At 34.1% G+C, this 144,179-nt stretch overlaps 1 protein-coding gene across 1 annotated transcript; it reads left to right on the top strand.

Annotated features, from left to right (window-relative positions):
• Window positions 1–28,765: 28,765 nt before the first annotated feature.
• LOC150104873 (sodium-dependent proline transporter-like) lies at window positions 28,766–132,794 on the top strand. Its single transcript, XM_090396033.1, has 14 exons — window positions 28,766–28,926; window positions 89,228–89,447; window positions 89,658–89,792; window positions 94,933–95,076; window positions 97,729–97,882; window positions 101,366–101,498; window positions 101,825–101,959; window positions 109,887–109,990; window positions 111,998–112,235; window positions 114,522–114,650; window positions 119,634–119,733; window positions 124,937–125,046; window positions 130,546–130,716; window positions 132,100–132,794. The coding sequence occupies exons 1-14, from the start codon at window positions 28,849–28,851 to the stop codon at window positions 132,262–132,264; spliced, it is 2,016 nt and encodes a 671-aa protein (XP_090252159.1). The 5' UTR covers window positions 28,766–28,848; the 3' UTR covers window positions 132,265–132,794.
• The last annotated feature ends 11,385 nt before the right edge of the window (window positions 132,795–144,179 follow it).

The raw sequence follows: 144,179 nt of genomic DNA, 5'->3' as shown, positions 1-144,179 counted from the left end.
ACTTTTTTCCAAACCAGCTTCAGGCATTCAATAAGCAGGGCGATGGTTTCACAAACTGGTGATGAAATTCATTTCCCTGATGACAATCACAAACATCTATGCCCACAGAGGAATTCCAACTCAAACGAGAAAATCTTTTTAACAGAACATAAGAGACGAAATATAAAATGTAAATGTTAAAAATAAGACTATAAAGAAAATAGTTTGCATGAATAACTAGGAATTAATAAGATATACTGTAATACTAATAAATAAAACTCAGAATATAAGAGCACCAATAAATAATTGAGATATATTATCATTTAATGAAAATATTCAGAATGCTACATTATTATGTTGGTGGTAATCGACACCGTGAGATGCGGTGATTATGATAATTACTCTTGGAGAGTAATGGATGGCAATGCTGTAGCCAATGAAGTTCTAACTGAGGCTCGGTTATTGCTGTTACCCTCCTGCCATGATCAGAGCTTTAATAGCTCAATACACCTTCTCCCTACACTGTCCTCTACAGATAACGGGGAAGATGAAAAGCATTCTTGCTTCACCCCTTATATAAGGTTTTGCCAGTCCTTATATAAGGACTACATTATGTTGAAATCCTCGTTAATGGCTGCTGATTGCTTAGCGGTCAATTAACTTATATTGACAATTACTTATACAGTATATATATATACATATTTCTCTTTGTAGAGGAGATAAATGAGGATTAGAAATATGTGTTACAATTTAGGTTTGTTGAAAAATGAATTATATTTTATTTTAGTCGTGAAACTTCGTCCTTATAAGGACTGGCTTAAAGGGGCGAAGCAAGAATGCTTTTCATCTTCCCCGTTATCTGTAGAGGACAGTGTGTGGATAAGGTGTTATTAAGCTATTAAAGCTCTGATCATGGCAGGAGGGTAACAGCAATAGCCGAGCCTCAGTTAGAACTTCATTGGCTACAGCATTGCCATCCATTACCCTCCAAGGGTATTGGATTGAATGAATTAATTCTATAATTCATTCTACCGTGAAACTTCGTTTAAACAAACAGTAATTATACAGTTGAGTTATTCCATTTCTAGAATGGTGTTAAAAGCTGGGCCTTAAAGGTTTTAAATGCATGACTTAGTCTAGAGGAGGTCAGCAACCCGCGAACAAAAATCTGCAAGACCAGCATGCAGATCTTTGAGATTTTTATGGCTATTCATGATTTTTGTTTTAACTGAAGAACCATTTTCACCAAAATGGTTCTTCAGCTAACTTCGCGGTCTACATCAACCATATTTATTACTATATCCGTTGCGTTAGCTCATAGCTAGAACCAAACTGTCGATTCACGATCAAAGTTTTGGATTAAAAAAAAGTTCAACAGAAACTCTGATGTCTCTTTGCTGTTGTTATTTTTTTTTTGCTCTTAAACAAAGTAAATCTCTGACACTCTCTTTATCGATACGCTAGGAAATATTACACGTTTCCAAAGAGCGACGTGTTGACTTCAGTGGGTGTCATTACTGTCACAACATCTTAATTATGTCACGTATGATACGTTAAAGACTTGTCTGCGTGTCTTTATTTCTACCCTGTCAAACGTATTCAGCGTTTTAGTTCTTTTTTTCCTTTCAAACGTTGCAATATTTTGACGTTTTTTTCCTTAAAACTACGAAACATTTCATTTTAAAGTACCTGTAGTGCAGTTATCTAGTATTGCTATGTAGAGAAATATTGGATATTTAGAATCAATACAACATAGCGGCACTTCTTTTAGTGATAGAACAGTAGTCATGAAGATGCCCTAGGATGGAACAACTTCTTTTTATGCAAGTAAAGCTTTTCCAAAAGGAGTCAATGTACGGACATACAAGTTAGTTAAAAGTTTGAAAGAACTGACGACTTGAAAGATAACAAGGAAAGTGAAATTCTGTACTGTTTTTTTTTTTTCATTGTGAATCAGAATCCGTTTATTTATAGCACTCGGTTTCATCTAAAGAAGGTTATTTACTGATCTTGTCTGTTGTTTTTATTTTTAGAGGATTCATAAAATTTCAGCAAACGCGTTTTCATTTCCCAAAGAGAGCAAGTGGCATTATTATAACCAGAATTTTCTGAAAATCTGTAAGATTCCAAGTCTACCTATTTTTTTTTTTTGTCATAAGCACAGCCATACTATAGGTTTATTAAGACGAAACCAAATCCTGTAAATATTGCTGCCATCTTTTTCCTAATCCAAGCCAATGTTACATTCTCTATAATCGAGAATATTTATTATTGTTATTACATGGATATCTCCATGTAGTCAAAAGACGACTCATCTCGAATTTTAATCTCTTTTTTTTTCTGAAATGAATGGCTCAAAACTCGCATTTCTTCTGCCAAAAAAAATCTATCCACCAGTTCTATGGAATTGGTTGAAAAAAAAGTAGAAAATTAAAATCGGACCTTTTATTCTTCCTACTTTTGTTAATAGATGATAATCTGGTGCCTATTATCAAAATAAAATCTGCAATTTAATAAAGATTGTATCAGTAATTGCGGGAATCGTTGGCCGAGTCGTTAGCGTATTCTCCAAACAACAAAATGCGAATTCGAATCCCCCTCTCCCCATGAGCATGAATGTTTGTAACCACAGGGTGCAAGACCACTATCCGCTTATTAGAGGCACCTGAATTTAACTTGAAAAGTTGTGTGTGTGTTTAGTCTGTAGATCAAGGTTTCCGAATTCAGTAATAAATAAATAAAAGTGCAAGAAAATAATAATCTCTTAGCCCACCTCATGTACTGCAGGCGGGAGTAAACTAAAAAAAAAGTAATAATAACTGGATAGTTTATTATTGTTTAATATATCGTTTATTATACACTATTGATTAGTGTATAATAAACGTTAAAATAGTCAAAAAACATGTTAGTATGCTTGTTTAATTTTTTCAACTAGAGTAAGTAAGGCTCTATTGAGCTATGTAAACCACAACAGCAATGCAAAACACACAAGATCATCTTTTTGGACATACTCTAGCTAGTTTTAAATACACCGTGCAGGCACAGGTTTTTTTACGTTACAAGAATTTTTTCATGCCTTCACGCTACGCATACCCTCCTCCTGTACTATACTTTATTTCATAGTTCGAGCAAAGAGCGAGGTAAGGACTGTTTGAGGACTTTTGTAAGATTTAGGACTATAATATATGAATTGTTTCCACAATTGAGCCAGCAGTATGAGAATCATGTTTTCATTCAAGAACGTACTAATTAGCAGTACACGTCGCCAGTGTTTACTTCAGATCTTGTCACCCATGATTTCATTGCAAAGTGCACCGTTTATCATTGTAGCCTTTTCTTGATAAGGTTCAAGGATGCCCTAATGTTACCTGCCAAGGGTTATAATTTGAAATATATTTTCGAGAAAAGACATCGCATATTTCCCTTTTTTAAATTCTATCTCGTATGTACATACCTGATGGACAGACGTTTCGTCGCTTCTGACAAAAGGAGATTACAATGACTAAATTTACACAAACTTTATCGGAGTGAAATCAATTTTTATGGCCGACTTCATATGTAGGAAAGCGGCGAATAATCTGCAGTTGGTCTGCACCTCGTTAATAGGTATTCTACTCTTGTAAATAGCAGATCCTGATGCCTCTTCGTCAGTGAAGCTTGCTTGGTCAGATTTTGAACACATGACTCCATTCGTATAGTTCCGCTTTGCTATGGCAAATCAGTATCATAAGGATTCTGATTTGCCAAACATTTATGGAAGACTTATAACCCATACTGTAGGTCTTCGATGAATGTTTGTACCTACGGCATATTCATCTCATTGTAAAACGAATCACAGCATGTTGTTCTTCTTCTTCACTACGTCCGACTCGTCGAGATCAAATATCTCATTTAAATATCAATGAGGGGTTCATGTTATGGTTCACCAGTTAGCCAACAAAACAGAAATAAAGAAAATAAGGCACATTACTCAGAAAATGTATAAGAATCATGAGTTACTTTAAATGAAGACGCGTTCAAAACAACTACCATAAATTCTGTTCAAGAAATATGGAACAAATACTCTCCATAATGATTAAACACAAACTAATTAGAACTGTTAAAAAAAAACTGCTAGAAACTAAACACATCTAATAGCCCCCACCCAGTCTTAAATCAAGTATGTAGTGTTGAAGCAAGTTATGTGTTACGTAATTTTTCTCTGAAAAATAGTGGAATGGAAAAAATGTATTTTGCTACAGTTAATGAAATTCTTCACGCAATTTTGTTATTGTGTGGATCATTTACAGCAAAATAACAGCCTTCATCTGTAACAAATTAACTAAAACACACCTGTTATATATATATATATATATATATATATATATATATATATATATATATATATATAACAGGTATAACAGGTGTCAAGAATCACACGTAGTTGTGCTCAGATAAATGGTTCTTGTGAGTAAAATACACTTATTGATCTTGTATATAATCTGAATCTTTCGAAGCAATACTCATAAGTGTTGGATTGGGATAAGAAGACTGCAATAATAAACCTGCTAGCTAAAGATACGAGGGTATTTTATCGCCATCCACATCCTGCTCTCGTTATTTTCAGCATATACTATGTGATGGATATTATATCCATCATATAATAAGTATATAAGGTATATCCATCGTATACTATATTCCAGTAAGTCGGTCGAGTAAATAGCATGTCCACATTCTAACTAATAAGGCGTCGGTTTGAATCCAACTGTACCATGGACTTTGATGAATGTCTGTAGTCAACTGGCCTAGTCGACTGATTGGTGAAACCACGTATTCGACCTGGTTGGTTGGCCGAGTTAGCGTCGTATCTTTTCTCCAATCAACAGGCTGAGACTATGAATCTGTCTTTGGGTATGGATGTTTGTGATTGTCTTTAGATGGCAGATGAATTTCATCATCCGGTGTGAGACTACCACCCTGCTTATTGGAGGCCTGCAGTGGCTAAAAAGGTTCCATGTTTGGTCTCTAGAGCCCCGACGCATATTACCAAAATGTACACTGGGTTTCTAAAGTTTCGTGCTCAAGGTGACATTAAAAACAGGATTTGGATGCAAATATTCACCCACAACAAATGTAGCATTTACAGAATACAAAAAGCTTTTGTCAAGATAGACAAATCTAAGCTTTTTGTAATACTAAAAAAAACTACTTTCCTATAAATCTGTACAGCCTATGGGCGAAAACAATAATCAGCATAAAAAAGAGGCGAGAAAACAGGCCAAAACATTTGAAGTAACACACGAGGTATTAGCAAGGATGCAACTTTCTCTAATATTATTTGGAATATATATGAATAAAATAATCACAGAATGGAGGTTAACAAACAAAAAAGGAATCAAAATAGAAAATACAGGGTGGCCATAAAATAACGTTCCCTCTTTGGAGGCATTCTATAGCTAAAACCAATAAACAAAATGAGACCAAATTTTATATTGAGACTTTTGAAGGTATTGGGAGATGATTTCCGCGAAAAAAATATTTAGTTCTAAAAGTCGCCGATAGGGGAAATTTTGACGCTGTTATTGCTTACCATCGCAAGAATGGTCTTGCGATGGTAAGCAGTACCACTTTCACGCTAAATCAAGTGTCGTCTAGAATAGGAGAAAAGACTAAAACGACTCGCACCTGTGAAGATTACATTAGCCTATTGGAGTGTTGTCCAATTTTTATGGGTACAACACCACTGCAAACGTGCTCTGTGATGAGCTCTAGATAAAGGCATAAAAGCACCGCTGTATCTGTCCCTTTCAAGAACAGTATACCACTTTAGCGCTAGATCAAGTGTCTTCGGTCTAGAATAGACGACACTTATTGGCCTTCTTCTAGCTTTCCAATAATTCTTCCACGCGTGAAATCATCTAGGAAGCAACTTTATTTCTTCACGAAAAGAAATTCCTTCAGACACAATTCGCTTAGCGCAGTCTTTTGTCTTTTATTCTGTCGAGTTCCACCACTTGACCCCTTTGGGCGCTTTTCAAAAACATTGAATGTGTACTCCCGCTTTCTACTCGAAATCGTCAGTCACACAAATTGCCACAAACTGACTCGTCCGAATTCCAGGTTGTAAGCTTCTGAAATTGTGTTCATTCTTAGGTTTTGGACACAAGTGTATTATACCAAAGGGTCTGGAAACGAACCGATTTCACAGTTAAAATTGCAAGAAACGTGTAAAAACATAACCAAATCTGTAACCAGCATCAATATCTTATCAGGCCTTTTATTCTAAGATCTAGGAATCGAGTACATCGTCTTCATCTCTGGAATCGAAGTAATGTTGTATCTATCGGGCTCACCTTTTCCAGATAATTAACGAATTCTCTCGGTACTGCTGCTATCGCTTCCAGGGACAATTGGAACTGTTGGTTGCTATTTTGTTCCAAATTCGTTGAATTTCAGTGTCCAGATCCCTATACTTGGTCGGTTTTTCATAAACATTTACTGATACTCGGCTGTTTCCTTGTATTGCTGCTTCAGTAAATCACAAATGTAGCTGTCGAACTAAAATTATTTGGACCTCGATTTGGGTCCAGTCAGTTATCCTAGCTGTGGATCTGATGACAGGTATGACCCATGTATTGATTGCTGTTGCGGTGTTACTTCCATTGAGTTTGGACATTAAATTTTTACGAATCTTTTTAGATATACGGAAACTTTTTTTCATTTCGACTTCGGAATATAAACTCGTCTACCTGAAGAATTCCTAAGGATTTGTAGTATTCAGAGTGAATGTTTTAATTCTCTTTCCATCTAAAAATTTTTCATTTACTGTATGTATTTTGCCTCGTACTATATATAGTATTGCATACATATCTGTCAAGTACAAATTCCGTACCAATCTCACAATGAAGATTCGAACCGTTATTGAACAGTAACTCGATTTTTCTGGTATTTCAATTTTTATGGATGATTTTCGTATCATTTAAGATCATCGATATATAACAAATGTGATATTTTCCTTGCTTGATTTGATGTTTCATATCCTAAACCAGTTTTCTTCTGAACTAATGTTAGAGGAATCAATGCTAGAATGAACAATAGAGTGATAATGAATCACCTTGGAAAATTTTACTGTTGATATTTAATGCACCAGGTTGTCTCTACTGACTATTAGTTGGGTTTTTCAGGTGGTCATAACTACTGCTAGAAATTACCAAATATTAGCTAATTAAGTACAAATGTCCTTAATGACTGGCTTAAAGGGGCGAAGCAAGAATGCTTTTCATCTTCCCCGTTATCTGTAGAGGACAGTGTAGGTATAAGGTGTTATTGAGCTATTAAAGCTTTGATCATGGCTGGAGGGCAACAGCAATAGCCGTGCCTCAGCTAGAACTTCATTGGCTACAGCATTGCCATCCATTACCCTCCAAGGGTATTAATCACCGCATCTCACGGTCGATTTTCATCCTCGTTAGGTACAAATTTTAAATTCTTAAATTTAAGATTTGTAAATGACCCAAGACGTTGCTGACTATAAGGGTGAAGCAAAATGCTTTTATAATCCCTGCTATCTGATAAGGATTGCTGTGTGAGGAAAAGTTTATGAGCTAAGTTCTCTGCCTGAGTGGGTGCGATTTAAAGATCTTCATTTGGAAGTAGGATAAGATTTGTAAATGAAAATCAATGTACCTGATTAATATTTTATTATATTTTAATTAAAATGTGAATTTATGATGTTCTAATATTTAGACTATTCGCTAAGTAATCCTCAGGAATCTTTATTAAATACAAATACATATTTATAATAAAATGAGATATTTAATATAATATTAAGATGACCTCAAGGGGTTACTTTAGTGAGTACGGGCATGGCAAACCCGACGTTCCAGATGCTGGACCATGCCTTACTTCATGTAATATACATCTGTTATATTATTCTGTAGACTGGTCCCTCCCCTTCTTTCGCTTCGTTCTCCTCTCCTTGCTCCTTCCCCCTGATGCTATTACAGTATTCGAGGGCAAGGGGTGAATCTTCCCTATCCTGCTAAGTCATTTCGTCTTATGCAGCCACCGAAGGAGGCAAGCTAGTCTCAATAGGTGCCGGTCCCAAGCCCGGATAAATGGCGAGGGTTGATGTCCGGAAGGGCATCCGGTTGTAAAACTTCACTGCCAGCTCTGGCTATGATATGAGTCAAAGAGAAAATGATATAAGGGCTTGGGCGTATCCCTTAAGCGACGCAGCCCATCGCCCTACGGCTGCGAGAAGTGGACGAGGGCTACCGCATCAAGGGCGGGTGCGGTAAAAAAAGCGAGTCCAGCAGGTGGAGAATGGAATCTCTTCCCCTTCCAGTCATGCTTCCAACATTCACCAGCAGGTGGTGAATGTTGGAAGCATGACTGGAAGGGGAAGAGAGGTGGCAGACATAATGAGGAAGAGGAAGTTGGACATTTTATGTGTGCAAGAGACAAGGTAGAAGGGGGAAAAGGCAAAGGAACTGGAAGATGGATATAAATTGTTCTACTCTGCAGCGAATAACGAGGGAAGAAATGGTGTAGGAATTGTGGTGTGTGGCAGAATGAAGGGCGAAGTACTGGAAGTGGGTAGAAGGAACAACAGGATCATGCGAATGAAATTGGGTCTTGGAGAAGAGCGGGTGGTCGTATTATGTGTATATGTCCTGCAAGTTGGTTGTACAGCAGAGGAGAAAGATGAGTTCTGGAACGTGTTAGATGAAGAAATGAGGGAACTGGAAGAAAACGAAATGGTGATTGTCAGAAGAGACTTGAGCAGACACACAGGGAGACAGAATAGAGACTGTGAAAGGGTGCATGGTGGCCATGGAGTGGGAATGATGAACCAGCAAGGAGCGAGGGTTGTGGACTTTGCAGTAGCGTTTGATCTGGAAAATGTGAACTCGTTTTTCTACAAGAGGGAAGAACATTTGATAACATTTAGGAGTGGTAACAACAGTTCCCAAATTGACTACATTTTGACTAGAAGAAAACATCTTAAGGTTGTGACAAATTGTGAAGTAATTCCAACAGATCAAGTGTCACAGCAACACCGACTGCTGTGCGCAGACTTTAAAATAAGATCGAAGATAAGAACCTCTGGAAGCCATGGGATGAAGAAAATTAAGTGGTTTCGCTTAAAAGAAGAGAGCATGAGGAATCATTTTAGGGAGAGGGTTTTAGAGAGGATTTCGGATGGACTGGAAAGTGTACAAGATTAGTGGAAACATAATTCAAAAGTAATCCTGAGCTGTGCAATCGAGGTGATTGGTGAGACATCTGGAAAGATTAGAGAGCAGAAGGAGGGTTGGTGGTGGAATAATAATGTACAAGTGGCAGTGACAGCTAAGAGGAAGGCAAAGCAGAAGTGGGATGAGTCAAGAGTGGAAGAGGACAGAGAGGTGTACAGAGAGAGAGAAAGCAAGAAACCAAGAGAGTTGTGGCACAGGCGAAGGCCATGGCATATCAAGATCTGTATGATCAATTAGAAACAAAGGAAGGACAGAGAAAAATTTACCAACTAGCGAAATGTAGAAATAAAGCAGCAAAGGACATCTTATATGTGAGGCAGATCAAAGACGCTGAAGGAAGACTATTATGGAGGAATGTGGATATAAGAAACAGATGGAGAATATACTTTGAGGGATTTTTGAATGACGAAAATGCAAGGATTCACAGAGAAGATGGGCAGTGTTCTGACAGAGACCATGAAGAGGATGAGGAATGGAAAATCAGTGCGCCCCGACAGGATTCCAGTGGAGGCATGGAAGGCACTGGGGAAAGAGGGAATTGACCTGCTTTGGGACCCGTTCATGAAAGTTTGCCAACAGGAAAATATACCCGAGGAATGGAGGGAGAGTACTCTTGTCCCCATCTACAAGGGTAAAGGGGATGCACAAGACTGTAAAAATTACAGAGGAATAAAGTTGATGTCCCACACAATGAAAATCCTAGAAAGGGTTCTTGATGGAAGATTGAGGAAGGAGGTGGAGATTGCAAGGGAACAATTTGGTTTCATGCCTAATAAATCAACAACAGATGCTATCTTTGGGTTACGGCAGATGATGGAAAAGTTTCGAGAGAAACAACGGGAGCTACATCTGGCATTTATTGATCTGGAGAAAGCATACGATAGAGTGCCAAGGCAAGATGTCTGGAGGTGTCTGAGGGAGAAGAAGGTTCCAGAGAAATATGGCAGGTTGGTGCGGGAGATGTACAGAAATGTGAAGACCAGTCTGGTACAGACAGAAAGTTTTCAAGTAAGAGTTAGCTTGCATCGAGGGTCAGCATTAAGTCCGTTTTCTGTTTAATATTGTGATGGAGGTGGTGACGGAGGAGGTGAGAGAAGATGCGCCTCGGACAATGTTGTATACAGATTACATCTTGCTGTGTGCAGATTCAAGAGAAGAAGCGGGAACTAAACTGGAAAGATTGAGAAAAGTACTGGAAGAGAGAGGTATGAGACTGAGCAGAAATAAGACAGAGTATATGTGTTGCACAGTGGGCGGCGGCCAGGAGACTGATCTAGAGCTGGAAGGAAATGTCATCAGGAAGGTGAGGGACTTTAGATACTTAGGTTCAACAGTGTAAGAAGATAGAGGAGCTGAGAAGGAAGTGGGATGCAGGATACAAGCGGGTTCGAGAAACTGGAGGGAGATGGCTGGAGTCTTATGCGATAAGAGGGTGCCGATCAATCTGAAAGGCAAAATCTATAGGACAGTAGTGAAGCCAGCTATGACGTATGCTATGGAAACTGTGCCCCTGAGGAAAAATAACATAAGCAGGATGGAAGTAGCAGAGATGAGAATGCTTAGGTGGATGTTGTGTGACCAGAAAGGATCGTCTGAGAAATGACTATGTGAGGGGTACAGTGAAACTTACGAACTTAGGAGCGAAGATACAGGAGGCAAGGTTGAGATGGTTTAGTCATGTGATGAGGAGGGAGGACAAATATGTTGGAAGAAGGGTCATGCATATGGATGTGCAAGGAAGGAGGAAGCGTGGGCGGCCAAAGAAGAGATGGATGGAGCTGCTTGAAGAGGACTTAAGGATGAAGAACTTGGATGTGGTGACAGCCCAAGACAGGACGATGTAGAGGAGACTCATCATCAACAGTGACCCCACTGAAGTGGGAGAAGCTGCAGAAGAAGAAGAAGAATATAATATTAAGATAAAATAAAAAACTGATTTTTAACTATCCATTTTTATTTCAGAATCCGATGGAGTAAAATAAGGATAGTGAATAAACCGTTTTACTAAAGCAGGGACTCGTCGTTTCACAGAAATTCCTCCACCTCTCAATGGTTACAACATTTCATTTGCGTGCAAAATCGATATAATTTTATACAATCTACCCTATATATATAAAATGATAAGCCTTTTTATGTAACGTTTTTGTGTCACGTTTTTTGTCAAGTTATTTGAAACTCAGGGGCTACCTTGAGTGTCGAGTCTTCAAAATTCAAGTCATCAGAATTCAAGGAGAACCGGCCTACCAGTCCGGAACTAGGGGTGTTGTGCGTCGTAGGCGCCAGTGAACGGAGTCCCCTCCTTTTGCAGACTCGACACTCAGGGGCTACTCTGAGTGTCGAATCTTTGAAATTCGAGTCATCAGAATTCAAGGAGAACTGGCCTACCAGTCTGGAACATGGGGCGGTTGGGCGCCAGGGTTGGAGCCCCCTAGTGTTTACAATAAAAACTGAAATTGTACATCACACGCAGAATTAAAATTGTGTTCTTGCTCCATGGAAAGATATCCCCACAATTCAGATCAGTAAATGACAGTACAATATAACTTCCAATTAGTAACATTTTCATGAAAATAAAAAAAAAGACAATTTTATAAGAATATAAGAATTCGTGTATTTCATAAGAAAGTGCTATTTTAGAATGAATAAAATTAATAATCCTATAATCTCTATATTATAATGAATAAGTAAAATATCTCTATAATCTATATGTAACTTTAATTATATTTCATATTTTAACAAAATTCATAAAAGTTTTGGTTACTTTTCTTGATAATAATTATATTTTGAAATAAACCTTTTGATAAATTGATACCTATCCATTGATATATTTATTTATCAGATACATGGTACGGTGGTAGATGAGAAGAACTACGGAGGTGAAAATGGCGGCCCGTGTGTTAGTGTTTTGTGTCGTGTATTATTGATGATGGAATTAAGAGTCAGATGAGTCATTGTGTTGTTAATTAGTGGCGATAGTTTTGAATGATAAATGATATATACAGAGGTAAGTGTTCTTCATTTTCTGAGGTTTTTTAAGGTGAAATATTTGCTACCGATGCTGGTAGATCGATTTGATCTACGGGATATATATATACAGGGTGTTCGGGATAAATTTGACAGTTTCGTAAGGAAAAAGAAAATCTTCTTTGTATCTATTAAATTTAATGAATTGACAAAAAAACATTACAGGCAGAGTTAATTACAATACTATCAACAAGATTTACTCAAAATAACCACCATTAGCATCGATCACAGCTTCAATTCTGCTTCGGAACCTCGAACAAGCTGATGCTACAGTCTCCCTGGGAAGGGCCGCAAAAACTGTTTTAATTTTATCCATTAACTGGGCTTTTGTATTACTGGAAGTGCGATTGGTGTCTTTTTCAACTGCGCCCCATACAAAATAATCCATGGGGTTAAGGTCTGGGGAGTTTGGAGGCCAAACATTTGGACTGGTGAAGTCGTAGAAATTTTCAGACAACCATTTTTGACTTTTCCCAGAGGTGTGGCAAGGGGCCGAATCCTGCTGCCATACATACGGCCTACCATTGGCTACCCTTGTTATCCAGGGCTTGACTACAGTTAGCAACTCCACGAACAAAGCCCGAATTCCAATGCCAGGGTTCTTCAACACCTGTTCCTGCAGATTTGCGAGGAATTCTGCTGTACGAACGCAATCAGATCGTCTGCTAGGGATCTTTCTTCTTGCTACATCCTCGTAGTCACCATTGCAAGTCTCTAGTTCATGCCTGATTGTTTTTACTGTATTCAGGGAGCATTGGGAAGCAGTCGTAATATCCTTATTTTGATGGCGGGCACGAATCATCATGATACAAGTTATTCTCTTCCATGATTCAGGTGGGTTCCAGCTATCCATCCTTTCTGACATCTTGTATATGAATGAAGAAGGGTCCAAACTTTTAAATGAAGAGAAGTGTGTGTTAATACATGTAACTTACGGAAAAATATAATTAATTATAAATATGTCAAATTTATCCCGAACACCCTGTATATATATATATAGAGTAACATTTTATTGCTGGTAGACACCTAAGAGTCTACGGGATCTGCTAGTGGACCCTCAAAAGTCCACAGGACTGTCTTTGCCTGCTCGGGGCACCTGAGGGATCTCTACTCTTTCTCCATCTGTGTCTCAACACATTTTAAAAAATGGCAAAACTTCTAAATGAGACCAAATTCGAAGACGTTTACAGGGAATTCCTCAGACTGGGAAAGCTACTGAGTGATAATTGGCCGGGAAAAGTTAAACTGTATGACACGTTTCCCCCCGAATGTGTCTCAGACGCTGTCGCTGAAGATCATTTAGAGTCGATGCCTTCTACTCCTTCAGACTTTGTAGAAGTGCGTGCTCGCAAAAAGCGAAGAACAACAGAAGAACCGCACAATGACAATACTGTACTGGAACAGGATTCTCAGGGTTCGGACGGCGCTATTTCTCCCAAAGAAAAGGTGCCTCCGGTCATCCTTAGAGAAAAACAAAAGTGGGCAGCTTTACGATCCACAATGTCCAATCTGCATATTGACTTCATTAAGGCCAAAAACATGGATGAAGGCATAAAAATTCAGCCAGCAACAGTGACAGACTATAGAAGGTTGACCAAGGAACTGGACGACAGAGGCATCCAGTATCATACCTTTGCTCTCAGTTCCGAAAAAAATTTAAAAGTAGTCCTTCGTGGTGTCTGTGAAGACATTGACACAGCAGAAATCGCTGCTGACCTAAATTCTCAGGATCTGCCACCTGTCAAGGTGAGCAGAATGTACAAAACAGACAAAACTCCCATCTCATTAGTCCTTGTTGAGATTCACAAAATATATAAGGATATCTACAACTTAAAAACAGTCTGTGGTCTCATCGTCACACCGGAACCACTGCGTAAAAGATCATCTTCTGGGCAGTGCCACAGGTGCCAAAAGTTTGGCCATGCCCAGAATCTATGCAGAGCAGAATATAGATGTTTAAAATGTGGAGACAGCCACCCAACCAATACCTGCACTAAGCCAAGGACCACCTCGGCCAAATGTGCCAACTGCAGTGGCCCTCATCCGGCGAACTACAAAGGATGTACTCAACACCCAAAGAACAGACGGATGGAAGCAATCAGTCAGCCCTCCTCCTACAGTACAAGAACACCAGCGGCCCAGACATCAAAACCGGAGACTCTGCGGCCACAGTCGGAGACCTCCAACCAAAAGCAAACAAGAAGTTATGCCGATGTGACCCGTACAATTAGGCCAATTCCAGAACAAAATCAACCAAGAGCACCTAAAAACCTAACAGCTATTATCACGACCTCACTAGCAAACATGCTACAAAATTTTAGCCTATCAAACCCTACTGAAACCTCCACTAAAAGATTTCTTCGTGAAACACAGGTCATCCTCACAGTTCTCATAAATGAAAAGAAACAAACTCATTCCAGCATCTCTTCAAATAGTTGCTTGGAACGCAAATGGCCTCAAAAACAAAATCATGGAACTCCGTGCCTTCACATCTAGGTATCAGACAGATGTTATTCTAATTAGCGAAACTCATCTAAGAACCTCAGACAATCCTACAATAAGAGGCTATCGCCTATACAGAAATGACAGACTACTCTACAGAGGCGGTGGCACTGCCATCTTCATTAAAAACTACATTAAGCACCACTCTGTGAGCATTCCTTCAACCACTAACCTTGAGATCACAGGAGTGGAAGTAGTCACCAGCTCCACTGGCAAACTGAAAATCTACTCAGCTTACAACCCTCCCCAAAAATCCCTACTTCACTCTGATCTAAATGCCATCGTAGGCATCAGAGGGCCCACCATTATTGCCGGGGATCTGAATTCCAAGCATCCTACGTGGAATTGTTCAACCACAAACAAGAATGGTTGCATCCTTTTCAATTACTTAGGATCAAGCAACGCTGTTGTGGCAGGCCCCACCGAACCAACTCATCTCAGTACGTTCGGCACTGCTGACATCCTGGATATAGCTATCCTGCAGGATATTAAACTTCAGTACAGTATCATATCTATGGATGAACTATCATCCGATCACAATCCAATTCTACTGCAGCTGGGAAATCATGAATTCCTGTGTCCTCCTTCTCACTCCTACATTGTATGGGAAAGACTGTCAGCCGCACTCAAGGATTATATTGGACCTGTTCCTCACATACGCACAAAAGAAGAAGTAGAAACTGCAGTTACAAATCTCACACAACAAATTAATTCTGCTATAAAGGTAGCTTCCTCCTACAAATCTGCCCGCAAGCCAGATCGTTTGCCTGAAGACATCATGAACTTAATTAGAGATAAAAACAGAGCTCGAAAAAGATTCCGTAACACGTGTGCACCACAAGACAAAACAAATCTAAACAGACTAAATGGGGCAGTAAGAGATGCACTGAAAGCTCATAGAGACTATGTATGGGATGAAAAGTTATCCTCCATTTCACCTAGTGATCACTCCATCTGGGGACTACTGAAAAATACCAAAAACAAAGGCAGATCCCTTCCCCCAATATTAACTGATCAGGGCCTTGCTCACACAGATGTGGACAAAGCAGAGGTTATAGCGCACAGCTTGGAAGAGCAATGCAGGCCTTCGTATGGAAACCTTGACTTTGACCACATACAGTACATAAGATTCACAGCAAGGTCAGACACTCACTCAAACTTCCTATCACCAGCACTGACCATATTGCATCAACATCACCTGCTGAGATATATAACATTATTAAAAATTTAAAGAACAAAAAAGCTCCTGGACCAGACGGCATTACTAATCGTGTGATTAAACTTCTGCCCCGGAGGGCAGTAGTGTACCTGACCAGTATAATAAATGCAATTTTAAGATTTCACTATTTTCCTTCCACCTGGAAACCGGCTGACGTAATTCCCATACATAAGCCAGGCAAAGACTCACACCTACCCCAAAATTATCGTCCAATCAGGCTCATCTCAAATCTGGGTAAGGTTGCAGAGAAGGTCATCCTCTCACGACTTCAGACCTCAATAAATGACCTAAACATCCTTCCAAAAGAACAGTTTGGTTTTAGGCAACACCATAGTACTACCCAGCAAATCTACAGAATTGTCGAATACATCACCACCAGTTACAACTGGCGCCAGTGCACAGGCGCTGTTTTCCTAGACTTATCCAAAGCATTTGACAAAATCTGGCATTTCGAACTCCTGCACAAGCTTATCTCAGCCGGCATCTCACCTAAAATGGTTCATTTAATCCACTCATATCTTTAAAATAGATCAATGCAAGTAAAAACTAAAGGTTCTACATCCTCCCAGCGCCACATCTTTGCTGGAGTGCCGCAGGGATCTCTACTGGCTCCATTACTGTTCTCTATATACATGTAAGATATCATGCACAATCCGATGACTTCCATTTTGGCCCTATATGCGGACGATACGGCAATTCTAACCAGATCTCTCAGACCCCTTTTCATTACCAGAAAGCTTCAAGAAAACATTCTAAAGCTGGAGGGTTGGTTCTCTAACTGGAGATTGGAAGTCAACCCCCAGAAAAGCTCAGCCGTTCTTTTCTCAAAAAGGCCAATGTCTCCTGTAGGAGATTTGTTACTATTCAATACTAAAATTCCCTGGCAGTCAGAAACAAATTACCTGGGTGTAATTCTCGACAAAAAGCTATCTTTCAATCAGCACACCAAGTCTGCATGCGCAAAGGCATCTAAAGCCATAGCACAGATATATCCGCTAATTAATAGAAATAGCAAGCTCAGCAACAGAATCAAATTACAACTATACCAGATGACAATTCGTCCGATAATCACCTATGCCTCTCCGGCCTGGAGCCACACCTCTAATGCTAACATCATCAAAATACAGCGAGTGCAGAACAAGTGCCTGAGAATGATTTTGAACGCCCCGTGGTATGTTAGAAACATTCAACTCCACAGAGACACAAATATTCCCTATATTTTCTCTTTTCTACGATCCTTAGCCACCAAGTTTTTCCTAAAGACGTCCACACATCCCAACGATTTGGTTCAACAAGCTACAGCATACGATCCAACGGACATATTCAAATATAGAAGACCAAAAGCTATATTGGCCTCCTTTAGTGATGCATAATCTCCATGCCAAATCAGGGCGAGCATTCTGCTCATAAATTTTACCTTCACTGCAACCACAACAGATAGCGGGGAATATGAAAAGCATCTTGCTTCACCATTAAAGACATAAATGTCAATTGTCATGGTACGGTACTCCTGCCATGATCAGAGCTTTAATAGCTCAATAACACCTTATCCATACACTGTCCTCTACAGATATCCATACACTGTCCTCTACAGATAACGGGGAAGATGAAAGCATTCTTGCTTCGCCCCTTTAAGCCAGTCCTTATAAGGACTATAAGGACATGGTACGGTTTGATTTTGGTTTCATAAGCCTCAAGAGTCCTTTTTAGGACCTCCAGGTAAAGAACGGCAATGCTGTAGCCATTGAAGTTTTAACTGAGGCTTGGCTATTGCCGTTACCCAGCCATGACTAGAGCTTTTAGCTCAATAACACCCCATCCACACAGAGATTTTTTTTCATTTAGATGACGGGATAAAGATTCAAGTCCTTGATACGGTCATGATACGGTTCTCGTGTGGTTGCCGGGGTAAGAATAGCACCAATGTAGCCCATGCATGTCGTACGAGGCGACTAAAATTGGGAGGGTAATGGATGGCAATGCTGTAGCCAATGAAGTTCTAACTGAGGCTCGGTTATTGCTGTTATCCTCTTGCCATGATCAGAGCTTTATAGCTCAATAACACCTTATCCTTACACTGTCCTCTACAGACAACGGGGAATATAAAAAGTAATCTTGCTTCGCCCCTTAAAGCCAGTCCTTATAAGGACATGATACGTATTTATTATTGATCAGATGCGTATTATCTGTAATGCCTTGCATGAATTTTAGGTTTAATATAAAGGATAATAGGTCTTAGGAGGAAGGCTTGACTTTTGTTTTATTCAGAAGTATACCGTATAATCGCTGGGGCTTCTTTAAACTTGCGAATATGACTAATGAACTTAATACATGATATTTTTGTGCTCTTTCATTTTCGAACGTTCTTTATAAGCATTTCTCCTGATCAGTACGTCTGTCCAATATAACATTTTACCACATGAGCAGAAATTTATCTAGGAATCGACTATATCGTCGTAAAATATGAGATATTCCAAACAGTGCTGCGGTGTTCTCTGGAATCGAAGTCCTTATAGTCCTTATAAGGACTGGCTTAAAGGGGCGAAGCAAGAATGCTTTTCATCTTCCCCGTTATCTGTAGAGGACAGTGTAGGGATAAGGTGTTATTGAGCTATTAATGCTCTGATCATTGCAGGCGGGTAACAGCAATAGCCGAACCTCAGTGAGAACTTCATTGGCTACAGCATTGCCATCCATTACCCTCCAAGGGTATTGGATTGAATGAATCAATCACCGCCGGAATCGAAGTCCTTATAAGGACTGGCTTAAAGGGGCGAAGCAAGAATGCTTTTCATCTTCCCCGTTATCTGTAGAGGACAGTGTAGGGATAAGGTGTTATTGAGCAATTAAAGCTCTGATCATGGCAGGAGGGTAACAGCAATAGCCATAGCCGAGCCTCAGTTAGAACTTCATTGGCTACAGCATTGCTATCCATTACCCTCCAACGGTTTTAATCACCGCCTCCGCAGGAATCGAAGTAATGTTGTATCTATCTATATATGTATAGATATCTGATTTCTTGATACGTAGATGAGAATACTTAAGTGATCTTAGTAGTAAGATTTTTTTTCCATGGGTGTGAATGTTGTTTCTGCACTGCAGATTTTTATCTGTAATGTTTTTTGATGCAATGAACTTCACTTGTATAGTTTGTATTTTCTTGACCATTAGCAAAATCATCGATTTTGATGTAAGATGCTATTTCATTGTTTTAAGATGACCTACAAATTCTATGAAACGGGGGTTGTCTTTTGTCTTTTATGTGGTTATACTGTTTATAATAATATTATGAATACCAACCACTGAAGCTTATAGTAATCGAATTATAATATTGTTTAAAAAATATGCTGTAGTATATTAATAGACGTTATGTTAAATACATTTCGAAATAAACCTTTTGGTTTATGATTAGTTAAATATTTGAATGCAGTTTATAATTTACTCTAATCTCTCCCCCCCCCACTACTTCAAAGTCAGGCCACCTTTCATATTCTTCCTTCAAACCTCAGCTGAAATCTCTTCATGGCGAATCTCGGAATGAAGCCTACATGGAGAGACCGTTAGGTAGACAGTGATATGGAAAATAACGATATGGAAAAATCTGATATGAACAAAGTGGCCCATAAATTAGAGAATATATGCCAGTATGTTGCTTTTCTTCCTTATTTAAGCATATATGATGAAGAAGGACGCTATAACATTATTAGAAAAGAAAAAAAGGAAATTTGTCGCCGATGTGATTAGTCGAGTAGATAGCACGTCCGCTCTCCAACCAACAGGTTACTAGTTGGAATCTCATTGTTGGTATGGATGATTGTGAAATTTTAGGTGGTATATGAATTTCATATGTCTTTATGAGAATAATTCAGAAGCCCTGTGCATGGAATTTTATCCAGCCACTTCAGACCTCCAGTAAGCGCTGGTCTGAAGTGGATTGATGAAGTCCGTGTATGATTTTAGAGCAGAGTTTCTGGAATATCTAACCCGCTAAAATGCAGCCTTTCTTGGGTCAGATTTACACAAAAAAATGATATTGTCTTTTGGGAAATGAGCTTTGATGCATATAGACGCATTACATTGAAGTATATTTTGGTACTTGATGTTTAATAATGAAGCAATTAAATCTGTAGAAAATTATTATTATGATTTTTAAGAACAGTTGTCAATTATGGAAATATAATATTGATTAAGTTACCTCTAATGAACAAATATTGAGAAGCAATTCTGTAAAAGCTTTCACGCATTTGATTTAAATCTGCATTTCAAATACTGATTCTCTACGTACTGTGATTCTCTGCATATCGCTACGTATTTGTTCACTTTTAATTTTAACCTCTGATTATCATTGGATAAAACAATTGTAATATACAGAAGTCATGGGGAAGGGGGGTTCATACTATGGTTTTCAACTTTTCTGGAATTGTCGTTCATGCAATTGGTGATGGCGGCGGAGGTCAGCTTCTATTTTTGGTCACTAGGTGAACTGTGTAACCTGTTAATATCTCTCAACATACCGTTTTCTATTAGTAATTTCGTTAGAAGATCTGCTATAAATGAAGCATGTTATTCCGGGTTCTTTATTTTATTATCCAAAAATATTTTTAGTGTGGCCCTTGAACCATCTTTACCACGAGTTATTTCGACTTTCACTGCTTTATGTTAGTGCGTTTTCAAGTAACTCCGTAACAAAGTGGCTATCCCATTAGAATCATTTGGTTTTTCGAAACCCATCTGGACAGTGGCCATTCCCATAGTGTCTTTGCATTATGGGAAGGTCCACCGGGATATTATAGGATACGACGCAATCTATCATCATGAAGTTAACAGCCTATTTATATAAACGGCGTATTTTGCGTGCAAACTTTGTTTGCTTAAACAAGCATATAATTTGTTATCAAATATAATTTAAGTCATTTGGTTTCTAGTGGTTAAAATATTTAAAATCTAACCAAAATAAAACAGAATAATAAATGTAGCTGATACGTGATTTATTTCCAGACTAATGTATTTCTTATTTAGATGAATATTACAATATGAACACGTCTGACATTAAATATATATATATATATATATATATATATATATATATATATATATATATATATATATATATATATATATATATATATATATATATATATATATATATATATATATATATATATATATATATATATATATATATATATATATATATATATATATATATATATATATTTGTCATTGAGAAACATGTTCAATGGAAAAATTTCGACAAACCGTACTATTATTATTACTCCGCATCGAATCGCGGAGGCCTATTCCACACCGTACAAACCATCGCCCAAAACCTCACCATCAGCCCGACTCCACACAATCCACTGACTTCACCGATTCTTCATATTCAGATTTTTCTTTGTAAATTCTTTATAATGTAAATTCTTTATAAATGATAGTATACTATACAACATACAATCAACAAATGATATATGAATATATAACATATCTCTGTTAACAGAAAAGACATAAAAAGTTAAAATTTTTAATATTCAAGAATAAATGAACAGAACTCATCTAAAATTGAGAGATGAAGTATGCTCCAAAGAACTTTAAAAAGAAGAAAGTTCCACGTACCCAAAAGGGACAGAATTAGAAATAATAGAATTAATGAAGTAGCTCTAGAGTAGTAGATGTTCTGATCTATTATAAAGCATGTAAACGGAGATGAGCTCGGCATATTAACAGATGAAAAATGAGTAAAATTAAGCGCTGAGTGGATACTAATAGAAGGAAACGTTGCCTTGCCAAAGAACAAGATGAAGGGATGGTCTACAAAAGTGGCTGAATAATAATAATCATAACTTAATTATGAACAAAGAAGATACTATACTATATGCCAATCTTCCTCATATATCTTAGTCACCAGCGTCTTAACTTGCATTCATAGAAGTTAAGTCACCATCTCCTTTAAAATATTTTACATACAAGCTTGGAAAGTCGTGATTGTGGATAATAAAACAAAAGCACTCTATAAGTTTGAGCGCGGTTAGTAGTTGGAAAGGGACCAATCGTTCAATGCTGTTGGAACACTCTCCCTCGATGAGTCTTTGGACTCCCTGGAGGTGTCAAATAATAATAATAATAATAGTAATAATATACATCATGCAATTACTGTGGATATAGCAATCATTTTGAATGATTCAACTTGACTGAGAAGAAAAGACCCAACTGATTACTAGATCTGTGGAGGATTGTGGTATATGAATGGTATTCTACTGTATTTTCATTCTAATATTTCTTGTTATATGTCAGTAATAGAAACCGATACTTTTTTTAATTGGAATCAGAAATGATAGCATACAAGCTCATATATAATTATAATTACCCAACAGAAATCTTTATAATGACGTACAGAAAGAGAAAATGATTCGCAAACCGTTTTTCAGATTTTATCAAATCGGCTGAAATTCTTATATATATATATATATATATATATATATATATATATATATATATATATATATATATATATATATATATATATAAATACTTATATATATATAAGAATTTATATATATATATATATATAAATTCTTATATATATATATATATATATATATATATATATATATATAAATACTTATATATATATAAGAATTTATATATATATATATATATATAAATTCTTATATATATATATATATATATATATATATATATATATATATATATATATATATATATATATATATATATATATATATATATATATATATATATATATATATAGTTCTTATATAAGAACTGGGCGATGGACTGAGTCCTTGACTCTTTATCCCGTCATCTGAATGAAGAAAATCTGTGTGGATGGAGTGTTATTGAGCTAAAAAGCTCTAGTCATGGCTGGGTAACGGCAATAGCCGAGCCTCAGTTAAAACTTCATTGGCTACAGCATTACCAATTGTTACCCTGGAAGTCCTAAAAAGGACTTTTCCGTTCATTGATCTTACTCAGCATATCTCAGCTGAAATTATTATTCACAGAAAATATATAAATTTCTAACTTACAATTAAATAAAAGGTGCATTTTAAAAATTAAACTTTTAAGATTTATTTTCAAAAATATAAATATATTTAAGATTATTATATTAAAAGATATATGTTTCAGATATATTATATAAATTGTATATAAATTTGATTTGTTATTATTCTTTTATGATATTTCTCACAAACAGTTCATATCTCAACAGCTTATGTCTAAATCTATTTTGAAGCAAGAGATATTATAAAAGTTGAATGAAACAATGATGTTATTAAATTTTATAAATATCTACCGTGTAAATTACAAAGAAAATGTGAGATGTTAGATTTGAGGTAATTAAAAATCGATGAGTCTTCGGACTCCTTGGAGGTGTCAGGAATAATAATAATAATAATTAATGAAAGCACTGTATGTTATTCTTGAATTAGCATCACGGGACTTTATTTTGGCGACATCTAGCGGTGGAGTTAAAAATAAGCTTTCTCGTTTCTTTTTGGGGATATTACAAAAAAACAACAAACATATTGATAAATTTAGGCGTTTTTATAACTTTTACATTAATTCATAGGAAACTAATAAATATTTCTAACAATCAGTCATTTTCTGTTATCTAAATGAACAGCACTTTATATACAACAAGCTTTCGAAGGTTATTAAAGACTATAATTCTATTTAAGTTATAATATTTAGAAATAAAAAAAGTTGTACTTTGAAAGAGAGAGAATCTATTACAATAACACTGAAGAAATATCTTATTAAATTTTTATAAATAGCAGCTATCATTACATGGTTTGATAACTGCAAATTAATACAGAGGTATCTAAGGCTTACGTATTTAAACTTAGTGTAGAATATCCGTTTTGGGCGAAGAAAAAAAAAGCTTGCACAAACCAACTAAAGGGCCGTGTAGAGTGCGCATGCGTGATAAGAAGATAATAGCGCTTTTTAGATGCGAGTTTAACTTAATATAATTTGATGCAATCCAATAAATCTGGTTATTTCGAAATAAGAAAAAAATTAACGAGAGTCAAGGACACACACACACACACACACACATCCACACACACACACATCTATAGAGAATGTGTGTATGTTAGAGAGACAGAGAGAATGAAAGAAATATGGCAGACGAAAAATAGCATTAGTAATTTCATTTGAATAGCTAAATGAATCTAGCAGACCAGTTTTATTTCTATTTCCCTGCTTTGTTCTACCGATAATGAACGAATTAAACAGAAACCTTTTTCATTGGCTTCTGCCGTTCTCTCTGCGATAACCTGACGGCATTGTGTCAGAATCAAACGTGACCTTTATGTTGACGGAAATAGCACTCTTTGCGCATTACTGCAAACCATATCGACTTGATAAGGAAGGAAGTGCCTTTTAACGATCGTGAATTCTTATAGAAGAGATAATATTTTTTTCAAATTCAAATGACTAGTAAATATAACGTGAATGAGAGAGCGAGAGAATTTGCGACGCTGTATGTGATTCCTGCATTAAGGTCACGTGCCTGATTCATATAACGCAAGGTCGCTAAAGGTGAAGGGACGCAAACGATACAGTACGTAAGCTACAGCAAGAGACGACCCAATTTCTTTTTGATCCATTATTCTGGTCAGGAATTCATCGATTTATTTGTCGTTGCTAATAGTGACGTGTCGGCCGAGGTTCACACGGTGAATGAATTAAAACGTGGGGATTACATGAGGAGGCGTATTTCTGTGGGTGAAGGTTTCTAGGTCACTATCCTCAAAAGTGGGCTACTACAAGGTGAGTTGGACTGAGGAACACAAGCGGATCCTTTGATCTGTGGGGAAAAACAACGAATGGGGGGATGTTTACGCTTTAGGGCTGATAAGGAAATGGAAGTCGTAGATTGAACTTCCTATGTTGTAAGAGGAAGGAAAAGTAAATTACTTATTTGTTATTGTAAGAAAGGATACAAAAAATGGAAGTCACGAAGTAAACACTTTTACTTTATATTGCCTTGTGCTTATAAATTAATGCTGAGATCGTTTGCAAAGAAAGTTCTTTGTTTTCTTACTAGATGATCAAAGAGATGAGAATAATATGCTTTGTAGATTCTTTATTCAAAGTGTCATTTTGTGAAAACAAAAAAACAAAAAACAAATAAAGACAAATTCTACTCCCCCCAAGAGGGTGGGGGACATGCATTTATTTGAATTCATGAAATAAAACCTAATGACTGCATTATATTTACAATGTAATATAAGATATCAATATTTATTGCTAAAAAAAAGAAATTAAAAGTTGAGCTAAGAAACAGTTTCTTAGCTCCATTTCTGTGTTGCTAAATGGATTCCAATATTGCAACAGAATGTTTAATTTCAGTTTAGTCAAATACATATATATATATATATATATATATATATAAGCCGAAATTTGAAACATCTTTTATGTCACGTTTTTTGTCTCTTCATTGTTTTGAAACGTCCAACAATGTGTTTGCCTTCATGAGACAAACATATTGTTGTCTCACATCTCGAGTCATCAGAATTGAAGGAGAACTGGCTTACCAGCCCAGAACTCGGAGGGTTGGGCGCCATAGGCTCAGGGGGGGGATAGTATATATATAATATCATGTGCAACACATTGAGTATAATGTTCATTATATAAATATTGTGTGTTACCATTTTAAAAGAGGTGTATAGTTTTAAATAAATTCCTTTTTAAGATTTACGAATGCTAAAATTTCTACATAAAATATATCCTATTCTAATTAATTTTAAATAATTCTGATTCGACTTACTTGTAAAAGCCTAAATTCCTACCATTTTATCTCTTAATATTCATAATATTACAGCAATCCTTTGAGTTGTCTTTACTACCTATGAGACTTTAAATTTCAAAATTTGATCTACCATAACCGAACGATTCCGTGTGCTTCCTCCACTATCTTCCACATATAGAGTATGCAGTGTCACATCTGCAGATCCCAAAATTAAAACCCTACACTTAACAATGTTAAACTAATCCACATTTATCTACCCACGTTTCCAGTTTATTCAGATCCTTCTAAAGTTGTTTTACAGCATATAGTTTTAATTTAGCTATTATTATTATGTAACACCTCCAGGGAGTCCAAAGAACTCATCGAGGGAGGGCACTTACTCTACACCTCTCCACCACCCACAACTACACCAACACTATCTACTATCATTTACTACCACTACGTCATCTACTACCACTACTAACATTTTCATAGACAATCACAAACATCCATGCCCATGGCGGGATTCGAACCGGCAGCCTTTTGGCTGGAGAGCGGATATGCTAACCACTCGCCCAATCGGGCTGGCATGATGTCACGCAAAATGATCACCGAATCTTAAATTTAGATATGCTTTAAAATATGAGTTTCTGTCACAAAAATGAAGAGAAATAGTTCAAAAAAATTCCATCAAACTAATCTTCAGGTGTTTTTGCTTATTTGGTCACGAGATACTGGACAGCAGCCAAAATGAGAATTTAGCTATTAGCGTCAGATCACAGCTATATTTTTTGTTGGTTTGTTTTGGGAGGTGGCTGTTACACAATGAAAGATTGATTATATATCTAACAACAAGAAGCAAGTGGTTATTTCTGTGTTAGAAGACTTTCACTATTACATGCACATTATTGGAATGATTAAGAAAGGAGAACTAAAGGCTATAAACACCTTAACCATACCAGGAATAAAACGGCTATGTTGTTATAAGGCAGTATTTTGCTCTATACATGCGTAAATAAAGTAAATTACGTAACTTAGATTTTACAATTTTGCACCTATAACAGCTTAAAAATTAATTGTATTGCATGCAAATAAAACAGAAGTGGTACAAAGATGTGGCTAGTAGATGAGTTCTAGATTCCTTAAATGGTTTGAAAAAAAAAAAAAAACTCTCCATGTTTAATCTCTAGTGTAAATTGTTGAATATCTGACCCTTATCCCCCCCCCCCTCCCTATCACTGGTAGCAAAAAAAAAAAAAAATGCGCGATTCATCTACCACCCAAAAACTAAATCATAAATTAATATCGGATTACATAAGAATTCTCATCCCCTAGTGGATGAGCTAATGTGGTTTGCTAAGATGGGATTTATTTACACAAAAATGATTCTCTTAAAACAAAGAAGCTATATTACTACTACTACTACTTCTATGCAGTAGTATTAATATACTACTGCATAGAAGTCCGAATGATAAAATAAACAAATAAGCAATGATTGATTCCAGGAGTACGAAATTTATGAGAAATATAACAAAATATATCCTTTTGATTCAGAAACAAGTAATAAACCAATTAAACCGTGACAGTAATAGAGAAAATGAAGATAAAGAAAATATAAACATGTTTACGGTAATATTGCACTACAGCTTCATAGGTTTTTGTTGATGAGATTCACTTAAAAACAAATGAATTTACTAAAAGGAATACAAACCGAAAGATTGGCTGGAAATTTTTTTAATTTACAATTAAACGATGGAAATGAAATATCCTTCAATAATTCATTATTGTAAACAAAAAATATTCACATATTCTTATATGTATATTAAAACGGTGTATGAATATTATGTTTTAAATGAACTAAAATTTATTTTTATTTAATTTTTAATGCTATTTATTTGATTAATTAATTTGGTTTTAATTTATTAGTAAAATAATTTTATTTAATAATATTAGGTTTCGAATTTTAAGTGTTTTTTTTTTGTAGCTAAATTTACGTTGTTTAATTAAACTTATTTCTGAGACTGGATTGTTCTTTCCGGTTATTAGATTAATTGGAGAACAATCTAGACGTAAAATATCAATATTCTATAAACGTTTTGGCAGAAATTATTATAAAATTTCAAGATTTTCTTAACTGATGTATAGCTATTCGCTCTGCCATGCAAAAAAAATCACTTTAACATTACACCCGTAATAAGCACAAATGAATTTCAGTAATATATGTTTAAATTGAAGTTTTTCACTAGTTATTCTAAAGCAGCAGTCTAAATACAACCATATGTATCTGGATAAATAAAATAAAATAAAATAAAAAATTTTCCGTGACTCTGTTCTGCGCATCATTGGTATTTCCAAAACGAGTCAGAAGATCACGTGCCTTGTGACGTCATTCCTTCATCATTTTGCCTTTTCTCCGTGAAGGCTGCCAGTGTTATTGATCCAAGAGACAGCCCTATCCTGCAGATAAGAACAGAGAAGTGGAAAAGGAGAGAAAGAGAAAAAAAAACGCAATGGAGTTCAAGAGTACGCTTACTATTGGTGTGTTGTAAAAGATCCTCTTTTGCGCATCTCCGCATCTGTTTACAACGCAGCGAACGCTCCGTTCATAGGTATCGAGACAAACGTCTACCTTTTGGAAGCATCAAGATTTTCATCCCGTCACTATGACAACGACAAGAAGCTGATATTTTGTACGTAGTTATTGAATTTCGATAGCGATTGTGTTTCTACTGATCTACAAGAGGAAATAAACAAAATCATTTCAGAGATTTCCTTGCAGAAATGGATGAGATTTATCCTAGCTGACCATCCCTACGTTTTACTACGTTAAAGAGCATCACATTCGAGATGGTGTGTCGTATTTACACATGCATGCTTTGCAGCTCCGAAACCTAACATTGTCCAGGTTTGCAACTAGAAAGTCGTTCATTCATTTCAAGTGTTAAAACTCATAGAGAAAAAGAAAAAAAAAGAAGAAACAAAAACGATATTTTTCTGCCTAAATACGTGCCTGTGTTTATACGCTCATTGATTTCCATTAACGAAAAATTGACTAAGAATTAAAAGAACGCCAAGTCTTCCATTGTAGATTTCCGTTTACTCTTTCGAAGATCGTGCTGCTTCTCATAGCTATGGATGCCAAGCATTTCCCGCGCAGTCAGTCTGCTAGTAGTCGTGTACAGTTCCTTGCAGCAGCAGAAAAAGCTCAGGTAAGATTTTTAAAAAATCTTTTACAGTTATGTTGGAATGTAAACAGTCCAGCTTGCAAATTATATGTTATCGAGATGTGACTAATTAATACAACTATTTACGCTTAAATGTAAGTAGTCGGTACTGCTGGATTATATTCATTTATTTCGATCAATAATTAATATAATAGAAATAAAATTTGCTTTATTATGATAATAGTTTGTGAAATATGCATAATTTGACTTAAAATGTATCAAATTTAAGATTCTTTAGACTATTCAAATAATACACCTTATTAATATTTGTATAATGAATATACACATATTGAAATTTATGAACGTGATTGTTCATTTCAGTTTAGAAATGAACTTCTAAATTAGGAACGTTAGTTAATAAAGAACAACAAAAGGATATTTTTGCTAGTAAAAGAAAACTGATTTTTGAATTTGAATTTTATTTACTTCATTGTCCATCATACCAAAAAAAGTAAATAAAAATGACACTAACGTATGATTTTTGAATTTTATCTACTTCATTGTCCATCATACCAAAAAAGTATATAAAAATGACACTACGTATATATTATATTATTCAGCATAAAAACAAAACTAATATTATTAATACACTGTAATCTTTAACTGTTATATTATGCATAAATTGTATTGTTTTATTTATATTACGTCATTATACATATATTAACAAAATTATTATTATTGTTATGTTTACGTGACACCTCAATAGAGTCAAAAGCCTACATATGCACGGCATCTACACACTACGCCATCTATTTCCACCCCCCCCCCCCCCCACACACACACCAGTTATATTTTTATCTTTTAACTGTGTTTGTTCTCTGGGTGATTTACTTGTATGCATGATTATTATACATGATTTGTATTATGTTATATTATTATACACTACGTCTTATTTTGAATTCAAAATTTTGTCTATATAAATTTTTTAAATAAATATAAATATATATATTTGATAAATAAATCTGTATATTTATTTTAATATTATATTATATAAATTTCAAAATTTCTAGATTCAAAATAAATATATTTTCATCATTCAAGAGGAATTAATTATCTATTTAAAAGTTATATTTCAACACGCTCTTGTTTCTATTATGCCCATTATTCTAATCCGGTATCACATGCTTAAACCTCCCAATCATAACTTGACCTACTTTATTAGGGATATTTACCTTCAAACCTTCGCTTTAATAATAATTATAATATGCATTTTACAAAAAAAGAAAAAAAGTTGATGACGTCATCCAGATACATATTCATTTTAAGGGATGGAATAAGTAAAACAGCCAAACATTGGATAGTGAAATGATAAGGGATACTATCACAAACAAAAAAAGTACGCCAAATAAGAATAATTATTACTAGTCTTTTCAATAATGTGACTAGGTAAGTAAGAGTGTGTTAGAATCTTGAGAATTTTCAGGTAAGAATCGATCCAAGGGTTTGATTTATGGCGTAATGAACTCATTCTTAATGTTTTATTTATTTTGTCATTGGTGTGCGAAATATATATAATTTACAAAAACTCATGTTTTAACCAAGTAGATGAAAATAAATTTTTGTGTATTGAAAGCTTTGTGTAGTTGAATATAATTAAATAAAAGAAAAAATACTATATATTTTTATAAACTGGAATACTATTATAATTAAAATGTATTTCTAATATATTTTTATTAATAAATAATTTTAAAGCGCTCTAAAACCTAGAGATTATTCAATATGTCGTAATACACCTTCTTATTATTTATATATTCTAAGATAAATTCACCTAGTAAGACGTGTTGCATGTAAACATTAATGTACTGCAATGTTATCATTTCAATTTTGTTTAATTAATAATAACTTAATAATATATTGATGAAATTAATATATATATTAATATATTGCTGAAGCAATATATATTTCAATTTTGTTTAATTAATAACTTAATAATATAATAATATATTGCTGAAATTAATATATATATTAATATATTGCTGAAATTAATATATATATATTAATATATTGCTGAAGCAATATATATATATATATATATATATATATATATATATATATATATATTGCTTCAGCAACATCACCGAAAGACAATAGCTTAAAATCTATTCACAATCCTTTCAATATCTGTGGGAAAAGCTCCAGGGATATATATATATATATATATATATATATATATATATATATTAGTTTTATCAACACAAGGCTTGCCTATATTCAGTTTCTAAGGAATACGGTGAAAATAATCAGCAGATCCTCCAAAAATCATCTCTATGGAACTTTGCTGATAGAGAAGACCGAGACAGTTCCTGCATGGCAGAACATAACTTTCTGAAACAGTCTTTAGGTGGAAGATAAATTTAATTGACCTCCGGTGTGAAATCATTGCCCTGCTTACAGGAGATCTGAAGTGACTTTAAAAGTTTCAGATTTGGATTCTGAAGCAGGGATTCTGGATTATCAAAGTTTCCCGGATATAAAATAGCAAATAAATAAATGAATAACTTTAAAATAAAGAAATCATAGCTTACACACGATAGCAATGTACTAAAAGTTTATAAACTTTCACAGTGGCAGTAACATTAAAAAAACTTAACTGGCAACAACTATTAAAGTGTTTTCAAAAACTCCTTGCAAAGAAAACTTTCTTGGCGAGCGGTATATTGCAATTTATTTTTAGAACACGATGTTGCACATCTCCTGTTCAGTAATGAATATTAAGCATTCAAAACCATTTCCAAAAAGTGACTTTCAGCTCTTATTATTATATATATATTTTTTAATTTGAAGATTAGAATTGTCTTCTTAGTCACTTTTGTCACGATCTTATAGGTTCTTCCTTTGGAGACAAAAATCCTGGGAGTTAATACTGTAGATTCATTTGGTAATAGTGAAAGGGGCCAATTATTTGCAGCGATGCCAACGCGAGGTAGTTTATAACCATAATGGAATTAACTCAAGGGACCGGAACATGGTTCCTGTTCAGTCATTTGACTTATTTGATTCTTCCTTTCGAATCTACGTAGGTTTGAATCGGATCATCCTATCTATAGGTAGCAGACAGAATAACGAGGTGTAGCAGCGACCTCCACGCTCAACTGTATGACAAAAATCGATGGCTGAAATACTTTTTATGTACTCTGACTATAGTTGGATTACCACGACAGAGGACTCTTATGGCAAAGTCCATCTACTTTTCATCCTTCCTGTCCTCAAACTGAAACACCCCATCTGGACATTTATGATTCTTTTGCCGCTGATGCAACATTTTAGCAGAGAGATTTTATTCTATTTTTTTGTACAACTTTCTTAATATATTCATAGAAATTTACATATTCAAAGTTCTTCACTTGACGCGTGGACGCACTTAGGGAAAATCTGGGTTTGTTGAAGACGTTATAACGTTCAGTGAACCATGGTTGTCAACGATTCTGGGATTTCGTTCATTTCTACAAGAACGTTTATTTAACTTTTGTTCAAATTTAGTCACAATTAATACGCCAATTGTAATAAATCTAAAACAGCATACTCATCAATATTTTTGCATAGTTGGATGTAAAATATTTATTATTTTAACCTACCCCATGTGTTTGCATTCGGAACTTAAACCACCTTTGCCAAGCGTTGCCTAGACGTACATCAAAAGAAACCACATCCAGATAACTCTTAGTAAAGGTAATTCTAGCTCCTGGTATAATTTAAAAAAAAAAAAAAGTGAGATTCTTTTAACTCAAACTCTCCTTTTCCTTTTGCTGATCGATTGCACTCAGGAGATACTAGCTTTTTTTTTGTGTGTAAAGTTTCAGTTTATTTACTCCATACAAATGATGCTTGCAGTAGAAGCTTTAACCATCTACGCCACGAGTTATCCTCACATAAACTACTTGCGTGCACGCTTGGCAATTAGCAGCAGAGGTTACTGAAGGGCTAGACTTTATGTAGACGATTTTCATCTTTGGGTTTGAGGCTAATACCCTGTTTATTGAAGGCCTAAAGTGACGACAAAATTGTTTGGTTTTATTTTTGTACAATGAAAAATAATATGAAAAAAAAAACTAACGTTTCTAAAAAATGTAAAAAAAAATTATTTTTTTAGTATAGCAAAAAATGTTTATATGTTAGTTTATATAGTTATTAAAGTATGAATATATTAAGAAATTAGTACAAAAACGAGTGTTTTTTTTTCTTATAAAAGGATTTAAAGAATTATTGGAATCACATACGACATCTGATATGGTGATTTGTATCGGTAAACAAGGACACGAATTGCTGGTCACAATGATTTCGGTTCTACCATAAAATTATCCTTTATTATAGAAGAATTACTGCTTGAAACGGCTAACATAATGAGCGAGAGACACAAGAAACGAGTGTTTTCCCTTTTTCACCTTACAATGCTTAGGTGAGTTCAAGGACGATTGATAGATGCTGCAGCCTACTTAGCGACCGGTCGGCGCTGTTTCCAGGTCATCAAGAAACTAAATTCAGTCGGTAATTTGTTCTTGTGCATCGAATGCGGAAGTGGTTTCAGAAAATCTTCAACTGCAAATTATCAAATTTACGGTAAAGATTTATTTTGTAACAAATAAATTACGGTCGAGCCATAAAATGTAATATGGACTAATGTTACATTTTAGCAGCTGAATTCATCAAAAATGTTACATAATATAATATGGCCAAACTAGCATTAGCATCAGTAATTTGGGTAGTTAAGTTTCATAATAGGTTGTTATTGTTCTCTCTTTCTCAATGACATTGATGAACTCACAAATAGAAAGAGTAGTTGACAATTTGCAAATATAAGCAATCCTTAAATGTCAATTTGAATAAGACTTATATAGTCCTTATAAGGACTGACTTAAAGGGGCGAAGCAAGAATGCTTTTCATATTCCCCGTTGTCTGTAGAGGACAGTGTAAGGATAAGGTGTTATTGAGCTATATATATATATATATATATATATATATATATATATATATATATATATATATATATATATATATATATATATATATACATGCGAATAAAACTTTGAGTGAAATCTCCTATTTATATCAAAATATAATAAATAACAATGGGTTTTGAAAATGATCTTATTATATAATTTTCTTGTTTATTTAAAAATATTATTTGTTGTTTTTAACTTAATTTTTTAATTTCATACAGATGTTTGTAATAAACTGATCCTTCTCCTTCACTTCTTTCTGCTTTCCTGCTTTTTTTCTTGGGACCGAATAGTAAAAGCCATTATAGGAAATATTATTTTTCTCAAAAAAACTGGAAAACAAAAAAAGGATTGGTAACAATTTAACAACTTCCATTGATCATACAGAACTTTTTTAAAATAAATAAGTAAAAGCTCGCTAAAAGGACCATTATCATCACACCTCTTCAACTCAGTCGACAAACATTCTGTTGGCATAATATCAAAATTCTGAGTCGGCCATTTCGTCGATGCCAGTTTGATATATTCAAAATAAGTTCGTCTTATCCGGATCTATAGTAAGGAGTGGTGCATTATCTAGAACATTATAGTGTGATTATGATCCAATAAAAATCTTTATAAGAAGAAAATATTTTTTAATGTCCATAATGCTTTTTGCTACACTGTCCGAAATCTTTAGAGATTGAACACAAAAATAATCTCATATTTCCCTATTATTTGGATCGCTCCACTTTTGTTTTTGAAGATAATTTAATACTGTAATTATGTATATTTTTCTATGCGCAGTGGTAGAACTATTTTAAACCACCATGGAAATGTTTCACACAGACGAGTTTCGACTTTATTTGGTTTTCTTATAAATATAAAAAGTTAAAAATAAACTTTACTCTTTATTATTTTATTTTATTTATAAATTTTAATGACATTAGCTTAAACAAAAAGTTTAAATAATTAAACTAACTTAGCACACTATTTTATAATGTAGATATATTTTTTATGTAGCATAGGTTTGTGGGGTGTGATGTTTACTTGTCCTTGATCTGAGTGAGATAGGACTTCGCTGTGGTGTCAATGACAGATAATAATAATATATAATATAAATATATAAATATAAATAAAACATTTTAAAATTTCTATAATAATGTTATATATATATATATATATATATATATATATATATATATATATATATATATATATATATATATATATATATATATATGAAAAAGCTTTAATGACTGATACCGAGAGATAAAAAGATGACATGATATATTTGAAAATATACTACTAGTACACCAGTTTCGTTGAATTGATCAACATCTTCAGGTATCACAATCAAAGAAGTATATAAAGAATTACAGAGACTTAAAATTGTAATAATTGAACAAATACAAAAAGATAGTAGCGTGTTTGAAAACAAAATGCGAGCTTGAGTTCCAAACAAACGTATACTACGCACTGTCGCGAGTGCGCCAGTACTGAACAGAGGCAACGTGTGCGTCAGAGAGATTAAAACTCGAGCTGTTGTTGATATGAGAGGAATCTAGAGAAATTTCCCTAGATTCGACAATCTTTCTCTCGAGTTCATCATAGCACACATGGATGTTAGAATGTTAGAAGTTTGAGTCTAACATCCATGTGTACTATGATGAACTCCAGAGAAAGATTGTCGAATCTAGGGAAATTTCTCTAGATTCCTCTCATATCAACAACAGCCCGAGTTTTAATCTCTCTGACGCACACGTTGCCTCTGTTCAGTACTGGCGCACTCGCGACAGTGCGTAGTATACGTTTGTTTGGAACTCAAGCTCGCATTTTGTTTTCAAACACGCTACTGTCTTTTTGTATTTGTTCAATTATTACAATTTTAAGTCTCTGTAATTCTTTATATACTTCTTTGATTGTGATACCTGAAGATGTTGATCAATTCAACGAAACTAGTGTACTAGTAGTATATTTTCAAATATATCACGTCATCTTTTTATCTCTCGGTATCAGTCATTAAAGCTTTACCGAGTAAAAATCAATTATGAAAAAAAAAAATATATATATATATATAAACCGAGATTTAAGTAAAAAGGTTTTAATATAAAAACACTACTAGTTTCGGCCTGTAACAGCCTTCTTCAGGTGACATTATAAAAGAAAGAAAAAACACTAAACATTGAAGATTAAAAGACTATGAATAACAACATAGACAGTCTCTATACATAATTAGCATGAAAACGTTGTAGTTGTATTTTGAAACTACAAAATACAACTACAATGTATAATATATAAAATGTACAATGTACAATATATATATATATATATATAAATATATATATATATATATATATATATATATATATATATATATATAAATGAATTTAAATGACTCTATATCGAGAAAGAAAAGTTTAATGTTAAGATACGACTAGTTTCGTTGAAATTCAACTTCTTCAGGTATCACAGGCAAAGAATTACATAAAAAATAACAGACATGATAAAATACATTAACAGATCTAGTATAAAACTCACAAGTACATTTAAAAACAGGAAGGCGTGCTTGAGTTCCAACTGAAGTTGACTACGTGCGTGAGCTGACACGAGTGCGCCAGTATTGGACAGTGGCAATGTGTGCATCAGAAATATTGTAGCTAAGGCTCTTATTAATATGAGATGAATCAAGCGATATTTCTCTAGATTCAATTATTCTTCTTTCAAGTTCATCATAGCATACATGGATATTAGAAGTTTGTGGCCAGTCTACGAGGTGTTGGCGGCCTTCATCCGAGTTGATAGAGAAGAGAACGTGGCTAGAGAGAGAGAGAGCGCTGGCCCAGGTTCTGTTGTAGAAAATGTCTCTTTGGTGTTCTTCCATGCGTAAAAGGATGGATTTAGCTGTCTGACCGTAGTATGGTTTGCCACAATCACACAAAATCTTGTAGACACCTGGATACTAAGTAGGAAGATGTTTCATTTTAGCATCTACTTAGTATGGAGCGAAGTTTAGGAAATGTAATAAAGCAAGTCCTAATGTTGAATTTCTGAAGCATTTTGGCTAATTTTGGGGAGAGAGAGCTGATCTATGGTAACGAAATAAAAGCTCTTGGTGGAGAAGAATCTTCAAAAGCAGTTGAGCGGTGGACAGAGAGAAATTTATTAATCTTTTTAAGAGAGAATCCATTGTTAACAAAAGACTTTCTAAGAAAATTGAGTTCATGTTCAATTTCTGTTTCATCTGTTAATAAAGATCTGGCTCGATGTGCCAGAGTTGAAATAATACCAAACTTTTGTGGAAGGTAGTGATGGGAAGAAGCATAAAGGTGTCTGTGTGAGTGGGTTTTCCAAAAATGAAGATTTTGATATTTTCAGCGCATCTCGTAAGTTTTAAGTCCAGAAAGGGAAGACAGTCGTCGGATTCCAGTTCAAGGTGAAATTGATTTTCTGATGAAACTTGTTGAGGTGGTCCAGAAAAAAATTGAGGTTGTTGACACCGTGTTCATAGATGAGAAATACATCGTCAATATAACGATACCATACTTTAGGTTTAAGAGTCGAGGAATTAATTGCTTTTTCTTCAAAATCCTTAAGAAATATATCAGCAAGAATCGGAGAGAGCGGACTGCCCATAGCTAAACCCGAGTTTTGTTTATAAATCTTGTTGTCGTATTTGAAGAATCCTGAGTTCACACAGTGAGAAAGTAAGGAAAAAATTTCTTGGATAGTTTCTTCTGAAGAAGATTTAGAACTTCTTGAGTATATATATATATATATTTTTTCTCTAATAATGTAATATATATATATATATGTATAAAGAGAATAAATATGTATATATAGAAGAAGCGACAGCCACTCTGCAGACTTCAATTGATTCATCAAGATAGATAGAAAGAGAGAGAGAGAGAGAGAGTTGAGCTATGTTGCCAGGATATTGGCTTGCTGCTTCTATTGACTTTGCGATATGTTAATATAAGAAGCAATAAAGCTGTGAATTGAAGCGCCTATGTAAGAATTATACATGTTTTCTGAATGCACCTACAAAGGAACAATTACAACACTGAGCTAAGATTATAGTTAACAATTACGGAGGATAAAAAATATCAATACAGTCTCATTTACGAATATAAAAATGTATGGATGGACTATGTTCAAATACTTTTTGAAACTGGTTTATCTCAGAGCAGTTTTCATAAATATTTCTTTTCGACATAGCTGTTGCGAAAACTCATGGTATTTTTTTTATGACTCCCAGCCGCGAAAGGTTGCCGTCGTCTAGTACTATGGGTGGGCTAAAGATTTCTTCTTCTTCTTCTACAGTTCTTAATCGGCTCTTAATCACATATTAACCTTCCAAGGTATCGTTGGATTTTGTGACCATGATTCCAGGATAAGGTGGTTAGCTCTATGCTCATAAGTGTACTTTCTATGTAAATTGCGTGTGTTCTTCTGGCCGGTTTACCTGTATGCGGGATGAAAAAAAAACTGATTTTCCATGAGGTAAAACGCTACCACCTCCGTAAAGAAGTGTTTTTTCCCTAACATTTTAAATATAAGTACCAATATAAATACCATTATATTAGAGGAGAAATAAAAGCCATTACTGTAACAGTTCCAAACATTTTATCGATTTAATTCAAACATCCTCTTTTGGACTAGTTGATGACTCCCTCCTCCCAATATTTATAGGCTAATGTTGTTATGATAGGAAGGAAGAAAGAGAAACATAATGAGTACGAATTAAGATATTGTGAATCAAGATTTGTTAATTGCATTTAATCTTATAACAGAAATAGAAATTTGTTTTTAATATATGGAGTAGAGATGTCAACGATTCAGGAAGATGAACGAAGAAGCTCAGGAATTAATATTAAAGACAAAAATTATTAACGAATGCTTGGAGTGGTGCAGGGGGTTCTGGAAAATTGGTGAAAGGAATTTGGAGAAGGGGTGGAAAAGGCTAAGACAAGGGGGATATAAGAAGAGAGAAGTTTTTAAGTAATGTTGAAGAGGGTTTATAATTTATTTTGAAGAGGACTTTATTTTTGTTTATTGTTAATTCTGTGTTATTTTCACTTCGATCTACTTTGAGTTCACTGTTTCGTTTCGATATTGATACTTCCAACTTTTTTTTTGTGCAGTTGAAGTGTTCCGCAAAAAAAAAAAAAAAAAAAAAATCAAAAATCTCTAGCAGAGGATCTTATTCAGTATATGAAGTCGTTCTTGGGCTTTGTTTAGTTTCTGTCAGAGCAGGGTTCCACGAGCATATAAACCTTAGCTCATCCAATACTCATACAAGTATAATGCAAGCATATACAAATATACAAAGTTAAGTGCTTTCTCTTGTTTCTTGAAATTGAGAACTTTCTATGCGCAGCATATCCTTGCATTAGTCTCGGTTCTGGAGGAATGACTATAGCTTGGTATTCTCTTTTCTCCGACAAGCCGCTCCACTTTCCCATCCGCTCTAGGATATTATGACTCTTCTCTTGGAAAAGCTCTACTTAAACTCAACAGCGGCTGTTCATTCTGAAGCACTTCCTTCTTCCTAGACTCTACCATAGGTTAATCCTAAGTAAAGTATCCGTAACCGTTCGCCCAGTAATCCGTTCTTGGTTATGTCTTCCTTATGATTTTCCATTAGCATTTTTCCATGCCGCTGTAATCCATGGAGGTCTTGGGATTTGCTTGTTGCGATGGTTATTGCCTAGATTACGTATATCTGGATTAAAGAAACGTTTTCTCTACACTTCAGAATTAGAACTTATTGCCTCTACGACTTCGTGTATTAAGAGTAATTATAGATGTACCCCTGGATGATTGCTTGATGAAAGGACACTGATTACGACTGCCTCGGTTGAACAAAAGAGATGAACTTTAATGCTAAACCATTCATCGAAGGGTGTATGGTGTATGTTACACCATACACCATTCATCGAAGGAGTTGCATTTCAAGAATCTAAAAATATTCCCTCCCAACATCAATAGATAACGGATGGGACTCACTCTTGCCTAGAGTTGAATATACGGACACTGATTACGACTGCCTCGGTTGAACAAAAGAGATGAACTTTAATGCTACACCATTCATCGAAGGGTGTATGGTGTAACATACACCATACACCATTCATCGAAGGAGTTGCATTTCAAGAACCTAAAAATATTCCCTCCCAACATCAATAGATAACTGATGGGACTCACTCTTGCCTAGAGTTGAATATACAGATTTAATCAAGAACAGAATCGATAACCTGCCTACTGCAGCTCGTGAAAGAAGTGATGACAAAAACTACAGAGCAGGCTATCAGGATATAGAAACTTTGACTCGTGTTACTCAATGTTTCTACCACCCAGATGCACGCTTCAATAGTTGTATGCAAAGTTGTAGAGACTGCCTTAAAGAAAAAAAAGTTTTGGTTATCAGCAGTAGCACTAAGATCGCATCGAGAAAGACTGACCTTGTATTATTCATTATCAAGTACTGTTGTGGGTGTTCAGCAATCACTCACTGCCGTACGTCGAAAGAAAGTTTTCTACGGTGTTGAAAATCAAGTATAGGTCTACTTCAGAAAACACCACACCACATTGTTATCTCATTTATCCTATGGATATCCTTCAGAATTTATGGCGTCAGTTTTAAATTCTCGATTTAAAGATACTTTATTTGCGCGTCTTTCAGACCACACGTGATGTAACGAACTCACCACAAAATAACTTTCTGATTTCTTTGCGTTGAGTTGGACAGCACAGGATACAGGACTCATTCTCCTCTCTGTTCACCGTAAACATTATGGATATGCTACAGAAAATCAGGAAAATTAGACGGCCTGGAAAGAATTTGGATACCTGAATATGGTTCTATAAGCATAATCAAGCATTCCTGTGCTCTCACTCGGGCTTGCATAATACGAGCCTTGTGACACGGCAGAAGAGTCCATAATCCATCTACCCACATTGTCACCATATAGTGCAATGCATGGTGCGAACACAACCCCCAGATGAGAATTAGCAGTGATGGTGTGTTAATGGGAATGAGAGGATCCAGTGATGTCCATGAGAACAATCCGCATACTAGATAACTGTCACCACTGGCCAATTTCAGACCACTCGTGCAATCTGGTTGCAGGGGGGGGGGTAGTCACAATGCTATGGTTCGTGATCTTACATTACTCTTCTAAAAAACAGATATCTTTCACAATGTTTCTCACCCACCTGAGCAGATCTTTGTCGGACAATTTCAGTCCAGATAATCCCAAACCTCACTAAACGAAGGCATAATGGCTCTATGAATTTTTTTTAATTTTCAATATTTCCACTATCAAAAACGTAACTCTTTCGTACTACATCTGACCTTCTGTTAGAAAAAGCCCTTCTAAGGGTCTTTTCAACCATAACATTATGGTGCGTTGTTGTTATGTGTCTCATATGGAAGTCTATAGAGTCTTCAGAAGCTCGGACCTTTTTTTTTATCCTACAAACACGTAAACTGGAAAGAACATATGTTAACTGACATACTACAATGACCTGATACTCGAAATTGCTCCGGCCTTAATTACATCCAATCCTATCGGAATCAATCATCCAAAATCTCTTCAAATTACAACTCTTCCAAAAATCACACCTCGTATTATTAATTAAAATCTTTTCTTTTCATGTCTACTAACTGTATGAAACTCACAGATATTTTCCGCTTCAAATGATTTTCATTACGAAATCTAACAATGACATCCAATAATAATAAATAGACCATGAATATATAATTCCAAATAAGCATAATGTTCTGCCTTCCCTACTAATGTCCTATACAATGCTTAGCAAAGAGGCCTCTTTCAAGTCAACAATAAATCCCTCTTCAATAGAAACTCACCTTTCTCTTCTCCTATTTATTATCTTTCTCATTTATTCACTTTCTTTAACACAATTCATTGTTTTCTATCAACTTCCTGACTCTACTTACAAGTCTCCGAAAGCCACACTTAATGCAATCTCATCCCTTTCATAATCCATTTCTGTTGTCAAGTATTCAATCAGTGTTCTTAGAATTTCTTAACACTTCTATTTTATATATAAAGTTTTCTTTTTAATATTTTTCATATTAATCTATACAAAAAATTTGTAAGTTTATTTATAAAATAAATAATAGCATTTTAAAATTCAATTTTAATTAATTTAAAATTTTTATAAAACTATCACAGACACCAATAAAAATTATAATAATTTTTTATATAAATGGATATTAAAAGAAAAGCTTTGTTATATCCCCGTGTGGTTGCCGGGATAAGAATAGCACCAATGTAGCTAATGCATGTCGTACGAGGCGACTAAAATTGGTACCCTTGGAGGGTAATGTATGGCAATGCTGTAGCCAATGAAGTTCTAACTGAGGCTCTGCTATTGCTGTTACCCTCTTGCCATGATCACAGCTTTATAGCTGAATAACAACTTCTCCTTACACTGTCCTCTACAGACAACGGGGAATATGAAAAGCAATATTGCTTCGCCCCTTTAAGCCAGTATGTTATTTCTGTCATGAAATTATATCATAAACACCCATATCGTCATAGCCACCAATAAAAAGTTATAATAATTTTTATATAAATGGATATTAAAAGAAAAGCTTTGTTACTTCTGTCATGAAATAATATGCACATTAGTAGTGATGGGGCATGCAGCTCAGTCAATGAAATACATCGAATACTTGAATAGATTTATTTAGCAAAATCAATCAGAATTTCTTGAACTCAAATAAAACTTCACACAGTTACGAATCGAATTAAAAATATGCAGATTATTTACTAAACGATGTTATACGTTTTGCTCTTAATTAAGCATTATCTCTGCTGTTTTTCAACTCCACAGATATCCTCTTATATACAATCATAAATCGTATAAAAATGCTATGATTAAAGGGTTAATCGCATTCTGAGCGGTTCATCTGTTTTACAAGGAAAAACATTCTTACGAAAGAAAAACCCTGTAACTGCCTTATTCTAGAAAGCCTTAATGACGTGTACTATGCTATACTGCTCCTCGTGTCCTTGATCCGAAGAAGTTAAAAAATTAGATGAATAATGTGATAAATGTACTTGTAAGAAGTTGGCGAACTATACAAGATGTCAAAGTTAGATGTTTAGTGATATGATAATATATTTGAAATTCAAAATCGAAGAATGAAATGCATAAAAGATGGCAAATATGGGTATGCGTGGATGGTTGTGTGTATAAAATGAACATTACGTCTACTAGAGATATAAGTATACTACGAGAGCTACAAGGACAGCAATATATTTCAGACTTCTCAGTTATATACAGCTCTATAGCTTAGCTCCTCTTTTTGATCTTATAACACTTTTTTTTAGATTATTCCTACTTCAGTATGGCCACCGATCCATGTACCGTCGTTTGACTCACCGGTGGTGCAAGTCTGTACCATAAATGACAATGTACAAAGCAGTGCATTATCCAGAAGTGTTTAGGTAGTGAACGAAAAATAATTTGCCGGTATGATACCACTATTCTGAGCTTGAGGTTATTGTTAACCTCAACGTTCTAAAGGTTCCATACCAGGAATCTTTCAATCTAGAAACTTTGAAGACAAAGTTTCTAGATTCTCTAACCCAGCATTCACACGTAGTTAGAGGTTTAATCATCTTTATTCGGTGGGATTCACAAGAAAATCTATGTTGGTGTTCATTCCTTCAACTACAACCAAAGGTCTGAGTTATCAGGAGGAATCATTTTACACATCATTGCACTTTACCGAAACTTCATAGCTGGGATAATGTATAAGGCTTACCCTACGCATCTTCCACTGCCAGTGTGCATGGATTGTTTGCTTCGTATCAAGGAGTTTTTAACACCCTACGGCTCAGTGACAATGTTCATTGCATCCGTGTAGTCTGCGCTGTTGATTCAATGATCGATGTTTGGGTTATGTGCAGTTACTCTTCTGTAGAAATCAAGACTGCATAGCTCTTTACTATTACTATTGCTACTTAACGGAAATGCTTTCAATTCTTTGAACTTTGAACTTTTGGTTGTCTCATCAGATTGCTGTGATTTCCTTATCGAATACATTTGATCGCTTGATGTTAGTTTCCTGAGTTATCCTGAGCATTTGTAGCTGATTAATCACCCTCGTATTTCTACTGGCTAATAATACTACCAACATTTGATTTTCGGTGATACAGTAGTTCACCATTGATATAAACTGATGTGACCATTGATATGACGTCGTATGATAACATCCCTTTCGGAGTTTGATATGCGCCATAACAGTATGCAAACGTGCAGTTGACTCTAGAGTCTAGAGGTGAACACATCCTTAGAGGCACGCACGCACACACTTCGACTCTAGAGATATGTTTGCGCACACGTGTGTACGAACAACGTAATGACAAGAACATAAGAGTCAGTATGATTCATTTAGTAATTCAACTCAGTATTTATTTCATCATCTTCGGATATGGATACATCATAAAGCAATCGATTATTTCCATATTAATTATGTTTCAGTGTGTTAACGAAGTCAAGTTAGTGCAATGACCTCTTTTCTCACCAATGCGTCAACATAGCGCCGGAAGTGACTGCAAATAAAACAAAAAAGTCTGTCCGCTCTATCTGCATATGTTTGTTTATTTTATAATTGGATGAAGAATATGCTCAGAGAGAGAGTAAATGTAGGTCTTATTTTCCAAATGATTACAGTCTAAATAAGATGTATTAAGAAAACAGAAGGGAAACAAGAGAGAAACACTCAATAAAAATGAAAGATTGAAAGAACGGGAGGCTAGGAAAAAAAGAAAGAAAGAAGCTGTATATAAATGCGCGCTGAATGAAATCGAAATTTGTGTGTCAAAGCTTCTGCGCTTGAAGAAATGTCATTGAATTATATGCTTGTTATGACGACATTAACAAATTATTGCACAATAGTAGTAGAGATATCTGAAACTCAGTCTGAACCCACATTCTCTGCAGTTGCATAAACAATGGATATATTTTTATGGTGATTGCAATATCCATTGCAACTACCTGAGATCGCTTCTTAATATAAGTTTACTCTGTTTCTGGAGCTCCTTAGCTCAGCAGTATCGACAATACCGTTTAGTTAGATAGACCTAGATTTCAATCGTCTACAAGACAAACATTAATGAGGACTTTTCATCTGAAGGTGGATTAACTCGGTCTCATATTAGTGAAAAAAATTGGAGTTTTTTTTTTGCGTGCAAAATTGTTGCAAGATGAAAAACCTTGTAAGTACTCACCATACTGCTATGATAATATCTACTATTAGCCAATAGCACGTAGTTGATAAAGGGATTGTTTTCTTTGAAGCTATTCTGGATGAGTTGTCTAATCATTTAACCTTGTAACATAAATATACACGTATAGAATGGAGTTTCATGTTGCAATGAGAGAACACTCATTCCAGGCTTATTAAACGTACTGATACTTCAATTATTATTTATCAAGTTAGTGATTATCATCCCCATCAATCTGATGTCTACTAATATTCTGGATTTCTGGCAACAATCATAGCATGCGGTAAATTAGCAATATTTTTGAATGAATTGTGTTAACCATAGAGTAGAATATTGCTTTTTCTTTTTTTAAAATTGCTTTCGGGAGAATTTAGGATACATGTTTTGGACTATTTTTGTTTTTTCGTCACAGATTAATGATCGAATTCTAGAATTATTATTAGTCTTATATCATATTTTGGCATGGAACGCAGTAGGACATTGCTATGCCTGCCGATGTCTAGGACAACACTGCGCCCGACTAAAAATATAGTAGTACATTTTATTATTCGTTTTTTTACTTCAGTGAAAACGCCTCATCCAGTAACACACACACACACACACACACACACACACACACACACACACACACACACACACACACACACACACACACACACACACACACACACACACACACACACACACACACACACACACACACACACACACACACACACACACACACACACACACACACACACACACACACACACACACACACACACACTTCTTTGCATCTGATATCTACGTAGTTCGAGTAGTTGAAATAAATCCCAAACTTTCATCAGATATACTGCGATTCTTAGCACAACGTATTGACTACCCGGATCATAGACAGGCTGCTAATCGATCGCAGCAGATTCTGCAACTAAACGAAGTAGATTACCCGTTATTTAATTATTACACTGGATTTAGGATAAATCTCAGAATCTTATTACAATTATATTTATAATATAATTCCTAAGCGAAGCATATTAGTAAACAGTAGTAAGAGTTTGCTATGAGGTTCTTCATTATCTTTCCCTTCAAATTGGTCTCAAGGACGTTACAACTTTTTCCTTTGGTCAAAAGATCTGGATTTTCGAATCCCGCCTAGAATGCGAGGAATACTTTTATCAGTGTTTTTTTTTTTTTTAGTTAAAGTGAGTTATCTAGTCTCATTGCACAGGTAGCGGGATTTCGTTTCACTCAATCACAAATACACCTCCAATGAGTTTAAGAGCTCATCACAGAAGAGTACTCTACACCACACCAATCTCCTACTCCACTCCATATATATATATATATATATATATATATATATATTAAAACCAGGAAATAAAACCATGTAAACGGATAAATAGAGTTTATGACTATAAAAAAAATTGAAAAATCAGAGAAACAAAATGGAGGAAGAACTGGCTCTGGTGAAGTGGCCCCTAATGGACCGGGGAAAGACTCAATATTCACTTTTCCTGCTCTGGTTTATCAGGCTAATTCCATACGAAATTATTTATAATGAGAACCCAATCATATCAAAGTGTGCAATGATAAAGCCCTATAAAATATATGCTATTTATAAACGCTCCAAATAGGCAAGGAAATAGTTTTTAATTCTACGGTATAGTTTGTTCTCATCTGTGAGCAAATGTGTTTTTCAGTAATTTACAGATACGATAGTTTAACATGATTTGAGAAAAATTAAATATTTCAGGTTTTTGCTCATCGGTGAAGGAAAATGTAAATGTAACCAACTCCGAAAATGTCTGCATTTCGTAGAGATCCAAAGTATTTTTTTGGATCTCTAGCAAATATATTGCATTGGTGTACAATGGTTAAAAAGGGTCCTGCTATGGCATACGTCGTAGTATTTGTCACGTGGTCTATGGCGATATGAAGTTTTTATTTCACCACGACGTGTCCATAGGCAATTCTCCGAGCCAAGTACCGGTGAAATGCTTGCCCCAGCTACTTTTAATGTTCGTGAAGGGCAGCGTTTGTATCCAAGTCCGTATTTTCATGGCCCAAGAATCCATATAATTCCCAATACATTTGTTCTGAGGTCAGCTAAAGCATCTGGACCTCAATTCTAAAAAATTTGTTAGTCAGTTATATGAATGATACTACTCTGGCACCATCTCCCACAAGAACAAATAATTGAGAGAAAAAAAAAGCAGGAAATATCTAAGGAAGTATTTATTTAAAATAAATGCTATATGATTTGAAGCCCGTGCTTTCCATATAGTTACAACGGTGTTAGTAAAATATAATGAGTAAAAAATGGAGAAAACGCTCTCTCTTATATATATACATATACAGGGTGTCCCAAAATTCACGCAAGAAGTAATTTTGATAGAAAACGCATGTTTTTAATTAAAAATTGTAATTTCTTATTGATTCATAAAGTATACAGTATAGGGTTATGCATGGAATAGCATATCGGGTAAATGGCCTCCACGGCTTTGCTGGCACATACGCACTCTTTTGTCGAAATTTTCCATGGCCGTTTTGCATAAATGTGGCTGAATTTCGTTGATACAGAGCTCAATTTCCTCCTTCAAGGCGTGGGTGGTCGTGGGCTTGTTGGCATGAACCTTAGACTTCAAAAAACCCCAAAGAAAAAAGTCCAACGGCGTTAAGTCACATGATCTGGGCGGCCAATTCTGATCACCAAAACGGGAAATTACACGACCAGAAAATGACTCATGCAGTAATTGAATTGTTTCTCGAGCTGTATGGCATGTGGCACCGTCTTCTTGAAACCACATGTCGTCCACGTCCATATCTTGCAATTTAGGCACAAAAAACTGGATTATCATGTCGCGATAGCGAGCACCATTAACTGTTATTGCCTTACCAGCCGCATTTTCGAAGAAGAATGGACCGATGATGCCTCCAGCCCAAAATCCGCACCAAACAGTGACACGTTGTGGATGCATTTGTTTCTCAACAATCACTCGTGGATTTTCTGAACCCCAAATGCAACAATTTTGTCGATTAACGAAGCCATCAAGATAAAAATGAGCCTCATCGCTGAAGATGATTTTGTTCGAAAAATAAGCATCCACTTGTTGTTGTTCCATAATCCATTCAACGAACTCTCTTCGCTGTGTGTGGTCATTTTTAATAACCCTGAACTGTCAGCTGTCACGCTGTCTTTTTTTTCTCGTTGGCAACACTTTACCGCACAAATGGTGCTAAATTTAAATCTTGCGTGAATTTTGGGACACCCTGTATATATAAATCAGCTAACGCCTTTTTTTTTTATTCATGTATACGAGGAGTAGGCGAGGCCATTTAGCCCTATCTAACTTTTAGAGACTGAGTGGGCAGTTCCATCTCCACTGCTGGTACCAATCAGATATAGATGGCCCAAGGCTATCACTAATTAATATATATATATATATATATATATATATATATATATATATATATATATATATATATATATATATATATATATATATATATATGTGTTCATATATATATATATATATATATGAACACATATATATATATATATATATGTGTTCACGGGGCCGGTTTGCCTGCTTGCGGGATGAAAAACCCCAGATAAACTGGCGGAAAAAACCCTGCTGCCCACGCCCAAGACCGGCTAACTTGGCTATGGCTGAGGAAGATCCTTAAGCTCCTCACGTCGTGGACGGGAATCGAACCTAGTACACTCCTTCCCCAGGCATATGGTTGCGAAGCGCAAAGCCACTAGGCTAACCGCGCGGACACTGAATCTCATTAAGTGTCCCTAAATGATCACCACGAAACTCATCACTCCAGGACAAGAAACTCAGCGGTCGCTTCTCTCTCTCTGCACATAGAGTCATCAGTATGAGCCAGACCTAACAGATCCATTTTCTTTGGTGATGGTGTATCTATCCACACTCAAGTTTATCAATATCAATGAAAAGTCCTTAAAAGGACTGGCTGAATGGGCGAAGCAAGAATGCTTTTCATATTCCCCGTTATCTGAAGAGGACAGTGAAGGATAGGGTGTTATTGAGATATATAAAGCTCCGATCATGGCAGGAGGGTAACAGCAATAGCCGAGCTTCAGTTAGAACTTCATTGGCTACGATATTGCCATCCGTTACCCTCCCAGGATACCCATTTTAGTCGCCTCATACGACATGCATGAGCTACATTGGGGCTGATACTTAAGTAAAGCCCTGTATAAAAATTAGAACGATACCTAGACCACTCAATAATGGCCGAAAGATCGTCCAACTCAGCGTTGGCTCCACTCAGTAACGCCCCCCCCCTTACCACCGAGGCAGAACTGCTCATATTCCAGGGAAAAGCGTCCACTGACGAGGCCCCTCACGGGCCACGCCGGAGATCACCCTCCCCCCAGAGACTCAAAATGCTCTCCCAGGGCAAACCCCCTCACCGGCAGCAAAATTCCTGAAGAAACCTGAGAGAACTAACTTTCGAAACTCAGCGTCCATTTTAGTTGCCTCTTACATGCTTGGATTTGCATTGGCGATAATTAAGTAAAACCAACTCAAAAAAATAGTTAGGACGATCCCTAGACCACTCCTTAGTGGTCGAAAGACCGTCTAACTCAGCATTGGTTCCGCTCAATGACAGGCTCCCCCGCCACCGAGCAGAACCACTCATATTCCAGAGAATGGCATCCACTGACAAAGCCCCTCAGCGGGCCGTGCCAGAGAACACCCTCCCAGGAGACTCAATATGCACACCCAGGCAAAACTCCCGAAATCTAAGTCCCCCCCCCCCCACTCACCGGGAGCGAAATTCCGGAAGAAACCTGAGAGAGCAAAACTCTCGAAACTCTGCGTCCATTTAGTCGCTTCTTACGACATGCTTAGATTTGCATTGCTCCTATTCTTTTCCCAGCAACAACACGGGAATATCAATGAAAATTCAATGTATTTATAAATTATAGTTATCATTAAATTAAAATAAAATGGTGCATTAACTTACAAAATACGCTTGCTTAAAAAATTCAAAATTATAAAATAAATTTAAAAAAAAAATTTCTTTAAGAATAAATTTTACTTAAAATGCAAAACAATAATATATAAAAATAATAAAGTTTAGGAAGAGAAGTTATTTTTTTCTTTATATGTTTTGCAAACATCAATACACTTAAACCCCCCAGCAGCTAATTTGAGAATCTTCAGTTAATAATTATAGTTGGATAATTATAGCTACTTTAGGGATGTATTTTTATAACAAAAAAAAAACCTATTCCCATCTCGTCTGTGGTAAATAATTTACCACAACAAATTATTTTAGTTTTGTTTACAAACATTTTAAAATCAAAACATCAGAAATCTCTTCAAAGCCATAGTCTGTTCCTTTCTTGCTTACACCTTAGACGTCATTATTCAGAAGTAATTTCTGTTCCTGACAAGCTAAATTCTTCGTGTATCATATCACTGTTCGTATCGATTTCAGAAGGCAGGTTAAAGCGTGACTTTTGACCTTTTTATGCTACGTGAACGTGGCTAGAGAACAGAAAGCAAAGTATTGTTATCATTTCAATCATTATTAGCAAGTTTGCTGAAAATGGAAACGCTATATTTGTCTTAACGCATGTAATGTGTGACGTTTTAGATTTCCTAGTCTATTCCGGTATATTTATAACTTAGGCTTATGATGTCATAGGATATAACCACCATTTCCCGAAATTATTGAAATTAAAGTTATTTTTTAAACGGATATTTCAATTGACATTTTTTAAAAGTTTCTTTTCTTTGATCGTTCAATTTTATTTTGTATTTTGTAAACAGTTTTTATCGTCTCTAATTTGAAACATCCTAAGTGTTAGGTTTTATTTAATGGTAAGAATGTTCCTGCAAGAGTTCAATTTGGAAATGTCTGAAAAGGATATTATAAGTCCATCATTGCCAAATATTAAATTAGCTGAAAGATTCAAAATTGACCTTAAGAGAGCTTATAAGAATAAAACCATTGGCATTAGAGTTCTCTGGCATGGCACTACTTAAAAGACACGAATTCAGTCCAGGAGTTCATAAGGTGGCTGGCCCTATGTCTGTAGATCCGCGTGTTCAAGGTGAAAAAACCCCTACCCCCGTATGAGACCGGCTAACTCACCTTTAGTCGAAAGAACAGATAAAGGTTCCTCAGGTCTTGGACGGGAATTGAACCCAGGTCTTTACGACCAAAGGGCTTCGTCTATACCGACTGAGCTAAGTAGGTTCTTCACTTTTTGTTAGTACTATTGATTAAAGTTTCACTGGCCGGGTAGATGTTTCGATTTTCTGGCTTTCATCAGAGACCACGTAGACACTCTTCTTTGCAATTCCGTTATCTCATCTGATGTCAAAAGGTTGTATTTAGTATAAGTGAACTCTCATTTACACTTTATTTATATATTTAACGAAATGTTTAAAATTTCTTACATTTATTTATATTTTATAAAATAAATATTTATTTATTTTTAAATTATAAAGTTTATAGCTATGTTTATTTATATTTTAAATTTTATTTGTGTTTATATATATATAAACCAAATAAATATATATATCTTCAAGTATGAAGAATATGAGAAAAATTCTGAAAATAAGCGTAAGGAAACCAAGAGAAAATGAAAACGACACAGAATAATCAACTGTGAGATGGGTTGATTAATACCCTTGAGGGTAATGGATGGCAATGCTGTAGCCAATGAAGTTCTACCTGAGGCTTGGCTATTACTGTTACCCTCCTGCCATGATCGGAGCTTTAATAGCTCAATAACCACTTATATCCCTACATCCCGACACTGTCCTCTGCAGATAACGGGGAAGATGAAAAGCATTCTTACTTCGCCCCTTTAAGCCAGCCCTTATAAGGACTATAAGAAATAAGCGTAATAATAATAATATGCCAGTTTCATAACTTGGTGGTTCTTCGTACTTGTATGAAAATAAAGAAATGCATAGCATGGCAATTAAGTACCTAAATGAACGTTATTATTATTTACAAAAATACGGGTTTCTAAGTATTCCAGTTTCCTTTATTGGAATTACGATTATATTGCTATTGGGGTAATGATGTTTATTAATTTCAGTTTCTTTTCATTATAAAATTGTTGCATAATTTGTAACTTTCAACAACAGTGTTGCAAACTAAAGACAAATGGCAAAGGTGGAGCAAGCGCTGTCTTGGACTTGAAGTTTTTGTGAAATAAAACATCATTATGATTCTTTATGACAACGGATGCCGTCATTCTTCACACACACACACACACACACACACACACACACACACACACACACACACACACACACACACACACACACACACACACACACACACACACACACACACACACACACACACACACACACACACGCGGATTTTGCATGATCCGTTTAAACTGTTTACTCCTAAACAGTTAGGACTTTATAGAAGCTGTATAAAAAGGGAGTATTTGAGTAAAAAAAAATATATTGACTACAGCCAAATGTGGACATAAATTCCTGCCAGCATACTTATAAATTATATTGCACAAAATGTGTTATAAATTTCATACCAGTTAAATAGCAATACATGTTTGGCAAAAGGTTATAAATTTCCTGAGGACGTAGTTAAGGAATTAATATACAGTGCTTACAGAAAACTATGCGGAGAGACATTTCAGTATGGGATATATCCACCCCCGAAACTGCAATGCAGCTCTCACAAGTCGCACCATAATTAGCATCAAGTGATTCAGGGGTTATTGAGGTAAACTGGCCCACTCTTCCTTCAGAGCAAGGATAAGGCCTTATTTTTTTTCTGGAGAGGGGGGTGGGGATTTGGATTTCAACCAGCAATGCGTCTCCCTATTGCAACACCACGTGTTTTATGGGTTGAGATCTAGGAGAACGTGCTGGCCACTCGATTCGATTAATACCCTCGTTCTCCAGAAGTATCTCCATTGTTCGTGTGTGATTTGGTGTGCCATTGTCATCCATAAAAATGAATTGTTCGCATACAGCACCAGGGCGCAATCGACATGACGTTGAAGAACTTTTGCAATATCGTTCACCAGTCATAATCCCCTTTTCCAGCACTTGAGCTCTGTGCGGCCATTAAACATAATGCCTCCCCATACCATAAATCCAGCACCCCCGTATCTATCCCTTTCAAGAACATTCTCACGATGTTAAGCAGTACCACTTTCACGCCAGGTCAAGTGTCGTCTAGAATCGAAGGAAAGACTAAAACAACTCTCAAAGAGAAATTAGTCCATTGGAGTCCTGTCCAATTTTTATGGATACAACACCATTGAAACCGTGTTCTACGTGAGTTGTGGATAAAGGGACGCAGACTACAGGTCTTCGGGCGTATAGGTCTACTTATTGCAGATGTCTTGCCACAGTTTGTCGAAATATTTGCGTACTTGTGCTTGGATGGAGCCAATTTTCAAGCTGACCTGCCATGGTCAAAATGTCGATTACGTTTTGCTGTTATAACAAAACATTCCTGTTCCTGGTAGAGCGAGGGCATCCTCTGGAACACATTCCATTAGTTTAAAACGCTGCCTGGATTCAACGTTATACGAGATTCGAAATTCTCTGACAATATCAGTAATTCTGCGGCCTTCTTCAAGCTTTCGAATAATTCTTGCCCTCATGAAATGATTTAAATGATGTCTTTGAGACATTTATAAGACACCTAAGTTTGCAACTTTATTCCTGCACGAAAACAGCTTCCTTCAAACACAATTCGCTTAGCGCAGCCTTTTGCCTTTTATTCTGCTGAGTGGTACCACTTGATCCCATTGTGCGCGATTCGAAAATTTGAATGTTTACCTGCTTACACTCTAAATTGTCAGTTATACAAATTGCCACAAGCTGATTCATTTTCACGCAGTCATTTATTGAAAAGTTTCTTCAACCTCCAGCTGTTTAAGAGTTTCCTAAAGAGCTAGAAGTTGAAGTCTTTGGGGTATAGATTAAGGAAGATTGTCGTCTAATGTTAGCTGGTATACAGATAACGAATATTGTCTTAAGAAAAAGAAATGGTGCTATGGTTTTTCGGAGTCTGATGAGAATATCTAAAGGATGTTTGCGCTACAAAATGCTAGAGGTGTTTATCAGATCAAGAAGAGAAAAATCGGATCTTCTGGGAAAGAAGCAAAGATGAGGTAAGTCCCTTTTTTGCTAGAAATGAGGCGGGGTTGACTTTATGATGATATTAAAATTGATAAAGATATCCTCACTTCACTAGAGAATGTCAAAAAGGCAAGCAGGTTAGTATTTAAGGCATTGGTTACGGAAGGTATCGAAGTTTGGAGTGTTTCTTCAGTGTACAAATTATATCCACATTTTTGCTGACAAAAAACTGTGGACACAATTCAGGGAGTCAGTGAGAGAATGCCATATGTGTATAGGAGGAAGAGCGTGTATCGAAGTATGGAACCCTGACGTATATTCCCGCATTGGTGGTGAAATCTGAAGAGAGGAAGCTCTCCACTTACACGCAGTGGATGACCAAAGAAAAAACTGGCCATCCAATTACAAAGGGTGAATAGCGCAGCATAAGACAGTAGTTTAATAATCATAAGTTTCTACATCCTGTCTGATCAAAGGTTATTCAATCATTGCTGTTATTACTATAGGGTCACGATGGGTTTAAACATTTAATAACTTTTTTTAGTAGTAACTATTTTTATTCTTTTTGTGTTATAATGAAAGACAGAACCTGGAGATGTTTTATTAGTTATGAAAAACTTCTTCGCGTTATTCCCGCTTCCTATGTGGGAATATACGGGCCGGTTTGCCTGCTTGCGGGATGCAAAACGCGATAAACTGGCGGAAAAAACCCTACTGACCGCGCTCAAGACCGGCTAACTTGGCTATGCCTGAGGAAGATCCTCAAATTCCTCACGTCTACAACGGGAATCGAACCTGGGACACTCCTTCCCCAAACACATGGTTGCGAAGCGCAAAGCCACTAGGCTAACCGTGCGGTTAGTTATGAAAAACTACTTATTTTAAACCTCTTCGTGACTTATGGGTCACATTGTATTATTAGGCGTGACCTTCACAGAGTCCTTGGACTTATCATGAGTGAGCACAGAATTTCTCCAAACCTTTCCACGGTTTTGTTCACAGTTGGGTTAGCTAGGCGGTTGAAATTAGCGTTGTCCATACTGGTGGTCATTAATAGTTGGAAGTTTAACGAGGGACAAGAAAGGTTAACGTTCGTTTAAGCAGGAAGCAACGTTTCTGCATTTAGGTAAAATCAGGTTTTGGTTTACTCTGATGTTTCATGTTTCTTTTTTTGCAATTCTTTTTTAGGTCAGGATCAGGTGAGAGAGAGAGAGAGAGAGAGAGAGAGAGAGAGAGAGAGAGAGAGAGAGAGAGAGAGAGAGAGAGAGAGAGAGAGAGAATAGCCAGACGATTAAGGAAGGAATAAAAATCACGAGGTTACTCCATTTGACGTGATAACCAATCACTAGTATTGTAGAATTACAGATAATTGAGGAATGACACTCTATAGAAAGAGAAACGACGAGTTTAATAGGAGAGGTTGCGAGGAAGAGGTTGAGGGCAGTTGGAGGATGATGAAGACTATTTCAATTTCAGATTAGAGTGGATGGACTGAAAATTTGTGATGGATGATTACTAACAACAGATACCTCAGAATAACTTCTAATGTGATTAGTAGAATCAGAAAAAAAAGGAATCCAGTTTGAGTACATAGACACTGACATCCCTAAGGAAACGATTTTTAACTGTTTAGGTTTTGGATGGCGTTAAATCAATATTCCGAGGTAAATATATATTCAAAGGATTCGGGATTGATTATCAAGATTGGCTGAATGATGACGAGAATAGATGATGAATGTTACAAAACATAGAAAGAAAAATTTTATCCAGAGCAGATCTAAGAGGCGATCGTTTTACATTTTTTCTCATGAGATGTAATAGCTGACGAATTCCCAGGTAGGAATAATTATTCCAATCCCACCGGTTCCGTAGGTGTTGGCTGCTAGATAGTACAATGGACAGAACCTGATGATAAAACATTAGAGGATTTCTCAACCACTTAGCGAGTAATCCTGCAATCATTTACTCTGCTAACTTTGTATTTGAAGATAGTCCAAGTTCAATGATATTTGGGGTGATAACGATCCACACCAGAAGATTGGACATGTTCAAGAGTCTTTCACCTTCACATTGTAGTCCCTTTCTCTTTCATAGATTTCTTGGTCTCAGTAGTACCCTCCCACCTAACATTTTTACGTAGCTTCTACCCACGAAAGATTTATTTATAAAGTACATTCCTATCGTGGGAGACCAAACATGAAACTTTTTCAAGTCCCCTTCAGGCCTCCAGTAAGCGGGACGGTGGTCTCATACTGGAAGATGAATTTCTTTTTCCACCTGAAGACATTCACAAACATCCTTGCCCATGGCTGGATTCGAATTCGCAGCCTTTTGGGCAGAGAGCGGATACACTAACCACTAGACCAATGCGTTGCCAACTAGACGGCAGCAGTAAATACGTTTACTGCTGCCGCATCCTTGAATGTAGGAACATTCAGGATCTCTACAACGTGTCTCAAATACCGTTAAAGGTGATGTTTTGCGCGTTCGATATAAGAAGGGAGAGTGAGATGAAAACCAAAGACTCCACTTTGAAAAACAAACATGGCAATAGACAGTTTTAGGCACTTGGCAATACACTCCAGGTTCGCGAGAGTCCTAATTTGTGGAAATAGGTCACACCAATCACTAGTGACTCTCAGGAATACTATGGAGTAGCTATATGTTGCACATCACCATCTCATTAGAGACCCTGAATCCCGGGTTCATCTACCCTTGAAGCTTGGATTTTATCCTGTAAAACAGACAAGGGATCAATGAACGCATGCAAGTTCAGAGTATTACTCCCGTTGATAATAATTCTCAGAAAACACAGCTCAAGTCTCATCAGTAGTTCGTCAATACTTGATCTACTTGGAGTGTCTAACTGGAGTGTTTAGCATCATATATATACTTATTAGAAAACAATAAAAATAAGGATGAAAAAAAAACGAGTGTTGTAATGTTAAAACCTCTTCACCTCTTTTGTTATTAAAGTGCATTCAACTAAATGTTTTCTTCTTCTTTTTTTTTTATTCCGAATCTCTGTTTTACTATCTTCAATGTCAGTTTTTAAGTTCACCATATAGAAAACTATTTGTATTGATTAACGTAAAAAGAAGTAGAAACTCTTCCATAAATCAAAGGTCTATGAGCTAGAGCATTGTCATGGTGGATCAACTAACACGCATTAACCAGAATTTTCTTCTAACGAACAAAAGGAAAGTCGTAGAACCAACAAAGAGCAGATGTCCATAGATTTACAGTGAATGCTACACTAATAGTGGCATTGTCGTCTTACTACCATTTAGAAAACTCTTTCATCGCACATCGTATTTTATCTGTAGATACCAATTCTGTTAAGTAAGATTTCGTTTTTTTAATGTTCAAATTATTGACAACATTGTAAACGTGTCATTAAAAAAAACTTGGATTTACGAGGGAGTACCGAAAAGTTGTAATAATCACCCCTCGTATATTTATTATCTATCTGATTTAGACATAATTTTAGATTAGCAATATAACAAGCTACCTCGGATAATTTCTTTATTTACCTTTACTTTTAGGACATTAAAAGTTTATTTTTCACTTGGTCAGACTATAATAAATTTAGTTTAATCCTTTATCCAAGTGTGTGCAAACTAAATTTGCGCCTGAAAGTATCTTCAGGACTGAGGTAAAGTGGTACAACATCGGGCAACTCCTTGCAAAGGTGGAGCACGATACCAACTCTCCTATCTCAGTATCTCCCATAATGCAAAACACATCTCCTTGCGGATATGTCTAATGTTATGCATTAACTTTCAGGCGCAAACTTTGTTTGCACACACTTGGATAAAGGATTAAACTAAATTTATTATAGTCTGACCAAGTGAAAAATAAACTTTCAACATCTTTCTCTAAATTCAGAGTAATTTAATAAAAAGGTGGCACACCGTTTGGCAGCTCCTATAGGAGGAGATGACCTTGCTAATGTTTCTGCTTTGGTATCTCCATCTCCACGTGAACTGGTAGGAGTCACAGAAAAACTGTATGACGTGATAAGAAAATGATGGTTATTATTATTATTATTATTATTACCCTTGGAGGGTAATGTATGGCAATTCTGTAGCCAGTGAAGTTCTTCTAACTGAGGCTAGGCTATTGCTGTTACCCTCCTGCCATGATCAGAGCTTTAATAGCTCAATAACACCTTATCCCTACACTGTACTCTACAGATAACGGGGAAGATGAAAAGCATTCTTGCTTCGCCCCTTTAAGCCAGTCCTTATAAGGACTATAATTTATATTGATTTTTTCCCTATTTCTTATATTCCTAACAACCAAATTTTAATTTATATTCTTTCTGAACTTCCAGTTTTGTTTTGTACTGATATGGATTATTCACAATGGGAGCGTAGCTACGCAGGAAAATATCTACATCTACAAAGCTTTGATAAAAATACAACTGAAAAAATTTAGACAAACACCATTTCCTTTTATAATCTTTAATGCATTTAAAGAAAACTATAATACATTCCAGTTAACTTTCTTGACTACAATGCACGTTAGGACAAAATATAAAAATACAATTTGCACCTCTCAAAGGATGTTGGGTAGTATTCCGCTACGTTGAACTGCAAATTAGCAACAGGATTACTCCTTAATCTGAGCAAAACCAATTTTTCTCCCTTGTCTAATTAAAATGCCCGGGCTTTCTACTTTCTACAGAACAAGCACTGCATGATTAAGAACACCCGACATTCACTAATTTTGCTCTTCTATTAGCGTTATCATCTGGAAGTCTCCATGGGATGTCAAGCCTTGATTTCATTGCCTTCACTTCATATGTGGGGGGGGGGGGGAGGAACGATGCTAAAAGGGGGGGGGGGAGGAAGTGAAAGAGGCGCCTCTTCTGCTGTATATCGTGTTATCAAGGAATGTGCTTGAGTTCTGCTAATGAATCAGCGATGTATGTGCACTGTAATGTCCGTTAAGAGTTGCTATTTATAGTTACAATAAAGAATGACGATTTTTTAAAGCGTCCAATGATTCATTCAACTCTCCGATGACGCAATAAAAAATTTATTCAGTTAACTGCTATGTTTTTGCTCTCTCTGTGTGTTTATCTAAAACTACGTCGTTTTTTTTCTTGACTGTTGACTTCCGACTAACAATGACGTACTTTTAAAAGCGCCGACCTCCAACTGTAAAAAGGGCATTGATGATGTCCTAATGTGGCAATTTAAAGTCGAGGTCGACCATATCTACATTTTAGTGTTAAAACTTCCGTCACACAGACGGATGGAGGAGATTACCATCTCTTTAAAGGTCACGTGTTGCAGCTAGTCACGACTATTTCTAGATTGGTTGGTGATGTGACCTTCAAACTTATTTTCAATAGGTTATCATGGTTCATGATGCATTGAATATCGTCAGTTTTTTTCTCACACAGTGATGTTTATAAAATATAATTAAAACAATGTAACTATACCACAATCTACAAGTCTATATAATATTTAAATATATATATATATATAGACACACACACACACACACACACACACACACACACAAATTATTACATATATATACACACACACAAGTAATTTACACAAACATATACTATATGTATAAGGCTAATCACCCTATGCTTGGAAGGTTATGTATCTATAGGCGCCTATCAAAAACTATAGCAGATAGCGCATAAACAAGTTTAATAGAGGATAAAAAAATTCTCGCACCATTTAATATTTCCCTTTTTTTATAATTATATTATGAAAATTTTATATTTCTGGCTATTTATTATTACTAAGAACTTCAAGAATCTTTTGATTTCTGTATAATTTTTATTATTTTTTATTACATTATTATTTATTCTCATATAAAGTATAGTTAAATGGATTTATTTTTGCAGACAGTATTCAGCTGTGCATTAAAACCTATTTCTTACTTGTCAGAAATGTTTTCATTGAAATAATATACATACACAATTTTTTTACGCATGGCTATCAAGTAAATTTTCAATGATATGAATTGTATACTATAAACTATAATTTATTAAGAATGCAAAGTAGTCGAGTGTGTGTGTGTGTGTGTGTGTGTGTGTGTGTGTGTGTGTGTGTGTGTGTGTGTGTGTGTGTGTGTGTGTGTGTGTGAGAGAGAGAGAGAGAGAGAGAGAGAGAGATGCCTTTCTGTTAAGAAAGGATGACCCAAAAGATGTCAAACTAAAACAAGAATTGAAATTGCAGAAATTTTTCCCACTTCTTCCGAACAAGGTCATCTTTATTCTGCTTATCTGTGACCAATGGTTCACTCTGTTTTACGGAGAACTTGTCGGAAGACTCAATTGTATACTTTCAAAATAAAACATTCCTAAACTATCCAAAAACGGACAGACAACAAAAAAAAGCAAACCCGAATATTTTTGACGACATACAAGTGGCTTGCTTAGAAAAGAATTAAACGTTATCACGAACATTTGTCATATTTCTCTGTGCGTGTCACTCGCTCAAAACTGGGAGGGGGATGCACTTGGCTTCTTGCCAAGTCTGTTGGCGTTCTGCCAAGTGCTCTTGGCCTGCGTCTCCGAGTCTAGCATTGCGGCAGACTGTGCAGACGGATAGGATGATCGATTAGGACGTTTTGGTTCGGCACACTGGTGCAGCGTGGCTATGTACTCATGTGACCAGCTCGCCTTCAGGGAGCCTTTGACGTCACAGCACGTACCTCGTCTGGGAAAGGCCGCAACGCTACGGAAGTGTTTGGGAGCTTGTGTATACAAACACAGTAGTAGTATTAAAGGAGGTTATAATGCGTTGGATTCAAGGATAATCTAAGCGCTTTCTCTATAGAATCAAAAATGTCTGAAAACTAAGGTGGCGCGAAATGGTCTGCAGGGCACATCTAAATAAAGAATATCTCGTAACAGACGTTTATAATGAGTTCATTAAACTATTATTATGGTGAATAGTTCCAAAGTGGAGCATGAGTTCGTTTATAAGTGCAAAAAACCTTGGCAGATTCTAGAATCCCTTCCAGTGATTAAACTTGCATTAATATGCAGGAAAAAAAAATTCAGTCGGCTTCCTATCCTTTGTGATTACATAAATTACGCAGGTTCTTTTTAATCTCCAACTTGGCCTTTTTAACAAAGTTTCTTCGCAACTATTAACTAGATCTCCTTAGAGCGCAATTCTCACATTAACTGCAAACTAATATGGTAATAGGAAATTTTAGACTAAAAATTAATCAAGTTGGTCCAAATATTGCAAATAGCAGAACTACAAAACATTTTATTTCCGAAATAGGAAATTTTTGCTTTCATTACAAATATTCTCTTTTGAAGGACGACTTAGCCTGTCTCATATGGAGGTGGCAGAGTTTTCTTCTAGGGGGAACTTGGGTTTTACATCTAGTAAAACAGACAAACAGGCCAGAAGAACACACAGCAATTTACATGCATTGTACTATGTATAGTCCATTGCTTCCATCAAAACGACCCAACTACTGTAAATATACCTAATACGTTTTATTCATTAGTTATTCTGCAAGTGGGTTAAAATCAATCGACATCATGCAGATGACATGATGCTTTCTGAGTATATAAACTCAATAGTTGTTTAGATATTTTTTAGATTATTTTATTCGTAAATCCTATGGAATTTCTACAAGTTATGTAGCATACATGTTGTTACAAATAACTCCCATATGGGTCTCTTCTAACGGCAAAGGAATTTGCTGAAAATGGCAAGAGTAGTGGCCGTTGACTCAAAATGGTAGGTGATCACTGTAAACTTCTGTTAGAGACGTCATGGATGCCGTGAAAGAATTCCAATATACAAATTACTTCAGCAAGATTACACTCACACTAGAAATCATAAGTGCAATTTTAAGTAATCTGTTGTTTCACTTCCATGTTGTATGATTGTGAAATCCTTAGAATGTCTGTATACAGACATTAGAAGAATGACGTTTTGATAATCCACAGCCTTATTTAGAAATGAGGCCGTGAATTATAAAAAGAGTCATGCATTTATGGCCTCGTTTTCTCATACAAGTACCACAGACTGGGTATCGTATTTAAACTGTCGAATTTCTCTGTTTTTAATGCATGTTATCATTGCTAGTATTTATTAGCTGATGAAAATGAACTGATGGTGTAAACTACTCTGAATTTCGTTAGTGCTATCGTCACTTTGCAAGGAAGCATTTTCAAGACAAAGAATGCGATCTAATATTTGATCGTTTATTCAAATTATTTCCCCTATTTTAATGATATATCAGAGGGGGGGTCAATATTCAAGTGAGGTTCATCTATTTCTTTATGTGAGCAAATGCGACTCAGAAACAAGCTAAAAGGCGATCCAAAATATCATTACAGAGATTCGTCTGCACATTACAGTATGAATTGAAAAACAGCCACCATATTGAATGGGTGTATGAAGCAGGAGACGTGAGAGGTAATTTGTTTTATGTAAACAACACATTCCCTACATCTGCAAATTCATCTGAAGCTAATGGATGCATACAACACACGATATCACCTCAGGGCACCATACGAAGCGATGTCATACGTAGTAACATCATTCCACATGGTCAGACTAGTTACCGACCTTGAAAATCGGGGATTTTCCATCATTTTAAGCTCGCCACACCACATTTTCTTACCCTACGTTGAGGTAACATTGGCTTAGTTACATTAAGGACAAATTCGTATTTGGAAATCAACACTGAATTTCAAAGTAGTTGAGATAGTCAAATCGTAATAAAATCCCATAAAAACACCATTAAGATTACAACTTTTCGACCCGTTTAAAAAAGGATTTCAATAAAGACATTTTAATGTAAAAACAGAAACCTTTTGAAGATTAAAGAATATATTTCGTCATCATTGGCTCGTATAGACTCTGGTTTTCTTCAAAAATGCAGCTTCTTTCTTTACTTAATTGTACCCTTGATCTCAGTTATTATCCATATTTATAACATAATCAGTCTTAATATGTTGTTAGCGTGTTTGGTAATATATGACTCATGAAGTGATCTGCATAATTCATAGTTATGCGTTTTACTTTATTACTATATGACAGAATTTGTACTGACTTGTACAAGATAGTTCAACTTATGTTAATACCAACATTTCTGATGATCTTTTTAGCATTATGTTGAAAAGTAGGCAGGCTAAGGTATTCCTTCCTTCCCCCACTTCACCTATTCCATTCCTTTGGAATTGTTTCATTAATCCAGTTCTTGGAAATAAGTAGCCAACATATTATCTGTTTGAAATATTCTGTATGCGCATTTTATTAGTTCAGCTTGTATCATATCCATTCATCGTGCTCTTGAGTTTCTGACGGCTACGCCCAGGTTCGACCCTTTAGGTCCGTTGCTATTTAATTATTCAATAAATTTAAATTTTGGAAGAATTCCCTGAACAAAAATAACGCATACAAGATTAATTTCTATCAGTCTCTATGTTATCCTTATAAGGATTGGCTTAAAGTCTCCGTGTTACGGCCATTACTGTCCATTTCAAAGATTACTTATATAATTAAAATAAAGGTGCACTTATATTATCTGAAATGATTTAGAAAAGGCAATTTTTTTTTTTCAATTTCTTTAAAAATTTATTATTTTATAATAATTTATATAGGATTATATAAAGCAATTTATAAAATTACTTAAATAAAGTAGTTCAATCATTTAATTAAAGTAATTTTACAAAATCACAAAAATTTAAGTAGAGAATATTAAAATACTTGGATCTATTGCAGAAGATAATAGATTTCAATGTTGTGCCCAACTAAATGTAGTTTTCCACTATACTATCTGTAATTACAGTTATTTATTCAACAAAATCATTGCTTTTAGGGATATATGCAGTAAAACGTATAGGGTATTATTGAATTTGGTAAATGAATTATTAAACGTTATGAAATCAAAATGCCTACTAGCTTTCCCAAATATGTTCTAAAAATATCAATAAGCTTGCCATTTTGACTGTTTTGTTCTTTCGTTTCCTAACTGCGCAACGCCTATGGCGTTTCATTCGATATCTGATTTTCGTGATACTGTTAATAGAATGTACTAGTCAGACAAGCGAAAAGCATTCAGCCAATGAGTATCTTGGAATAGCAGAGAGAGAGAGAGAGAGAGAGAGAGAGAGAGAGAGAGATGAAACAGCGATCGATATCGTACTACCCTCGATCTCAGTTAAGTTACGATTCGTCTGTGTTGCCAAACACTGACACGTGGTAATCTCGCGCTTGTGCAGTAGTGACGTCACACGAGAAAAGTGGGTTGGGCAAGATGAAATCGATTTCTCCGTCTTTTCTATCCTAGGATAGACACATTTGCCCGGGAATGCTCATAATCATCTCTTGGCATGTCGTCTTCAGTAGGAGAGAATAAAAAAAAATCTGCAAGAGTATTGGAAGCTTCTCTCTGAATATGCAAATAAATGTCACCTCAGCTTGCTTGCATGCACAGTTCTCCCTAAAACCCATGCTAGAATTTGCAGAATTTTGAACATAACAAGGTAGCCCATTAATAAATACCATACAGCAAGTAAATGAAAATATGAGAAAACTAAAAGGATATTGATTTTGTTCCGTTTGCTTCCTTTTATTTTTATTTTTGGTTGGAATGAAAACGTTTTAGTAAAGGACTACATTTATAAGCACAACTCAGTGGTAAACATAAACTGAATAAATATTTACATCATGACTTGCATTCGGATATTCCATTTATAGTAATCAACAAACTGTATTAACTGTTGGAAATCCCTTGGTTTAGGTCACATTTTCCAACTTAATTTTTTTAAGAAACTAAATTTATATTACAAAATTGTTAAAATATTAAGATCTACTTTTTTATTGAAAATAAATTAATCAAAATCTATATTATAATGAAATAATAGCAATAAATATCTTACACCTGTATTTATTTCTCATTCATTCCATACATCTTAGCTGGCAAAAGGAAACTAACTTTAGCGGAATCAATCGACCATGAGATGCGGGGATTGATTCATTTAATCCAATACTCTTGGAGGGTAATGGATGGCAATGCTGTAGTCAATGAAGTTCTAACTGAGGCTCGGCTATTGCTGTTATCCTTCTGCCATGATCAGAGCTTTAATTGCTCAATAACTCCTTATCCCTACAGATAACGGGGAATATGAAAAGCATTCTTGCTTCACCCCTTTAAGCCAGGACTAACTTTTAGCTATAAGTATGCACAGTTCTAAAGTATATATATATATATATATATATATATTTAGATTTATTCTGTTTTTCTTTTTTTTAATTTTAAAAATGTAAAAGAAAAATAAAAGACAGCATTAGCTTGGAAGTTCTGCTGTTTAGAAATAATAGAAATAATATGATAAACGAAAGAAATAATTACTATATAATTATGAATGTAAATTTACATTAATGTCAAATTATAATATTAAGTAATATGTATGAATTAATATTAGAAAATAAAATGAATAAAACAAATTAAAACCTGTATAATCTCAAATAAACACAATTGTATGGTGGTCCTTTAGTTTTCAATTTCATTAAATTATTTCTCCATAATTTTTCTAAATCTAAATAATAAAGAGAATTCATTTCCACAACAACATACTTGATAATTACTTAGCAATACACAAATTCAAAGCCAATAATGATATGCGAGAACTCCTAACTAACCAAATTCATGGAAATAGATGCATGTATTGTTCTGCAATTATTGTGCAACATGTTGCTTATTAGTTTATTTTTTTGCAGGTTACTAGTTAATTCCCTCTTACAAGCTATCTTCGTTATTGCATTATTACTTATAATATTACATTATTGGTTATTTTTATAGGTTTTATTCAACTTCGAAGAACATTCTGAGCGTTTTGTTTTTATGATGATAATGATAGTTAATAATGTTAATTTCATTATCGTTACTGAGCATAATTCTCATCAAAAATACCATTTTTTTGTCATCTTTATTGATAACAGAGCATTTTTGTATGTTTATATACTTTTTTTAGTTTCTTGCTTGTAGTATAGTATGCGTTCATTGAAAAATATATTTATTAATATTATTATTTAAATAATAAACATTTATTAATAATAAATAAACTGTTTTATAAAAACTAAAAACATCAGAAAAATATTTTAGAAAAAAATTTTAAGTAACTTGATATGTAAAATTATTAGATAATATATGGAAGCTACCTAATAAAAACTTATATAATGCAATTATTTCAAAATATTCTAAAACTGTCTGGGTCACAGTGAGATTAATACGGTGATTAATACCCTTGAAGGGTAATGGATGGCAATGCTGTAGCCAATGAAGTTCTAACTGAGGCTTGGCTATTACCCTGTTACCCTCCTGCCATGATCAGAGCTTTAACAGCTCTATATAACACCTCATTCCTACACTGTCCTCTACAGATAACGGGGAAGATGAAAAGCATTCTTGCTTCGTCCCTTTAAGCTAGTCCTTATTTAAGTGATATGATATGCTATATACCAGGGGTGTTCAAGCCATCGATCGCGATCGGCCGGTTGATCGCAGAGCGATTTTTGGTCAATCTCTTGTGTATTCCTCCTTACTTAAAAATTTAATTAAAACTGAAAACATGATATTTTATTTATCATTATTTTGTATTATTTTTAATTCGCTTTAAGTGTATTGCTATTGTTTATTTATTTTTTGTTAAAACTGTCAAATCAATAATTTTCTTATAAGTCCGGGTAAATGAATTAATTTGGATCAGTGGAAGTCAAACAGCGAGCCGAGTGAATACGATTATAAGCAAAGTGTAAAAACTCGATTATAGCTTAAATATTAAATATTCCAAAGCACATTACATCGATTTTTTACTTAGGTTAAGTACCATGTGAATATTGTAAAAAAATAAACTTTGTTTGTCTCGGTATAGTTTGTATTAGATGTTTTTGTAAATAACTCTTTTGAAGCTAACTGTATATACTTCTTTAATAAGAATATGTTATTGTTAAAAACAAAGGCAATATTTTTGTCGCCGAAGCTGTACATGGCGATATTAGAAAGATTGTTATTGAAACTTGTATGTATGAGAAAGGCTTGCAGGCTCTAAGTGTAAACATCTCCGAAGTCAGTCAGAAAGAGTTCAAACAATTTTCCGATGGCCGGCAACTTACAATCAAAAGAAAGCGGAGGAGAACAAAAGGCGTGCCGAACTTGAAACTTAAGAAGAAAGACTCATACCGATTCTTTGGGGGTTGGAAAACTTCATGCGAGGTCTCAGAGGAAGCTTAATAAAAAGGGACTGAAGCAAGCAGAAGGGGTCCCGGTTCCAGAATTACTGTCAGAGAGGAGGCCGCCCGGTCCAGAGTCGCCGTCAGAGAGACTGCCCGGATCCACGTTGCTTGAGAGAGGAGTTTCCCGCTTCCAGAAAGGAGCTTCTCGGTTCGAGATGTCGCTAGAGAGAGACTACTTCTAGGCCGCAGAGAAGGTTTCCAATTGCCAAAAGGAAGAGTTCCAATTGCTGGAGAAAATTTTCCAGGCCAGGTTAATGTCAGACATTCACTAGTGTTTTGCGTTTTCTTTATAATTTGATGAATCAAACGACTTCACTGATATTGCTCAGTTAATGGTATTTATTCGCATGGTATTTCAAGATTATTCAAGTAAAGAAGAACTTTTGAAAATTATACCATTATTGAGAAGGACTAGGGGAGAAGACATTTTTTCGGCATTTGATGAATTTGTGAAACAACTCAAACTTCTGCTTTTTAAACTTGTGTCTATTACTACTGATGATGCTCCTGCAATGATAGGTAATAAATCAAGCTTCATTTCATTATGTAAAAATGATGACAAATATCCAGATTTTTTAACGTACCACTGTATTATTCACCAAGTACTGTGTAGTAAAAGATTAAACCAAAAGATGTTTTGGATATTACATTTAAAATTGTAAATTCTGTTCGAGGAAAAGCCCTGCAACGGCAGTTATTTAAATTACAGGCAGATGATGATAGGGAACGTCTGTTGTACAATAATGTTCTGGCTCAGCAGAAGTCAATTTTTAGAAAGATTTCTTGTATTAATTAACGATAAAAAAATCTTTCTTGTAAAGAAAAATTTCTTGTAAAGATTATTCAAGTAAAGAACTTTTGAAAATTATAACATTATTGGGAAGGACTAGGGGAGAAGACATTTTTTCGGAATTTGATGAATTTGTGAAACAACTCAAACTTCTGCTTTTTAAACTTGTGTCTATTACCACTGATGGTGCTCCTGCAATGATAGTTAATAAATCAGGCTTCATTTCATTATGTAAAAACGATGACAAATATCCAGATTTTTTTACGTACCACTGTATTATTCACCAACAAGTACTTTGTAGTGAAAGATTAAACACAAAAGATGTTTTGGATATTACATTTAAAATTGTAAATTCTGTTCGAGGAAAGGCCCTGCAACGGCGGTTCTTTAAATTACAGGCAGATGATGATAGGGAACTTCTGTTGTACAATAATGTTCTGGCTCTGCAGAAGTCAATTTTTAGAAAGATTTTTTGTATTAATGATATAAACATTTTTTTTGATGAAAAAGGAGATATTTATTCACAATTGAGTGATAAAAGATGGTTGTTACACTTATCATTTTTAGTAGATTTCTGTACGAAATTAAGCAATTTAAATTTAGAGTTACGAGGTAGATATAAAAATTTAATTGACATGTTAAGTTCAATAAAAACTTTCCAACAATACTTTCTTTTATTAAAGAAAAATATACATGACCGCGAATTTAGACATCTCCCATATTTATTAAAATTTTTTGAACAAAATCAAGAAATGCTTCGCTATGATTTAAAAGAATTTATTCGTGAAATAGAATTAGTTGAGGAAGAAATAAATTCAAGATTTAAAGATTTTAATAAAACTGAAATGATTATATATTTTAGCAATAATCCATTTCAAGAAAACTTGAACATCACAGAAATTTCAAATAAAATTAGTGGGCTGTTTGATATAAACCAAGATGAAGTAGAACTTGAGATAATAAACATTCAGAATAGTTTACATTTAAAATCAATAAACAGTGAAGTAATTTGAAGTATGCACATGAAAAATGCTGAATAATAACTGATATTGCGAGAAAAATTCTGTCGTGTTTCGGATCGACATACTTGCCAGAATCCGCTTTTTCAAAGATGACCGTTATAAAAAATCAATTAAGAAACCAAATTACAAATGATCATTTGGGTCTGCGATTGGCCACTTCTTCATATCAACTTGACTATGAAAATATTGCGAGGTCCAAACAATTCCAAATTTCACATTAAATGTTTTTTTTTTAATCAACCAGAATTTCCTGTAACTTGTGAGTTTGTAATCAATCTGTTGTTTTTTCTAACTTTGGTTTTCCAAAATAGAGAAATAAATATTTTATTCCAATATATATATATTTTTTGTGGTATTAAAATAATTAAAAGTGATAAATAAATTTTTAAATACACCAATAAAGTTTTTAGTTGTGTATTTTTTCGCATGAAGTTTGGCAGATATCAGGTTGGGGGAACGTGATCTATATAAGAGAGTAGATCACCGAATAACTTTTTATAGAAAAGTAGCTCGCGTAGTAAAAAAGGTTGAACACCACTGCTATAGACTGGCATTTCATAAGTAAATATTAACATAAATAAACAGCAATGGTTTGTGCCAACAACAGAATGCAAAAAATTTATTCCATGCATCTGAAAAAATAAAGTGGCTCTAATTTACTATTATACTCGTACAGTTACTAGACGAAATAATAGTCTATAAAATAATTTAAAATCGCATTTGGAGAAAATTATAACAGGACAATTGTTATTGAAATACGAATCAGGACACCTAAATTGCCTTCTAATGATGTTAGCTTCTATGATTATAAGTTTAACCATTTTTTTTTTGTAGGACCTATACCATCCAAGAATAAACTCGGATGGTAGCATATATCCATGCTGATTAACATCCAGCCTTAAATACCCTTGGATACCCGATACATTATCTCCTCCTTGTACGTATATTAGGCCTAGTGACCTGTTACGTTCGTGTTAGTCATGGCCTATTACGATTAGAAACTGCGACCACCTCGAGGATAAGGTGGGTAGCCCTATGTCTCCCGGTGTGTCCTATGTTGTAGATGCGTATGTTCACGGGGGCCGGTTTCCCTGTTCAGGGGGGAAAAACCCAAGTTTCCGGGAAAAAAAAAGACAACTACTTTCGTATGAAACCGGTTAACTCACCTTTAGTTGAAATAGACCAGCTAAGGGTTGTTCACGTCTTGGACAGGAATCGAACTCGGGTCTTTTCGACCAAAGACATTCGTCTATACTGACTGAGCTACGGAGGCTCCCGATATATTATAAGATGCCTTAATCTTACTCAGGATGGTTTCTCCACTCAAAAAGTCTACTAAGAGCTTGTTTTAGGATCAAGAATAAAGATTCAATGGTCTGTTGTTGTTGTTGTTGTTGTTGTCATACTTTTTGATCTTCCTTGTGCTAGAAATAGCACAAGCGTGGATCTATTACTTCATTCTTCCTTTTTTATACAGTTTTCTGGTCCCCTGCTAATATTCCTTCGGATACCTGCAATTGTTTGACACCTTTCTTTTCTGCTTCTTCGTCAATTATCTGTTTCCTACTACACGTCTAACGTTAACTTTATGTTTATTGCATCATTTTCAGTATTATCTGAGACATAGATGTATGTATATGTATATATCTTACCAGAAAAATAGTTTCATAAACGTTTTAATAATATTTTGTCCACTAATTCCATGAAATATATATATATATATATATATTTCATGGAATTCCGTAGAATTAATAAAAAAGGAGGTAAGATAAAATATAAAATGAATGTTTTTTTCACTGTGAACGGCACTGTAGATATTTTTTTGAGGAAGCATTTTTTTCCAAAAGAAATGGAATTTATGAGGGTTGAGGAGAACGTAGAGACAAAAATTGCGAATGCTGACGATTTAGAAGTGCGCACACGCGCGTGTATGTGTGTGTGTGTGTGTGTGTGTGTGTATGAACGGTGAACGTTTGCTTATATCGTATTAATCTACATAAATGGATCCTACAAGCGAAAGGAAACTTCATAGGAACGGGTGGCACCATCAGGAGTCTCCAAAATAAGCTCGGTTTCTTGTCTATACCCAGTTTGTTTGGTGCACATGTACCGTAATTTCTGTTCTCATTCCTTGAGATTCATTTAAAACCCAAACGGCATCGAACATAGATATTTATTGTACCCTAACCCTCAATGTTACATATGAAAAATCATAACAATACAGAAATTATCAAGTGACTTAAAAATTTTACGGTGGTAATAGGAAAAAAAACATTAGAACATCACAGACTGGTTCCTTGTGAATATTGATAAACGTTCTGTAAATGAAATTTCTCATTATCAGTACGGAAAATAAAAGTTTGCTAAAGGAGTGCGTGATTATTCTATGAGATATAGGTTACTTCATTAAAAAAAAAAACGGAAAAGATTTACCGGAATTTTTTTTTTTTTTTTTGCCACATCCTGTTTAGTTCTCTTATAGTATGCCAATTGTTTTTAATACATTTTCAATAGCTGAAAAAAACCCTCAGGCTGTTTGTACATCACAAAACAAAAACCTTATAGTAACATCACTTTTTCATGCTTTATAAATCATCAAGGATTAGGGGAAAATGTGACAAATTACATTGTGATACGATTCCGCAGTGAAAGGAACAATGGCCAAAATGGTAGCTGTTAGAATGTTAAGTTTTCACTGTCAGCAGTGAAGAATTAAAGATTGATCGCTCTATTTCTAAGATTTTTCGGTACTTTTGTAGAAGGAAAAAACTTCGGTTCAATGCAAGTAATTTCATGTGTGTGCGTGTGTGTGTGCGCGCGCGCGTTCGCACGATGCTCTGACAGAAAAAAAAAAGTCTTGTTCGTGTACATGTAAGCAATATACACAAGAAAGAAAGAGTCAGAAAGCCCCACCTGGCAGTGACAGATTAGTTTGGCCTATTGCCAAGAGCTCATGGGAAGAAGAAGATGGTGTAAATTTCTTCAATGAGATTAAGTAATCTTCCATCGAATGAAATTCTCTCAGGGAAGAAATGAAATGTATAATGATTAATGTAATGATATATAATGATTAATATATATATGTACAATGATTAATGTAATGATTAATCCTTATCCTTATAAGGACTGGCTTAAAGGAGCAAAGCAAGAATGATTTTCATCTACCCCGTTATCTGTAGAGGACAGTGTAGGGTGTCAATAAGGTGTTATTGAGCTAATAAAGCTCTGATCATGGCAGGACGGTAACAGCAATAGCCGAGCTTCAGTTAGAACTTCATTGGCTACAACATTGCCATCCATTATTACCCCCCCAAGGGTATTATACTACCGTAATGATTAATCTTTTTATTATTATAAGGACTGGCTTAAAGGGGCAAAGCAACGTAATGATTAATCTTATAGTTCTTATAAGAACTGGGCGATGAACTGAGTCCTTGACTCTTTATTCCGTCATCTGAATGACGAAAATCTGTGTGGATGAGGTGTTATTGAGCTAAAAAGCTCTAGTCATGGCTGGGTAACGGCAATAGCCGAGCCTCAGTTAAAACTTCATTGGCTACAGCATTGCCATTTGTTACCTTGGAAGTCCTAAAAAGGACTTTTTCTTATCTTCGTAATGATTAATAGTCCTTATAAGGACTGGCTTAAAGGGGCGAAGCAAGAATGCTTTTCATATTCCCCGTTATCTGTAGAGGACAGTGTAGGGATAAGGTGTTATTGAGCTATTAAAGCTCTGATCATGTCAGGAGGGTAACAGCAATAGCCGAGCCTCAGTTAGAACTTCATTGGCTACAGCATTGCCATCCATTACTCTCCAAGGGTATTGGATTGAATGAATCAATCACCCAATCGTAATGATTAATAAATTACGAAGTTCTCTTTTCTATAATTTTATAATAAATCAATCACCCAATCGTAATGATTAATTATAGTCCTTATAAGGACTGGCTTAAAGGGGCGAAGCAAGAATGCTTTTCATGTTCCCCGTTATCTGTAGTGGACAGTGTAGGGATAAAGTTATTGAGCTATTATTAAAGCTCTGATCATGGCAGGAGGGTAACAGCAATAGCCGAGCCTCGGCTAGAGCTTCATTAGCTACAGCATTGCTATCCATTACCCTCCAAGGGTATTGGATTGAATGAATCAATCACCACATCTCACGGTCGATTGATTCCTAGTAATGATTAATCCTTATAGTCCTTATAAGGACTGGCTTAAAGGGGCGAAGCAAGAATGCTTTTCATATTCCCCGTTATCTGTAAAGGACAGTGTAGGGATAAGGTGTTATTGAGCTATTAAAGCTCTGATCATGGCAGGAGGGTAACAGCAATAGCCGAGCCTCAGTTAGAACTTCATTAGCTACAGCATTGCTATCCATTACCCTCCAAGGGTGTAATGATTAATCCTTATAGTCCTTATAAGGACTGGCTTAAAGGGGCGAAGCAAAAATGCTTTTCATCTTCCCCGTTATCTGTAGAGGACAGTGTAGGGATAATAAGGTGTTATTGAGCTGTTAAAGCTCTGATCATGGCAGGAGGGTAACAGCAATAGCCGAGCCTCAGTTAGAACTTCATTAGCTACAGCATTGCTATCCATTACCCTCCAAGGGTGTAATGATTAATCCTTATAGTCCTTATAAGGACTGGCTTAAAGGGGCGAAGCAAAAATGCTTTTCATCTTCCCCGTTATCTGTAGAGGACAGTGTAGGGATAATAAGGTGTTATTGAGCTGTTAAAGCTCTGATCATGGCAGGAGGGTAACAGCAATAACCGAGCCTCAGTTAGAACTTCATTGGCTACAGCACTGCCATCTATTACCCTCCAAGGGTATTAATCCAGAGAGAGCCCTTGTAATGATTAATAAATTACGAAGTTCTCTTTTCTATAATTTTATAATAAATCATTCAGTGGTGTTTTTAAAACTTAATTTAAATAAAATCTATTTTTTTCTAAATTTAATCAAATTATAAATTTTGAAAGAAATATTATATTTGACATAAAACTTTATACTAAATTATAACTGGCTACAGCTTTGCCATCCATTACTCTCCAAGGGTATTGGATTGAATGAATCAATCACCAATAATAATGATTAATAAATTACGAAGTTCTCTTTTTTATAATTTTATAATAAATCATTCAGTTAATTTAAATAAAATCTATTTTTTTCTAAATTTAATCAAATTATAAATTTTGAAAGAAATATTATATTTGACATAAAACTTTATACTAAATTATAACTAAATCTAAAAAAGATGAAGATGGTAAGACACCCATAAAAGAAGCCTTCTTAACTAAATGATCAAGCGATATTGTTGGGAATTTTAATTTTAAATGAACAACTTCAGATAAAGAATATTTATTTAGGAATAAATTTTTCGAAACTTTTTAAAGTTTTTCTAAATTTAGCTATAAAATATGATTGTATCCATAATATTCTCCATGAAATAGATTATATCTTTTAAATTAACGACTTTGGGCTCTATATTTTAAAAATTATTTGTTTTCCATCTTTTCACCTTCTAAATATATCTATTACGCTTTTAAAATTTTGTCATGTCAGTTTTGCAGTTGTAATTATATGTAAACCTCTCTCTTGATGATTTTTAAAAAGCACTACAAAGTGGAGAGTTCAGTGACCGTCTTTATTTAGGTCATCGTCACGTTTTTCTTCTTTCCCTTAACTCATAGACATACATCAACGTCTCAGACACTTGAGGGCATTAGCCTAACCGACAAAAGTCCACTGTTGTGTATAAACATCATCCAAATGGGATGGTTGTGTGCAGGAGAAAACTACTCCCATTGCTTGCCCGAATCACCGATTTGTTGTGGTAGTTTTCCAATAAGATTATCCCGTTTTATTTTACAGTACTTCTTAATGATAGCGTAAGAGGGAAGTCGTCCAGTTTTAGCACAGTAGACATCAAATTAATGTGGTCTTCTCATTCTAAATTCGTTTCGCTCAGACCATGGTGGTCATTACAGGAAAGACTGCTTTTTTATTAGAAGTGTGCATAGATGTAATGTATTTATTATTATTATAATTTTTTTATAATAATAATAAATGTAAATTTTCAGAAGGCCTTACGTTAATACGTTTACAGAAATAAATAGCGGAAAAAAAAATAATGTTAGTAAATATAATAATAAGGGAAAAAAATAAATGGATAAAATAAAATGGAAGGGTAATATTAATCATACAATTTTCCCCCAGAAACTAATTAGGATCATCAATTATTTTCCCTTTTACATTGTAATATTTTAAATGATTAAAATGCACTGAAGTGATCGCTTAAAAGCATGAGATAAAAAGCTTGTATAATTATTTTAATTTTTAACTGGAGAAATGTATTGCCCTCTACATGCTTCTAGAGACAATAAATATTGCAGACCATTTCAAAACTGTTTTTTTTTAAGATAAAATATTTTTGGAATATTCATAATGAAGAATATGAATCCAAAGTATATAATAATTTATGTGATCAATACTTGTTATCTTTCTTCGTAAACCTATCTCACAATATTTGGAGGTTAAAAGCATCTTGAAAAAGTACCACACACACTTCTAACTAATGGGTAATCTTTCTCTAGAGAAAGATGTACCGTATTTCATTATAACAAAAAATAATAAAATAATAATTGATAAACAAAAAATGTTATTAAATGTTTAAACCCCTTCGTAACTTATGGACCACTCTGTACCAATCAAATGATAAAATTGTACTTAAAACATTCATATTAAAATTTTCTAAAATTAAAATTTCAACTGTATTCTAAAGGCTATGCATGCACGTTTTTTGCTATAAAGACAAGAAATTATCATTTGGTCTCTTAGAGCAAGACGTGATTGTCTGATATCATTCTGAGGTGAAATTATCATAAAAAATGCAACCATCCTACTTGTAGAGATCAAATGATCTGTAATTAGAATAAAAAATATTTCAATTATATTACATTTTTCTTAAATATAATTTTGGTACTTTATAAATATTTGCCATTCTACATTTTTTCTATTTTTTAATTTCTTTTTTTTTTTTTAAATCAATATATGTACATAAATATATTATATTAAAAATTAAATATTATTAATATTGAATTATTCCATTGCAATGGTATGCACTTTAATATGAAGATTAGCATCTTCAATATGTTCAATATATATTGAGAGATTTAGTATAACCATCTGTTAGTTTATTACACCTAAACTTCATTCATAATAAAAAACACTTTTGCCAATGAAATCAAATAATAATATAATTTCTCAACAGAGAGAGATGCCGTTACGAAAACTTCGTTTCTAGAATTAAGCGACACCTAAACAAACTAACCAGAAAAAAATTAAACTGTGCTGCTTATGGTTAATAATTAATCAGTATATGTCCTATGAATATCATCAATTTTGATCCTTCTCTGAAACATCTAGTCTATAAACAAGAGAGTAGGATTGCGTCCCCTGCACGGCTCGTTTCTCTGCTTTACGACAAAGACAAACAAAAATGCTAACACACAGGGGTTCTTGGTCAGGCGCAAATTGAAACAAAACCTTTATATAAACATCACACCCACAAAAGGTTGATAACCAGTAGTACATTTAATACTGTGAGTAAATAATTTGAGACTCAACTTTTTTATTTTCATGTGCATCCCACTCATAAAAGATTGACAGCATGCAGTAAGTTTTAGTATCGTGGGTGTGCTATGGGTTAGATATTTTGCGAATAAACCTCTAAGGATCAACTATAAAATAATTTTAGGCCACTTAAGATAAGCTTTTTTTAAATCCCAATTATTTATAAATTTCTTAACATGGCGAACTTAAATAAACAGATTCATTCATCCATATAATGATAACTTTAACTTTTTTGAATTTTTAAAAAAAGATGAACAATACGAAGAAAAATATTGAAGTAACTATTTTGCACGTCATCTAAGAAGCGGTATCTTATTTTGACAATACTGATCATGAACATTTGGGACAGATGTAGACCTGTTTAATTATAAAGAAACTTGGTAAAAAGTTGCTTTATACAACTACATAGGCAAAGTAGTTACTAGATCCAACATTATTTCAAAGTCGAATGTTTGTTGAAATTATGAAATTTCGTAAGTTGACCTAAGAGATTAGACCTATTGTATCTAGTATTCCTTTTGCCTATGTAATTTTATATCTTCGAAATGAAGCCTTATGGGTCTTTCTTTTAGTAATTTTCTTTATACATTAACAGTTATCGGTTTTGCCTATTATGCAAGCAACACACACACAAAAGAGTGTATCGTTTATAACATTCATTTATCAAAGGAAATTTTAACCAATTTTCATTGCATTCAATAAAATAATATTATTAACAAAAAAAAACCAGTGTTATTGAAAACCATAGGTGGGAAAAGAGCGATGATTCAAGTCGTGTTTCTCAGATGTACCTTAAATTCCTGGATACCTATAGTGCAAGAAATAAAATCTGAAACCAATTTCTTCCAACTATAGCTCTTAATATTATACCTCTTAATGTTCATCGCCCTGCCATACTGGTGCTATTAACAGAATAGTGGAGAAAACCGTATTACCAGAAAAAGTTCCTCCGTTTTCAGTGAACCTTTTAAGATGAGAAATAGCTACTTAACAGCCTTTTACAGTCAAATGCTGACTCCAAAGTAGGTCCGATGAGTCCATGCTGACTCATCGGACCTACTTTTCATCTTCCTTTTTTATTCGGATCCTCCGGAACTGCCTTCCTCATGAAATGCCTTCGGATAACTACCTCCCCTAAAACTTTTAAATAAAAAATATGAATAGATTCTTTTTTCCTAAATCATGACCTCTACTAATGTGATATAGGTTCGATTTCCTCTCGTGTGTGTATGTGTGTGTGTGTGTGTTGGGGGGGATTGATATAAAAAGTGTCGTCGAGGAGTTGTTGACAACGACTTTACCTCAATGAATTGTTTTCTCCCTGTCCCTGTTCCCTTCACGTTTATCAGTTACGGATCTCAGGATCATTGAGCATTTTTGGAATATGGTGGAATGAGCTGTTTATAACGAAGATCAAACCGATAACGCAAGATATGATAAGACTGCAAGACTTTACCATGTGCTTACGTGCAGCTTATCCATGGAATTTCTCATGAACTTTGCGTGGGCGTTTGAAGATTCACCATGGTCCAGGGCGCTATTAAATAGGAATTTCTTGTAAACTAAGAGTTATCTAACTTATCAGTGTAGTAGTAATTAAATTTCCTGAATTTATAATTCAAAATTATTACAGACATAAAACCATTTTAAATAATTATAATTAAAAGTATTACATCAGTTAAATTGTTACATCATTTTTGAAAATTATATATATATATATATATATATATATATATAAAATTAAAAAAAACATTGTTAAACCTGTGAAAAGTTAATATATAACACATTGTTAAACCTTTTAGGAATTACGTTTTCCTTGCTTAAATTGATGCAGTTCATAAAAGAGAATTTCGGATAATCAATTGTATAATTAATCTAATTAATACTAATATTAATCAGCATTCTTATATTATATTAATTTAATAAATTAGTATAAAAGAGGATTTCAGATAATCAATTCTATAATTAATCTAATTAATACTAATATTAATCAGCATTCTTATATTAATTTGATAAATTAATATTATATAATTATATTAATTTATTATATATATTAATCAGCATTCTTATATTATTATATTAATTTAATAAATTAATATTTATTATATTTATACTAATAATAGTTATATTAATTTGATAAATTAATATTATATTATATATTAATTTAATAAATTAATATTTATTATATTTATACTAATAATAGTTATATTAATTTGATAAATTAATATTATATTATATAATTATATAAATTTAATTTAATATTTAATATAATTATATTAATTTATCATAATTATATCATTGCCATCCATTGCTCTCCCTGGGTACCAAAATTTTAGTCATCTCGTACGACATGCTCGAGCTTCTTTGTGGCTCATCCCCGCCACCACACCACAATTGTATTATAAGTAGGATAGCTATGTTAACTTTCATATGGTGTCGTTCTAAAATTATAAATTGTATGCAGTAAGTAAAAAAAAATCATGTTTTATTAAAAGAAGTTTATTAGCATCCATAAATTTAATTTTTATATAAAAATTAAATTTTTATATAAAATCTGAATGTAATAGATCTAATTATTACAGTAAAGTGGCATTTACGGCATCATTACAAATCAACATAGTCATTGCTACGAAATTAAAGTATGTGTTTATGTTCTAATTAGTGGAAAGATACACTGTCACGATGACATATACATAGCTGTTATTCCTGATACATGTTTGTGTGTAAACTATACTACCGACACTTCAGAAACCAATCAATACAAAAGCCGTCAGCCACTGACTCCACCACAAGCGGAGCAAACCGACGCATTCAAAACATATTCTTCCTATGCTTAACTGCTGACTTTTCGCCTAAGCTTAGGTGACCACCACATTTACCGAAAGGTATCATTATGAGCATGCGCAGAGACTAATTTTTCAATATTACCACTACCCAATACATTGTTTGGATTTGCTGTGGCGCTGGGATATATTTGACAAAGTTTGTAAACATGAGATGGAATGATTTAAATTGCAGCCATAGAAATGAAGATTTGAAATTAAAATGTATGAGATTTTTATTCACCACACCCAAATGAAGGTTTGTGTAGTCGCTATTCTTGCACGACACGCAGTTCACATCAAAGTTTAATAGTATGGATAATCCCGCCATTGTGTTAGACGAAGAGTCACTGTACGATGACGATAGCAGTGAAAACATTAGACTTGGACCTTATTTAGATTGGAGTGTAAGTTGAACTTCTTTAATACAAGCATTTTTAATGTTCCGCAAAACTTGAGTTAGATGTGTTGATACAACAATGATATTAAAATGTGATTGAAGAAATTTCTATAACATTATTATCTTATTTTTAAAAGGGTGTAGCAAAATAACTTTTGAAATAAAGAGTAAATTAGAAAAACTGATTAATAAAATAAATTTTTTATGTACAGTTAATACTTGCAGATTAATTTTATAGTTAGAATATTAAATTATAAATGAAAACATCACGATTCGATAGTTTTTTCCAGTTTTATTTCCTTTTGGTTACTATATAAAATTAACTTGTAAATATTCATACGCCATTTTGCTTGTATCTATTTATTTTTGTATATATACATTTGTTATTATTCTTAGTAAGTAATTTTTTTCACATAATTTATTTCAATTTCTTTGTAATCTTATGTTATTTAACTCTAATAATGCTAGATGTTTCGTAAATTCTTGTTCAATAATTTTGATATTTGAAAATGATAGATCTTGTTCATCCCTTTGATGATTTGATTGAGATATACATGTTTTTGTATACGTATTTTATTTAAGTTTAATCAACATAGTGTTTAAATGGTAGTCATTTTCATTTATGTTATTATAAACCTCGTTCGTAGTTCATAAATAAATGAGTATCCAATTTAATTTTTTAACGAAAAACCTTAAACTTATCTAAGTTTGTTATATACTTATATTCTTTCATTATGTTCCTATAAATGCAGCAAATTCCTCTATTCACACTATAATGAATTAAATTTTAGCTTGACTTTAAATAGTCAAAAAATGTAATACAGTCTACATGAAAAAAGGCAGCATACTAAACCTTCACAATCGCTTACACCATTGATTTTATATATTGAGTGAACTTGTAATACATGAATAATGTGTTATGTTACAAATTCACTCATATAGAATTGAATCATATCGTTTCTAAATGACTAAGAAGAGCTCTTAGCATTTTACAAATATTTTTGGGTCATTCCTGACTCAAACGTCTCTGGCATGAGCAGAACCTAATAGAACTAAAGCTCAGATTTAAAGACTTTAATGAAGAATCCTCTTAGGGACCTGATCAGCTAAGTACAACTTAGTTAGATCATGACGAAATCCATGACAGTTGGTTTAAAATTTTAATTATTTAAGATAGAATGCTACTCGACTTCCTGTCATTATATTTCTTGTTTATCGAAGATTTTAAATGGAAAAAAAATACTTTGTTTCATTTGTTGACTTATAAATGAAAGAATCCATTAAATTCAGTAAGATGTTTGAATTTTTAATTGCGAGTTTGTATACTTTTTGGTATCCCAGAAGATAACGGTTTAGAAGCATCGTTTTCGTGCATATTTAAATGGTATAAACTTTTATCGTATATAATGTTTTCTCTTAGTCTTTGAGAAGTAACAGTGTAATTTATCTGTTCAAAAATAACTGGTTTTACCCGTAGTGTTCTTTCAGATAATGAGCCACATTATCACGAAGTGCTTTTATATCTCTACAGCATTGACGGTCTTAATAAAGCATCTGATTCGATATCAACGATTAAACGAAAAGCAATTGCCTCTTCATCATCATCATCTTCATTCTCTTCGTATCCATCTGCTCAAAGAACACTTCCTTTCAGTTTTTAATAATGATAGCTCTGCTTTCCTATTTCATTGTCAATCATCTCAATACGAAGTAGTTTGTATTTGAAATACATTTTTGAATTGAACCTTTATAATAGAACTGTGCTGTTATCATCAATTGCAATTGAATAGACATTTAGTTGTATATATATCCTTTTATCCATATAATGGTTCAATGTCAGCAACTCAAAAAAAACTTTAAGAAACAACTGCTTCCATGTGCCATCTCTTTTTCCTTTCCTAACGAGTATTTTACTTTGTGAATATCGTGTAAGTTCTATTCTACAGTCGACTTTCAAAGTTTGTGGAATTAAAAACCTTTGGTTCTCTTGGAAGAAACATAAAATGACTTATCTCCCCAAAAATTAATATTTTAATTTTTTTATCATTATAAAGAAACAAAAAATGCGCAAAATGTTTCATTATTGTTGTCTCCAATGTAGATGAAGTTTACTCATAAAAAAATAAAATAAAAAGAACTCTTATCAGCATTGTCTTTTATTAATGCCTTAATCGATTGTACCGACCTATATTTGTCGGGACAACCAATTGAGATACTCTTAACAGTTTGATGTTTCATCAAACTTCGACGACTAAGCTTGCTTGAAATACTCAATGATTTCATGAGTAAACGGATTCTACTTGGGCATAAACAATAACAAATATTTTATCAACTTCATACACTTTATCGTCATGCGAAGCTTTTGTTGGCTCTTTCTCTATAATCAAAGTGTTTTAATTAAGATTTCCACACAGAATTTTTCCATAGGTTTTAAGATTCATATTAATGCGCTTTCATCGCTTATTGATAATTCTATAATTAGACAGCTATTAGATTAGACTTAACACTGGTGAGACACTAGTTGAAACTAATGTCTCAGTAGTTGAAATTAGTGAGACAACTAGTCTCACTTTAGTGAGGCTAGAGAATACTCTAGTCCTCTAGAGGAAGGTAACAGCATAGGCAGGAGCGTATTAAGATTTTCGGCGCCCTTGGCAAATTCGTAGCTGTGCAACATTTGCAGTGTGACAATTTTGATAATTGATAAGATATCCTGTTACTGGCGCCCCTCTGACATCAGCGCTCTTGGCAACTGCCCAAGTGTCTTAGCGTTTCCACACCACTGATCATAGGGATGGTATAATATAATCATAAGAAGAGTTGTTGTTGTTATTTTGAGCTACGGTCCAATCGGATTAGACCAAAATTCAAAACAACAATAATAGTAATAGTAGTATGTGTTAAAAAGACTACAGTGTTCTTCCGCGGATCGTACATGTTTTTGAGACAGTTCTATTTTGTGAGATGAAACCTCCGAGCTTCCCGAAAGATAAATTCTGCCCTCTCTGTGTGCGAGACCCTTTAAGTCGTCTTCAGTTTTAAGGCCCTTATAAATGTTCCGCAAGTCTCACACGGGATTGGAATACGGACCTTTCCAACCCAATAGCATCATCGATATCAACTGAGCGACAGATAAATAATCTAACTTCATATAAATAATATTCAGTTTCTGAAATGTTCCAGCTGTTTAAGTTTTAAAAATTATTCAGTTTTTAACAATTAGGACAGCTGCAGTTACTTTATTGTTTAGTACTGAATCCATATTTTTATGACGTGTTTCATTGGGAAAGATCTCTAGACGATAACCTTGATTTTTACGTAATATTAAAATCATAGATAAGTAAATATCTTGAATAGTTGAATATTTTTCTCTTACAGGGATATTGTCTCTTACATTCATAATTTCAGGTAAATAGAAAATCTTTCAGGAGAGGTATTTTAATAAGATTGGTCACAGAAAAAAAGTTGATAACTTCGAATATGATTTATTTGTTTTAATGTGCAGCAAAAAATAGACTTAAAGAACTGTCTTAATACCATACAGTAATCTGCCCCATTAGTTTCAGAAAGGCATCTCATGTCTTCTTAAATTCATGAACGTCTAGCATGAAAGAAGCTTCGAAGTTTAGAGCGAAATACGTTGTAGAAATAAACAAAAATATGTCATACAGCACTTACTGTTATATTCAGCAGAGAAATTAGATTTTTGTGTTGTTTTGTTTACTAATAAGACTTCGTTTTTAACTACCACTTGCATTGGGAGTATTACTTCGATCACATTTGTAAACATGATAACGTCACCAGTAGTAAATGCTCCGACATCGGTATTGAATACGGTTGATCAAAGATCATCTCACACGATCTAAAGTTCGTGCATTTTGATAGAAAGCGGAAAGTTCAGGCAGGAAACCCATTATTTTATTTATTTATTTTTGAAAATGACGAATCAATTTTAAGACAGCCACTGATGTACTTTATTTATAGTCCAGTGATTATCTTCCTAACATATGTTTATCTGTTTATAATAATATGGTTGACTATATGAAGGACATATCTAAAAAAAACTCGCAATTATCAGTAGAGATACCTCTTTTCTAAACACCTTTCAGCATAACTATTTACAACAATCTTCAAAGGTGTGATATTATCTATTTTGCTCCAATGTTCTTAAATGGACACGTTAGAGTTACTGAAGAGTGTCATCTCCTGGGCAATATCATCCTATTGATTATCGTGATGCTAAAGTCTTTGTTAAGACTGGTTGAATGAGGATTTAATTAAGTGAAGATAATCACATTCGATTAACATTATCTCCTATCATTTTATCAGCAAGCATGTTTCCATGTTGTGAGATTGGTATAGTTACCCTACAGAATACAGTTCTTAAATTCTCGTAGTTCAATTTGAACTACATACAGTAAGGTTAAATTGGTGATTAATGATTATTGGTGATTATCTTTTGATGGAAGATTAAATTAAATTCATCGCCCTGCCACTTCTATTTAGTTATAGAAGGACTGAAGTGGTTTGAAATAAACAAATTTAAAAATAACTACAATTAAAAACGATAAAAAAATCTCTAACACGCCTAAGGTACAAATGTACGATATTTCGTGAATGGGAGTCACATAAAAATGGCTTTCTCTGTAAAACAAGTTAAAATATTAGTAATATAAAGAAACTCTTTTAATATCGTTTGATCAAAATCTGGTTAAAAATGTTCTGTGAAAAACAAGATAAGAATTTACAAAAATAAACCTTCATTACTAATTTTATATAGAAATGTTTCAAGTTTAATTTAAATGTATAAATTTTATATTAATTTAATAATAAGAAAAACTTTTTCATTATTTTTTTTTCTAAAAATTATTATTTTTATGGATGTTTTAAATTTAATACATAAAATAATTTTTAAATTAAAAAATCTTAGCATTCAAAATTGAAATCTGCAGGAGCACAATTGAAGTAAGCACCCACAAGACTGTGAAGAAGTGCAGTGAAACGACATGTACAGGGGTAACCGGTGTGGCAACTCTCCAGTAGACTGACTGCTGTTCATGTTTTGTATTTGTAAATTTTCTCTAAGCGCAGATGGAAGACATACGTTTCATAACTTATTAAACGTATAATTTTAAATGGTAAAAATTCATGACCGACAAAGATTGCTGAACTAGTGACGCAACCCACCCGTGAGACGATGTTATTCATGCTCTACAAAGTTCGTGGTGTACAATCTAGCAATGGAAGCATGAATTTAAGTGTATGGGACATTTTCAATGTCATACTTCAAACTCAATTGATTCATTCACTCAATATGCCGATAACATATATTTGCGTGTACATGTGAACTTCATATCACTCACCACCATTAATCATATATTCTTATCTTTCATTCGGAGAGAGAGAAAATGAGGAAAATAGAAAAAGAGAGAGATTACCAGTTCAGCCAAGGTCAAATTTTCGAAACAGTTCTGTATCTAGCCGATAATATAATTATTGATGATTTCTTTATAAATAGAGACTGAATTCCATGAAGACCATAGTTATATTAAACAATTCTTTCTTATCGTGAGAAATGACTGAATTAATCATAAATTAAAAAAAACAACTGCATAAAAATATTTCATGTCTTCTGATATTTGCAATTACTCACCATAGGTTTCAAAGCCGTTTAGTTTAACATTGAAGAAAATATTGTCACATATTCAGAGATTAAAGCTCTGAATTTTCATAAGCGATCAATATTTGGCCAGGGTACAAGCGGGAACATTATCCATTACCATTTACCATCGACATTTGGGGTTTAGAAACAACACTACCGATTTAATCTAAATAAAACAAATGTCTAGTACGCTATCCATCCATCTGTTGAGCATGTTTATATGGTAAAGTAATGCACATGATTGTTCCTGCATGAACTGTAAACATAAGGGATTGTCAATTATTTAACAGAGTCTAATACAGTGATATGTTCTACGTTAATCAACCTTAGAGTGCATTGGAGCTTTCATGACGACATCTGCTGGTAATTTAGTTTCTCATAACGATTGCTCTGTTACTATGGTTACTAGAAGTCGTATATGTAATTTTTGCCAGTATATTTATTACATAATTTTCAAGTGTTTCTGAATGCAATGTACAATTTATTCCTCTTGTAGATTACTAAATTCAAGCGATGATTCGAATATGCATCGCATACAGAAAACTGCTCAAGATTATCTAATAACTATTGCAAAAATGATGCAGATGCATTTATCTCGAGTAACTATGGCAACGAAGTAGCTCTAGAAGCGTGCTAGATTTCCGTAAGCACTATCTTCATTGCATTTCTATAATAGATCGACCTTGTCAACGAACTGATAAACTCTTAATGCAATGTATGGGGCACGGTATATTCAGCTAAAGAAAATATTTTGTTCGTACCGCTACATTTTGTGTTATGGAACAAATTCCATGTCTGAATTTCCATTTCAGCCAAGGTTAAATTTGTGCTACGTTATCTGTGACTCAAGTCAGGCATAAAGATCAAGAATATACAAGTCAAACTCTTCTACATTCTGGAAAAAAAAAGTATAATTGTTTGGAAGCATTTGAAAAAAAAAAAGGCATAAACATTACAAAAAATTTGTCCAGTCAAGTGAAGCCATTTATATGATTATGCTATCTTAATAAAAATGGAAACGACTTTTAAAAGAAATAAAATGCTAGACAAATACACACACGTGTATAGGAAGTAATACGATGCACATAATAATGTCAATCAATGCGCATCTGATTACTCCTTAGATCATTACTCTCTCTCCTTTGTCTGATTATCTACAGATGAACAAGTACACGTGATGACTGCTCATTGAACCTTACAGTGCTGAAGCCCGAATCTACCAAAGAAAGGGAATTGCACAAGTCTTTTACATAATATCCTGGAATCCTGCGAGAATTATAACTAAAGGTTGTTCAGAGCTCTACGTTATCATTCGAAAAGAGCAAGCTATATCCTCTGATGCAATATTTCCTTTCTCTCTGATAAAACTTTCTTTTGAGGGAAATCTTCGCTCTGACCTGCTTAACATAGCGGATACTATTTTCACTCTCCATTCCAGAGATTTCTTGGTTCTAATTCAACCGTCGGCATAGATATTTGTGAATGTCTTTAAGTGATTTATATACTTTATTGCTCGGTGTAAACCATCCTACTTATTGAAAGCCTGAAAATTGTATCATGTTTAATCACTAGAACTGAGTTTGAAGATTATCCAAAGCACACCCGCTAACTTATAAATAAGTTTGTGCAAATCACAGTTTTTCTTTTTTGGTGGATCCGCATAAAGTCCACGAATATAGAGTAAGGAGGGATATAAATAATTCTTTTCTATTTAAACGAACAAAAATTGTTTCCTAATGGAGCAATGATAAAAAATCTTAGCAGAAAATTCTAGAATCTTTTAGGCCTAGAATCGTTAAGATTTTTTCAAGAGAGAACTTCAGTAGCACAGTCGATATCGACGATACCTTCTTAAGAAGAAAGACCTGAGCATGGATACTTTTTTAGAAGGCGAAGAACCTTTATATATATATATATATATCACTACATACCAGAATCAGACAAACCTACCAAGGGAATACACGCTCTTTATCCTCAGAAATATCTATATTAAATTTTGTTTGCGAAAGCCAAGCATACACGTCAGCTAATGGGTCCTAAAGAACTGTAGACACCGTTGATGAATGAATGCTATGCTAATAACAGCATACCGAATGTTCTACAACACTAAGAGCAGACCAAATATTGTCCTACAGGATGCTAAAATATGGAATTCTATATGATCATCATATTTTAAGATACTAACGTTTTATCATCTAAAGAGGGCTATACTTCCCATAGCAAAAATAAATGAATATCCCGACCACCACACGGGAAAGGTGAAAATGTCCTAAAGTCCTAAAAAGGACTGGGAGATGGACTGAGTCCTTAACTCTTTATCCCGTCATCTTAATGAAGAAAATCTGTGTGGATGCGATGTTATTGAGCTAAAAGCTCCAGTCATGGTTGGGTAACGGCAATAGCCGAGCCTCAGTTATAACTTCATTGGCTACAGCATTGCCATTTGTTACCCTGGAAGTTATCGACATACATCCTTGCACATGAAAATGTAAATAAATATAAATCAATACATAAATAAATATCTAATTTATAATTTGGTGTAATAAATCAGTTGTAACTTAAGGTAACTTAGAAAATATTGAAAATTTTTGCAAAATATTTAGTTTATTGTTTTTATTTTTTAAGTATAAATAGTTTATAAAAATAAATATAATAATATAAAAACATAATTTTAAAATTAAAAAACAAACAAACCGAAATGCTATTACTTTGAGGTGCTTTATTATTTTTTTCCCAGAGCTAAGATAATCATTGTAGTGGCTAAGATAATCATTGTAGAGATAAAGGAAATTAGGTTGTTTCATCTAACAAAACCGAACAGAAGAATACACACAATTTCCATGTACATTACACTGGCTTCGTATCCTTAAATGCTTCGGCTGTAATTCCAAACAATAATGAAAACTTTTTTTGTCTCAGATCATATGATTCAAATGATGAGTTTAAATAACCAATGATTTTTTTTTTTTTTTTTGGGAAGATGGACCGAGTCCTTGACTCTTTATATCTTCATTTGATTGAAGAAAATCTCTGTGGATGGGATGTTATTGAGCTAAAAGCTCTAGTCATGGCTGGGTAACGGCAATAATACCTCAGTTAAAACTTCATTGGCTACAGCATTGCCATCCATTACCCTCCACGGGTATGGAGGGATGTAACATCATCTCCCGATAACCAATGATCTGTTGATGTATCCTTATTTCTATATTGGAAATTAGAAAACGTTTTTGGTTTGATATAATTTATATCTTTTTTACAAAAATACTGCAGTATTTTAAATATTTTTTTCACTTGCTTATTTTTCATTTTATTATTTCTATTTATATAAATAAATAGATTGATATTTTAATAAATCTCATTTTCTAAACTCAAACTGATTTTCCTCAAAAATGTTAATTAAATTTTAAACATTTTTAACAGAGTGAATTAGAGAAAGAATTTCCACGTGTTAGTAGTCAGGTGCCTCTATCGCCTAAAGCAGATGATGACGATAGAGGGAGCTATCAGTACTCTGAAGGTGATGCTACAGAAAGAGGCAACTGGACTGGAAGATTTGACTTTCTTCTGTCTTTGCTTGGCTATTCTGTAGGTCTTGGGAATGTATGGCGGTTCCCGTATTTGTGTTATAGCAATGGAGGAGGTGAGATTAAAGATTTGATATCCTATAAAATTTAAAATTTTCTTAATTTATTTCCTAAAAAAAAAATAAAATTATAAATTTTAAAATTAAAATCATACGTTTGATTTAATATTTCCCTTTATTTAGAATATTATTGGTTTGTTTACTTCAACACTTAACAAATTTTTAAATAAATAAACTATATATAAATATATTTCTATTATTCAATAGGTGCTTTTTTAATTCCATTTCTCTGCATGATGTTGCTGGCAGGCCTGCCTCTGATGTTTATGGAATTATCATTTGGGCAATATGCTAGTTTAGGTCCTATAGCTATTTTTGAAAGATTTTGTCCTCTGTTTTCAGGTAAGTCTCATTTCCAAACATAAATAAAAATACGAATTTAGTTGCATTCATCTGTTTCCTAATTAGAAATATAAAGTTCGATGTGAAAAAGCTTTATTTCTTTATGTTTTATTTTGCTTATTCATTAGGAAAATTCCCTAACTAGCCGCTTCGTTTGCCACCATATAACGAATAATGAAGAGAGATAATGGAAATAGATAAAAGACAACCATAACTTTGTTTACAACACACACTTCTTTGTACACAGTTAACCAATATACACTGGCCAAAGTAACATAAATTAAATTTCTTTCCCATTCTTGAATCATGATACAAGGTTTATAGTTGCCATCAAACCACGCCATTTTACCGAGCATCATCCCATCTGCCTTTATTTAAAATTATTATTATTATTATTATTATTATTATTATTATTATTATTATTATTTCTCACCTCCAGGAAGTCCAAAGACTCATCGAAGGAGGGCACCTACTCTACAACTCGGTTTCCAACACTCACAATCCACCAACTGACCGCAACTACACCAACGCCATCTACCGCCGACCACTACCACTAGTATTTCCATATAATATAATAATATAAATTTACAAAAAAATAATTTAAAGTTTAAAGATAAATTAGCTACTTTATTTTTAAACTCTTTAAGTATTTTTAAATTAAAAGTGAATTACAAGTCATTGTAAATTTTTTTATATAAACTGTAAATAAAATAAAATAATGACGTTTGAACTTTCATATCCGATATATATCCTATATACAACAATTATTAGTATATTGAAAGAACCAAATATTCTTTCTCCGTATTATCCCTTTGTGTTAGCCTGATTGTCAGTGTATAACAGCTGATTGTTAGTGTATCCCGTGTTGATTAGTGAACATCGTGAACAGTGATATTTCTCTCAATCACTTGCTGTGTGGTCACATCAATGCATTATAGGTTTGTAACATTTCGTGATAGATCTACATAAAATGTTATTTTGTTACCATATGATATAATCATTGTGTTTTAACAGCATTATATATTACGATCATCCCATATGCCTCTATTTGTTATATGAAAAATATAAATAATTCTGACTCCCTCTGGTAATGTGTTTCTTAGACTACTCTAAAGGTTTTGACTGTGTTGAGCATATAAAACTGTGGTAAGTAATGAAAAGAATGGGTTTTCCTCAACACACTAACAGGTTGATAGCCAACTTGTATAAGGAGCAAGAAGCCACGGTAAAAACAGGTGTTGGATTGACTGACTGGCTTCAAGTTGGAAAAGGAGTCAGGCAAGGCTGTTTCTTTCTCCTCACTTATTTCGTATATATGCGGAGGACATCATGCGTGAAGCATTAGATGAGCTCAGGACAGGAATTAAGATAGGAGGTAGATTGATCAGTAATCTGAGGTATGCTGATGATACAGTACTACTCCTTTGTAATAACATGGAAGAACTAGGACTAATTCTTGACAAAGTTAACAAGATAAGTAATAACAGAGGACTTCAACTCAATTCTAGCAAGATAAAGATCATGGCTCTCAAGGGAAAAACAAACAGAGAAGCTCTTGAGAAACAAATGTATCTTAATGGAGAAAGAATTGAGGAAGTCAACAAGTTTGAGTACCTGGGATCCATTATTAATGTGAAAAATTGCTGTTCAGAAGATGTCAGAAGAAGGTTAGGAATGGCTAAAACAACAGTCAGAGACCTGTCTAAAATCTGGAAGGATGGACCAATCTCCACGGGAACAAAGTTGAGGATTTTGGATGCAGTTGTTCTTCCAACAGGGACTTATGAATGTGAGACTTAGAACCTAAAGAAGTCAGATAAGAAACGGATATCTGCTTTTGAGATGTGGTGTTACAGAAGGCTGTTGAGGATATCATATCCTGAAAGGCGTACACATGAATGGGTGTTAGAAAAGATCAGTAGAACTTTAAGGCTCCTTAAGGATATTGACAAAAGAAAGTTTAAATATGTTGTACACATTGAAAGGATGAAAGGGGGACTTCTCAGAATAGTAATAGAAGGTAAAGTTCCTGGAAAAAGAGGCAGGGGTAGACCATTAATCAGATGGATGGATGGCGTGTGTGGAGTGACTGATCTTCAGAGAGTTGAAGTCTCCAGAAAAGCAAGCAACAGGACTACATGGCGAGGCCTGGTGAGACCCATCACCGAGCATCGAAGTGACCATACGGCATCTGTGGATGCCCATTGAACATAGATATATTACGAAATTCGTTCAACTTTATATTAATTTCCTAAAGCACCTCTTCTGGTCCTTTTGTTAGCACTGTGAGCAAAGGATTTTTTAAATCAATTTTACGTTGTCATTTATTTGTAATTTTTACCTACTCCAGAGATTCTACTCTAGAGACCAAATGGAACAGTTTCAAGCCACGTCTCATAGCTAGTTTTAAGAGGGGAGTTGGTCTCCCACTGAGCAATGAAATTCACCTCCCACCTAAAGACAATCTCAAACGTTCATGAGGGTTTATAACCGGCAACCACCGCATGTATTTCAGAATACTGTATTTCAGATTTAGAAATACGGAAACTTGATATGTAATAATGTGAAGAGGAATAAATTCCTCAAAGATTTCATGCATCAAAAATGTCTAGATGTTTGTGATTTCCACATTAAATACTCCACAATTTGTTTGCTCTTACTTCCAACAAACAGAGGAAAGTTCCCAAGATACACTGAATCTACGCAAAGAACTTTCCATTACTATTCATTCAAATGTATGATGCAGTGATGTCGCCGCCCTGATATAGAACTGCAATCATCGTAATCATCATGAAATGTTGCAGCCAATCCTCAGCTGCAGCCAATTCTTCCTCAGCTTCCTATACAAATAAATAACATTAGTTTCTGATGGCATAACTCGTTTACAATGAAGGATGTACTGTCCCTGATAAAAGTGTAGGGCTACATCGAAAGAAAGAGAGACATCCCCTTAATCATCACTATTTGAGATGATTTATACTTAAAAAATAAATAAATAAAGCAATTGTATAATAGTTCATCCAAGCAACAAGCCTTATCATGAGCATCAAGCAAGTTACTCAAACAAAATCATCATCATGGAGGATGTGCGTGTCGTCTATAATGAGTGGATATGCTGTCCCTAAACTTTTATCAGGGGCAGTACATCCCTCATTGTAAACGAGTGGTGCCATCAGAAACTAATGTTATTTATTTTCATAGGAATCTGGGAAAGAATTGGCTGCAGCTGAGGATCAACAAGTAGAAGAAGAAGAATGTGCTTCATTTTCCTTCAAAATGATGAACAACAAAAGAATAAATTCCTGATGAATGCTGAAATGCAAATAAAAATCATTGGTGAATGGAAAGAGGGAAAACAAATGACAAAAAAAGTCAGGAATAGGATAGCACGTAAGAAAGTAAAATAACTGCTAAACAGCACATTAGCTGACTTTTAGGGTAATTTTATAAGAAAGTTGATTCTAAAACTGTTTCATGTTCAACAATCTGAGAGTCATCATGTCCAAAATCATATAAAGGAAAAAAAACCTGTATAAAAGATGAAATGTTTAAATTATCATACACCGGTTTATTACATCCAATTACAAGAACAAGTAATTGTCGAAAAATCTCCAAAATAACGAATATTAGGTTACCTCTTAAGCGTTCTGATTATCAAGAAATTCTAAGTAATTTAAATTCCATGTAATTTAAAGTGTCTAAATTAGAAAAGTTTAAGAGTTATGTACATGGACAGACGAGATGATTCTAACCATCTATCGACAGATTTTCATATTTGGATAATTTACGATCATTTGTTCTTACGAACAATGGCTTTGACATTAGTATCTTCCACAGTAGAATACTATTCTTCAGTGTGGCATGACAGTGCTCACATCTTACTGACTGATGTACATTTCATCCAAGCCGTGGGATTTATCTTTCAAACATTAATATCAATACCAACTTACTGGCTTTCAATACTCAGTAGTATTGCTCCTCCTCCATTACAGTAATAAAAAGGGCTTTAGGAAAAGGCTTCTTGGAATCATCCTTACATCTAAACCTCTTCTGGCATAAACACATCACAACCATTGTCTCCTCAGCTTCTAAAAAACTAGGATTTATCTTTTGCTCAAGAAGTTACTTGACTCCTGAAGAGCTGTTAACCTTATAAAAATACTGCTCTCACATTTAAAGTGGGGGACCCTTAAGAGCTCCATCGAAATGGTTGACTTATCTTTAGCATAGACGTTTGGTGTCTGCGATATGTGTATTCTATAAATATTTCCATGGCAAAATTTCATCGGAAACAGCATCAATAATTCCTCTAGTCCGTTTGAACACGTGCTGCTGCCGCCCAACATCCCTTCACAATACACCTAGAAACCTACAGAACAAGTTTCTTTTACTCCTCGTTCATCCCTACTACTACTGCTGTATTGTGGAACAGTCTTCCATCAGACGTATTTCCCAAGGAATACAACATATAGGCTTTTAAACCAAATGTAAACAAGCTTCTCCTTTTCCAACCCACTACTAATACACGGTTCTAACGTATTATAGGCTGATTAACCAACCTTTTGTATATGGGCTCAATATAAAAAAAGTAACCTATGGAATAAAATTATTGAGAATAGCTTGCCCATACCCAAAGACATCTCCTACACAGCTACTCAGAGACTGAAATCTAGCCAACCTACCGGAGAACTCTGTGCGATGTTCCACTCTTCCTGATCCCACTTCCGTAGAAAATGGTTTTTGGCCTTCCAAAACATCTACATAGTCTACACTTAACTGGATCAGGACAGGACATAGAAGGGATAAACAGATGTTCCACAAATGAAAAAAAATGGACTGACTGCCTACTGTGATTGTGGTAATGTAACCCAGACAATTAACCCCTTAACGTACCAATTAAAACTCATATATATATATATATATATATAATTTATAATTAAAAAATAAAAAATTAATGAATATTATCCTGTTTAAATACATAGAAACAGTTCAAATGAATATGAAAGCACTTTTCCATATTAGACATTTTATTAAACAAACGGTATCTAAAAATAAAGCATTATATTTCGCTTTTTTAAAACTTTTTCAGAAAAATTTAGAAAAGCACATTTAAAATTTATTTTTCTTGCTTCCTTTTTAGGTCTAGGCTACGGCATGGTTATTGTTTCTGGAATAGTGATGCTTTATTATAACATGATCATTGCGTGGACAATCTTTTATATGTTTGCTTCCTGGAATCGCCGGTTGCCATGGGAACACTGCGATCCCGAATGGAGCACTTCAGGCAAGTTACTGAGCATCGAATGTCTTTAATAATGTAATTTCCAGTACTACTAATTTTCCAACTCTTTATTATTGTTCGGGGGCATATTATTCAGGAAATTTGATCAGTTACCGGAAGCTACAACACAATGGATCAAATTGAAACCTTCCTGATGTTACCTGAAACAGACGTGTCTGCACTCCATTAAGAGAGGATCTCATATTGATTTGTTCTTGATTCGTTTACGGTGTGGGATTGCTTGCTTGGGTTAGATAAATATTACGATGCTATTACTGAAAGAAATAGAATTTTTTTGCAAGAGAATATTACACGCATTTCGGTGTTATAGAAAAAAGTAATCGAAGAATCAATGAAACTGTGATTTAATTTCATTTTAAAAATTTGATTCCACCTATGTGATTTAGGAAATTAAATTTTTACCACCTTATTGCTAGTAATGCACTGAACATACGAGAATTACTCGATAAAATACAAACAATTTCTGTTTTATTTAGTACAAAAAAATGTCCCCTAAATTATATATAGTGTTATTATTATTTTTGTTGTTGTTGTTGTTATTGTTGTAATTTCAAATTAAAGTAATCCTTTGATATATTTTCGATTTATATATATACTCAGTTTGGTAGTGCTAGATATTACTGTTTAGATAATGAAAACTCTAGCCATGCGATTCATTCATCGAGTGCCAGTATTGTTTTTCAACCCGGGTCTGGCACAAGGGCTTACTAAACAAGCTGCCATCGTTTGGTCTATCTCAAGACCTCTGTAGATGGACTTCCAGCATTCTGTTTGGACGCACACTATATGTGGTGGTGAATAGCTCCTTATCCTCTCACCATTCACCTAATGCCGGGGTTCCTCAAGGTACTGTCCTATCACAACCCTCTTCCTACTATATATCAATGACCTGCTTCAGCTTACCTCCAACCCAATACACAGTTTTGCAGACGACAGCACATTGCACTCCTCCCTTTCTTTTGATCAACCTTACTCCACACAACTCACCTCAACCTACAGCACAGCAACCACCACTGCCCTCAATTCAGACCTCCAAGCCATCCTCCAACGGGGTTCAGATAGCCTAGTCAATTTCAATGCAAATAAAACCCAGTACTGTCTTATTTCTCACAAATAACCATTTTTTTTCCCGGTATTATTTTTGACAACACCCAAATTGCCAGACAATTTGAGATTTCTCTTTTGGGAATTACCCTGACACCAAACCTCTCCTGGCATGAACACATCACAACCATTGCATCCTCAGCTTCTAAAAAAGTAGATTTCTCTTTCACTCAAGACGTTACTTCACCTCTGACAGCTGTTAACCTTATACAAATCACAAATCAGCCCATCCATCGAATACTGCTCCCACATATGGGGTGGTCCCCCCCCCCCAAAAGCTCCCTCAAAATGCTCGAATCAATACAGAGGAGAGAAATCAGACTTATTGATGACCCATCTCTTACCAACTCACTCCTCCCACTTTCGCACAGACGATCGGTATCCGCACTATTTGTTTTTTACAAACATTTCCATGGAAAATGTTCATCTGAAATAGCATCAATAATTCCCCCACTTAGTACTAAGCTCGTTGGAACACGTGCAGCTGCTGCCGAACATCCCCACACAGTGCACCTTGAAACCCACAGAACATGTTTCTTCTCCTCCTCCTCCTCCTTCATTCCTGCAAATACTATACTGTGGAACAGTCTTCCCCTTGATGTTCCCTAAGGAATACAATATACAGTCATTCAAATCCAATGTGAACACCTCCTTTCCCAACCCATACACGGTACTAATGTACTATAGGTTGATCTACCAACCTCTCGTGTATGGACTCAACATAAAAAAAATTATAATAAGAACAAGATGCTTCAGCTTTTATAGCCATACGCTTACTTTTGAATAAAATCTACACTTTATTTGAGTCCCTTAGGATAAAGAGTACCCAACAGTACTTTAAATTGCTTTAAGATATGATATAATAAGTGACAATCTTGTTGGTAATAAGACAGACAGTTGGGATCAATATAAATAGAGTGCAACAAATTGTCCAAAATATGTGTATGTTCGTATTATTCGATGAATTTGAGCTCTGCCGATGGGATGAACAAGCTAGAACACATTCCTAAATGTACTTATCTAAATCTATGTTCAAATTCGAAAAAAATTATAAGGTGACTTAGCGTCCGATCTCATAACAGAGGAAGAAGAATTTTCTTCCTGATACTTGGCTATTTTTGTGTCCCCCCCCCCAATAACACAAACAAACAGGAAACCACACAGTGAACACATGTAGTTCACAGACGAATACATTGATCCCTTATCTTTGGTCGTTATTTCCAAACCACAACATGTCTAAATATCCTAATAGTCTTCAACCACGTGAGTTGTTTTCTGGATTGACTGGATTGAATTTTCTGAATTAAAAAATGCATTCAGAAGTAATGGAAAGTGTTAACAATATGGTTCACTGATAGGTTGTGGAGTTCGCCGATCCTGATCATTTATTATTATAAATCATCGTAAAAATTGTAATTATTTTTAAAGTGGAATCGATTTTATCATTAATTTAATTTTACTAAAACGACGATTAATTTATATTTATAAATCAAATCATCATTTTAATTTAAGCTTACATTTTTTTTCCAGCATGCTACTCCTATCGCGATGCCGAGGACTGTACCCAAAGGAACGGCACTTATTACAACCAAACATGTTTTAGCCATAACGAGTCTTTAGCACTTAATCTCAGCGTACTGGTCAAGGAAATGAGTAAAAAACCTCCAGCTGACGAATATTTTGTGTAAGTATCATTATCATTCTGTATGAAGACAGAATAACACAGTGTGCTTCCAAACTCTTACTAAAATGACTTGATTCACCTTTTTTATTATTTGGGAATGACTCTTGGGCTGCAAGCATGTGCTTATAACATTCAAAAGTTACGTTATCAATGACGTGTAAAACTTGCCTGGAGAAAGACTGGCCAAAATGACCACTTTTTCTATGCATCGTTGGATGCGTTGGTCTGGCTAGCATACATATTTCATTCCCATTGACAGTATACAAGATATACTGTAATCTGTTTGTCTTACATAGCAACAAAGGCGACATATGATGAAAGAAATCTGCATATTAGCAGGCGTCTTTTCTCAAAACAGGAGAGGGTGTCTTTCATGCTGTTCCAATTCTTTTTAGAATGGCCTTAGTTTAATCTCATTGTGTATTTAAATCGCTACAGTGTTGACGACATTATCAAAAAAAAAAAATCAGTTAACTTTTCCCCTTGAGATGATGACATTTTTTCTTATGCTGTTACCTTTGAATTAGTTCCCTTGTAACTTGATACAGTGAACTTACCTTTTATCTCCATGTAGAAAACATTTCCACAAGTCTTGAATTCTGTATGTCGTTTCTACTTTCTTAGATAATAGTTTTCTTAGATAATAGCACAAAGTAAAGTGTTCCTAGTAAGTATAAATTGTTAGTACAAAACTAATCCTTTAGGGTTTCTTTAAAGGATTCTCTCTTTCTCTCTCATCATGGAAAATTAAGTCAAGGGCCACCCACTTTTACTGTTAAATCTCTGTCCGACCAGTCGTCAGTCTAATGGGAAAAGTAACACTTTTGAATAAAAATAAAAAAATTAATAATAAAAATAAAAATTAAAGAAAAATGTTTCTGACAAAATTTAATAGAAGCTAGAAAATTAAAAAAAATTGTAATTAAATTGGACACCTTATATAATTATAAATAAGTCTACTATAATAAAACTCACGGAAACCTATGATGTTGAAGGGGAAGATTGAAGTAGAATCAATCGACCGTGAGATGCGGTGATTGATTCATTCAATCCAATACCCTTGGAGGGTAATGGATGGCAATGCTGTAAATAATGAAGCTGTAAATAATGATGTTGAAGGGAGTCGATCTAGATTGTTTCATTCAATCTAACAATACCCTTGGAGGGTAATGGATGGCAATGCTGTAGCCAATGAAGTTCTAACTGAGGCTCGGCTATTGCTGTTACCCTCCTGCCATGATCAGAGCTTTAATAGCTTAATAACACCTTATCCCTACACTGTCCTCTACAGATAACGGGGAATGTGAAAAGCATTTTTGCTTCGCCCCTTTAAGCCAGTCCTTATAAGGATATAAGGATGATGTTGAAGGGTGATGGAGGTCAATCCAATACCCTTGGAGGGTAATGGATGGCAATGCTGTAGCCAATGAAGTTTTAACTGAAGCTCCGCTATTGCTGTTACCCTCCTCCATGATCAGAGCTTTATTAGCTCAATAACACCTTATCCCTACACTGTCCTCTACAGATTACGGGGAAGATTAAAAGCATTCTTGCTTCGCCCCTTTAAGCCAGTCCTTATTATATTATAAGGATGATGCTGAAGAATGGGTAGAGAATACCTTGGAGGGTAATGGGCGGCAATGCTGTAGCCAATGAAGTTCTAACTGAGGCGCGGCTATTGCTGTTACCCTTCTGCCATGATCAGAGCTTTAATAGCTCAATAACACCTTATCCCAACACTGTCCTCTACAGATTACGGGGAAGATGAAAAGCATTTTTGCTTCGTCCCTTTAAGCCAGTCCTTATAAGACATGATGTTGAAGGCTTGCGGTAGAGTGAGGGTAACGAACGGCAATGCTGTAGCCAATGAAGTTTAACTGAGGCTGTTAAACTTCATTGTCTGTTGCTGTTATCCCCTGGGGCGCAGAGATTCGAGAGTTTGAGTTCACTCTCTTAAGGTTTTTGCCTTAAGGCAAAAATTTGAGTGTAGGTGAATGCTTTTCTTCGGAATATGAGCGGTTCTGATCGGTGGTGGGTGGAAGGCCATCACTGAGTGGAGCCAACGCTGAGATGGATGGTCTTTCGCTCACGATTGAGTGGCCTAGGGATCGTCCGAATTTTTAGAATTAAAACTTCATTGGCTACAGCATTGCCATATGTTACGGTAAAGCTGTAGCCAATGAAGTTTTAATTGAGGCTTGGCTATTGCCCGTTACCCAGCCATGACAAGAGCCTTTAGCTCAATAACACCTCATCCACACAGATTTTCTTCATTCAGATGACGGGATAAAGAGTCAGAGACTCAGTCCATCTCCCAGTTCTTTAAAGAACTTGATGATGCTGAAATTGTAGATATCATCATCTGATAAAGATTATTATTATTATTTGTCACCACCAGGGAGTCCAAAGATATAATGAATAATGAGTTAACGTAATATGTGAACAACTAATTAAAAGAAGCTACTGTATAAATAATGCATATTCGAGAGATAATAATGTTGGGTATCAGACAGTTGTCAAGTGACACTGGTCACGTGACTGTTGCTAGGAGATGGACTGATACAAAAAATCGCACAAATCCATCAGGTCTTATTTTTTGTTATATTTCATATTGGAAACACACTGATTACTCTTTACTTACTTTGTTAACTATTACCAAACTTCATTTGCTGTTTAATAAATACCATGTTATTAAATACATTATTTAATTACTTCTATACCTATTAATTTTTACAGATAGAAGCAATTATATTTATATTTTAAGAAAAGATATTTTGCCGGTTTTTTTATGTTTTTTTATTATAAAATGTCTAAATTGCAGCTAAATTTTAATATCACTTGTAATATATTTAAAGTAATCAGATGTGAATAGTATCAAAATTCTCTTTGAAAATGGCGTACGCGTATGCATTTCTAATTGAAATTATAGAAATGTAACTTATTAAAATATTGTGTACGCAAGAATTATTAGATTGATTGCATCAATTTTAGTGTTAAAAGCAACATGATAATGTGAGGTCTAAGAAATTTCTAACGAAAATTTACATTTTGAAAGTTTACTTTTCACTTGCCAAAGATTCATCGTCTATATTTAACAACATCGTGGATGGACGACCAATAGTCAGGTCGAAAAGTTTTTTGTGAATGACTAAAAAATTGCGGTTTCTTGAAAATAATATAACTGGTGTCTATTGAATGCGACTCTTGTGGATATACTTGTAGAGGAGACTCAGGAAGACATTGAACATTAATCTGTATGAACGACATATTGGTTCAACTACGCCCCAGAGAGAGAGATTCGACATCCTTGGGTTCTTTTTTGATAGGATAAAACCCAATAGTAGTTTTATACAAAACATATTCTGTAGTCTGACTCAACGGTGACTTCCATATATTCTGTCTTCTCGTGAATTACTTGTTGATGCAATTGATAGTTTGAAGTGGGTTCTAGTGGTATCTCAGATGTTATATTTTCCTTTACAGCCATTATGTATTAGGTGAATCTTCAGGTATAGAGGAAACAGGTGAGATCAGATGGTCATTAGCATTGTGCCTCTTGCTGGCATGGATCATTGTCTTCCTTTGTCTGAGTAAAGGAGTTCAGTCTTCTGGAAAGGTAAGTTTTATTCAGCCATCAAAAAAAAAAAAAGCTGGACAAACATTTTAGATTTATATATCCAATTGCAAAACAGAGTTCTATTTCTTAGAACTTTGTTTCATAAATGTATTTTAATGATCATCAGTGACTTCTCCATGAGTAATTAAATACGGCAATTAAGTGAGTCCTCCATAATGTAGAATTCACTCAGTTGCGGGAAAATATTTAAATAATCTGTTGTAGTGAAAAGTTTTTGCCAGACTTAATTCATTCAACCCACTGACGATGATAACATTTTTTTATCTGAATGATTGCGATTATTGAATTTCGTTTTACTTTTTCAGGTGGTGTATTTTACTGCCCTTTTCCCCTACCTTGTATTGGTGATTCTATTCTTTAGGGGGGTCACATTGCCTGGTGCTAAGGAAGGAATTCTCTTTTACGTTACTCCAGAGTGGAGCCGACTTGCTACTGCACAGGTATGTTAAACGTAAGATTAAGAATTAAGTGTGACTGTTTGTAAAAATTGAGTACTAGATACACATTATGACTCAGATCTATATTTTCCTTTGTTTTTACGACAGTTACTTTAATCCAATTAGGCTTAAATCATTCCTTCCTGTTTACGCCTACGAGTAAATTCATTACCGTACCATGCGTACTTTCAAAACCCGGATGGTCATTCCCGTAGTGTCCTATGTCCGTTTTTCTGGCCGGTTTGCTTATTTTGAGGGATGAAAAATGAGACTTTCCCGGAGGAAAAAAAACCCTTCCATTGCACTGCCTTATGAGAGTAGCTAATTCACTTTCGATCGAAAAGCCCTGATAAAGGATTTTCGCCTTCTAAACACGATTCGAACCCAAGTCTTTCCAACCAAAGGTCATTCAACACCGACTGAACTACGAATGCCCAGATGTTAAGGGATTTATAAAAATAAAATAGTAAATGCTTAGCATACAAAAGTTGATTTATACTAAATTACTTGATTAAAGTTATCTCCTAGCTTATTGCATAATATATATATATACCTTATATATCCTGATTGAGTTTTTTTTTTAATTTTTAGGCACTGTTATTCAAAAATATCAAAACATATGTACAGACACATAAGCTGAATATAAATCGTAACAATTCTGGGTAATATGTCTGTATATACTGCAAAAAGTTGGGAGTATTGTTCATATTTATATCATGTTTAAATCTGGTCTCAGTATGGTTGAATTTGTCTTTTAGCTAACGCGGCATTAAAATTATAGTCCTCCAATATTTCTGGATGAACTGATATGCAATTTCAAATATTTTGAAGTTCTCATCAACAGACAAGTAGAAACCGAACATGGCTAAGGGAGGCACATGTTGAAATGTTTTTTAAAAAAATTAAATAAACTACAGGTTCTGTGAAGTAAGTTATTGTTTTCACAGTATGATTGGAAACTGTTTGGATGTCTTAGTATAATGCGAAATATTACAGCTACTTCAACATCACTTCATGTAATGCCTTGCCCGTTTACAAACGTAGTCATCTGCTTATTTTCACACATAACCCAAATGGTATGGGATTTCTCAGTAAATAGATATCAAGTCATAGATTCTTTCATTACTCTTAGGTCTTTTTTCTTTGTTAAATTCACATTGACCTTTCCCCCCTCCCCACGAGTGCCTAAAGTATCATACACAGTATGATACTTTAGGCACTGATTGTACGACATTTTTCCTACCATCAACAGATAATGAAGAATATTTCTATTCTTGTGCTTCTTTAATAGCATTTCGATAACAAGATGGATTTTAGAGTTTGTACTGGGGGTTTAAACATCACTTGCAGTTGAATGACATAATACACGAATCCTATAGCTTTAGTTGCTTCATCCCTGTAATTTCAATCAGATGAAAAAAAAAACCTTTAATAATATTCTCTTCCCCCCCCCCCCCCAATCTTCAGGAGGGTGTTTTACATAGATGGAGCATTCTAACTTGTGGTGAGGGTTGTCGGAAGACGTAAGAGTGAAGCGTGGGCAAGTGAAAATCGTAAATATATTACCTAGATATGATAGAAATGAAGAAAAAGGGCTATGCTGGCACGCGATTTATGTGTAGAAGGAATGGATGCCAGTTTTTTTTATTATTATTATGATGGGAGGAATGGTTAGCATTTGTGTATAAGAGCGACAATCTTATGTAACTGTTCCAACTGACGCGAATGAGCATTATCATGGAAATCAGCATGAGGAGATAAGGATTTTTGTGTTCATCCAGTTCGCATCTATTAAGCATGTGCAAGGATATCTATGTAAGTAAGAAACTAAATAAATACAAAGATCTACACGTTTTCCAATTGTGCCAAGCAGACTACAGAGAAGAGTATACGCAAAAAAAAAGCATGCAAGTAACTTATGTCTGTACACAAACGCTAGGAGCATAAGAAACAATAGAGGTAAAGTTTGTTGCCTTGGTCAATATGTTGGGACTTGACTGTAAACATTAGTGAGACTTGGCTATCAGAAGCATAGTTACTAACTGGTATCGAGAGCAAAGAGTACAGCAATTTTAGGAAGGATAGACAGGAGAGGAGGGCCTGTTGCTAATGATATGGGATGACTTGAATCCAGTTAGAGTTGAGCCCTAGGACTGTAGTACTAGTAAGTTTTTTATGTGGCAGTGAGTTTGAAGTCATTTGGTATGAGGTGGAATCTGACAAGATTAAATACACAGTGGAGTGTTGTTACAGACCTGGTGGATCGGTTACTAGTGACGAACAAATGTATCACCAAATAAATACGATTGGTGATAAAAGAGTAATCATAATAAGGGACTTTAATTATCCAAATATTGATTGGATAGCTGTGAAATCGCATGAGAAGAATGAAACTGAATTTATTGTGCTGTTCCGAGAGAACTTTCTCAAGCAGCATGTGATAGAAGTCAAAGAGTGCTACATCTGGTTATAGTGTCAAAGGGGGGGGGGGAAGTCCAGTTAAAGACGTAATTATTTTGCCTTCGATTGGTGAGAGTGATCATGAAGTACTCACTTGGGAGTGGCTAAGTTTGTGAGTGTTCCATTCAGAAAAGGTTACATATTGAACTACAAAGCTGGAAATGATGACCAACTGAGGAATATGCTAGGTTCTGCTGTCGGTGATTGGAAGGGAAGGATAACGACACTGGCAAGTGTTTACAAAATATTTAAATGATGCAATGTGTCCCTAGAGTTCGAAATATAAATAGGATACGAGTGAAATGGATGCGTAATCTTATCAAGCAAAAGATTCGTAAAAAAAAAGGATGATGTGGAAGGAATACCATGTGCATGAGATGATAAACGTTATCAAAATTATAAGCAGCAAGCCAGAAGAATCACAACTGTTGTACGGAAAGCTAAGTTTGAATATCAAACGAAACCGGCTCTGCAACTAAAGACAATTCAAAAGAATGCTTTCGTTATTGTACAAGAAAAAAGAAAGAATAGATATGAAAGAATAGCTTTACTGCATGTAGATGACATGCGAGTGACAGATTCAGAAGAAATTGTTCAAGTAATTAGTGCGATAAAAGCTATCTACCTCATGTATACAACATTAAGCTCGCTGTTACTTCTTCTGGATAAAGAAACTTAGGTATGGGAGGAGGAGGAGGTACTAAAGCTGTTACATAAACTGAATAAGAATTCGGCAATAGGGACTGATCGCATATCAGGACAGATGCTAAAAGAGTGTTCGGTGAACTGGCTGTTCCATTGACCAGACTATATATAATTTGAGTTTCAGAACAGGGACGATTCCAGAGAAATAGAAAGAATGTATGGTAATCCCATTCCACAAGGATAGCTCAAAGACTGATAACTATCGACCTGTCAGTATCTCTGTAGTGGTGGAGATTTTGAAAAAAGGTAGTCAGGGCTCTCATTTAGAAATGGGTTGACAGAGAATTTCTACTTTGTAATGAGCAGCATGTGTTTACTAAGGCAAGGTCATCTTTGAATAGCTTGCTCACATTCTATAATAACGTTACCATTGAACTAGAAAAGGGGAATGGATACATCATGACTCTTTGGGATTTTGCTAAGGCTTTTAACGGAATATAGCATGGTAGGCTGTTGCATAAATTCGAGAAAATGGATTTCGGTTATAGAATATTAACGTGGATAAGAGGATGGCTGACTGACAGATATCAAAAAGTGGGAAACGGGAGTTGTGAGTCTGCAAGATTTAAGGTAACAAGTGTGTACCACAAGGATCAGTGCTTGGTCCACTGTTATTCAACCTGTACATTAATTATACTGGGGGATTTGATAAGCGATATACAGCCATTTGCTCTATGTTACTTGTCTGTGACGCAAAGATAATCAGGGCAGTTGATATGCAGTACTTGCAGAATAATAAGGTGGGATTATGCTAGAAAAAAAACTGATCACGCTAGGGATCTTGAAGTGTTAGTAGACAGCAAGTTGAATTTCAGGGTCCATGTAGCAAAGATTGCAAATACAACTCAAAAGATAATTGCAATGCTTTATTGAACTTTGACATGTAAAGATAAGGGAGTAAGTCATTTTTCCTCTTTACAAGGTCTTGTTATCAAGATCTCGCTTAGACTATTGCGCGCAGGTCTGATCTCCTGGTTTCCATGGTGATTCTGATACTCTGGAGAGAGAGAGAGAATGCATAAGGGAGAATGTTAAAATCTCCTGGTTTCCATGGTGATTCTGATACTCTGGATAGAGAGAATGCAAAAGGAAGAGTGTTAAAACGTCCTGGTTTCCATGGTGATTCTGATACTCTGGATAGAGAGAATGCATAAGGGAGAGTGTTAAAAACGTTTGGTACCACCATCTGGAAGAAATTATAAAAAAAACCTTGGAGGATAATGGATCGCAATGCTGTAGCCGATGAAGTTGTAACTGAGGCTCGGCCACTGCTGTTACCCTCCTGCCATGATCAGAGCTTTAATAGCTTAATAACACCTTATCCCTACACTGTCCTCTACAGATAACTGGGAAGATGAAAAGCATTATTGCTTCGCCCCTTTAAGCCAGTCCTTATAAGGACTATAATTCAATTCAATTCAATTCAATTCAATTCAATTCAAAAATTGAAACGTTTGGTATTTTTAAATTACTTTGACTGAAAATTGGTTTGGTGATTATTTTTTATTACTCACGTATGGCTAATAGCGAATGTAATTATATGTTGTCTGTAAGATGCTTGTTAGAATGCTTGTCGTTTTGCATTATTATTATCAGAAATCTGTATGGCATTTATTTGGGAGATAATAAACTGTCATTATTATTATTAAGAAAGAGACCTCTAGGGAGTAAAGGACTCACCAAGGGAGGCATACATTACCCACATCAGCTGTCACACCTTCTCATTCACACCTGATGCAATTACTACTTCAACGGGCAAACTGTTTCACCTCCACACTGTTCTGTGAAAAAAAATATATAGCCCTCACCTCTTTCTTGACTCTTACAAACAACTTCCACAGATGTCCCTGTCCTCGGCTCATCTTCCATATAAAAAAAATCATCAATTAATATCCTATAACACTCTTTCAGAAATGTATAGGTCTCTACCATATTATTCCTCTTTATCTTTTCAAGGCCTGTGTTGCTCAGTGAAAGTGACGCTTCCATCCTCTGCGCTAGACCGTCCGAAAACAGACTTATAGTTGGAGTCTAGTTGCCGACTGGAGGAACTTTTTCTAAGCCTTTCTTCGACCGGTTCCCGAGTTAGTCGATCTTGGCACGAGCAAGGGGGGTTTTTCTCCCAGAAACTCGGGTTTTTCGTCTCGTAAACTGAAGAAAATCAACAGTTGAACCCACATCATTTCAGACAGTAATATATCCTTTTAGAGTTAGTTACCAAGAGATGGCAGCACTTACTTGCCGGTCTCTTCATCGGGGACACCTATAATTAGTGATAGTCTTGAGCCAGCTATCTCTGATTGGCTACCGGTGGAGATCTGCCCATTCAGTCTCCAAAAGCTAGATAGGGTTAAGAGGCCTCACCTACTACCTATAAGGGAACAAAATGCGTTAGGTGATTTATTTATTTATTTATTGATAAAATCTTTTTCATAGAACTCAAGAAAATTAACATTTATTTTCTGTAACAATAGAATTTTCATGTAAATTAATGGAAGGCGTCTTCGAAGAATTCAGAATCCTCCTTTGTTAAAGCTTGAAGCATCCCCCCCCTCCTTATGAGAGCGGTTTAATTACCATTTAGTTGAATTCTGCGACTTCACTCAGACACTCAATAACTTATTCAGTTGAAATGCAACTTTGTAGATATTCTGGAATATTTACATATATACACGGCACAATTTCTGTCTTTGTGAGGTTACCATACATGTCTCAGCCATATAAAACAATGTAAAAATAGAGTCACTGTTAATTTGGTTCCTCAATCAAGGATGTGCATTTCAATTCCATAATGGATATGAATGTGCCCGGCCTGGTTGCTCGAGTAGTTATCATATCTTCTCCAAGCTAAAAGGCTGCGGGTTCGAATCCCTGAAAAACAAGCGGACCTTGCACCAAGCGGGACATAACGCTAGGAAAAAGAAGAATGGATATCAGTGGTAGAGGAGATCGTCAAGTATGAGATCATCATTCTGTTTATTGGAAGCCCAAAGTGGCTTCCAATAAACAGAATGATTTGCTCTTTAGAGAAGGCTTTCAAGCTTCTCCAAACTTTACCTTACTCCAGGTATGAGTTCCCATATTATTAAAAACATCAAAGCAAAAAGGTGGACAGCACACTGGCAATTCGTCATAGCTTCATGGTTCTTATTAAAACTAAGTAGTTACACTCATGACATCGTGTTACTTCTAATAGCACCATTATATTACTACAGTTCTAATAGTAGTAAAAAAATAGTATTTTTACCCCTATGATCATTTTATTCTGATCTTAGTGATGGTAGCCTTTTGACAATGTGCCAATTTCTAAAGTTCTCTGTATTATTATTATCAACGGAATACGTCAAAATGTAAACTATTATGCCTATCGGTGATGTAACGTGGAATGGCCTTCAGTGATTAGTCCAGGTCTCCATGGAGGTCCAAATAATAATAATTATTATTATCACTAATAATAATTATTTATTATTTATTATTATTTTTTATTAATAATAATAATTATTTATTATTTATTATTATTTTTTATTAATAATAATAATTATTATTATTATTATTATGTAACACCTCCATGGAGTCCAAAGACTCATCAAGGGAGGGGCACCTACTCTACAACTCTCTTCCTCTACCACTCAATCCACCAAGTACAACGAACCGCAATTACCATCATCGTCTACACCAACGCCATCTACTGCTCGTCATTACCACTAGTATTTTCACATACAATCACAAAGGTCCATGCCCTCGGCGGGATTCGAACTCGCAGCCTTTTGGATGGAGAGCGGATACGCTGACCACTCGGACAACCAGGCAATAATAATAATAATAATAATAATAATAATAATAATAATAATAATAATAGTCTATCTTTTTCGTCTGATACTTGATCGTCTTCCTCCAATGATACTAAATTTCGTAACCTTTGAAAGAACTGTCTCTGGAGTGTCCAAACGAACTTAATTGCTGTTTAAGAATTATAACTACGTCATAACTTTATAATTTAATTCGTGTTTGGCTTGCTCATTTGTTTTCTGACCAGTGTGTCTTATTTATTTTTTATGCATTTCATTTAATGCTCTGATTTTCTGCATTTCTTTCTCATTGAGTGTTCATTGTCTCGGCTGCATGTAGGTATAATGACGGTTTTATAGAGTTTTAGTTTGAGCCATTTTAAAATGCTGTTATCTTTCCATATTTTGTTTAATTTATCACATTAGACCATCCTTTGTTAAGTCTGTATTTTACTATTTCTGCGTTGTCGAGCTTGTCCTTGGTTCGATTCTCGTCGCCGACGTGAGAAGCTTAAGGATCTTTCACAGTCATAGACAAGTTAGCCCGTCTTGGGCATGGACAGCAGGGTTTTTCTTCAATTTATCTGGAGTTTTTCATTCCACAAGCGGGCAAACCGGCCCCGTGAATACACAGTCATGAATCCAGGAATGCATCCGCCCTTAGGGGATGCAGCAGAGGAGTGGCAAACCGGCTGCATTAATACGCCAGTAACTCCGTTCATAAGGACGGGACTCAACCCGACCTAAGACGGACGAGAAGGATAGGTATAAACATTTAATGCGGTTTGATAGTCGTGCCATTGATTTGTAGACCTACTTCTTCAGCTATGAATTCCATCAATTGTTTTAAGTGTTTTATTTCATAGATTTCATAGAAATTTTAATTCCCTAATAAAAATCATGTTTAATAGATACGCTGTACGTGTGAAACTAATACATTTTTTTTGCCTTTTTTTTTTTTTTTTTTTTTTTTTTAGGTTTGGGGAGATGCTGCCGTGCAAATATTTTTTGCTCTTAGTCCTGCCTGGGGAGGCTTAATTACATTATCATCATATAATAAATTTCACAATAATTGCTACAAGTAAGTTATTACCATTAGAATTTTCTATTTTTAAAATAAATCACACACACACACACACACACACACACACACACACACACACACACACACACACACACACACACACACACACACACACACACACACACACACATATATACATCAGACAACTGTCAGATCACGCAGACTTATCGTATATGTTTGCCTGGGGGGGGTATATGTTAGATAAATATTTCTCAAACTTTGCTGACCGTTGCCCACTAGTTTCCACATCCTTTACTGATATATCATATTTTTCAATCAGAGAAAACAAGCGTATGTACTCCTAATTACAAAACTGTAGTGAGATACACAACTTTAATGTTTTGCGGTCACATTTAAGTAGGAGGTAAATTAGGATAAAAATGGGCTATATTGTGAATTACAATTACTTTTTGCATGCAAAAAGGTTCTACGTTAAGCCAATGGCTAATTTTATGTACCACTGTACTCTCACATGTTAGGATGTGATATACAGTATAGCGTGTAGAAATATATATTATTACAATATAAAAATGAAATGAATTATGTAAAAAAACTTTTTTAATTAACATAACTTATAATATCACGTGTTCCAAATTGTATATGAAAATTTTGAAACGAAGAAAACATTTATTTATTAATAAACTTCTCTTGCTTCCCGCACGGTCTACTTGTCGGCTGAAGACCACACTTTGAGAAAAGTCTCTTTTATTATTTTATAGAAGTCCTTGAGACCTGCAGGAAGCAGTAAACTTGCCTCATGAGAGCTTTCTGATTTCCCCTTCATATGCTGTTGACCATAACTTCTGTCCTTCCATGTTTCTGTCCGATTCATATATTACTTCTCACTTGCACAACTCCTAACATTTTATAAATAACAAATTTGTTCGGCATTAGAAAGTTGCTATCCCAGGCCTAAAGATCTGGAGATTGTATCACATATAACTTTCTACGATTAGAATAAAAAAATATAAGGGATAATGAGAATCTGGAGTGTGCTCAGAGGTAACGAAGCGTTGAATATTTCATACGGAAGTTGTCAGGGCGCGTTCACTGATTTAGGCTCGTCCTGTCCATTTCATATTAACTTACAGCAGCTGGTATGCAATACTGTTCATTCAAAATCCAGTCAGTTTAGTACCTTAATTAGAACTAACATTTTATCTATTTCTGTCCACTGAAACAACCTTTTTCACATTGGGTCTCTCCAAGAATTACGACCTTAAACTGTTCATCTTTATTCTTCTTAATATTTAGATTTTGCAATCTTTTATTCTGTAAGGTTAATATTAAAAAAAAAACAGAAAGAAGAGAATTAGAAAAAACTTGAAGGTAGAAGAATTCAAGGTATCTGGATAATTAGTAGATAACAAGCGAGCCTGGAATCTTTATACAAGTAATGTATATGTGGAATTTAATAACACTAAACCAACATTTCCCAAAATGTGGTAGAATTAAAATCATACTGAAGAAAAATGGCCCCAAGGCTTTTTTCATTCTTGTGTATTAACTAATTGTTTTTTAAAATATACTAATGTCACGCATGTTTAATATGAATTATACTTTTAAAAGGCCTATTTAGTTTTGTACATTTATTATGTACATTTATTCTTCTGGGTGGGCTAAGGAATACATACTCTGTTGGCCACACGGACTAATTCAGGCCATTGTTATCCCCAAATGTTTTAAGTATCCATCTGTTCTTTGTTTAGATGATTTAAAGATTTATATTCCAATTTCTGTGAATAATCGATATTATTAATATTAGTTTATTCAATTGATTGTATTCATTACAATCAATTTTTATTGGAAAATCTATATTTTATAAATTTATTACAAATTGCAATCGTGTAAATGATAAATTTCTTACAAAATTATAAATATTAGTTTTATAAATATATTATAAATTATAATTTTATTTTAATTTCATATATTAATAAAATTGTAGTTAATTAATAATTTTGTTTCTTTTTCTTTCTTTCTTTCTTTTTTTTTTTTTTTTTGTAGGGATGCCCTCATTGTTTCTGTGAGTAATGTCCTTACCAGTATCTTTGCTGGATTTGTTATCTTTTCCGTCATTGGTTACTTGGCTCATGAGCTCAATACCGATGTTGGGCGAGTGGTAGACCAAGGAGCTGGATTAGCATTTGTGGTTTATCCAGAAGTAGTTGCAAGACTTCCTATTGCACCACTTTGGGCATTTTTATTTTTCTTCATGCTTCTGACACTAGGTTTAGACAGCCAGGTAAGTGGCGCCGTCTGTTTGATTTCATTTCAACTATATTTAGGAATATTTAAACAATAATTACACTAGAAATTTTACAATATGTATACTACTACGACGAGAAAGTTTTAGATGGTTTAATGTAGTGTGTAAATTATATTCATGCATATCAGTTAATAATTACTTCGAGCTTTTATTTTTCAAGGCGAAAGCAGTGTCTTTATGCAAAGTTAATGTGTATTGATTTTTGGATTACATTTATTCTTTATTTCATAATAGCACCACATTAAACTTCATACAAAACTAGAGGCACAACCGTAAAAGTCAAAATTTCTAAATTTTATTATGAGATATACAAAGAAGCTGACAATTTTAGTCAATTCACATTCAAGTTTTATAGAAGCTCTACTGTGACATTACGGTAATTATTCAAGAAATAAAATGAGGAAATTCTGAGAAGAATTTTCGATAAATGTTCTTAATTTTTCTTTCTATACAATAAAACTTCAACAAATGATCACTGAATTGAATGAAGAAAGTAAAAAAAAAAAGAAAGGATTAAATATAAACAAAGACAAAACAAAAATAATATATAATAAATACATTACCAAAAAAGCAAATCGAACACCGGGATATTGATATTGTGACCTAGGATGTTTACCTCGGACAAAAGATCACAGGAAAGGAAGAAGTTATACGTTGAATTCAACTTGGTTGGATAGTATTTTCCAAATACTATCCAACCAAGACCAAAGATACGGTGGGAGGATGAAATTAAAAAGATGACAGGAACTCAATGGAATAAAAAGGGTTCAAGATAGGAATGAATTGAGGACTTTGGGGGAGGCCTTCTTCCAGCAGCAGACAGAAAATTGCTGATGATGATAAATTGAAAGTCTGCCAAATGTTTTCACAAACCAATGAATACAGAACTATATCTATGTTATATTTTATCACGCATTTAAAAACGATACATTGATCTAAAAGATAGTGAATCAGCCAAAGGGAAATTTTTTAAAAAAATTACATATTTGTCAATCCTTACAATACTTATGAGCAAGCTCTGATCCAATACTTACAAATACTAATGAGCAGTTATATAGAGAAATAAAAACTTCATTTAAATTACTTAAATATAAAGAGCTAATAAGCTTCATTTCGGCGATATAAACATTATTTAAATTAAGGGGATATTAAACCCCACATTGTTTTAAAACCGAATAAGAAACTCAAAGATTGGAATCAGAGAGTTTCTTGCCGAATATAGTAAACTATAAAGTATCGGCGACCACTAGCGTGAGCTAATGCAAGTGACCCTAGTACGTAGTACAATACCGGACAACTCGGATACCTGATTCCAATCTTTGAGTTTCTTATTCGGTTTTAAAACAATGTGGGATTTAATATCCCCTTAATTTAAATAACTTCATTTAAAGTTATGGAATAAATCATCTCTCTCTCTCTCTCTCTCTCTCTTTCTTTTCTTCCTTGAGAACAATCAATTAATGTCGATGGGACTGGAAAAAATACTTTTTCGCACCCATCGAATGTGTACATCAACTTAACAACTTAATTTACTTGTCACATCAATATTGCTAATAGCGATCAACATGGAGAATGAATTCGCTATTCTTTCACACGAGAACAAATCGACCATCTAAAAGCATTAAATGCAACATCAAGAATTCCAAACTAGATGAAATTTGACGAAGCTGTTATTTTTAACAGACTACCAAAGTCTTTATTTTCAGGATTTTATTCAGCAGGTTTATAACAATTTAATTAATTCCTTAAGCTATGAATTTTAGAAACCCCATCAACATTTATGACATTTGGGGAAAAAAGTCGAAATCGAGATGGTCCTTTCTTTATAATTGTCCCATAAATTCATCCTTCTAATAATTTGATCTTAAAAGTTAGGAAACTGTTACTCCACTTGAAGAAGTGTTCCTTATATTTCTTTTTTTATGCTTCCTGTTTCACAACCATCTTATTTGTTTTTAAGAATCCCCCTCCCAAAAAAAATCTCCTTCCTTTCTTTATATTTATTTTCCCCACTTTTATTTTGTGTTGTATTTCGATATTATACATTGCTTTTAAGTTCGTTTTAATCCCTGCATTGAAACAGGTCTCATCTACACGACAATCCAGTAATTGTTTTTCTACTTTTATTTTATTCCATTTTATCCATTGTAGCCTATTATCACTTTCTTGGTATAAAGTAAATTTAGCATTTTAATCACAAACGTTTATCATAAAACATGGAGTTGTTCACATTTCTTAACCTTTTTTTTTTATTTCTTACAGTTTGCATTGCTGGAGACTGTAACCACTGCCATTTTAGATAGATTTCCACTATTGAGAGAACGAAAACTGTTTATAGTACTAATCACGTGCATTTTTGGATATACGGGAGGATTGATATTTACCACAAGGGTAAGTACGCAATGATTGTTGCTTTCACACGTTCGTTTTATTGATTTGTAGCGCCACCTTCTGAAATTTCTAAATTTTTCGTATTCCAAATGTTATTACTATTATTATTTTTACAAGCATAGTTATTATAGTTATTAATAATAATATTAATAATAATGTCGTATCATTGTTTTATGTTCAGCAGTCGCAATATCCACACTTGCTACAGTCATTTGACACAGGGTCGGCTGATTTAATTAATTTCTTCATTTTTAATTTCTTTTATTTTTATTTATATAATTTTAATTTTAAAGAATATTGTGTTTTGACTTTAAAATTATTCTAATTGTTCAAAGTAAACTTCATTTAATGTGTTTCGAATTAAACTTTTTTATTGCAGTAATTTTTATTAACTCTGTTTTTTTCTGTCTCTCTCTTCTCCGTTTTTTTTTATTTTGTTCCTCTTTTTTGTTGCCTCCTCTTCTCTTTTTGTTTATTTTTTCCGGGTAGATCGTGAAGAGCCGCATGACGCGTGGCGCGAGCGGCATGCGGCTCGCGAGTCACGTTGTGGCTACCCCTGTATGTAAGCTTCTTCTGACAGTATAGTTTTGAAAGAGTTCTCAGCTACATGAAAAGGTTTATCCTTTCTTTGAAAAGGATAGTATGAAGTATGAAAAGGTTTACAAATTATTCTTCAAAGTTGAGGAGGATTACCAGCTGGATTCCATTCTTCGCTAAATCAAGTTAAGCTTTCTTGCTTCATATAATGGTGATATTCAGGTATACCGTCCTAGGCTTTTGCCTAGGACGGTATATCTGATAATCGCTTTGTTTACATGAGAAGTCAGATGTATTTCATAATAGGACAAGACTTGATTGAATCAATGGAATTTGTGGGAGCTTTATTAGAGTTGGCGTGATAATGTAATCTTCAGCTATATATCATCATCTGGCTTGGTGCTTCCTGTCTCGCAGGAAAATTCCACTGGAAATTGGATGATACATATGGAGTGAAAAAGTGGATGCAGGTGAGACCATATATTTGTAGTCGGTAGTGGTAGAGAGGTGCATGTTGATATGAGATGAAAGATACGTTTATGAGGATTTCTCTTCAGATTTCAATACTTGCGTGTTGCAAATTACTTTTCTCCCGAATGAAGAATTTCTCTATAACTTTATTGATATAGATATGCAGTTTTGTTCACTTCAGCATGTTATAGGTTGGAATGTTGCTAAGAGATCCTAAAGTATTTTTGTACATCGCTTGTAACTGGAGAAACAGTTCTCGGGTTTTAGTTTCCCTTACCAGAAGACATTGGTTTTTCTCGGATTTATTTTATTCCAGGGATATTTGCATACATTTAATTTTGTAACATAAATATAATTTTTGTTAAATATAAATATAATTTTTTTGTATGTTCCGTGAATGATTTTCATTTCTTTCTCATTGCTCATTATGATAGTGACGTCATCAGCGACTAATTTTCCAATATGGATATAACGCGTATCCTCATTTGGATGGCCAAGCCGTCTAACGTTTACTGGGGAGGACTCTATGGCAAATATATACAACTTTCTTGACAGAAAAACAGTTTTTGAGTTATTCCGTGTGCGAGAAAGTAATGAACAGGTAAAGCGATTGTTTACTCTCAAACAGTAAGGAACTAATTGATCCATGATGAAAAATCAATATCCATGTGACCTCAAGGCTTTAAAAATATGCACCTGTTGAACTCTGTTTTTTTTTTTTTTTTTTTTTGTTGTTGTTTGTTTGTCAAGGCTGGTTGGGTTTCGTTTTTCATTTTGAATGCTGGCCAGGTGAATGAGATCTGTGATTAAATGTATGTTACCATGTATCGATCTCTCTAACACAAAGTAACTTTGGTAGTGGTTTACTATGGCTCTGATCTCCCGTCTTTGGAAGGTGAGTTGCAACTGATAAAAGTACATTAAAAGAGGATTCTTCCGAATTAATGCCAGAAAACTCTAAAGAAACCTCCGATATGAATTCATCCATTTTAGATTAAGATTTGTTTTTTTTTTCACAGAGAGCTACGTGCTGTTGTTTCAATACTTCTAAAGTAATTTGCTTTCTTTATATGTGAAGGGTTGGAAGGTTTTTTTTTTTTTTTTTTTTTTGCTCCTCTGAAGATTTTTCTAACAGCTTCCTGAGAGGTTTTCACAGAACAGTTCTGAAGTGATTTAATTGTATCTTTTGTTCCAGCCTTCTCAATACATAATAGAAACATTGAGAAAGCTGGAATGTTGAATGTTCCTTCTGGCGGTGTTAAAAAAATACATGAATGGAAGCATCTGACATTTAAGGAGAATCTTTCGGAGTAAACAAATATGCCTGTATGGTCTGCAGAATGGAATAACATGCAGGAATTTATTCATGAATATTGCAGCTGATGCTCAATTTGCCTGATTCTAATGGATCTCTGTTGATTTTTTTATAAAATTGACTTCGAAGCTGAGTACAAAAAAACGTTTTAGCTGGATTTCAGAATAAGCCAATGTGCTTTCGTAGGTTTGGGCAGAGTCTGAAACTAATAGCCTGAATTTGAATACACATTACGGATCTTGCAGGAGGATGTTGTTAAAGATCCAATTGGCACTTTACCTCTTGTTTGGATGGTCAGGAGAAAATTGAAAAGTTGCAGTTTAATGACGAATCTAAGATGTTGAAAGGGATGTGGAAGATGCCTCTAATAAGAGGGACGCTCTGTTTGGGATACTTGTAGAGGTCTCATTTTCTTATTTAAGCTGATTTAGTGGTGTGAACAAAGAGAAATGCAGTATCGATGTTCGCATCACTATGTTCCCACCAGTGTTAGTAAACTACAGCTGATCTCCAGTTGTTGAAGATCAGCTGTGGTTTACAACACTTTTGTCACATAGCAGCTCTAGTCAAGGCTCTTGACTAGAGTTGCTATGTTAAACGGAGTGGATTTTGTCTGTTTTGAGATCTAGAGTGCAATTGGAGTCGCCAGCTATAATGATGTATTCCAGATAAACTCAATTCGTGGATTGCCATTGCAGATGTATTAATCTACGCTATGTTAATAAAAACGAACATATGGAGAGCATTGGGATTTGCAATTTCCGGATGAGCGTGTAAAGCATGGCCTGTTTGTAACCTTTGTAATCGGCTGAGTTTGCAGGAAGACCATTTATATAAACTGACTCCTGTTTCATAATGTTCATAGGATCATTCCGTGATCACATAGTTTCTTGAAAGGAATAATTATGTACAGAAATATCAGATCTGTTTCAAACTAACTTATTTCTTAGATCAGAGACACATTCCCTTGCATTGAAGGATAGGATGTAAAATAACATCACAATTTTTTAGGGATTGAATGCAGAGAATGGAATGGATTTTAGGGACAGAGAATGAACTGATTTTCCCCTAGTACTAATTTTGGAACCTTTTTTTCCAATGATGGATCAGGTAGTACATTTCCTTATCGTTGTTAAGCTCTACACTAGTCTTTTGGCACTTCAGTAAAGATCCTGATGTTTTGATTTGAGATTTGTGATCCTCGTAGTAAATTCGAGGGCTGATGAAGGGCCAAGAAATACCCCCGATCTTTTTGGCCCTTCAAGTACATTTCTTTTTTTTTAAGAGACGTAGAATTATCTTTTTTCCCTGTATTGGGGATGTCATGTGGGTGCATCTAGAAACTCAGACTTTTCTAGGTTTAACTGGGATTTCGAGTTATCAGGAGGCTTCGTAAGAAACACATTCGGCCAAGGGATTAAAAACTTTTATTTTACGTACTGACATGCGAATGCCAATACCGATCCTCTTCGATTCCCTACGCATCATTCGGTGAGATATGGGTCGCCAACAGCTTTTATTAAATGCTTCGATCAATTGCTGCACACAGGAAGTTATGTTTGTCCGCTCACGTTCTCAGACAACGGCAATTTCGTTCTTGGCAGACTGTCTTAGGACCCGAGATACATCTCTTAGACAAGCAATGTGTATTATTTTTACACTGATTAAACATCCGAGATATCTCATCTTTTGCGAAACCAGCTCTGTTGTTTTTATATTCGTGGCTGCAACCAGAAGAGCACCCACAATAAGCACTTGATGGAACCTCGAAAGATCCTTTGTTTTTCCCATTTTGATCAAAACTATTGACGATTACTTACCAGTAGCATTGTTAAATAGTTGCCTAGAACATGTGATGAGGCATGCGATCAAGTATTTTGATGTTTTTGATGTTTTTGTTCATCTGCATAAAGATTTCTAAATCAATAGCCGATATGTGTAGTTCTCTGATGGAGGGGATGCTCTTTATCAATATGGTAGCTGTCTTTTTATGCTGTGGAAGTTCATCACTAGAACTGATTCTCTTAATTATTGGTGAGTGCTCATTTTTCCAATAATCCTCTTCTTGTATGATTTTTGTTTTTCGTTTCCCAAGTTGGTTGAGAGATCTGCGTTTTTATTTATAATATTTGTTCTATTATAAGAGATATTAGGATAATTCTTCCTAATTTTCTCTGTATCGTGACAGTATATGAAACGTATAAAATTAAAAAAATATAAAGTATATAATTTGTTTAATTTAAAAATATTTTAAAATCGTTATAATATTGATTTATTTTCTTTAAGTAATAAAGGATTCTTATATTATTCGTTAATATAATTTCAATATTTCATTTTATTTCACTTTAAGGTAATAAAATATTTTTTAATTGATTATGCAATTTTTAATAACTAATTGATGTAATCCTTTAGCAAAAATCATCACAAAGTTCAAGCAGTCAAAAGATGCGTAAAAATTTCCATGTTTCATCGAATAGGATAAATATCACCTAGAAGCAATGACTATCTGTGAACCATATTTAAAAGAAAACAGTGATAAATTAAAAACAAAAACGTATTTTAAAAATTCTTTGTAGTCGATAAGTCTTAATCCTGAAATTAAAAGATTAATAACATTGAATTTCTCTCTCTCCCTCTCTCTTTCTCTTTCCATCATTTAGGCCGGCGTTTTTTGGCTCCAGTTGTTCGACAAATATGCTGCAAATTTTTCAGTGCTGCTCATTGCTATTTCCGAGTGTGTCTTAATATCCTGGCATTATGGTAAGTAATTCATGTACTATTACACCCACATGTTTTGGATTTCAAGCAAATAATAGAGTTTTCAATTAAAATAATCAGCAACATTTATACGGTCACTTTTCATCTTAATGAAATCCAGTCATCCTCATCCCTATTTAGCATTCATTTTATTACATAAAGAACATAACATTTATCTTAGTGTCAGATAAATGATAAATGATAATGATAAACGACTCATCAAACCTCTTAATTGTTCACTGGAAGCAGTTGTGTACGTGTAAATAAGATGCTAACAAAATTGCATCCATAAATTCTCCTTCGTATTTAATCAGAAGCCAACTAAACGCATAATCACCCCATATTTGCATCAACGTCGTCCTTTATTTTTTTTCATAAATATTCTCTGCTAAGAAACTGACTTCGTTAAATGCTTTTTGACATACTGTTTATTAAGTTTAATGGCAACTTGGAGAGAGGATAGGAAAATAATGAAATCAAATATTTTGGAGATGATATCGCTATCTTTATACGCAGAAATCATAAGATTATGATTTAGATTCAAATAAATACATTACTGAAAATATGTTAATAGAAAAATTATGATTTTTCTATTAATAGGATGTGGTGAAGTAACATTTTAAACTGCATTAATATTAGGACTTGAAGATGGAATGTTTTCATGTCTCTACTGTTAGGGTATTTCGATCTTCTTGTTAGAATATGGTGTTGGCACATTTAGGGTATTACAATATGGTCATTTAGGATTTTGATTTTTCTACTGTAGGGCGATGTAGATTAGCACTTAAAACATTTTGTTTTTTTATATAGTTAGGGAATAGTGATGGGGCATTTTAATTTTTCGATCATTAGGATGGCAAATTTTGATTTTTACGGTGTTAGAATGCGGTAATTTCAGGTGTTGATTTTTCCAATGTTAGGGTGATTTGTTGAAGTATTTAAATTTTTTTTCTATTGTTAGCACGTGACAACGAAACATTCAGAATTTTCTTTTGTTCGGACGTGGTAATGTAACACTTTGACGTTTCTGGCATTAGGATGGGGTAATGGACAGATTTGGTTCTACTTGCCGACTAGAGGAACTTTTTATTAGCCTTTCTTCGACCAGTACCTGACTTAGTCCATCTCTGACACGGGCAAGTAGGTTTTTTGCTCCCGAAAACGCAGGTGTTTCGTCCCATAAACTGAATCGACTGTAGAACTCAAATATTTCTAAATCCTAAATATAGTGTTAGGATTAGGAACCAGGATCGTGACCCTTGTCAGTCATCTTTTCAATGGATGCCGTTATAATTAGTCTTGGACCAGTTATAGTACGCCCACAGATTCGACACCCTTCGACACTTCTGCGCATGTTCAACAGAACGAGAATCCATTCCGATAATAGAGTAATTAATACGTCTTCTGGGATGAGTTGTTTATTATTATCACACGTCGGAAAATTAACTTCTCTTTTATGATCATTGTAGTTTTTAAAGTGGTAACTATTTTATTTGTATAACAGTTGGGAAATTTTATTTATCATGCACGTGATTTCGCGTGTTGGCGACCGATTCGTACGTCCTTTTCTTTCTCCCCCTTCAGCATGAATCGACTATGACACCAAGCCAAGCGATGCTCTACAGAGTGGGCGTACTCTATCTCTGATTGGCTGCTGGTGGAGAATGAACACTTTCCCTCTATATCCACAAGTCAAATTAGACCTTGCCTACTCCTTTATAAGGAAATAAAAGGCGTTAGCAGATTTATTTATTTATTTAATGTTGTAACTGAACTTTCCTGTGGCTAAAATGGGTTGTTCTGTTATTGATTGGGATGTGCTGATTGAATATTACGATATTCTTGATGTTCAGATGTAGTGACGGAGCGTTTTAATTTTCCTGTTTTCTGGGTATGGTGAGGGAACATTTTGATTTTTTTTCCATTGTTAGAAGATGGTGATGGAATATTTCAAATTTTGAATTGCTAAGGAGTGATAATGAAATTTTTTGATTTTTGTGTACTGTTAGGTTGATACGGGCTGGAATATATATATTTTTTTCTGTTATATTGATGTAGCATAAACTTTCGATTTTTTCTAAGTGAAAATGGAATATTTTGGTTTTTATGTTTTTTGAAGGAACATTTTGATTTTTTCGAGTGTTAAAAAATTATGATTTCATTTCTTTTTTTTTTCGTTTAGATTTTTCAGATGTTAAAGTGTACGTAACCTTTTCATGTTTTATAATTTTTGATTTTTCTAGGACACGCTAACCCAACATTTTGATTTTTCTCTTGTTCAGATGTAACATTTTGAACTACTCTTTCATGGCTGGAGCGACAAAATATTTTGGTATTTCTGTTGTTAAGGACCGCTGACGTAACTTTTTTATTTTTTAGGAATGTGATAACAGAATGCTTCGATGTTTCTGTTGTTAACATGCGATAACTGAATATTTGAATTTTCTGTTGTACGGATATGGTGATATAAACTTTTGACTTGTTCTGATGTTGTGATGGAATGTTTTGATTTTTCTATTGTTAGCGTGGGTAAATGCAACGTTTTTTGTTAGGACGTGGTAACAAAATGTTTGAGGTTTTCTAATTGTGTATGCTAAAAGATTGTTCGGTGAACTGGCTATTCCTTTGAGCAGGCTGTTTAATGAGTCTCAGAAGATGGAGGATTCCGCAGGAATGTATGGTAATTCCATTGCACAAGGGTGGTGCAAAGACTGATGTATCCAACTATCGATCAATTAGTATCTCAGGAGTGGTGGTGAAGATTTTGGAAAAATTGGTTAGGGCCTGCATTCAGAAAATGGGTTGACAGTGAATCTCTACTCTGCAATGAACAACATGGGTTTACTAAGGGGAGGTCATATTTTAGCAACTAGCTCACATTCTGTAACAATGTTACCATTGAATTAGACAAGGGGAATCGATACACCATGATACTTTTGGATTTTGTTAAGGCTTTTGACAGAATACAGTATGGTAGATACACTGTTGCATAATTTGGAGAATATGGGTTTGGGTTATATAATATTAGCATAAATAAGAGGATGGCTGACTGACAGATATCAAAAAGTGATATACGGGGGGAAGTGAGTCTGCAAGATTTAAGGTGACAAATGGTTACCACAAGGATAAGTGCTTGGTTCACTGCTATTCAATCTGTACATTAATGATATTGAGAAGGATTTGACAAGCGACATACAGTTATTTGTTAATGATGCAAAGATAGGTAGGGTAATCAAGAATGTTGCTGATATGCAGTACTTGCAGAATGATTCGAATAGGCTGGAATTAATGGCATGGGAAAATGGATTTCAGTTCAATGTCACTAAATGTAAATTATTATTTTTATTATTATTATTACGTCACTAAACATGATTATTGTAATTGTGTAAATATTTCAGAAATCAATAAATAAAAAATTATTATAACAATAAATAATATTTATTATTACGTGACACTTACAGGTAGTCCAAATATTCATCGAGGGAGAGCACCTACTCAACAACTCTGTCTCCACCACTCAACCCACCAACTACAACGAACCACGACTACATCAACACTATTCACCAGTATTTTCACAAACAGTCATAAACATCCATACCCACGGCGGGATTCGAACCCACAGTGTTTTGGCTGGATAGTGGAAACCCTAACCACTCGGCCAACGAGGCAGACAAGTCATTCATTTCGGCGTGATTAGATATTCAGAGTCTTATTATATTGGTGAGATTATGCTAGAAGAAACTAACGAGGCTAGGGAACTTGGAGTGTTAGTAGATAGGAAGTTGAAGTTTAGGGGGAGCCATGTAGCAAAGATTGTAAATACAACTCAAAAGATAATTGCAATGTTGAAAGGAGCGTTCACGTGTAAAGATAAGGATGTTATTTTGCCTCTTTTCAAGGCCTTGATAAGACCTCTCGTGGACTATTTTGCCAGGTCTGGTCTCCTGGTTTCCGATGTGATTCTGATAAATTGGAGAGAGTGCAAAGGAGAGTGTTAAAAATGATATCAGGATTGTGGAATACTGATTATGAAGACAGATTGAGAATTTATAGACTGCAGACACTAGCAAACAGGAGAAAGAGGGAGTGATATGACTGAGACTTACAAACTTCTGAAAGGGTCATACAGGATTTCAGTTGATGGAGTTTTTCAATTTATGGAGGGTGGGGAAAGGACGAGAGGTCATCCTTGGAAGCTGAGAATGAAGACCGCTAAGAAGGGGGGGGTGAGGGCTAGATTTTTCTTCCAGGGGGGGGTGCGTGATTGGAATGGATTGCCATTGGATTCTGTGAATGGAATGTTGTGTGAATGAATTCAAGAATAAATTTGATAGCTGGTGCATGTAGTATGTGGCCTCCCTCGATGAGTCCTGACTCCCTGGAGGTCTCCCTTAATAATAATAATAATAATCATTGGCGAGAGAATATTTATAATTTTTCTGTTGTTAAGATGCGGTGATGGCACATTTGATTTTCTTGTTTTTAGGATGCGATGATGGAACATTTTGATTTTTCAATTGCTAGGATTGGTAATGAAATATTTTGATTGTACTGTGAGTGCGATGTGGTGATTTAATGTTTTGATATTTCTACTCTTATAGTGATGAGGTATAACATTTTGGTTTTTTCTGCAACTTGAGAAATGTGGATGTCAATTATTTCGATACAAACGGTATCAACCACGGTTCTGCTTTACATGAAATAACAGTGTATGCCGAACATCTGAACTTTTTGTTAAAGAGTGTTTTGGAGACCTGACACACTAAATTGAACACTGAGTAACCAAGATATCGAATGAATGTTTAGTATGTGAGATAGATTCTCCCTTATTAATAATTTAAAGTCCAGTTTTCTTAATACCCGTTTTTGAAGTTTTTAAAGGAAAAATAGGTGTTTTGTAAAAACAAAAATCACAATTTTATGAAAAAAAAACAACACAACATAGAGTTCAATGATTCTGTAAGACAAGCATAATAAATTAAATAATGTTTTTCTTAAAGTGCTGTGAACAAAAAAAAATGTAAATATACTATTCAAATAATACATCATATAATAAATAATAAACAAAATATTCAAATAATACATCAGTATATTTTGTGATGCTTGTTCGTGTAGTTTAAACTATTTCTAAGGTGCAGTTTTATATTTTTGAGTGATTAGATATAAAATTTATTATTATTATTAACCGAGGTGTCGTTTCTTGTAGGAGCGGATAGATTTCTACGCGATGTGGAAAAAATGATTGGCTCGAGATCTTATTTGTGGACTGTCTTCTGGACCATAATGTGGAAAGTATTCACTCCAGCAACCCTCCTGGTAAATAGAAGTTAATCAAGATATTATTCAATTAAATATTTTAAGTAAACATTTTGTCTCACCCATTTTAATGTATTCGTTTTTAAAATTCCATAATTATGGAAATTGCATCCTGCAAAGAATTCCTATTATTGCGCATGCTATTTTGTTTATTTATTTACTATAGATAATATGATACTAGAATAGTGTTAAGCCACAGACTCGTACGTTATTCTAGATTAAATATCTGCTTCTAAATTTAAAATTAATAATTTTATAAAATCTTTTATAAAATTTTCTTGGGGAAATATTATTCTTTTGCTATTTTAATTATAACTTTAAAAATATATTTCCATATGTAAAAATACATCATAAAATTAATTAAATAAATACTTTTGGCATTTGATGTGAACGGACGTATTATTTTGAACAAGCTTGGACTTGGATTAATAGGGAGGTAGGATTTCAATCTGTGGCCAAGTGAATTCGTGATACTCCTTTACCCTACTGTAGGACAGCTAGTTGTATTTTATTGCTGGTAGACACCTGAGAGCTACAGGATTTGCTAGTGAACCCTCAAAAGTCCACAGGATTACCAGTCACCTGCTCGGGACACCTGAGCAATCTCTATTCTCTCTTTCTAATCACAAATTAGGCTAAATAATGGACACTCCATATGATGAGCTCGACTTCAAGCAGCTATTGGCAGTCTTAAAGCATGTAGGAGGTCTGCTGCAAAGGAAATGGCCATTAAATAACATCAAATAACAGAGGTTGAATCAGAGGACTACTAATCCACTGACCCTCTTACCAACGCCTCACAAGACACCAACAGAGGAGATACCACAACAGCTGATATTCACACACTAGAGGACACTGACAACTATTAGGTAGTCAATAGGAAGAAGCGCAGGAAGGTAGTTACAACAATAGAACCCCAAGCGCCCACAGACAAAGTGGCTATCACTGCAGACCATGAAGCACCAATGGACACATCTGCACAGATTAAAGAACGGATACCACCGGTGATCCTACGTGCTAAAGAACAATGGTCAACAGTTGTGGAGGTCATGAAAAACTCAGAAATTAATTTTACTTCAGCTAAAAACTCAGATGAAGGAGTCCGAATACAGTCTAAAGGAGTATCGGACTACCGCCGGCTTACCAAACACATGGACGAGCTGGAAATCCCGTACCATACGTTTCAGCTGAAAAGTGAAAAAAAAAAACTAAAAGTGGTATTAAGAGGATCATAGAAATTGCGACAGCAGAATAAATAGTCTCTGACCTAAAAACACAAGGCCTCGAACCGCTTAAGGTCTCTAATGTTGAGGGTGGACAAGCTTCCCATGTCCCTGGTACTAATTGAAATAAGCAAGGACCAAAGAGAAATATATGATCTAAAGACTGTATGCAATCTAGTGATTAAAACGGAACCACTAAGGTGGAAAGCAACTACAGGGCGATGCCAGAAATGCAGACATTCACAAAAATTATGCAAAGCGGAGTACAAAGGTGTAAAATGCGGGAACAATCACCCTTCTCACACATGCTCCAAACCACGTACTACTCCGGCCACATGTGCAAACTGTGGTGGACCACACCCAGCAAATTATAAAGACAGCACTCACCATCCAGATAACCTGGTAAAAAAACAGAAAAGCAAACACTACACCATCTCAAAAACGTACAGTACTCTTGGAAGGAGGTACCCACCAGCAAACAACATCACGCAGCTCATATGCAGCAGCAGATTCCTCAAAGATCAAACCAACAGAGTCTATTTCCAAGAAACATAACTCAGCTGTTATCCTAACTGCCACTCTGGGGGAGATGCTGACGACTTTCAGCAAGACCAACCCCAGCCAAAGTGATACAAACAAGTTCCTAAAAAATACACAAGTAAAATTCACAATGTTAAGCAATGACTAATACGCCTATTTCGAATAATTTCATACAGATTGCATTCTGGAATGCTAATGGATTAAACAATAATCTCATAGAATTGGAAGAATTTGCTGTGCGTTATAGAGTAGATATCCTTTTAATCAACGAAACTCACCTCACAGTATGTGAGGTGAGTTTCATTGATTAAAAGGAATGATAGACTCAATGCCAGAGGTGGTAGCACAGCTATCTTCACCAAAAAAAAAAAAAAAAGATACAATGAGATCAAGAAAATAACGACCATAAATCTGGAAGAAAAAGAAACTGGAATTGTGATACACATCAACAATACAGGTAGACTAAAACTATATTCTGTTTACAACTGTCCAAGCAAACCACTACTAGCCGCGGATCTCTCCCAGCTCCTCGACACAAATGAAGCAACAATAATGGTAGGAGAACTAAACGTTGAACCTCCAACATGGAATAATAAAAACACCAATAACAATGGGAGAAGCCAACACAAGTTTGCTATGACAAGAAACATCACCATAGCAGGTCCTGCAGAACCAACACACTACGCACCGCTGGGCAAACCTGATGTGCTGGATATAGCCATCTTCAGGAACACCTCATACCAATTCTAGTTACAGGCTATTAATGATCTCAGCTCCGACCATAATCCAGTTCTACTAAGCCTAGGTGGGGAAACAGAAATCATCCCCAACCAGTCCTGCACAAATTTTAAAAAGCTCAACGCAACTCTCTGCAACATCACAGGCCCTTCCCAATCATCTCATCACCCGAAAGAAGTAGACTCAGCGATCAATAAACTCGAAAGCATAATCCAAACTGGCCTTGCAACAGCCTCTACTTACTGCTCCAGCTCAAGCTAACCTACTCTCAGAAGAGATTCTAAAGCTTATCCCCAACAAAAACAGGATCAGACGTCGCTACTATGCATCTCTATCGCCCCAAGATAAACAAGAGTTAAACAGGGCAACAAACCTAGTCCGATATGCGATTAAAGATCATAAGAACCAGCTATAGGAGAGGAAACTACGATCACTAAACGCCGAAGACAAACCATTATGGATAATAACTAAAGCCCTTCGCAGCGACCTCCCCAATATACACCCAATTCATGGAGAAAGTGGCATAGTCTACCGAGACGATTAGAAAGCAGAAGCCTTTGAAGATGCACTGGAGCTGAAATGTCAACCAAACTACACTCATGCGGACTTGCGCTTCATTGAAAAAATCCACAGGCAAGTGCGATGTGCACTTCATCATCCCGCCAGCCGTGACAACGTAAGCTATACTACTACGCCAAAGGAAATATACCAAACCATCAAGAACCTCAACAACAGAAAAGCACCAGGTCCTGATCAGATTTCAAATAAAATTATTAAGGCACTCCCTCACAAAACGATAATGCATCTAGTGGCAATCATCAACGCAATGCTAAGACTCAACTGCTTCCCCACTCGCTGGAAGCAGGCAGATATAATCCTCATCCACAAGCCGGGGAAACACCTCAGTTCCCCCAGAATTACAAACCTATCAATCAGGCTCTTGTCAAGCCTGTGAAAAATAGTGGAAAAAGTAATACTAAAACGCCTACAAAAAAAAAAAAAAAAAAAAGGACAATCTAGCCCTAGTCCCAAAAGAACAATTTGGTTTTCGCACAGGTCATTGCACAACTCAACAGGTTCACAGACTTATAGAATACATAACTACCGGATTCAATTGGAAACAACATATAGGGGGCAATCTTCCTGGATGTGGCGAAAGCCTTCGATAAAGTGTGGCGCAAAGGCCTCATCCACAAACTAATAACAGCAAAATACTCACTAAACCTCATCCAAATCATAAACTCTTATCTGAAAGACCGAAAATTTCAAATGAAATTGCATGGCCTCAGATCCTCTGCAAGAAGTATCATAGCAGGTGTTCCGCAAGGCTCCCTTCTATCGCCACTACTCTTTAATATTTACATCTCGGACGTCCCAAACACTCCATCAACCATCATGGCTTGTTATGCAGATGAAATGGCGATACTAGCCAGATCACTCAGGCCACACCTAGCCACACAACGACTACAAAATGCAGCAAGAAATCTTGAAAAATGGTTTCAAAAATGGAGAATAGACGTCAATGCAGATAACAGCACAGCCATACTCTTTACAAGGAAGAAAGCAAACCACCACGGAGCACTTACAATGTTCAATACTGATATCCCATGGCAAAAAAGAAGTAAAATGCCTGGGAATCAAACTAGATAACCGACTCAACTTCAACTCCCACATCTCTCATGCCTGCAACAAAGATAACTCAGCAATAGAGCAATAGCTCAACTCCACCCTCTACTCAACCGAAGAAGCAAAGTTAGTCCAGAAAACAAACTAAGAATATACAAAGCAATCGTCAGACCCACATTAACTTACGGTTCACCAGCGTGGAGCGACACCTCCCCTGGCAACATCAAAAGATTACAAATAATACAAAATGAATGCCTCCGAATGATCTTCGATGGCCCATGGTTTGTAAGGAACACTCTCCTCCACCAAGACGGAAACCTGCCAGACATATCTACGTTTCTCTTCCAGATAGAAGCCAAGTACTTTGCTCAGGCATCACTCCATCCCAACCCACTCGTTCGTGAATCATCAGATTACGATGAAAATGACAGATGGAAACACAAACGCCGAAAGGCGGCTCTAATCACAGATCGAAATAATTCTCCACAGCCCTAAGTAGGGAGAGCCAAGCGCTCAAAAATTTCATTCATTAAATAATTAAAACATATCGTTTACGGGATAAAAATCCAAGGGATTAATGTCCATCTTGCCATAGAAGTTAACAGTTAACAGCGGTTAATTGTGGACCCAGGGTAACCGATGGCAATGTTCTAGCCAATCAAGTTTTAACTGATGCTCGGCTATTGCCGTTACTCAGCCATGACTAGAGCTTTTAGCTCAATAACACCCCATCCACACATTTTCTTCAATCAGATGAAGGGATAAAGAGTCCAGGACTCAGTCCATCTCAACCCCCCCCACCAAAAAAAAGCGGTTATTGTAACCTATCAACGATCTTTAGTTGCAATCCACTTGATGAAAAAAAAAATTTAACTTTTTCATTACTGTGTTAGTTTGTGAGAGAACTGACCAACAACACAATATATATTTAACTTTAAACCGTAAAGGGTCTGAGAGAGTGCAAATAAAATAAAAGATTTTGTGAAATATGTGCCTAATCGACTATAATCGGACTGACAAAAGCGAACAGCATCAATATTCGAACATATGTATCTTGTGGGTATTCTGGATTTCGTAAATAAATAGATCATTTTAAGTAAAATTTTGCTACATTTAGTTTCGTATTATCAGTATAATTATAAATCTCTACATAGATTTATATAAATAATTATATAAAGAAGTTTCTTTTCTTTTCTAAATTTATATAATTTATTATATATAGAAGTTCTTTTCTATTTGTATATAACAACTTCAAATTCTTAATTCTAGATGGCAGCACATTGTTTTTCTAAAATATGAAAATACAATACAGTATATAGTATTATTTTATTTTATTAACATTTGCATTACTCACCTCTGTTTATCGTTATAGTTCATCCTGATTTTCAACTGGATCGAATACACTCCTGCTAAAAGCGGAAACTATATTTATCCCGTATGGGCTAATGCAGTAGGATGGACAGTAGCTATGCTGCCTGTGGCAGTAATAATATCTGTTTCGATCTGGAAGTTCTGTTCACTCACAAAGCGCCCTCTATGTGAGGTAAGTGAGAGAAATTATTATAGCATAAATTAGAAGCAAATAATAGTTTGATTCCTAAGAGAGTCATTTTCTGTGAGAGTATAAACACATCTCTTGAAATGAAAATAGAAATCCTAGGGACCAAATGTGGAACTTCTTCACTCTACTTCAAGCCCCCCAGTAAGAAGGAACATTAATGGACATAAACCGACTGCATATCGGACAACGAAGAGCCCCGCCATGTTTTGTAAACATCAGAGCATCCTGTTGATTATACATCAGAAACGATATACAATCGGCTTGTGTATATTAATGTCCTGTTTTGAAGTTGCAACCTAAATACAAGTGTATTTTTGTTACATGAAGTAACAATTAAATTTATAACGAATTGGATGAGTTGAAATAAGCGCATAATAAAGAAATAGTCACTTATTAATTTATTACAACAAAGGAATAAAAATAGAATAAAATATTACCAATAGAATAAAAGAAATTACAGAAACAAACAAAAAAAAACGAAAAAAAAACCAACCATATTTATTAATGTTTATTTTAAAAAAAATCTTACCGATAACTCTGCAACAAACGCTCATCTTTATTTAATTTATATTTATACTATTTATGAGTATAATTAGTCTTATTACTAGTTAAATATATCATTATTTCTAACTGAAATTTAAATAATTTGAATATTTTTATCCTTCTTTAATAATATTATTTTAAAAAGACTTCTGACACCATTTTTGAATGGACAAAGTCGAACATAAAAGACTAACTTTTTTTTTTATTGTTTGAATAATCTATATCATTAACGGTGGTATAGATTATCCACATTTAGTGGATGCGATGAATTTTTGCTTCCATAACGCTAGATCGTGAGGAGAAAGACTTTTATAAAGCTCGATTCCAGTCGCTCACTAAAGGATCTTTCTCTGTGCAAGTTTTCAGTCGGTTTTCGAGATAATCAATCTCTTTGACATTGGAAATTAACCCCCCCCTCGAGTTAGACACTCTGATTTCTGACCCGTAAATCAAGGAAATCGACTACGAGATGACATCAGTTGTCTGCCGTATTCTCCTCCCAGGATGCATAAGGAAATCACTATGTAGCTATGGGTCAGCTATATATGGCGGCCAAGGGTGGAGATTTGGCTGTCTCCAGTTTTTAAGACGCTCGTTAGAGTTAAACGGCTTTGTCTGAAAAAAAAACAAAAACAACAACAACAGAGAATCGAACTAAAAAATCTCCTATCTGTATGCAAAAACTAATCGTTTTAAGTAGTAGAAATCTGTGCATACGGAATAAGACTGCACCCAACAGAATAATTGCCTCAGGCAGAGAAAATTTTAATTTCTAATTGGTGATTAGTAATTTTTAACATTCATTATTTTATTGTTTTGCAGAGATTCGTGATTCTGATGCAGCCAACAGAGGATTGGGGACCGGCTCAGAAGCTTTCAGATTTTAAAACTGGAGATCCAACAGATGATGGCTCAGAAGATCTTCGAAAAAATTCATTTGACAATCCATCTTTTAATGTAACCTACACCTTTGAGACAGCTATTTAAAAACAACATGGTCGTAGGTACTTTCATGTTTTGATAAATTTATTGACACAGAATGGGCAGTAATATGGAACTCAAAACCCCATTATTTAAGAAATGTGTGATTGTCCATTGATATATGTGTGAGCGAATGCCTGAGAGAGAGGTAATCCATATTTCTTGAGGTATCCAGACTTCCAATCATCATTTTGTTTATATGAAATTACACCACAGATTCCAAATTGTAAATAAACATTTAACTCACTTGAAAGCCACACAAACAGTCATTTTATTGATAACTGTAATAACGGTGTATTTAGATTACAATACCCACAGTAGTTAGTATTAATGGTGTAAATCAGTGAGCAAAATTGTTTCAATTACATATAGTTTCCTATCTATTTCGCATACTACTCTATTTTTGCATATTCTATTCGTATTGAGCACAGTGTATAATAATAATGAATATACTTTATAACTTTAGACTGCTTTTTGTGCATCCGTACCAGATGTTATTCACACAATAATATATTTGTTTTCAGGTACCTTTTAAAACAAATTTGAGACTTTTGAAATTTGATTTATTTCACTTATTTATTATTTATATTAATTTTTAATATATTTCATTTGTTATCACAAAGTCTCTTTAATATGTTATTTTATTTTATTATCTTTTTCATTTTTTATGAAACCCTTAATATATTACTCAAAATAAACCTTTTTAGTATTTTAATTATCATTATTTTATGATGCTATTTTTTTATTAATATTGACATTTTATTATTTGATAACTTATTTTATAAATATTTATATTTTATATAGTTTTATAATTTTTTCTTCTTTCTAGTCATACAATTTAATTTTGTTATTTATAAAATTGTTCTTTAGTTTAGGCACCTTATTTATGTGTATATATACATTCCATATTTCTAGATATTATATCAATGATGTTAATCATATTAACCATAAATAATATAAATAATAATGTTACTCATAATATATAAATAATATACTCATAATATACTCATATAATCATCTTTACATATTTATGTTCATTTATTTTTGAACTCCTTTCAGATTTCATTTGTTAGCACAATTTATTTTATTTAAATTTTAGGTTATGACTATGTATTAATTTAATTTATTTTATTGTGTTTTTAATTTTAATTTAAAAATTGATGCATATAAAACTTGAATTAAAATATTTATTTTAATTTTAGGTTAATTAATTAATAATTTATTAACAAATTTATTTATTAATAAATAGTTAATTTACTTAATTAATTATGTCTTAATTTATATATTTTAATATATATTTTAGATTACACTGTATATATATATTAGTTTTCTTTAAACATAATACCGCAATATTTTCATATTAAGGATTATTTAATTTTAATGCACTTAAGTTAGTATTTATTTGATAAATATTTCGAGTTAAATCTTAATTTAATTAAAATGAAATTGTAAATTATTCCATATGCATTGTGCATAATTTGTATATATTAAATAGTCTTTCGTTATTACTTGGATTCCAATTTTGACAATAGCTTTACACTCACAAGTAGAGATAATATATTTTATTTGAAATCGTGTAATCTGTGAATGTTAAACTTTTACCTAAATGTTAGAATGTACTCTCATAGGTTGCGTTGCTATTCTTATGATTCTTACTTGAGATTTTTGTGTTTACAGTGAAAGATAAATGTATTCATTGAGGATCATTGGATCTCAAATGGAATATATTAGTGTATTATATTTGATGCAAATTAATCCGAACATTTCACCTAGTTAGGTTTTTATTCTTTTGTTTATATTGATGATTCTCAACCTTTAGGATGAAGGACATCAGAAATCTAATAGGAGGGAAAGTATGTAATTTGAAAAAAAAAAAAAAAATATAAATAAATAATGTTAGATTTTATATTTAGAAAAATAAAAATATGTACACCATTGTGTCTGATTTCTTGAGATATATTCACTCTATTTCCCAAAAGATTCCATTTCTTTGGTACTCATACTGATGTCAATTTCAGTAAACAATGTAACGTTTAATATATAAAAAATATTAAAATATAGAAGAAAAAATTTAAATGTACCAATATTCGGATTATTTCAGTGGTTAACATTTAAATTTGAAAATTAAATAAAAATATTGGATAAGGTGGATTTTAGTGTAAGGTATGTTAAAAGGTTGAGAAACATTAATTTTTCTGTGTACTGTGGAATATTTGTTTAGCTAACAGTAACATTTTTATGCCGATTACTTCAAGTCAAGTAATTTACTTGTCTTCTAAGTGATGCCATCTGGTGTGCGGATAACAAATTATATCATAAAGAATATTTGAACCAATTGTTATTTAGTGGTTGTATATATTTACATTGCTATCATTATTAGTGGCATTTCTTATGTTCATCCATATTTAAATAGATGCTGTTTTTATTTTGTTATTACTACTAATCTTTATTTTATTGGAAGTTTTATTGACTTTGTGAATAGTTTAAGTATATTTTAGTTGGAGATACGTGTTACACGACATAAATTAGTATATATTTAGCAATGTAGGTGAATGTAGAGTAATATATGATAAAATAATAAAATCTTTATATGATGATTGTAGTGCACTTTATATGTATGTCATCGGGAATAAAATGACTGAAGTTTAGCTTAAGGGATTTAGGAGTATGGGGTTGTATATGAGTGAACTGTTTCTTTCATATATTTTTTGAAATGATCATAGCAAGTAGAAAACTCTTTTTAGAAGGAAATGTTATTGCATATGTAGATCATCTTTTAAAAATATTAATAGGAGCAATATACGAATTAATACAGCTCAAGTTTGAATAGACAAAAAAATATATTCTGACGTATTTTTTGGAATATTTCATCATTAATACCCAAGTCCGGTTAAGCAGAGTAAAAGAAGTCATTCACATGTCTGTTCTACTCATTTTTAAATTGAGATTTTTAAAACTGGATTATTTTTTTTAGAAACGTTTATTTTGTTTATTGTTTTATTATGCTTATTTGTTGAGTAGCATAAAAATTTTCGGTTAAACTAGCCTATTGTACAGAAGTGTTAATAAAATTTCATTCTTACTTTTTGTGTAATCCTAAGTTCCTTTAAATTTTTTTTTTAATTTATAAAATTTGTATAATTTTATTTTATTTTTCATATTTTGCTATAAATATTAATGAATCTATAATATCTGCATCTATGACAAAGGGAAGTTTTTTGTTGTTGTTGTTTATACTTCAATGATTTTAGAATTGATTTCTAACAAGGAAGAGGGATGCTTTTCAAACATTTTTTGCAACCCATGTTTGTAAGTATTAAGCTCTACTAATTCTAAAAAAAAATCAATAAATAAATTTATACACAAACAACAAACGCAATAACACCGTGCACTTCTTTATTGCTGGAATCCATATCACATGAGGTGCCTAATCTTTATTATTAATTTTTTTTTAATGCAAGTTATAAACTCAATAAGAGATAGATTCAAAATGCCAGAACGTAGTAGACTTTTACAGCCAGAAATAACTCTTTCACAATGCTTATAGAAGATCACAAAATCATTTGACATGGCATTAACACAGTGTTTCTCTTACAGTGATATTAACAACAATTTTTAACTTATTTTGTATATTTTGTATATCAGCTTTTCTCTTTGGCGTAAATAGCCACCTGCCTGTTTTCCAGAGAATTTTGGTAACATACAATTGACGATTATGGAAATAATCCGAAGAGTTGATCGAAGATAGTTAATGGAAATTTTGCTACTCAACATAAAATCCTTTATTTTTTATTTAAAAAAAAATTATATATAAAATAAAAGAGTGTTTTAATATATAACTTAAAATCTGAAAATATATCCTCGAAAATAATTTATTATTATTAAAATTATTCTTTAAATTTTTATTTAAAGTATAATTTATATTAATATAATAAAAATTTACAGAGAACACGATTGCCAATGACTTTATCCACAAATTGTTGGTTTACTCTAACTTTAGCATACAATTATTTATTATCAGTTACTGTTTTATAGTTTTATAACTGTTATTTTTATTAATCCAAGCATATTATTTAGAGCTAAAATACTATTTATAAACTTTTTCTATTTTACTTTTGTAAATTTATTTACTGAATGCTATGCTATTTAAACCGTTTAGAAAACTGTTTTCAAATGCTGTTAATACTCTCATGCAGTTTTGTATAAAATCATTTTATGAAAAGCTATAACATTTGATTATTTAAAGAATTATTGAGAAATCTCATTTCCGAGTTTCATGGAATTTTGACTACGATATAACCGATGTATGTTTATATGCATGACTGTGTTATATACACTGTACTTATGACGCTAATAATATAATATTATTGAATATATTCATAATATAAATGTATAGAATGAAAAAAAAATGCATTACATTATCCATCAAAATAATTCATTAAAAATTACTTTTTTAATTAATAAAATTGACGAAAAAAATTATGCATTCTAAATTTTAGTAATAATTCATTATTGAAATTTATACATAAAATAATTTAGTTTAATTTTGATCTAATATAAACGGACAGTTACATTAGAATTATTATATAAGATTTAAAAATACATTTGTAATATATTCAAAATATATAAGCTTACTTAACAAGTTTGATCAAAACGTTTAAGTTTCATATCCATCAAACAAATTTCTATTATAAGTATTTGTATATAATTATTTGTCGCGTTGGATACGGACAGAAATGATTGAGAATATTCAACCAAATATTAATTTTAATTCCTATCATGTGTGGATCGTAATACATAGTAATCATAATCATGCATACATCCATAGAAACATTTAAATATTGTATTCTGCGTGGGATTATATTTTATGCTAACATGCCAAATTGCATTAATATTCATACATTCATTTGTTGTCTGGAGTCTTTCGGCTATTTTAATATTGTATCGTTTTAATGTGCATATAAAGGCATGCTTCATATATTTGCATATTTTGTTTTTCGTCATCTGTAATAAGCGAGATATCTGTCATATAAATAGCAAAATAATTAACGTATTTACATTTTTCACTGTGCTGTTTTAAATTCTAATGGTAAATGACACAGTTTAATCTGAGAACGATTTTTGTTTAAAAAAATGGTGATTTTTGCTGTGCTAGGTCATTTACGAAAAAAAAAAAAAAATATATATATATGTATATTATATTATTAATATACTGTTGATAAATTTCTAATTGTTGTTATAGTTTCTTTATACTGTTTTTGGTTACCTAATTTGATATATATATATATATATATATATATATATATATATATATATATATTAAAGTTTTATTTAATTAAAATATTAAATTAAAAACAAACGCTTCCACTAGCTGTGATATGGAAAAGATCTAGTTTCGTCTTCTCGGTCAAAGGTAGTAGCGTGCGTGCGTGCGTACACACACACACGCACACACTCGTCACTTAAAATACGTGATATGTGTGAATAGGGTACTTTAAATTTTCACTGCTTCTCTATATATGCGATTTATTAATTATTATCTCATTTTCACCGTAGAAATAAATTGAATGACATAAATGGAACGTCACCTTGGATTCATGCGATAGAAAATACGGCTCAGGTATTCAAAAGAATACATTGTCAAAGTGTATGATAACACACTTGTCTGTTGAAGATGGACTCACACAATAGAGCATAAAATACAAATGGCCCCAACACCGCACCAAATGATACAAAGCTCATGTATACTGCTCTTCTACGAATACAAGCACTTATCCTGGAAATAGAGAAAATACTAAAATTAACGGATATTCTAAATATTAGTCCAATCCTTTTGCATTTGATTTAGATTATTTATTATATACAGAGTTTATGAAAGTGATCATCAAAATTATATGGAGCTAATGTTGCCACAAGTTATCTCCTAAAAACATCTCCTATTTAACTATATTTTGGAGCTTTATTATGGTTTTACTGATGGGATCTGATCCCTTGTATCAATTCTCTTTCTCTTATCTAATTTGGCCTTTTTTTTTTTTTTTGATGAGATCACTGGTCTCGTTTCTATCTTTTTCTTTCTTTCTCTCATACGCCGGTGTCAAAATAGAATCTTGCAGTCCTGTATGGTGTGACATATATACTACATCGAATTTTGTCTTTTCTTTTAGCTGATATTGAAATTGTGATTTTGAATTAAGAATGTCAGAAACCTGCAATCTCAATATTTTTATGGTGTACTCTAGAACACGATTCCCAATAATTATGTAGAAATATTCATACGATTCTCATTAACATGAAATAAAATAAAATTAAAAATAAACTAAATTATTGCTTATACAATTAAAAACTTTATTTTCTTAGTGCAACAGTTGGCTTGCCTGTTTGATTGGAAAAGAGAGTTATTTAATTTGAAATAAATTATTCATCATGTAATACTTTTATTATGAACAGACAAACGGTTTAGAGAATGCATGAAATTAGTAGACACAGGTACCTATGAGATAGGATGAAGTACTCTGTCATAACATTAAGTTACATCAAACCAATTTACTAAATTGTAACAGGCTGTTGAATATTGAATATGTCTGTTAAGAGATTAAATTTACATTTTATATCATACATATTATATTATTATACGAGTTATTATGCATATGCACATCTTTCATAAATACAATAAATCAATATGTATTTATTTATAAATTTCAGTCTATTAAATGCATTTATGTACTTCAGCATAAATCAGGACGCAGGACGCAGGACATATATGGCGCAGAGGGTGAATCATTTTCATATTCTCTGTTGTCTGTTTCGGGAGTAGTGATGGGAGAGATTTGTGAGCTATTTTAGCTCGCCCTGAGTGGACAGAAGTGGTTATTCGTCGTTGAGTGTTAGGATGACTTTCGGTCTTTTATGTTTCCAGTGATCATTACCGTCATAGTTTCCGGCTTGCTGTATTAGTTGGTTTGGATGCGTAGATGTCTTCATAAAGAATTTTTCTGCTAGGGAGCGTAGTAGTGGAGAGATGTAGGGGATATTTATGTCCCGGTGGATCTGGGCATTCCTGATGAACCACGGGGCATCCAGAATCATTCGCAGGCACTTGTTCTGTTGTCTTTGTAGCTTGAGGATGTTTGTCTTGGAGGTATGGCTCCAGGCTGGGGAGGCGTATATAACTGTGGGACGGATCACTGTCTTGTACAGTAGAATTTTGTTTCTTGAGCTTAGTTTGCTGTGTCTGTTGATCAAGGGGTATAGCTGGGATAACTTTTGAAGCTTTAGTGCATGTGCTCTTGATGTGGCTGTTGAAGCATAATCGCTTATCGGGAATTATTCCGAGGTATTTTGCTTCAGTTTTACAGGGAATTTTGGAGTTGAACAGGGTGATGTCTCCTTTGGGGGATGCTCGTCTTCTTCTGAAGAGTATCGTTTTGCTTTTCTGGGGTTTAATTGTAGTCGCCAGTTTTTAAACCATTTTTTCTAGATTCAGGATGGTGTCTTGTAGTTTTTTGGTGACGAGATATGGTTGGCGAGATCTGACTAGAATAGCCGTGTATCTGCATAAAGGGTCAGCTTAAATCATCCTTATAGTCCTTATAAGGACTGGCTTAAAGGGGCGAAGTAAGAATGCTTTTCATCTTCCCCGTTATCTGTAGAGGACAGTGTAAGGATAAGGTGTTATTGAGCAATTAAACTCGAATCATGGCAGGAGGGTAACAGCAATAGCCAGCTGGAGTTAGAACTTTATTGGCTACATCATTGCCATCCATTACCCACCAAGGATTGAATGAATCAATCACCGCATCTCACGGTCGATTGATTGCTTAAATCATGCTGTTATGCTTAATATATATATATATATATGACTTATATTAATTAAATAAAAAGGAGTGGTTTCCTTTTTCTATTTATTTTTTTATATTTTAAGAAATAAATTAATATTTTTGAAAAATAAAAAAGAATATTATTAGTTTAATTTTTATAAAGAATAAAATAAAAGTAAATTAAAATAGTAAATAAAATATAATATTTAACAAAATAACAATCAGTAGAAATAAAAATGTTTATTTCTTTTTAGCAAAACCTTTGATGACAAAAATTTTTAATCATGCATTTGAACACTTAAAATAAAATTCAGCATGGAACGAATGCTTAATTTTTCATATTGGAGCATTTTAGTCATAACATTTTCCCAGCTATAATATAGTTAGTAAAAGTTCTCATCACTGAATTTACATTTACATTTAAAAACGATTTTAAAAACTGGAAAAAAAGGCGTAGATGTTTTTCATCTGGATTCACGTTATTATTATTATTATTATTATCAATTTCTATTTATTATTATGATCTCATTACCATTTATTATTATTATTATTATTATTATTATTATTATTATTATTATTATTATTAATAATTTTTAATGATTGCAGCACAGCAAATATCAGTCACATTACAGATCTATTTCTTAACATCCGTTTATCCCACATTATTTTAACGTAGTCTATAATTGAATTAGCAATTCAGATCAGGTCTTAGTTGTAAAATGTTTAAATAGAACTTTTATCACGAATCAGTTCTAAATGTTTTTATATGTACATATAACTAGTATTATTGTGGTGCCATCTAGTGACAAGCACGTAAGGTTCGTATGAAGTTCAAATTAAATATACGTGTATATATATATAGAAACATTCCATTCCATTTCTTGTAATGTGTCAGTAAAATTGTATGTGTCATTTCCAGCCTCTAATTCAGAGTATTGCATTGTACTTGGCGATGCATTCTCAATGTACAAAATGTTTAAACTTCAAATAATAATACAAAACCATTTTAGACAGCTGAAGAATATTATTTTCCCTTGTATGTTCGCGTACTAGTGTACAGGTCTGTATTAAAGATGTACAAAGAATTATATACAGTGAATGTTTCTTAGATTTAGCTGCAGCATTTAGCTAGATTCAAGGGAAAAAAAAGAAAGAAAAATGCCTTTATTAGTCCAGGAGTATACTGAATTACAATGCTCAAAATAAACGAAATTTAACAGAACTGTAAAAATTACTAACAAACTTTATTTTCTTAGATGCTTTATTTATAAAAGTTGAATTAAAGTATTCATTATAGAAGATCTTACGTATGTATATGACGCAAATATTACCAGAAATGTCTCTTTCCAGTCAAACTATATTTTATCTGTATATAAGCTATCTATTTATGTATGCAAAAAATTAATACGAGATATCCGATAATAAAAATAGCCAATATTCTACTGGCATTTTCTATTATCGAGAATTACATAGAACTCTGTTGTTATTCATGTACACAGAACTTTCATTGTTATTACTTAAAAAAAAAAAAACAGATTGTTATGCATGTAACCAAAGGAGAAAAATATTGTTACGTGTCCTCGAAATTGATTGTTATGAATGTATGCAAAAAAAAAAAAAAAAAAATCATTTTTACGTACGTATCTCCAAAATTCATTGTTATCTATGTAAGCAAAAAATATTTTGATTGTTACATCTTCATAGCCTGCTCATATGTACACCCAAACACTCAAGCTTGAGACAAGTGAATTCGCTGTGCCATCTTTGTATTCATAGCAGTCATAACCATTAGGTACATGTTGCATTCATATTCGGGTTGTCTGTGTGTGTGTATATATATATTATTATATATGTGTGTGTGTGTATGTATGTGTGCGTGAGTGCAAAAAGCCAGGTAGATGTGGTTGTCATTTCTCCACACTATTGTTAATATGAGTGTGCGTGTGTGCGTGCCTCTTTTTATGTGTTGTAGCATGTTCATTGTCTTCTTCATTTCACAGTGCTCGAAACTTGAGTATCATCAAACAGTAAAATGTTTATGTAAATGAAGTATGTCTATCAAACATTTGTTAACAGTATGGGATATACGATGGCCGTTGTATGACCAGCACTTTAGTTTTATTTGAAAAAAAAAAAAAAAACATAAAAATAAAGCTCAAATAACAATAAACTGTCTGTTTAGTTACTTAAAACAATTACAATAAACTAACAGTTGTTGGTTCTAACAATTACAACAAATTTTTCGTTTGATTGTTCTAAATCAGGAGTCGCAAACTGGCGGCCCGTAGGCCGGATACGGCCCGCGAGGGCTACGTATCCGGCCCGCGACCTTAATGATTTCTTTTCTAAAAATAATTTTCCTAAAGTATGAATAAAATGCAATTGAACTTATATTTTCTCATTTGTTATATTTTTTAAAATTTTAAAATAAAAATGTAAATTTAAAATTTAAATGGTGGTGTAACTGTTTACGTAAATCATAAAGGCCTGCAACAAAAAGGGCCTTCGTTAGAGCCTTAGCCTTTCTATTTTTAGTTTATGTTTTGGTTCACAGAACAATATTGAATTCGGCCGGCGTCAGATATACATCTAATTGACTGGCCCACTCTGCGTTTGACTTTGAGACCCCTGTTCTAAATAATTACAATAAAATATTCGTTTGGTAATTCGTTTTGTAATTGTTACAATTACAACGAACTGTTCGTTTGGTTGTTCTAAATAATTACAAAAAATATTCGTTTGGTAATTCTAACAATTACAACAAACTGTTCGTTTGGTTGTTCTAAATAATTACAAAAAAGTACTCGTTTAGTAATTCTAAGAATTACAACAAACTGTTCATTGGTTGTTCTAAATAATAACAACATAGTGTTCATTTGGTCGTTAATTAATAAATTGTTCGTTTGATTGTCCTAAACAATTAGAAACATATTCAAATTTTGAATTGTTTACTCAGACTTCTCCGTAGAAGATAAGATTCAAAGATGCATTTTGAGCAAAAACCATACATTATTTAATTTGGATTTATATATCAATTACAAAAGTATTGAGCCAATCTTAGACTAAATGGCAATCAATTTTAGAAACATTTCTGGAGAATCGAATCCCTTATCCCATTTTTCTCGAAGATACTTTTACTCGCTAGTTGTTTTTTTCTCCTTTTATACCTCTTTGGTGAATAATTTTGTTTTCAGGTAAGTAAGGATCAATAAGTCAGCAGATATTAACTTACCGTATTAATCTCTTAAAAGAAACTTGTTTGTAATAACTTAAAATGATACAAAGGAATAGTTTTTTTATATTACTCTTCTATGTATCTTTTAATTCTGTTAATTAATTTTAATAATCCTTTAAAACATTAAAACTTAAATAAACATAATCATTGTAAATATTTTACTCAATGCACAGAAATCACTTAAAATCGTCTTTAGCATAATTATAGAAGATTTTGGTATTTAAGAGAAAAACAAGAAGTGGGGAGAAGGTTATTGGATGACCTTTGGACTGGTCTATAAGTCGAAAGGGATATGAATGAAGATCGGACTCCTCACTATAGATTTCTTTTCTGTCACTTCTATAATATTAATTCACAAATAAAGGGCCGTTTCGTAAGCTGGTTTTCTTCTCCTATTCACTTGAATCCTATTTAATTTTTTTAAGCGACGCAATCTACACATACGAAAAAAAAAAAAAAACCCGAAAAGTTATCAAATGCATTCAGATTATCTTGCAAAAGTGTTATCTGGTCGGAAACTACACTCCTGCTCTTTCTCATAAGGTTGGTCTTGGAAAAAATACATCCGGAAATTCACATTTATTTGTTGATATAACTTCCTCCAAAAGGCGTAGATCGACCAATTCGATTATGGTGCAGGATTAAAATGTATATCCGCCCCCTCCCAAATGTCTTCTAAAAAGGCCAAGTTAAAAATATTAAAATCTACAATTACTGAATATCAGTTTACGTTCCCGATGAGAGAAATCAATTAAAAAATATCAGACGTAGGCAAATTTTTTAATTATCCAATTATTAGCACAATTTTAGGTAATTGAAATTAAGGATTTGTGGAAATCAAATTATTACGCTCGTCTTTTAATTAA

This window comes from Typopeltis vanoorti, chromosome 7 (genome assembly GCF_054136105.1).
Source record: "Typopeltis vanoorti isolate ZY-2024b chromosome 7, IOZ_Tvanoo_1.0, whole genome shotgun sequence".
NCBI classification, from domain to species: Eukaryota; Metazoa; Arthropoda; class Arachnida; order Uropygi; family Thelyphonidae; genus Typopeltis; species Typopeltis vanoorti.
This window is presented reverse-complemented; position numbering and strand designations above follow the sequence as displayed.

Excerpts from the sequence above, each read along its gene's own strand:
- LOC150104873 (XM_090396033.1), top strand. The coding sequence starts at position 28,849 with ATGGATGCCAAGCATTTCCCGCGCAGTCAGTCTGCTAGTAGTCGTGTA. Across the intron at positions 97,883-101,365 it reads CCAGCTGACGAATATTTTGT|CCATTATGTATTAGGTGAAT; the intron begins GTAAGTATCATT and ends TTTCCTTTACAG. Across the intron at positions 125,047-130,545 it reads TCACTCCAGCAACCCTCCTG|TTCATCCTGATTTTCAACTG; the intron begins GTAAATAGAAGT and ends TTATCGTTATAG.